The sequence below is a fragment of the Mustela lutreola genome, chromosome 3 (genome assembly GCF_030435805.1).
Source record: "Mustela lutreola isolate mMusLut2 chromosome 3, mMusLut2.pri, whole genome shotgun sequence".
Taxonomy (NCBI): Eukaryota; Metazoa; Chordata; class Mammalia; order Carnivora; family Mustelidae; genus Mustela; species Mustela lutreola.
In genome coordinates, this window is record NC_081292.1 from 57,943,054 (window position 1) to 58,087,232 (window position 144,179).

Consider the following 144,179-nt stretch of genomic DNA (forward strand, 5'->3'; position numbering starts at 1 on the left):
GCCTCTGCCTTTGGCTCAGGTCATGATCCCAGGGTCTTCAGATGGAGCCTGCTCAGTGGAGAGCCTGCTTCCCTTCTGCCACCCCCGACCCCCACCTTTCTGCCTGCTTGTGATCTCTATCTGTCAAGTAAATAAATTAAACAAACAAAAAAAAGATACTTGTATTTGGCCTTCTCTGGTGCTGCTGGCTAAAAAAGTAAAGGCATCCTGACTTTGCTTATTCTTTCCATTTTAATGTAGAATTAATGATCCCTGAGGCATCTTATAGAATATTGTATGGCTGAATCAGAACAGCCTTTAGAAATATTTAGAATTCTCACTCAAAATAGCATGTCTAAAATGATTATTTAATAATGCTATTTCTATTATTTTATAGCTGCTGTATATTTGTGGCTATGTTATGTTCATTTAAAAAATTTTTTTTATTGCAGTATAGTTGATGTACAAGCTTGTCTTCACCTGAGGCTTCATCTGATGTTGGAGGGCATTGAACAACACTGCTGGTGAGTGACCCCAAGCACCAATCAGAATCTCTGGGACAGAGAACTTGCTGCCTCTTGAGGAAATAAACCTATATAGGAAAAAAAGACGTGCTTCATGAATAAGGAGTTCACTGTTTGGTGAGAGAATTAGAAAAGAAAGTAGTTAAAATGCTTGGGGAAAAAAGAAAAAGAAAAGAAAGAATACTAAACAAATCCCTAACAATCACCTGCTTGTCAAAAGATCTAAGTAAAACTAAAATGTAAATACCTGTGCTTTCAAAATTGAAGCAACTCAAACTTGATCAAAGGTATACTTTTTATTTAAAAATAAACCATAGGGCAATTTTATTTATTCATTTATTTTTTTTTAAAGATTTTTTCTTTATTTATCTGACAGAGATCACAAGTAGGCAGAGAGGCAGGCAGAGAGAGAGGAGGAAGCAGGCTCCCTGCAGCGCAGAGAGCCCGATGTGGGGCTCGATCCCAGAACCCTGGGAGCCGAAGGCAGAGGCTTAACCCACTGAGCCACTCAGGTGCCCCTTATTCATTTACTTTTAAAGATTTATTTATTTATTTGAGAGAGAGAGCATACGGGGTAGGGAGAGGCAGAGGGAGAGAAGAGAGAGAATCTGAGGCTGACTCCAGGCAGAGCCTGACTCGGGGCTCGATTCCACAACCCTGAGATCATGACTTGAGCCAAAAGCAAGAATTGGACGCCTCACTGACTAAGCCATCCACGTGTCCTAAGTGTAAGGTAATTTTAAATACACAGGTTCCCCTACTTTATTTTAAAATGACTGGGAGTGGAAATATTCAATAAATTCACAATTTCGAGAGACATATTTCGATTCTGAGAATCAGTAACAAATTAGAGGCTCCAAATGTTACCTTATATACTATGGGCCACCTAATAAATAGTTGTTGACTTAACTCTGATAATGACTGGGTGATTAACAGTAGTGATTTAAAAAGAAATGATGATGTAAAATAATATTAATTGTATTTCATTTCTTTTTTCTTCTACTCAAAAATTCAGTGAATTATTATCATATATAGCATCTGTATTTCAAAATTAGCAAAGTACAATAAAAGAAGTGTTCTTTTACTTACATTTTCCAGTAAGTTTTGATAATGTGCATATATGAGTAAATGTAACACATATGCAAATTGCATAAAATAAACAGGAAAATACCAATGCCCAACTTTTACAAGATGGAAGATAGTAATTAATGATGAATATAGTAGAATAAACAAAATCCATATTGCACAGTATTTACTTCATACATCAGTATCTATGTTAACTCTTAGTGATATATTTATTTTTATATTGAGGACTTAATTTACCTCAAAGAACCTATTGTTCCCCTTAAAGTATCTTGAATTCAATGAATCCCTTCTGATATAAGTACGGACTCCTTCCTGACATAGATAAAGGTAGCTGTTGTACTTATCAGCCTGATAGTTAAAAATAATTCACATAAGCAACTCAAAATATGCAAAGAAAGTCTATTTTTACTGTAATCATTAACAACAAAAGAAATTAGCTGTTCGTTTCAGACCTTTACCCGTATTATGTCCAGCATCTTATGTACTTTTTTTTTTTTTTCATATAATCCCCAAACGGGCTTATAAGAAACACACATTTATGGTCAGTGTTACAAATAATGTAAATGAGTTGTGGGACGATGAAACTTGTCCAAGGTCCCGGGGTCCTTAGGATTCCAACTGAAGTCTACCTAATTCTAAAGCCTGAGCTTCTAGCTTCTGCATATTGGCTCACTCTGTAATCCCACCTTTCTGTCTCAATACTATATCATAAGTCTTGCCTGTGAGATTTCATAAATATCCTGCCATCATTTTATAGACATCAGAACTGAATTAGCATCTACCCTAAATAATTGTGTTACAACATAAAACAAAGTTTCTAAAACAATATGGAGAATACCTTCTTCACATCATTCTTCTGTGCATGCCTCTGTTTTCTCCAACACACAGCATAGCACCCTCCTTTGGATGGAGACATGGTACTCATGCTGTGGGTGAGGAAAACTCTGATTTTCTTCCTCCTAAGGAAGAAATACCACAAAATATATGGTGTTTATAGGTCAGAATAAATAACCTGTTTTATTTGACAGAAAGACAGAGAGAGAGCATGAGAGGGGAGAAGGTCAGAGGGAGAAGCAGACTCCCTGCTGAGCAGGGAGCCCGATGCAGGACTCGATCCCGGGGCTCTGGGATCATGACCTGAGCTGAAGGCAGTTGCTTAACCAACTGAGCCACCCAGGCGCCCCTAAATAACCTATTTTATAACTGAAATACAGCTTGTTTTTATAGGGAAAACTATCTTCACATTTAAGAGAGGTAAAAATACATGATGAGAGTGTGACAATAACAGGAGAAAGAAAAATTGAAAAAGATTTGGTCTAACTTGCTTCCCGCTGTGTGCAACTGCATTTATTATTTTTCAGTAATTACTATTATAACAGCAGTAGTAACTTATCTCATTGAAATGTTCAGGACAGAAAACGTCAATTTATCAAATCCATTCTATTCTGCATTTCTCATCAAGCAGGTTAACTCTCTAATAATGGCATATCATCGGGTCACCTGGGTGGCTCTGTGGGTTAAGCCTCTGCCTTCAGCTCAGGTCATGATCTCAGGGTCCTGGGATTGAGCTCTGCATTGAGTTCTCTGCTCAGTAGGGAGCCTGCCCCCCCCCACCCCGCTCTGCCTGACTCTGCCTGCTTGTGATCTCTCTTTCTCTCTGTCAAATAAATAAATAAAATCCTTAAAAAAAAAAATGGCATATCATCACCACCTATGCTCCTTAAAGACACATATATCAAAGTACCCATTCTACATAGAAAATATCATTAATGCTTGAGACTGATATTTTTTCCTTATTTTTTTGGTTTTGTTTTCAAAAGAAGTTGTATATGTATCTGTTTCCTTATTTTCCCTTTGCATGAATAGCAATTCCTTGTTAAATAAGAATAATATTTCAAAAGTTTCGATGATTCTATATTAATGGAATCCATGTTATGTATATATGTGTACACACACACACACACACACCACATATATGCACTGCTTGGATTCCATTTATATATGTATATTATATATATGTAGATAGATATATAGATATAGTATACTTATATATACTTAGATAGATATATAGATATAGTATACTTAGTATACGTTAGTATATGTTTAGTAAACATATACTAAATATATACATAGTATATATTTTATTTAGTATATAAATATATACGTAGTATATGTATACATATATATACATATACTACATAGTATACATATACTGTGTATATATATACATAGTATAGATATAAATATAGTTTGTATACATATATGTGTATATATAAAAATATATATGGTTACACATTAAGTGAAATGAAATCACCCAGTAATGAGGAATTTCATGTGTAGTATTAGATATTCTGAGACTTAGAACACGGCACCAGCCTCAAGAAGCTTACAGGGCACAGTGAATTGAGGGGAATCAGTGTGATACTTCAAGAAAGTCTTCCAATTCTTTCTTTCGGGAGAGGACGTGACATTTGGGTAAATTAGAAAGTAGAGGGTGCTGGTGCTTTTCAGAAGATGTAAAACGCTTCACTTGGTACTAATGTACATAAAGCAATTAGTTACTTGTCATGATGGGTGTTCCCTAAGGCAGTGCACTTTTTCCATTAGTATTTATATCCACATGCCATTATACACTGGGTAGCACTAAATAGATTAGATAGGTTCAGAGAATTACTCAAGTCATGTGCCTTCAAGAAAAGAGATATTAGTAAACATTATTAGCATACAGGTGGAGTTGGATCACAGTTTCCAGTGACATATTTACTTTTAAATGCTTGCTGAGAATGCAACATTTAGAACTGATTAATTAACCCTTAGAGAAATTATTTCTTTATTGATTGGTAAATATTTTTGGCTTGTGAACGTGATCATGACAGTTTTGTTAGAAGTCATCTCCTCTCTCTACCCTTCCCTGAATACCCTGCCCGCTCAGCTTGAAAATTCAAAGGTTTCTTGTATTTGGAAAATAGTACATTTATGAAGGGAAACTCAATTAAGGGATTTTAAATATAAAGCCAGTCATGTCCTGTCAACATCTTAGGCTTAGGGTGCATAGCCAAAATGAAAGTAGGATTATGTTATTTTATGTTATCTCCCTCTAAATATATTCTCTCTCTCTCTGCCCCCCTCCCTTCCTCTGTCTCTCTCTCTCTCTTTCCCCACCCAAAGATCTTGAATATTCATATGTCTTAAAAGATAATCTATTTTCAATTTGGCTCTTTTCAAATATATGTTCTATTTAAAAAGCTATTAAGTTTTGACTCATCAGCTTTTTCAGTGAAATTATTAAAGCATCATCTGCCTCGTTCACCAGACTCACAGAAAATATTTATGAGTGTCTCATCTATTCAAAGTACTGAACATTATCAGAGAGTCTGTCCTCTGGGCTCACTCCCATAGGGTTCATATTTTGTTTAGAGATTTCCACACCATATGACACCTCTGTATGGGTTTCTTTCTCATAATTGTTCACAATGCATTTTCAGGCCAAATAGAATAAGCCTGATAAATAATACTGAAACACTGAAATGCTGAAGCCTTGAATCAGAGATACTATTGATATTTGTCTCAAGAATTTGGAAACGTTCTTAGTTATTACTCCTTTAAAAAACAGGGCTCTTTTCCAACTAAGTTTCCATGCTTTCTTATGGGGAAGTAATTAAAATAATTTTTTAGTCTTATAAAGATCAGACATGTTTATAAATATATTTTTAATATAAAAATTGAGTATTTTTATATTGAGATTGATTGGTAGTATTACCACATATATGAATTCTTTTTTTTATTACATACTTAGAAATCCAAATATTGTGCATAGAAGTAACATAAATATAAGCCAAATAAAGGTTTTGGATATACAGAAGTTTTGAATTTGAAAGAATCTGTTGTATCACCACTCCATCTACTATAATTTGGGGATCAGTACATATCTATTTGATATTTGGTAATCAAAAATTATTCATGGCTTAAAACATATTTCTTTAAATCATGCATTCTAAACCTTAGAAATTATCTATTACAGGAGCTAAATAAAAGTCACCTTTACCTATTATATTATTATAGTCACTTGGAGATAGTAAGACACAGACTAAAGAAAATTGGATTATAAAATATAAACATATAACTCCTAAAAAAAGAAGACAAAGATGTTGCTGCATGTGCATTTATGTTTAAATTCCTCTTGTGTGCATAGCCCTGTGCAGGATTATTACAGTTGGGGCATTCAGAGAAAACATGCAATGTCTTTGGAGGATCTTTTTTATTGTGAATCTTGGGTAGGGAGAATTTAGCCTTGAGTATGTACTCAAGAAATAATCTATAGAGAATAAAAAAACTGAATAGTCTGGAAATATTTCTAGATCAACATCTTTCAAAATAACTCAGAGAGAAAAATTCTTGCCAGAGAAATTTAAAATACTGCACATTATGAGCCACTCAGGGCAGAATCCAAGGACTGTCAGCCTTCTCTCTAACTATAAAATCCTACACAATCTTGTTTCACCGCTGTTTTCCAAATATTAATTATACAAATGTGCTACCAAACATTCCACCAGCCTCAAGAAAAGTCTTACGAATTAGCTAATGTAACAGAGTTGATTAAATAGTGAATTGCTACTACCTGTTGAATATACTGTTGTTGTTTTTCTAAGAAATTCAGTCACTATAAGCAAAATATTAACTGTATCTATCAATTTCATGGTCAACTTTGAAAATCCCAAACCATTTTTTTCTGTGTTGAGTTATTAAACAAATCATTTTCTAAGCATTAAAAAAAAAAAAAATCTAATCCAACCTTTGTAAAATGCTGCCAACTCTTTTTATCTATAGCAATGCAATGGGATAAGAATAAATATTAAAATTGTTCAAGTATTTCATTTAAGTATTATTTTTAATCTTTCCTTTCAAAAATAAAGGCATCAATTGAGTTAGTTTCAGGTTCTCACCTGCTGTTGTTTCAAGGAAAGAGAGAAGTGAGTTTGGAAATTGGCAAACCTTCTATTTAACAGATGTTTATCGAGCAATTACCTGGTGAATAATACACTGTTAGGACTGGGTACATAATTTGTGAGGTTCAGTGAAAAAGGAAAATTTAGAGACCCTTGTTCAAAATTTAATAATTTCAAGATGGAATAGCAGAGCATTAAACCAAGCATAGGGCCCTGCTAAGTGTGTGGCCCAGTGTACCTGGCCAGGTCACATGCTCATGAAACTGCTCCTGCTGCTGGACAAGACGAGTCTGACATTTCTCCCTTGTGTATACAAGAACTAGGGCACAAGCAGGTTCATTGTGCTCTCCCTCACCTAGAAGCTAACCCAAACCATGGCTTTTTTCTTGGAATCAGAACAGGATCCTGAAAGGTATGTTGGGCTTAGCATGGTAAAAATTGGGAAATGAAATTATTTTAGACAAGGGCATGCAACTGAGCAGAATCTTGGGGAAAGAAAAGAGCAAGTTGTTCTGGATATAGTGTGTAGGTCAAGTTTATGTAGAGTTGACAGGAGTGATAAAGTTAAAATTACAGGTTGGGATCAAAACAAGGAATTACATGAATGCTAGTAGATGAGTTTGAATTTCACCTTGTAAGCAAATGGAAGACTTTGAGTAACATGATCACAAACTGGCTACAGGATGAGATGGGAGTACAAGATGGACAGAGATACCAGGGTCCAACATCTAAATTAGGAAGCCAGTTATACTAGTTATCAGGGCCTGGATTAGGGAGAGAGCACCAGATATGGAAAACAAGGACCAGGTATAAAAAGTATGGCAAATGAAGGACTGCTGTATGGGGGAGGCAGTGGAGGGTTATTTAAATGCTCATGACTTGCAAGCAACTCAGCAAAAAAAAAGAAGAAAAAAAGAAGGTTCTTGAACAATTCAGAAATCGTCTGCTGAAAAACGAGATGAATCTATTGATACATTTAGAAGTAGAAAATGCACAATGCAATAAGAAGAGAGCATTTAGTCATATACTAAAGGATAATAATTGTTAATGAGGATAATTATGCCATCTGAAGCATGATGGTTCTGTCTGTGAGTAGCTTAACAGTAAAGAAAAAATATCTTTCTGTTGTTATCTGTTTCTGTAACAAGACAATCAAGGATCATGTATATGCCTCATATTGTCTGGGTTGAAAATGTTCTCGGAAAATTTAGTAACATCTCTTTCTATGTTATACGCTATATGAAAGCAATAATAATCATCTTTCTTTTTGAATTCCTGAACCCCTCTTATTCTTCAAATGGACAAACTTTGGGGCACCTGGGTGGCCCAGTCTGTTAAGCATCTGCCTTCAGCTCAAGTCATGATCTTGGGGTCCTGGGATTGACCTTCGCATCACACTCCCTGATCAACGGCGAGTCTGCTTTTCCCTCTCCCTCTGCGTGCTACTCCCCCTGCTTGTGCTCTCTTGCTTGCTCTCTCTCTCTCAAATAAATAAATAAAATCTTAAAAAAAAATAGACAAATATGTATAGTTCATTTACCAAGGCACAATGAAAAGCACCGGGGGAAAATGAAAAAGACTCATAATGCTATAGGGAAAACAGATGATAATAACCCTTCTAATAGCAGGTTGGGCCAGAGAAAATAGGTCTTTTTTAAGGGAAAAGAAACCAAAGATTTCTTCACATCATGACTCTTGCACTGAATCGTTAAAGGGACAGTTTTGTTGTTGTTGTTGTTGTTGTTTTTTCCATTCATGAATGCATACTCAATTATCTAAATACATTAAAATGTCATGGATTTTGTAGCAAACTCTTTCTTTTCTTATAGATCTTCCGAAGACAAATATAACAAAATTCAATACTTGAGTAATAACAAAAGTTTCTGTTCAATGTTTGTATACCTCTTTGCCAATAAAAGTGGTTAAAGTGGTATTTCAAACTTAAAAATACAGTAGACTGAAAACATAAACTCACAGTACTCTTAGTTTTTTGCTGATGTGGTTTTTCACATTATAAACTTAAATATCTCTTTTTTAGCTCAAAATCTCTATTGTATACACATTTATAATATGCGTGAACATTGCAAAATTGAGCCATGTACATTTTAGGACAAATATTGGGGGAAGTTATGTTCAATACTAATGTCTATACCATTTAAACAATGGAAGCATCAGGTGAGTAACAACATTTGGACAGCAAGTCAATATGACTATGAAAGGTCTCCAATAATGAGCAAATTCAGACCAATACACAGTTTGAGTATTTGGCCTTCTTATTGACAAAGGTTGCTTTCAATCACACTGTATCTATTACCATATCAATCATCACTCTAAATGAATACAATGTTATCATTGACAAAGACATCACTTAAGCTGAGAAAGTAAAGATTCTAAATAACAAAATAATGAAAGGTAGGTTGTTCACAGCAGGAAAATGAAAAATATACCTTAAGAATCTATTCACAGGGAACTAAAAAAAATATTGAGGACCAATATGAGGGGAAAAGAAAAAAACTTTGAAATACAGTACAATTAATATTTCATTGCTATTTGGACCTTGAAATACAGTACAATTAATATTACATTGCTATTTATCAAAGTTAATGCAGAGGAACATTTTCTGTGGTATACAAATTAAGATATGGGATTGAACTGATAAAAATGATTTACATGCAGGATTAAAATATTGGCAGCTTTATAGAGTGAAATGTCACTATTTTGCTGTACCTTCAAGTTTTACATTTCCTCCTTTGAATCCCTGTCAGCCTTCATGAACAGAAGAGAGTTGAATCAATGTTTGAAGTCGCAATAGCATAACATTGAATATTTCTCTTGCTAATAATCAAAATGATGTTTAGTAAACATCATAAAGTAAAATGACACATATATGCTAATCACAAATTAAATAGGGTTCCATTTTTTAAAAAATGCTTTTATTTAAAATTTTAAAAATGGATTTAAAAGACGGCATTTCTAAATTAACTGTTTTATATTTTCTGGCTTAGCCCAAGGCATTTGGCTTGCTATAAGAAATTCAAAGATCAGGAAATTTAAAAATCTTTAGATCACACTTGTAAAAAAAAATTCTGTGATGCCAAGCTCTTGTAGGATGAGATTCCGCAAGAGTGTGTGTGTGTGTGTGTGTGTGTGTGTGTGCGTGCGTGTGTGTGTGTGTGTGTGTGTTATTCTTCAAAGGCTTGGGATTTTATTTCATTGTAATGAGGCATCCTATTAAGATCCACCCTGATTCAAATACAGAAAGGAAAGGGTGTTATCATGATATAAAAAATGTGAGGTATTTATTTAGGTTAATTTGTTAGATAGCAAAACAATATTTAGGAGACAAAATAGAGAATGATGGCATAAAATGACAAAGGAAATCGAGAGCAAAATTTCCAGCAGATTTGGCTGAAGGAAGGGACCATGTGGAATAGCATGACACATCTGGCTATTAAGGAAAATCATACAAATGAGTGTGAGAAATGGCTGGACAATTTTATGGTGGGGGGAGGGTGAGTGTGCAAAATGTGGAAGCATAAAGGTCACAAAGAAAGGAAATGGGAGGAAAGAGGCTTACAGCAATCCACCTTTATTAGACCAATGATTATTACTCACTTAGAATTGTTTCTCGGCGTATAAAATAGCTGAGCTTTAAGTAAAAAGGAAATACTGTTGCTGCTTATGAATGTTTTAAATGACCAGAATGTATGTCATCTTCAAAGATTTTGAGAAATAGTCTAACTGAAAAATGAAACTTATTTTGTTTTCAAAATAATTCCTGTAGGGTTTTTTTTTTCTATTATAAATGCAACACTTAAAGTCTTAACTTTAAAACTTTTGCATAATAAAGACAACAAAAATTCCTAAGGAAACTGTTTTTCAAATGAAATCTTTATTACCTACTTTTGTATAACACAAAGTGAATAAACATAATTTCAACTGGCAAAAGAAGATAGGACAATTATCCTTGGTGATATGTTAAAACTATTTTTTTTCTTTTCTCTTATAACTTACTATATTAAAAGCATATCTCTCATACTTCCCTCATTTCAGAAATTTCATTCTCCTTCTTATTGGAATATATTCCTCACCATACATCTTAGATCCTCCTTGCATACATAGGTCATTGCTTTCTAAAATTGAATTATGCAAGGTAGACTAGATTTTGACATTAGGCCTTAAGATGACATCGCTATTTACACCCTCACTTTTGGTTCAAATTCTGATGTATTTACCCTTGATTGTAACTGTTTTTGCAAATATATTTTTTCACATATTTCATAGACTGAGTCTTTTACATCGAGAATTGGCACATTATTCTTCTAATGAATGGGATTAACTCTGATCTGAGCCCTTCATTAAATCACAATTTGAGGCTTGATACAATACCTTACAGAACTTAAGGCAAATGAAAACTTTTGTTATTCCATGAGGAATAATGCCACAAACTTGTAAAAACTTAATAAACACCAGAACGCTATATTTAATAGCTCCTTTTAGAAGAAATAATTTATCCTAACCAAGAAGGAGTGGGGAAAAAAGGGGAACATAAAAAACCTGCAGTGAGATACATTTTGTCATCTAACACAAAAGCTTTGGACGATCGGATTACCCTACCAGAGCAAAATGGGCATAACACAGACAGATTCTTATCTGATCAACATCTAGAAATAGAAACCGGAAGACCCCGCCAGGAGTTTCTAATGAGTGGGAAGGAAACTTGTAGAGCTATTTTAATTCCCCCAATATAAAATAAATAATTTACAAATGAAAAATTGGTTTAAAGAAAACATGTTGCTTAAAAGTAGGGGGGAAAGCCTCTTCAGAAAAAGCAAAGAAATAAAAAGAACTAGCAAGCAGAAAAACATTCCCTACTGATGGATTCAGAAAGAAATTCTAACAAGGGCACCTAGTGGCTTTGCCAGTGCAAAGGAAGGAGAGGAACACAACAGAAAGGATTTGAGTGACTCTTCCACTGGGTCTCAGAAATAGGGCACAATCGTTAGCTAAAAGGAAAAAAGTAAACCAATAGTAGAAAGAAAAGAGTTGCAGTCAAGCAGGATCATAGAGATCCAAACATTATTGTTTGCCAATCTATTTACTCATGGATGCTACAGCTGAAATATCTCAGAAGATTACTACTTCTAGCCCAAGGCTTCAAACAAATAGAGAATTTGTGTTTTTATTGTATAGAAATACTTGAGGACCATGGAGTTTTAAAAAAGAATAGTAGCAACAAAAATAGCTACTAAATATAAAACTGCTATTAATAGTATTACCATTAAAACAGTAATAACGAAGGCCTATATCTACATAAATACATATTTTCATTTAATACCATTTGGCATGAGTTTTCGATGAAAAATACATTAGTCAGATTCTGCATCTAATTGTTACTGAGATGCTGTGGATTTCTGCTCTTTAGACATTTTGTTAAGTCAGTTTGTGGGGGGTAATAATGCAGTTGCAGGCAACAAGGACAAGTTGTCACTTGACTAATTTGTCCCGGTCTATTCCAGTTCATATCATTCTAGTTTTGTCACTCACACAAGTCATGACAAACTAGGCACCCTATATGTGGATGCTGGACAAGAACCTATCTTTAGTAAACTGTAAGTGTTCACGGGTGCCTGGGTGGCTCAGTGGGTTAAGCCTCTGCCTTCAGCTCAGGTCATGATCTCAGGGTCCTGGGATTGAGCCCCACATTGGACTCTCTGCTCAGCAGGGAGCCTGCTTCCACTTCTCTCTCTGCCTGCCTCTCTGCCTGCTTGTGATCTCTGTCTGTCAAATAAATAAATAAAATCTTTAAAAACAAAAACAAAAACTGTAAGTGTTCAGAAGATTTATTTGTCTACTCCAAAAGCATTTGCTGAGACACCTTGTAAGGCCATAATCATATGTTATGTAAACTCACAAGAACCTTGCAAATAAATGGTACACCCAATTCACAAATGAGGATGTTTAGGCTTAATGAGAGGCAAAAGACTTACTATTGGTCATAAGCCCAGAGAGTAAGCACTGACTTGAAGGGCTTTAGAGCTCATATTATCTCTACAAGCCTATGTGACCTTCCATCACCACTGCCAATCATCCTCTGGAATTCTTTGGTCTATTAATTATCTGATGATGCAATCTTAGAGTAGTAAAATTTTGAGCCTAATGCCTATGCAAACAGGAATATAAAAAGAAGATATTAGAGGACTGATTAAAAATCTATGGATGTGGGGGAGGTGTGGAATGGGAAGGAAGGGAGTTAAAATATCCATTCACTAAATAAATCCATTATTTTATTAAAAATACTAATAATCTATGGATCACTAGATACCATTATAGATGCTTTAAAAATGAAGAGGAAGAAATTAAAAATGACCGAAATATAATTTTTAGACAAGTAATAGTTACTGAAATCACATACTGTTATCACATTGCAAATGCAATAAATACCAATAAATATACACACACACATATACATATATACAAAACATATACGTGTATATATACATACACACACACACACATGCACACTTTTTTGGGGTTATTCCTTAAAAGTTTTTATATTTTTTCTTCAAGATAAGATTTTTATTGTATACTTTGTATACATACTGTATACATCTAAAGGAGTTTGACATTGTATACATATTTTATACATCTAAAGGAGTCTGACATAGCCTTCCTTTCCATGGCAAAAGCAGCAGTACACAGATCAGTGGTAAATTTTACTAAGGAAGTGGAGATACCTATACAATTTAGTCACAATTTTTGTTTCTTTGACTGTTCTTATGCTTACTTACATGCTTGAATTTTTAGTTCAAGAGGATAGGAAAATGGAAAAACACAATTATTTATATATTAACTAGTTCAAATTACAGTGAGAGTCTGTTCTATACCAAGCATCATGAATGATATTAAAGATGTTAGCACATGCCATCTACTAATTTTCATGGAGAATCTGGAAATAATTAAGAATGAAGAGAACCCCAAACTAAAGAAAACATTTGACTACAGATGAGCTGATTCTTTAATATTAAATATTTTTTTAAGAATTGCATTTAAATGCTACATTCAGAATAAGGTTTACAGTCAATGTATCATTTCCTAAATATTAATTCTTAAATCCCAGTTTATAAATTCTAATCTACATATTTTCAAATCATTTGCTTAGACTGTCAGAAACATGATTTCTATTAAAGTGAATGGAAAAAGTGTGGCTTCAAACTCCAACCAGTGCTTTGAAAAATTACTCCAAAGTACTACAAGTCTTTCCAGCTGTTGATATCAATATTTACCAAAAGCTGAATCAGAAAAATGTTCACAGATGTAAACAATTTTATCAGAATTTCCTTTATCCCTTTTTGTCAATTATTTGAAGAGTGTTTTCAAGTAAATTAAATTTTTTCATAGGTCAAAAATTGTTCTTTTTAACAATTTAGCAATTTTCCTGTCCAAACAGAAAAAATACAAAATACATTAGCAGCAAATGCTAATTTTATATAATCTAAAGACAAAAATTAAAATATATAAGAAACATATTTTCAAAAATGTATTACACTTGAAATACTTTTCCTCAAATTCCATGGAATTTCTACATATAAAAAGAAATATAAATTCAATATTCTTGTGAAGATACTAGAATCTGTTTTTGAAGGAGAATCTGAGCAATTGGTGTATTGTCTCCTTAAGACTGAGGTTCCTTCAAACAGAGAAATCAAGGTGATAAGTTAACAACAAATAATTTCCCATCATGATTGTGATTATGGAGAATGACAAATGTTTATTGTACAATTTTAAAAGTTAATGATACGTTACTAATCCACAGTGTCTGTCTTGGTTATATCCATTCCCTCTTCAGGGCTAACCAAACAGCACCTTTCAAGATGATCATTGATCTGGTTGTATAATTTATTAATAGTAATTTAGTAATAGTAGTAACAATAACAAAATTTTGTATTTGTATAGTGCATTGCCATTGACAAAGCATTTTCTTCTACTTGCAGTTTTTCGTTCAATCCTTTTTTTTTTTTTTTTAAGATTTCATTTATTTATTTGACAGAGAGAGAAAGGTCACAAGTAGGCAGAGAGGCAGGCAGAGAGACAGAGGGAAGCAGGCTCCCTGCTGAACAAAGAGCCCGATGTGGGGCTCGATTCCATGACCCTGAGATCATGACCTAAGCTAAAGGCAGAGGCTTAAGCCACTGAGCCACCCAGGCACCCTCATTCAATCCTTTTAAGAACAACTCAGGTCACTGCATATGGCAGCAGTCATGTGACATTCAAACTAGTGCTACCTAAAATCACACTACCTGAACACTGAACCTCCAGGTCCAGCCTTACCTCCCTGCCTCACCCAACACTTTTACTTGCTTCCATGACCTGCTTCCACTTCTTCTGCTACAGTAACCCTTACTAGTACATGACTATGAATGCCAGCTGAATTTATATCTGTCTTCCCTACCACTTTGTATGATTTTTGAGTTTGGGCTCCACAGTTTTCTCCTAAGTATCCTATATATTTATTTTAAGAGCATCAGAGACTTGAAAGCTTTTAGTAGAAAAAATATAAATCTTTAATTTTCAGGTGAGGAAACAAAGACTAAAGAGGACAAAAGACCCATTTCCCAATTAATTGATAGTCCTTTAGCTCTTTGAGATGGAGCTCACTGCTTTTCAAAAAGGAATTAATTTCATGTGGGAACTAGATTATTAGAAATCCGATGAACTCAACTAATATGACAAAAGAAAATGAATGAATGCATGAATTTTATCAACTATTTATGGCACTTACTGGTATCCAACAATTATGCAAACTTCAACTTTATAGTTACCCTAAGTCACCAAGTTTTTTCATTTATTTGGTGTTGCATATTGTAAGCTCTAAGAGCTAATTCTCTGGGGTCACAACTTGGCTTTGACATTAACTATTGGATCTTGGACAAATTACTAAACATCTATGTGTCCCAATTTTCTCATATATAAAATATGAAACTAATATTATCTTCTTCCTCTGATTGCTGAGAGGATTCCTTGAGTTAATACATGAAAAAAATATACAAAACAGTACTTGGCAAGCAGAAGACTTTCAATAAATCCTAGCTATTATCATTACCATTTTTTAATTTATTTTTCTCAGTTTCTGAATAGGTTAGATAACCCTGGATTTGAACTATACATCTGGCTTTCCCAATTAGCTGTTGCTAAATATTTTCCAAAAGGTAGCTGGCTCTAATGCTGACCCTAGAGAAATTCAGTATAGCTGTGCCTAGTGGCAAGATTTTCTATTCTGAACATTTTTCTTTTTGTAAAATTGTGGTATAGATTCATTTCAACCAAAGATTTAGCAATTTGTGTTTCTATTATTAAGGTAGAGGTGAAGGTGGAGAATTTTTATATCATTAGAGGTGAATTGTTCATTTCCATGTTTCAAACTTACATCGGTAAAATTCCATTTAGTTTCAATTTGAACTATGTCTGTTTGTTTTATTTTTACTGTATTATGTTAGTCACCATACAGTACCTCATTAGTTTTTTTATATGCAAACAATGAAAACTCATATTGATGATTTAAAATTGTACTCAGCTTTCTCTTTGCTTTGAAATTATCATCTTAACTGAAAAGGTAATAAATAAATTCATCCTGAGTCTATATAACATCTGATTTTGAAATGAAAAATAAAAGTCTATATTTCCAAAGTTGTTACTATAACTCACTTGATAGTCATTTTTTTATTTTCTTGTATCTTTTACTTCAATTTAGTCATGACCATCTCATTATGAAAGATATCAATTTATGTAAATCCTTTTTTTGTTGTTTTTATTAGTTTTAAACAATGTGTGACATTATTTAACTCAATATTGTCTTTAAATTGAGGGAGTTGTAAGTATATCAAGGTTACCAAAATGTTCTTGGACTACATATTATATCCTTGTCATATATCTTTGTTGTATTTTGGAAGACATTAAGGGAGCCCTTAATCCATTTAAATAACCTAAATAAAAGTTTAAAATAGAACCATTCATCTAGATACGTGATCTACATTACATAAACTAACTAGACTGCCTAAAATACCTGGTTGACTGTTGGGTTCCCTCCCTTGGTTAGTTATTAGGTTTTACATGAGTCTATTCTTAAATGGTGTTGATCACTTGAAGATATAAAAGAAATTTATTTTAGACAGAGTAAATAAACATAGAAGTTAGACATTCCATCCAATGGAGTTTGTTGTAATCATAAGACAAAGAATTAAGTGTACAGGATCCTTTAATGATGAAGGGAATAGAATGTCATTGTCTTTTTTAGTATGATGAATATTTATTCAGAACTGGCAGGAATGCTTACTACCTACTATGTCATGTTCATTAAACATGTTATACAGCAGTCTGTCAGGGAAAGAATCAAAAGATCTGCTAGAGAAAAATATGCTTCACAAGTAACAGAGATCATCATTAATTCAAAAACAGAATACTCCATTCAAAACAATATTTTTTTTCTGCTTCTCACCCAGCCCCAACCTTCAAAATTCAGTAAGATGATATCAAATATAAAATGAGCGTGGAGACAGTCCAAGACTTTTCCCTTGATACATATTAGAAAATTGGAACAGGATGGTTATATTCCTGATAGTTGAGGCCTTTAGTACACAATATACTCAAAAAGAAAACTACACCTTTATGTAGTACTGAAACCAGTAACAGACAGTACTGCCCCCATCTAGTACTTCAAATTGCATCACCATCATAAAATATTGACAGAAACAGAAGAAGAAAAGGGAGGAGGAAGGGAAGGAAGAAGACAAGGAGAAAAGAAAACATGTACTATTGCGATCGTTACAGCAGAATATAGACAGTTTTCATAGTCTTGCAACTCGATCTGCTAAGGAATAAATAACACGAGGTAGCTTATTTAAAAATTTAAATAAGGGGCGCCTGGGTGGCTCAGTGGGTTAAGCTGCTGCCTTCGGCTCGGGTCATGGTCTCAGGGTCCTGGGATCGAGTCCCGCGTGGGGCTCTCTGCTCAGCAGGGAGTCTGCTTCCTTCTCTCTTTCTGCCTGCCTCTCTGCCTACTTGTGATCTCTCTCTGTCAAATAAATAAGTGGAGTCTTTAAAGGGAAAGAAAAAGAAAAAAAAATTTAAATAAGAAGTAGAAAGTTACAGATTGTTAAATAAATTTACATTTTTAAAACAATTTGGTTAATTTCTAATTATTATATGCTGAGCATGGTATATTTATAATTTTCTACTTTAACTAATTATGTTCTATATATATTAAAAAAGTCATTTCCTTTGCTTTCACATTTATCTCTAACTTCTTTTATTTAAAATATTTTATTTATTTATTTGAGAGAGCAAGACATTGAGAGCATGAGTGAGAGGGAGGGCCAGAGGGAGAACAGACTCTGGCTCAATCCTAGGACCCCAAGATCATGACCAGAGCCAAAGGTAGATACGCTTGACTGACTAAGTCTACCCAGGCACCCCCAAATTTATCCTTAACTTCTGAAAGAAAAATTCAAAATATCTGTGAGAGGTTCAGAAGCAACCTAAGTAAGATGTTCTTAATGTCAGAGTAGGAGTTCTTGGGGAGGAGGAATGAAATAACCCCCAGGGAGCAAAGTAAACCATCCTTGGGGCTTTTGGGAGTCAGAGTGTTACCTTTGTGAAAAGCTATGTAGCAGTGTCAAAAGAGTATTAGTAACACCTCATCTTCTTTCCCTAAGGTTCACTGACATTAGTTGATTTTTTTTTCTGCCAAAAATTACTACATGGTTAGGACATGGATTTGTTTAGGCCACTCATCACTCATGAAGATGTGGACAGTTTTTATGAAAGTTCACTTTTCTTTCTTTTTTTTTTAAAGATTTTATTTATTTATTTAACAGAGAGATCACAAGTAGGCAGAGGGGCAAGCAGAGAGAGAGGGAGAAGCAGGATCTCCACTGAGCAGAGAGCCCGATGTGGGGCTCTATCCCAGAACACTGGGATCACGACCTGAGCCGAAAGCAGATTCTTAACCAACTGAGCTGCCCAGGTGCTCTGAAAGATCACTTTTCTTGACCTGAAAGTGGGGACAATCAGATTTTCCTACTCAAAGAAGTTAACTTCTCAGATGCTACTTTGAGATAATACATGTACACATACAAAAAATAATCTGTAATTTGTATCAAAAACCTGCTAGAAAAATGTACTTCATAAATAAGAAAGGTCTTCATGAATTCAAAACAGAATACTCTATTGCAAACAATAAATTTTTTTTCTGCTCCTCAACCACTCCTCTGATTTTTTTTTCTTAGTTTCCCAGGCATCGCTCTCCCCAACCAAAAAAAGAAAGAAAGAAAAAAAACGAAGAAGAGGAAAAGGAAGGTAGAAAAGAAAAATGCTCTTCTTGTTTGAATAAATTTGTGATGTAACTGTTAAGACAGAAATAAAATTTGGGGGAAAAAATTATTTAGGAAACTGGCCTGAAAAAAAAGGCAAAAGATTTATGCGATCTGAAGAGAAACCAGAGTATGGAAACTGGCCTGAAAATCATGATTAATTACCATATTTGAGCAGGGAGAAATAAAAAATTGAAAATTAAAATTTTTTTAAAGATCAAAAAATTAAAATTAAAAAATAAAATATGTAAATTTTTAATATTAAAAAAGTATAAACCAAAACAATGTAAAAGACCTTAAAGGTAGTATATTCACAAATCTGCTTTTGTATTGTGTTATTTAGCATTTCTATATGGATATAGAATAATTACGATTAATGGATACAATGCTACATCATAAACCCAGGAAGAATCTTACACCAAAAGAATCTTTGAATGTTTTCATGTCTAGTTTTGAGATCATTTCATTATGTTCTAATTCTATAAACATAGGCGATCCATATATGGCATATGGAGATCTACCTAGATTATTTCCTTCATGGGTAACTAATTTTCTAGCCCTGCCAGTTAACAGTCTCCTACACTTGATTATCTGATTTGGAAATAAGAGTGATCCAAATATCAAGTGGCCACATAGCTAACACTGGTGCATTATTGAAAGAAAAAAACCCAAATGCACGTGTAATTCCAGGGAAAGTGTTTTGTTTTATTTTTTTTTTTCCTGCATTGCAGTTTGCCTAAAATTAGTCTTATTTTTTAGTTTTTTTTTTCAATTTACTTATTTCTTTCACTGTGATTACCATTTTTCAGTTGTACGTTTAAGAATTCTTGGCATCACCTTGACTTTACCTCCTGAGTCCCTGCCATGTCTCCTCTCACACATCTCTCAGATTTTCTTCATGTGCCTGTTCTCATGCCACCAGCTAATCTAGGTGCTCAGTGCTTCAAAGCTGGATGACTATGAGAGCCTCATAACTGATATGTCTGATAAGTTTCTTTCTCCTGCAATCCGTCTTGCATACTTTGGACAGACTAATTTTGTAAGGGGCCAATTTCATCATTTTACTTCCTTGGTCAAAAATTGAAAAGGGCTTCCTCCTGTCTACCACACTGAATCCAAATTCTTCTGCCTGCCTTTCAGTGTGTTTTATTATTTGACTCTTTCTTCCCCTTGCAAACTTATTTCATGGCATTATGCGAGAAAACCTGTCAAAAATGTCTCCTCTTTGCCTTTTCCAAATCCAATGATTATTCTGTAAGTTTGCCACGTCCCCCTATTCCCAAACAACATTTAGTAAGGAGGTTTTCTTTGCTTCTTTCATATCCAAATGCCAGTCATTTTTAAAGTCCAGTCATTTCACATACTTCCTGGAAACCATTGGTTTATATTGATCTCTAATGCCTTTATTTGAAGAATTTATTTCCAGTTTCAATACAGTCAGTATTTCATACATGAATAATTAATTTTCATTTCTGAAACTTTTTCCTGGGCCAAACACTATGCTTAATGTTTGACAGACACAAACACATTTAATTTCTCAGGTCTAGGAGATATAGAGACCCATAATTCCTATGGTTTTGTGATTAAAATCTGAAGATTTTAGAAACGAAAAATGAACATGAAGATCCAATATTCTCATTATAAGAAATCTTTTATTGAGCCTAACTTAGGATTGCCAAGCATAGTAAATAAAAACACAGGAATAAAGATATAGATAGGCTTTAATTTTTATTAAAAAATCAAACATGCTTTGTATACTTATACATGGTACATGAAGTCCTTGAGGCTTATTCACACAAAAACACTATTCCTTGTTTATCTGAAATTTAAATTTAACTGGCTTCTTGTATTTAATTTGACAACTCTAGTCTAAATCTGATATGGATTCCAAAGACTTCGTACTAAATAATATCTTTTTCACACAATGTTAAAATATGGACAATATTAAGCTTTTTCCTCTTTCAGGCTTAGCTTAAACTTTTAGTAAAAGTAGAATGAGAAGTTTGTACTCTGAGATTCCTTCTAGATCACTTCAAACACATGAATATTTAACATAAAATATAAAAATTAAAAATATGTAATATTCAAAACGATCAAGATTTCTAAGACCAAAAGTAAATAGAATTAAAATGCAAAGCAGTGAGTGAGGCTTAAACCACATGTTCGCTAGACTGTTGGTCAAGAAGCAAGGTGAGAAACCAGTGACCATCTCTTGAAGGACAATGGAGGATAAAGATTCTAAACATGAGGAAGAATCAGCAATCAGAATCTATTTGAAATTAGGATTTGAAGTAGACTTTTCCACTCATGAGAAAAGCCTGAAAAAGCCATTACCAAGTACATTCTCAGTTTATGGTTTATGTGACATTAATGCGTATCAAGGTGGAGTACATTAATATGCTATTCCACATTTGATTTATTTACATTTCTTTTTATTCTGATTGCAATGACTAGAACTTTCAGTATACTAACAGCAGGCATCCTTAACTAGTCCTGATTTTTAGGGCTGATACCAAATTTCATCTTAACATTTATTGCACTATTGAGTTCAGAGAGATAACCTTTAGGAAACATCTTCCATTCATGGTTTAACAGGTATGTGATTTTCTATTCTTTAATTAGGAATTGGGGTTGTATATTACACTTACTTTATGATTTTTATAAAACAAAATATATGTTATGTTTTATTTTTATATTCTACAAGCCTTATACATAGTGATATAAAGTAATACGTTCAGTAGCACTTTACAGTTATAATTTGTGTTATAGATATTTGGTAGTTCTCATGAAACAGCTATAGTCTGAAGCAGTCTTTCCAGGGAAAATACTTTGAATTCCAAACAACTCATTGATATATTAGTTAAAGAATGCCTCTATCGACTCTTAAAACAGAAATACTTCATAGAATTTATTTTTTAGATTTTATTTGTTTATTTGACATAGAGAGAATGAACACAAGTAGGGGGAACAGTAGGCAGAGGGAGGGGGAGAAGCAGGCTCCCCACTGAGCAGGGAGCCGAGAGCCCGATCCCAGGACCCTGAGATCATGACCTGAGCTAAAGGCTGACACTTAACAACTGGGCCACTCAGGTGCCCCACTTCATAGAATTTTTGACACAGTTTTATTATCTTCTTGTATTTGTATTTGTTATTATCTGTCATATTTCTCGGATGTTCTGATAAACATAATGCTAGAACTAACACTATGTTATGTATGCAGTTCAGCTTATGCAACCACTAGCAGCTCTAAGTTTTTCTTGCATCTTTTCTTTTCTTTTTTAAGAATTTATTTATTTATTTGACACAGAGAAAGAGAGAGAAAGAGAGAGAGAGTGAGAGAGAGAGAGAGAGAACACAGCAGGGGGAGTGGCAGGCAGAGGAAAAGGGAGAAACAGGCTTTCCACTGAGCAGGGAGTTCAGTGTGGGGCTCGATCCCAGGATCCTGGGATTATGACCTGAGCCAAAGGCATAGGCTTAACCTACTGAGCCATCCAGGAGCCCCATCTTGCCTGTTTTCTTTTACTTGCATCCCTTTCCCCAAGGAATCTAATTAATAGACTACCTGGACTCTGTCCTCTTTGGCTAAAATACTGTAAGACCTGAGAACTCTACCTCAGTCACTGAATCAGACGTTGCACCTTCTTATTATTGCTCATTTCTTTCTTCCAGTATCTTCCCTATTATCTCCTAATATTACAACTCTGGTATAATTGTAAACTCTACTGCCTCTCCTTCATCTGGTTCTTTTCTTTTTTTTTCCCTAGCATTTTTCCAAGTATAGTGCACAAGCCTAAAGATCAAAGATCAATACAATATTAACTGAACCTGAAAAGAACTGTCTTAGAAAGCTACTCTCAGTGGGATTTCTACCTATCACACAGCTTGCCAACAGGTGTAAAAACTACCCTGAATTTTAGTGGACATCAAACCTCAATGAAGAAAAGCTTAGAAAAGATTCCCAAAATATACACCCTAAATGTTTCTAAGTGTATTATTGTAGCCAGTTTGGCAAATATTAATAACTAATATTTATTAAAATCTTATATTCTGGGGTCATTCTGGACCTAAATATATGAATTCCTGTCATTTCCACAGCAGGACTTTGAGACAAATATGATTAAAAATCCCTACATTATAGACTGAGTACCTGGGACACTGAGAGCATTAATATTTGCACTAGGTCCCATAGCCGGTACATATCACAGGAAGTTTAGAATGAAAATTATTTCATTCTAGAGGCTATGAATATAACATTAGATTAATGGTCTTCTGGTGACTTTGAAAGATCTTGGGTTTACCCTTGTGAAGCCCAAGTCCTAGCGATGCCTAGAGTTAAACTGTGGAATTGGGAGGGCTGGTAAATTTTGTAGAGTCATATACGGGGCCACTGGAGATTCCTCACCAGTTCTTGCAACTTCCAAGATTACACCCACATTTTAAGATTAGATCTCAGCCTTCACCACTGAGAATGTTTAGGTAGGAATGGTAACATGAATTACCCAGTCCAGCAAGGGAGAGTTTTCCCAAAACAGTATGAAGGAAAATAGCCTTGCGTAATTGAGGATAAAGGTACACTTCCTGAATTACCCAGAGACTTCATATTTGTTCTCAAAGTCAGCCATTCAGAAGGTGATCAGCCATCTAAGAAGTAACATGTTTGATTCTCAACCTGAAAAACAGGGTTTGTAACAGCCAATTTATCCAAATGATATTCAGCGGTCAAAGACACTGTGGTGCCATAGGACACCAAAAGATACAAAATGAGTTTAATGTTAGCTACATTTTCTGAATCTCTACTACATAGCAGGCACTGTCTCAAAGACTTCAATTATTTTTTAAAATGTTATTCTCACAGTATGGTTGGTGAATTTGATTCAGTAAATAGGCTGTGATTGTATCAAAGTATTCTCTTCTCTAAGTTGGGGAACTATTGGATTCTTTCTTCAGGTTCAGAATCAAATCCACATTTTATCCATTAAAATGAAGGTAAGTATCAAAATCTTCATTTTAAACATAAGGAACCCAGGATACCTGGGAGGCTCAGTCAGTTAAGCATCTGCCTTCAGCTCAGGTCATGATCCCAGGGTCGTGGGATCGAGTCCCGCATCGGGCTCCTTGCTCAGTGGGGAGCCTCCTTCTTCCTCTGCCTGTTGCTCTCCCTGCTTGTGTTCTCTCACTCTCTGAGAAATAAGTAAAATCTTAAAAAAATAAATAAATAAAGATAAGGAACCCAAGACCTCTAAGGTTACTAAAGGGCAGATCCAAGTCATAAACCTTGGTTTCCTTTGGTTCAAAACAAAACAAAAATAAATCTGAGGTTCCCTGTTATCCAAAGTAGCATGCTGACTTTTGAACTCAGCTCTCATTACGTCCAGCACAGTCTTTTCTCCAAGCTGGATTTCCTCAATTCTCTCAACCAATGTTCATATGAAATAATTTTAAGACTTCTTCATAAGCCTGGCTATCTCCTTGTGAAGATTTGTCAAGATTCTTTAAAAAAAAATACCAATAACTTACCACTTTTGTCTGACCCATAGTTATCTCTCACATCTTAACCTCCGTGGCCTCCGATTTCCCACATATAGGTGTACAAAATTTGCTTGCCTATTTCACAGAATTGATGTGAATTTCAGTGAAATCACATGTAAAAATATTTTTAAGTATGTGATGTTATATAAATTGCATATTATTAATAGTATAACAATATGTACATTAAAGTTTAATAATATTTCAAAAATTATTTGTAGTCATAAGCCTTTCTCTTAAAAGACATAATATTCTTTCTTTTGATACACATTTTACATTCTTAAAAAGAACTCTGAAGTGTTTTCTAACTATTAGCTTAACATTTTGTATGGTGCACAGACTGAATGTATTTTGTACTAGCTCTAATTTGCAAATAGAAAAAGACATGAAGTAGGAACCATTTGGTAAATTAATGAAACATTTAACAATTATACAGATTTTGTGACTCCAAATCAGTACATTAAGGCTTTTGATTCACTTATCTTTAATTCATGTGTAGTTCATTGATGCAAATGTTTTGGCTATAACATTTCTATTGAATCAAACATATGTTCCATTAAAGACTCCATGTGACCTAAGGGCCTTATCTGACTTTCTAACTTAACTCAAATGATATTAATGATGGAACACATTCTCATTTCCTGTAAAATTTTAGAACCCTTTCATACTACTGCTTACGAAAATGATTGCTGAGTTACCACTGGTGGCAATTTTTAGTACAAAGTGAACTTGTGTGGCATTTGTCTATCTAATTCACCTGATTAGCATAGGGACGATTTCTATGATTAATTTTATTTTTCATTTGAGCTCTAAGATGCATAACAAATATATAGATAAAAATGACATCAGTAAGCAACACTAAAAAATTAAGTCATTATTACTAAAAGTACATATTGGTGTGTATATTTCTAGATATGATTATATGTATATATAATTTTTCAGTGGTGTTTTACATTATGCTTTCTTACCTAATTATAATTTGTAAACATTTCTCAAATCAATGAATACATTTCTTCAAAACCATTTTTATTAATCTCTAGTATTTCAGTATATAAATGAAACAAAATTTTCTCAGTCACTCTCTATTGAACGGCCTTTACATTACTTTTAAGTTTGTTTATGAAGTGATACAACAGCAGTTATATTTGTGGCTAAATCTTTATTCTAATATTTCACTATTTCTTAGGGATAGATTACTAAAAATGGAATCGCAGAATTTTTAAGGTTTTAGATCCATATAGCCGAAGTGATTCATAGACTGGATCTATGTATTCTATGAACTGACATCCCAAAACTACTTGTTCTACGATAACCCTGGCTGTAGTCATATTTAAATTAAATCTTTCCCAATTGGCTAAAAGACAAATTGTGTCTTTTCAAAGATTGCATGTCTGTTTGAGTCCATATATATTTAATACGTGTATGCCTATATTTATACCTTCTCCTGTACAGGTATTACTTATGTTTGTTTTTTATTCTAAATGGAATTTTCATGTTTTGTCATGAATTTTAGTGTTCTTTATAGTTTAAAGATGTCATCTTCTCTGTGTTTGGATTTTTGAGTTTATTTTTCAATTTGTATTTTTCCATAGGGAAATGTGTTTGCAGTGTAGGGGAGGGAAAATTTTATCTCTTCCCTTTTTGGGGTGTTTCAGCTGTGCCTGAGAATTAAACTTACGTATACATAAGAGAAAAGTATACCAATTTATGTAAGTGTCACATGACACAGGAGATTTCTTAAGGAGACAAAACTCAAGATGTGGCAAAACCTAAATGCTTTTATACTAGATTGGACAAAAAGACGCAATTGTGAAGAAATTAAAATATATAGAAAGGTCAAAGGAAGATAAAAATTATTTTAACAGGGTCTGTTTGTGCAGAATTGTTTCAACTTTGATTCCCAATTGAAGAATATTGGTTTTTGTTTTTTGGATTTTTTCCTGGTAAAGGAGGGACATCCTGCACGTTGGAATTTTTATCTCCCATTTTCAAAAGAAAAGGGGAGATTAAATACTTTGCTTACATTTACTATTTACTTCTTTTCTAAGTGCCTTTAGCTCAAAATAATCCTTATGTCATAGTGTACATATTTTGGAGTGACATATTCTATCATTTTAAAGAATATAATCTTCCTTTATCTTTCCTTATGGAAATATATTTAAAATGTATGTAACTGAACTGTTATTTGTTTATGATTTCTGCCTTTGTTATAACTTTTTAACATGTATATGTAATTTAATACTTTTATACTATTTAACAATTTTAATCTATTAGGAATTGATTTTGATTCATGGTTCTCAAAATCATTCTGTAACCATTTGATACAAAATGTTTATGAAATAATCCATCCTTTTCTACTGATTTGATCTGAAACATTTATCATATTTTTGTGTTTACCTAGACCTATATCTGAGGTCTCTTTTACCATTCATTTTGTCTCTATTACATCACTAATACATCATTTTAAGTAAATAACATATTTTAATATCTACTAGGATAAATCTCTTATTACTCTATTCTTCTAAAATAAAACAAAATTATTATGTCAGGTTCTAAAGGAAATCCCCCTGGCATTTTATAGGGATTATATTAAATTTATTCATTAATTCTAAAAGAACTGGCATCATTATAATATTAAGTCTTCCAAACAAGGAAATGGAATTTATCTTCAGTTATTCATGAATCTTTTATGACTCTCAGCAAAGTGTTTAAAGTCCTGAACACAAGTACATTTCTTGGTTTTGATAAACATACCATGGTTGTATAAAATGCTAACATTAAGGAGGCTGGATGGAGGTTATATTGGAACTCTGTGCTACACTTGCAAATTTTCTGTAAATCTAAAATTATTTCAAAATTTAAAACTGTATTAAAATTATTCTTTTTCATTTGTTTCTATCCATTCAATGAGCGTTTGTTTGTTTCTATCCATTTGGTGCTTTACTGGGCTTACAAGTGAATTTCCTGATGGTAAGATCTGGTGAACCACCCACCAGCCACCGAATTACTCAGTGCTTCCAGAAACCTGAATACTAAACAGAAAGCCTCAGTAGAATGCAGATAATCACTTAGCCAGAGAAGTTTCTTGGACTTCTTACTTTCCTTCTTCGTTGTCATCCTCCTTTCTCAGGAACTTTCCAGCTGGATGCATGTTCAGGATGTGAGAAGCATGGAAGAGTCTGATCTCACCTACACAGAAAGGTGCCCTGCAAAAACCATGCCCTGGATGCAGTCAAAAGACATAAAGGCACAGGTCTGGTTCAGGCCTGCTCCATCAATAATAATAATAATCATAATTCTCAGTAGCCATCATGGAGGGCTAACAGGCCCAGGAACACTAATCTGGACAAGTCAGCTTAGTGAAATACTGTACATTAAGCCTGATCATTCCTAGACCATCATAATGCATATATTTGCAAAAGGGGTAAGCTCTAGAAATAGTCCTGGCACTTAGTAGCTACATACTGTGCACAAGTCCCTCAACATCTTTAAACCTCAGTTCCTTGGTCAGTGAAATTCTGTTCCTCTTGCACATTTCTGTGGCTTCCACACCCTCCACCCCCGCACAACCATAGTTGTGTATTCATCTCGTCAAACTGTATAATGATTTCTTGAAAAATATAATGAGAGCTGATAATGAGGTAGCCATTGTTCTAGGTGCTGGAAATACACTAATTTCTCTTGCACTCACTAGACTGAGTTACTTGATGGCAGGAAGAAATTTCATTTTATTTTGTTATTACTGGCTCTCAGCACCAGCCAGCTCTAACAAAAATTCAGTGAATATTTAGCAAAGGCATTTCCTTAACAAGTGTAGCCTGATACATTGTAAAACCATTGAGGTTTCACCACCAAGTGAGAGATACTCTGACCCTTTCCCGCTCCTTCAGAAGTCCTGGGGTCTCCGTGGGGTCTCGGGAAAGTTCCACTTGTCGTTTCAGACAGTATGAAGGACAAAATTTATGACTACACAAGGCATGGAGGGGAGGAAGGAATCTCTCTTCATCAGGTGCTGCTTTGATTACCTTTCTTAGAATTCCTGCCATCATAGAGAGAAATTCTTGCATCCAGTTGAGTGGTCCAAGCAGAAAAGTCTGATATTCTCTAAAGAATATGAATGTACTCATGGGAGTGCCTCTGGGAGATGACAGGATTTGGCTGTTGTGAGCTTCATACAATATTTTCAAGAGGAAGATCATGTTTGCCTGGCTCATCGGGAAATGCAGTGCTACCCCAATGTCTGAATGTAACAGAGGACACCCTCTGGGTTTGTAGACTCAGGATCCCCAGCTTTCAGTATTTATTATCAATGTGACATGTGCTCAATTTATTGAGGCTCCTCTGGGTTGCTTCAGCTCCACTAGCTTCACCCTCTTGGCTGCTCTAGATATATAAATGGCTCAGAGCTGGGAACACAGGCTCTTTGTTAAAAGGGGGGTTAGCAAATTTAAAAAAAGGTGCTAAAGACAAATCAGCTCCTAATACAGACTTCCTCTCTGATGTAATCAGAAAAACTAGAAGATTTAGGAAGAAGCAAAAGGAGACCTGTGGGTGGTCTTGGGTCAAAACCCACAACTTTTATGTGTGCCCAATTCTAAGACTCTTCATAAATTTCATCTTCAAGAGAGATTATGCTCGAGCATCCATTTATGCACTCAGAAAATGAGTTACTATGAGATTTAACATGGAATGATAAGAATATGAAAATGAAAATCTGATTAAGGTTAAGCTTTCAGGATTTTCTTCACATCCATGTTATTACTAAGAGTTAATGTTGGTAACACCACAAACATATGAAAAAAATCTAAAAAGTGTTGACAACTGCCTAAAGAAATCCCTGATCATCAGATTCCCCTATGTCAAAAACCAAATATTGTGTTTAAGGACACGGAATTCATATGCACAAAACATATTGTGGAAACATCGTTGCAGATGTTTAGATGCTATCATGCAAAAGATGTGGTTACCAATTATTCTTAAAATTAAATAGTGTAGGAAATAGCACAAATGAGAAACCAGCAACAATATGGGCATGCATAATTAACCATTAGAAAAGTGTAATGGACGTTATTTTAGGTCTAAGAGCCAGGTTATAGCCAAACATAACTCTTGGTCAGTGATGAAATGCAGGCTGTTGTGATTCTGCCTTTCAGAGGAGGCACTTGGACAAATGGAAAAGGCAATCAAAGATTTGTGAGCCATGCTTAGCCCATTTATTTTTGACAGGGTGTTTTCTGATAGTGTGTGTGCTTGTGCACACATATATATTGTGCATTTGGTTATCAAGGTATTATCCAAACTATACAAACAGGGATTTTTGCTTTGAAAAAAAGATTAAGTAATAGCTACTAAAAAAATTAGTAACTACCAGTCCTTTATATAACCTTCGATTACAGTATGTCTTCTTGTAGTCCTTCCTTAAAAGACTCCTTAAGGAATTATAAGTAAAGTTTTATATTAAAAGAGATTTTAGAAAAGATATAGTAATTCTACTAAGGTAAACTTCTCAGATCCCAGTCATAACCTCGATCTTATTAAATTGCTTAGAAGATTTCATAGAAAATCAACTTTACTTTTAAATAGGTAAAAAAGTTTAAATCGAAGTATATAAATTGCAGTTTGTTATATCAGTTCTTTCAAGACTGTACCTTACTTCAGACACACACTTCTAAAATGCAGAAGTCAAGAAAAGAGTAGAATCAATTTCCAGTTAAAATATTTACTGAGGAAATTTGTGAGTCATCTGTTCTTTTTCTTCTTCCTTTCTCTGCCTTTTGCAATACTTCCCCATTGACCATAAAGTGGATGTTAAGCTGATATGTGCATTTAGTGAGGAGGTGTGTTCTTGTTTTGAAATGTTGATAAGTAGAAGCTCTTTTTCACTTATTGACAAGTTGATTTAGCTTTTCTTAATCTCCTCCCAGCTCATTTTATATTGTGGCTTTGTGGTTTATAAAAGAAAACCTGTTCCTTGTAACTTTAGAAGCAACTGATATCTATAATATGAAGATATGAAAGGTCTCCATAACTTATAGTCTTTTATGTCAGGAAGTATGTTTAGTTTTACCTGAAAAAAGTTTATCTGAAAAAGACTCAAAAGTGTTTTCTCGATGTTGAGTAAAGACAAAGTCCTTCTAGTGTGGAGCTAACAAGATCTTTTGTGCAGAAGCTTTTCCTTACAATCTCGTTTCTTGATATAAATGCTTATTTGGCCTCAGGATGAGCATTCCACAGCATAGTTTCCCAGTAACCCTCCAACCATGCCACATGTGGGGCGTGCTTCAAAAAGTCCTAAAAGCATTTCTTCTGACCTTGGTTCAGTAGATTAACTTCAGTTAATCAGATTAACTCCAAATCTACATTGGAAGATCTTGATATTTTAAGTATGGCTTAAAAGAAATAATGACAAGAACTACAAAGGAGTGATCCAAGAAGCTGAATTTCAGAATTATCAGTGGGCTCAAATTCACCATGCACCTAGAAGAGTAGTGAACACTTGAGAAGCAAAAGAGGAAACCAATTTCGAGGTAAATTGTGGACACTATATTGTTTTAATTGGGTCTTTTCAGATCCCTTGGAAATGTAATTGTAGACAGATTTTATGTACAGGGTATTTTTCCTGTTCTAATTCACACTGGATATTAAACAATGCTTTACACTGTAGGACACTTTCTTTCTTTCTTTCTTTCTTTCTTTCTTTCTTTCCATCCTCTTTCTTTCTTTCTTTCTTTCTTTCTTTCTTTCTTTCTTTCTTTCTTTCTTTTTTATTAACATATAATATATCATTTGCTTCAGGGATACAGGTCTGTGAATCATAAAGCTTACAAAATTCACAGCACTCACCATAGCACATACCTTCCCCAGCGTCCATCACCCAGCCACCCTATCCTTCCCACCCGCTCCCCCAGCAACCCTCAGTTTTTTTCCTTAGATTAAGAGTATCTTATTGGTTTGCATATGACATTTTCAATAACACTCTCAAAACACAGTGTAAGTCTTAATCTATACCAAATTGCCAGTGAATTTGGTTTATTGTACTATGCTGACTAGCTGGACCACAGAGAAGGCTCTTCTCCATTCATTTGGGAACAGTAGTTTCACACACATGCTCAAGACTAAAATCTGCTAGGGTGAGTTTTCTGTGGCCCTGTTCTGTAGCAAGAAGTTCTCTCAGTATTTCCATATACTCCCATCCTTTAATTACACATCCTGCACAATTCATTTTACCTCTATTTTGGGGCAATAGAAAATCTTGTTTGTAATTCTCCTTACCATCAAATGATCATTTTATCAGTAGACTCTAAACTCCCATATTAGAATTTTTGGCTTAATAGTGTGCCTGGGTGTCTCAACTGGTTAAGTATCTGCCTTAGGCTCAGGTCATGACCCCACGGTCCTGGGATCAAGTCCCGTATCAGGCTTCCTGCTCAGAGGGGAATCTCCTTCTCCCTCTACCCCTCCCTCTGCTCATGATCTCTCTCTCTCTCTCACATTCTCTCTCTCTCAAATCTTTAAATAATATTAAAAAAAAAAAGAATTTTTGGCTTAATAGATTCATACAGATATTTGGCCTGTTACAAAATGGAACTACTATTCCTTCTCTTCAAATGTTAACCAATAGTCGTCATTACTGTACTTTTTGATATCAGTTTTTAAATTGATCTTGCCTGTGGAGAGGACAGCTTTTCAGCTTTCAAGATCGAATTTCTCTCCCTTCTGGTCCCCAAACTTGTCTGCCCTCATTGTAACTAATGACTCTTTTCTTTGAACCACATCTTAACCATCTATGGAGCAATAGTGGGAAACTTTTAACACAAATTACAATTATTGGTCTATTTATTTGCCTCTCCTCCTAGATAATGAGCACATTGAATATAGTATGTTCAGTTCCTGGAACACAGTAAACATCAAGTTAATGTCTATAGAATGAATTGATTAATGAACCATGTTTGATTATTAGGCATGATTAATGAGGAGGATCTGAAATATAAAACACACCATTTAAAAAATTTTTCAAAATCTAGATCATTTCAGAATTAGATTTGAAATTGATAATTTATGGGGTGCCTGGGTGGCTCAGTGGGTTAAAGCCCCTGCCTTCGGCTTAGGTCATGATCCCAGAGTCCTGGGATTGAGTCCCGCATCGGGCTCTTTGCTCAGCGGGGAGCCTGCTTCCTCCTCTCTCTCTGCTTGCCTTTCTGCCTACTTGTGATCTCTATTTGTCAAATAAATAAATAAAATCTTTTAAAAAAAGAAATTGATAATTTATACTTCATAAAAATCACAAAATAAAAATATATTTAATGATTATGATAACAGTTAAAGAAACTGAAGTGAAAGTCTCCATTGTTTCCACTTTTATTGTTTCAGTTTGTGAACATATATGTATTTGAATATACTTTGAATTGTGGTTTTTTCTAATTTTCAAACAAATGTATCAGATTTCAGCTAAGCATTGATAGCAATGACAAATAATAAAACTTGAAATTGGGAAGCATTAAATTAAAGATAGCATAATATTTTCTTGCCACTTAAGAAAGGAAGTTTTCATGATGACATTTTTAGTAGATGTGCTGCCGAAGTGAACACCATGACAGCATTTTTAAAAGTCTATAGTGTTAGTTTTCATTGTAATGTAATTTATTTCAGAAAGGTGTACTTTGGTCTGGCACTTGCAAATGTTTGAAAAAGAAAAATAGTGTAATACATGATAAGATTTTGCACTGGGACCTATTTACATGGGAATCAAATAAAAGGCTTCCCAGCACCATTTGGTTCTTTTGTACAAATACCAAGTTACCTAAACACTGGCACAGAGGACAGAAATAACTGTGTATGTACTCTGTAATTATATGATACTCAACCTTATAATTAAAGGCACAACAGTTGCCATGTACACAAAGTAAGTGCACTATAAAATAAAGCAATTACTGAAATAAACTATATAATTAAAAATCTCTTAAGGCAGCAACAAGGCTTGCCCAGCTAATTCTGTAAGCACCAAGATAGTTACTCCATATGCATTATCCTGTAGTTTACAATGAGTAGAAAATATCTTTTTCAAAAGCATGTTCTCTGGGAAAGAACACAAACCAGCTAAAACCTTTTAATTTGTTACTAGAGTTGGTACACCCACCTTTTTTGAGGAAAGGCTGAAGTGAGTAGAACATTCTGAACACTAATGTCCAAATGTATTTTTAATAGTACTTAATGATTCAAAGCAGACCTATCCATTGACATTAAGAGAAACAATATCTCTTTTTTAAAGACTCATCTTAATAAGCTCTGTTACTTTTCCAAAGAAACCCCAAAGATAGTTGGGAAGACATTCTCTTTTAGAGACCCACATATGTTTGACTCTGAGATCCTTTGTTCCAACTAGGTATATAAGAATTGCATAAAGACCAGGGAAGATCTTTATGTAGTTCTCACCAAATTTCACTATTATTTTCCCAGCAACATTTTATCTCTCTACCCTTATTTTTTTTTTAAGATTTTATTTATTTATTTGACAGAGATCACAAGGAGGCAGAGAGAGGCAGAGAGAGGAAAGGAAGCAGGATCCCTGCCGAGCAGAGAACCCAATGCGGGGCTCGATCCCAGGACCCTTGGATCATGACCTGAGCTGAAGGCAGAAGCTTTAACCCACTGAGCCACCCAGGCACCCCATCTACCCTTATTTTTATTTACTTTTTAAAATAAGTACTTTTAATTAACCCTCTTTTGGGGGAGATAAGATTTTATAAGGTCTTCCTGATTCATTTCATATCACAGATAATGCAGAGGGGGTATCAAGAATGACTCCCAGATTTCTGGCCTTTGCAACTGAGCTGATGGAAGGGCCATTCACTATTAAAACTACTGGAAGAAAGAGTAGAATATGGGGAGCTTAATTTTGGACATGTCGGATTTTATTTTGGAATTTACAAATAATACTTCAGTATGCAGGTGAATGTACATGTGTGAACTCTGAGAAGAGCTCAAGGGTACAGAAAACAATTGAAGTCATGGGGATGGGTAAACTTATGCAAAGAAAAAACACATTGTAATAAAAGTTTGAGCAACACTAACAGGGAAAACCATGGTAGAACAGGATGAGATAACAGTGGAAACTCGAGGGGCTGCTGGGTGGCTCAGTTGGCTAAGCAGTCCACTCTTGATTTTGACTAGGTTTGTGATCTCAGGGTTGGGAGGTTGAATTCCACGTCTGGCTTTGTGCTCAATACAAAGTCTCCTTAGGATTCTCCCCCTCCCACGGGCTCTCCCCCCCCCTGCTTATGCATTCACACTCTCTCTCTCTTTCTTTCTCTCTAATATAAATAAATAAAATCTTTTTAAAAATAAACAAAAAAACAATGGGAGCACAAGAGAAATGACAAGTCCAATAGGAAGAAACAGGAGAAAACACCAAGGGATGACCATTTTTTTTTCTAATAGGCAGCAGTGTTAAATGCCACGGAGGCACAGAGAGTTAGGAAATTGCTAATATCTTTTGGATTGAATATTATAGAGGGCATTGATGACTGTATGAGGGTCACCAGTGATAGTGGGGTTCCACAATATTTATGTGAATCTGAGGACTTTTTTTAAATGACTCTACAGAACAAAACTACATTATTGATACCTGTCCATTTAGTAATAGATCACTGATAAAATAGGTAATAAAGATACTATTACTTCTGTAATATTTTCAAAGGACTTATATAGGGATGCCCTGGTGGCTCAGTCGGGTTAAGCATCTGCCTCCGTTCAGCTCAGGTCATGATGCTGGAGTCCTGGGATCAAGTCCATAGTGGGCTCCCTGCTCAATAGCTGCTTTTCCTTCTGCCCTTCACCTGCTTGTGCTCTTTTTATCTCTCTCTCAAATAAGCAAATAAAATCTTTAAGAAAAAAAATTTTTAAAGGACTTATTTATCAGCATATATTTGAAAAGAGAAGTATATATATATTCAAGCAGCATAATTTATTCGGACTTTCTAGTGTCCAGATGAATCTGTGTTCTGTTTGCCATGACTCTGTGGCACATTGTCCTTGAATCACAACTTTTAGGGCTATTTTTAACTCATTTTAATGGACCTTTTTGGTTTCTTTTTGTTTGTTTTGTTTGTTTTTACAAATAAGCAGACATGATAAAATTTTTAAAAATTAATACATTTGCTTCTTTTCCATTCTAATCCAGTGTGGAAAGACAACTGAATCAAAATATAAATGAATACTTCTTCCCTCTGAAGTTTTCAAAACCCCATCATCTTTTGTACCATTTTTGCTATTGTTATTTTCCTGTTATAACTAGTAGGTCCTTGCATCCTTCTTATATCCAAGAGATACGTAATAGCAGATCTTTCTCTTTTTCTAGGATTCTACAGTCCAGTAAGAGTTGCTGGGAATGGGATATGTGTGCTATATTCTACCCATAATAAGAGCTGTTTTTTTTTTTTTTAAATTACTGGTGTCTTGTCCCACCAATTATGACTGCTCCATGCAATTAATGAGCTAAGGAGAAAAAAAAAAAAATGCTCACAGTGTCCTTCCAACAAGTATTCCTCCAGTTTGTCATGGGACCACCAGGAAGCAGAGGTTCTGCTCTACTATTCTGGTAGGTTAATTTTACAGAGGCTCCTGGGCAGGCCTATGTTTGTCTAGCACTGATGGGAATCAGTAGATTTCTCTACTTGCGGAAGTGTTATTAGGAAGTACTACCCATATTAGGCCCATCGTTTTCAACATCACCTTCATCAAGCTGGCCAACTTGAAGTGGAGTCTGTAGTCCTTTCTGAGATGCTCCTCCTTCCAACTTTGCTTGAGCAAGTCATTAAAGAAATACCAAATCTTTATTTAACTTTACAAATTTTAGGTTGTTTCCAAAAAAAAGATCTTAAGGGTGCCTGGGTAGCTCAGAGGGTTAAGCATCTGCCTTCAGCTCAGGTCATGATCCTGGAGTCCTTGGACTGAGCCCTGCATCAGGCTCCCGGCTCAACCAGGAGTTTGCTTCTCCTTCTCCCTCTGCCCCTCCCACTGCTCATGTTCACTCGCTTTCTGTCTCTCTCTTTCTTTCTTTCTCACTCCCTCTCAAATAAATAAATAGAAAAATCTTTAAAAAAAAAAAAGATCTTATACTCAGTATGTATTTTTTTTTCTAAGTTTTAAAGCCAGTGTTTTTTCTTTGACTATAACGTTCCAAATACAATAAAACATACAGGGGGTCGTGGTAATGCTATCACTAATAATATAGACTTTAAATGTTCTTTTAAGTTTTGTGGCTTACTCTTATTTGTAAGCGTGATGACTTAAGCTGTGCCAAGAGTGACTGAGGTCATCATTAATAGAAATGAATGAGAGAGGGAGGGAGAAGGAGATGCCAGTTCCAAGTGTTTGATCTTTATCCATCACACATCACTCCCATGGCCTTAGAGCCCACAAGTCCAGCTCAGCCCAGTAGATAGCACATTAAGAAGGGTTAGTCTACCCAAGGAAAGCATTCTATTCCAGTTCCTGTCCTCTCCCCTCTCCATCCAACCTCAGTGTCATTTTTCAACTCCAGAAAATGCTACCTCTACCTAATGGTATAGCAATGTATTGGTAATTTTACCAGTAAAAGTGGCATTAGCTAGACAAAAAGAAAAAGAACAAAAAGAACAAGTTATTTTATTAAGGAACACAAATGATTTCCACTCACATATAACATATATAATGTGACAGAAAAGAGACATATTATTAAAGAATAATTTAAAAATAAAGAATTATAAAGGATTTAAAATGTAAAATTCAAAAAATATCAGACTCAATTCTGACAAGTTAATTAGGGAGATAGTATTAGGAGGTTCAATTTCTTTGTTTTAAAATGCTGGGGCATCTTTGTGGCTTCATCAACTAAGCATCTGATTCTTGGTTTTAGCTCAGGTCATGATCTCAGGCTTGTGAGACTGGGCCACCCCCTTCTTGTTGGTTTTCCACTGAGTGGGGAGTTTGCTTAAGATTGTCTCTCTCTTGGGGCACCTGGGTGGCTCAGTGGGTTAAGCCGCTGCCTTCAGCTCAGGTCATGATCTCAGGGTCTTGGGATCGAGTCCCGCATCGGGCTCTCTGCTCAGCGGGGAGCCCGCTTCCCTCTCTCTCTCTCTGCCTGCCTCTCCATCTACTTGTGATTTCTCTCTGTCAAATAAATAAATAAAATCTTTAAAAAAAAAAAAAAAAAAAAAGATTGTCTCTCTCTTCCTCTGCCCTTCCTCCTGCATGCTCTCTCTCTAAAATAAGTAAATCTTCAAAAAAAAAAAAAACACAATTGTTTTCAGACTTTATATTTTAGTAATCTAGACCTCATTTCTTACAATTCTTGACTACCTATATTAAAGTAGATCCTCTTATATATAATAGATAATATATAATATGTTACATATATATTATATATAAGTACTTGTTCTTTAGGGAAAAGTTCAGTATGGGATTAAAAAAACAGTTGCATTTATTACAAGGATTTCTTTCCTTTGAATTTGTGTGTAATATATTTCTTAAGTTTCAGTAAATGGATCTATTATGTTTTAGCTTTATAGAAAAAGTAAAATAAAGATCTTATTGAAATAAAATGGTACAAATATGTGTATTAACTATCTGGTTAACACTGGCCCCATTAGGTCCATTTGGTCTAAAATTTATTTCAAGTCCAATGTTTCCATACTGGTTCGTTGGATGATCTTTCCATTGTTGAAAGTGTATTGAAGTCCTTATAATCAAATTTCATTTGTTGGCTGCTGGTATGGAGGAAGTGATTGATTTTGTGTATTGTCCTGTATCTTGCTACTTTGCTATATTCACTTACTCGTTCTAAGTATTACTTGTTGATTCTTTCAGATGTTTGTCATAGACAATAATTTCATATGCAAACGGCTTCATTTCTTTCTTGCCACTCTGTATACATTTTATTTCTTTTTCTTGTCTTAATGCATTAGCTAAAACATTCAGTATGGTATTGAAAAGGAGTCATAAGAGGGGACATCTTCTCCTTCTTCCTGATCTTACTGGGAAAACTAGTTTTCTCACTATTAAATATGACATTCACTGTAGGCTTTTTTATAGGCTTTATCAAGTTGGAGAAGGTCCCCTCTAGTCCTAATTTACTGAGAGTTTCTATTAAAAATGGATATTAGGTTCTGCCAAATAATTTTCTGCATCTAATGATATGATCATGTTACTATTATTATGTTTTAGCTGGTGGATGTGATAAGTTACACTAATTGATTTTCAAATGTTCAAACAGGTTTGCATACCTGAATTAAGTCCTATTTGGTTGTGGTGTATAATTCTTCTGCATTGTAGAACTTGATTTCCTAATATTTTGTTAAAGATTTTTACATCTCTGTTCATGAGAGATACTGGTCTATGGTTTTTTAGTAAAGTTTGGTTTTGGTATTAGGATAATGCTGACAGAATGAGTTAGGGTCTTTCCTCTGCTTTTATCCTTTGAAAGTGATTGTAGAGAATTTTTTTTTTCCTTAAATTTCTATTGGAACTTACTTACCAGTGAATGCATCTGGGCCTGGTGATTTCTGTTTTGGAAATTTATTAATTATTGATTCGATTTCTTTAGTAGATAAAGGTTCATTAAGTTGATACAGGCTTATTTGAATTTTGACAAATTGTGTTTTTCAAGGACTTGTTGCATCTAGCTAATTAAATTTGTGGGCCTAGAGTTTTTGTAATATTCCTTTATTATCCCATTACTGTTTATGTGATCTGTCTGAAGTCTTCCATTTCTGATGTTAGTAGTTTTTTTTCTCTCTTTCTTTTTCTTAGTTGGCCTGGTTAAAGGCTTATTGATTTTATGGATATTCAAACAACGGGCCTTTTATTTCATTAGTTTTCTCTATTGATTTCTCGTTTTCAATTTCATTGATCTCCACTCTATTTTTTTACTGCTTACTTTTTATTTAATTTGCTCTTTTTACCAATTTTCTAAGGTGAAAACTTATTGATTTTGATTTCTTTTTTTGAGATTTTGTTTATTTATTTGGAGGGGGGAAAAGTAGACTTCCCGCTGAGCAGGAAGCCCAAAATGGGACTCAATCTTAGCGCCCTGAGATCATGACCTGAGCTGAAGACAGATGCTTAACCAAGTGAGCCATCCAAGTTCCCCATAGATTTTTTTTTTTTTTTTTTGAGAAAGAGAGTGAATGGGAGAGGATGACAAAGGGAGAGGGAGAGAGAGAATCGTAAGCAGGCTGCATGAACAGCACTGAGCCCAACATGGGGCTCAATCTTGTGACCCTGAGATCATGACCTGAGTCAAATTCATGGGTCAGAAGCTTAACTGACTGAGTTATTCAGGCAACCCTGGATCTTTCTTATTTTCTCATATATGTACTTAACACTATAAACTTCCCTCTAAGCCTTGCTTTCATTGTATCTCACAAATTTTGATAATTTTTTCATATTATTCAAAATATTTTTAATATATCTTGAGGGTTCCTCTTTGGCTTACATGTTCTTTAGAAATGTATTGTTTAATTTCCATACATTTTAAGATTTAAGATTTTTCAATTATCTTTCTGTTATTGATTTTTAGTTTTTGTTTTATTTTGTTTTCATTATGCTCAGAGAGCAGACATTGTATAATTTCTGCTTACTTAAATCTGTTAAGGTGTGTTTTATGGCCCAGTATGTGATCTATTTTGGTAAATGTTTCATGTGAGCTTGAGAAGAATGTGTATTCTGCTATAGTTGGATAGTTTACAGATCTCAATTACATCAGTCTGTTTGAGAGTATTGTTGAGTTGAACTTTCCTGAAATGGGCTGACTACTGGACTTATCCATTTCTGAAAGAAGGGTGTTAAAGTTTCAAGTATGAAAATGGACCTATATATTTTTCTTTGCAGTTCTTTTACACATAATTTGATTCTCTGTTGTTAGGATATTCATTCTTTTAAAATAACTTATCTGTCTTCCATGTAAGACTGCATAGTCCTGAGAGTATTTTCTCATTATTACATGTTCAGAGCCTAGAATTGTAAGTAGTACAAAGTATATACTCAATAAACAGTTTTTAAATGAATTAAAAAAATGTTTTCTATCAAGTGAGTATACTTTCAGAAAAGAGTTTCCATGAAAAACTTAAAAAAAAATTTGCAAACTTCCCACTTACATATTATCTTCGTTGAGTATCAATCACATTTTGAAGTGACTTGTAAATTAGGGTTCCTTTAGGTGAGAAATAGGAACATCCAAATATTAGTACTTAAAATTGAGTGCTTACTGTTTTTCTGGTTAGACTGTTTTATTTCCATTGTCATGTTATTCTTTCATCAGTCATGTAAAATATGGAATAATGTCACCCTTATTTAATAAATGAGTAACAGAGACTTAGAAAGGTTAAAACTTTTTCCAAGATTAGCAACTATTAAGCAATGATCTTGGGTATTAAGCCAGATGTTTGAATCCCAAAGCACTGCTCTAGACAGCTGAAACAAAGGTATCAGAAATTAGAGCTGTTCCAGTAATACTATGTTTACTTTTAGGGGACTGGTCAATATATATGAGTAACTCAGTTAATAAGCCAAAAAAAAAAGAAAAGTCTTCATTCTTGGGGCGCTATGGCCTCTTTAACAATGAAAAAATTGCTAAGATAAATCCTTTTGTGACAGGAGAATAGTTCTCTGATTTAGCCGTTCCATAAGTTTGGATTTCTAGTACATTGGGTAATCTTAAAGTGGGACTCTTGGGCACTTGAGTTGGAATTACCTGGATTATCTAGGCAAAATGTGTTTTGAACTCTTCGGGACTTAATTACTGGAGCAATTGTACAACTCTCCACTTCAGTTTGGCCCGTTAGATACAGCAACCAAGTAATTGAGATGGTTTTGTAAAATTGTGGTTTCCCAGTTTTACTGTTACTTCCTTTAAATTGAAGCCCCACTATCACCATCCTTTATTTTCTAACATGATAATGTTGATAAGGGTTATGGCTAGAAGGTCTAAGTGTGGCTCTAAACACCATTGAACCCCTAATAGCTTTTTCATCTCTATAAACACTGAAGAGAAATAATTTATTAATGAAATCAAAGTTAATTAAAAATACTTTTTTACAATAGAGAAGTCTACTGCAAAAAATATCAAGGAACACTAAGACATATATATGCAGAATGTCTAACCATGAGATAAAATACTTATAATTTTTTAGAAGCACTGAAATGTCCAGTGACATGTATATATATGTATAATTATACATTCGAATATATGTTGTTCTTAAAATTCTCCTACAGAGACTTTATAATGGCCATTAAACAGAGTAGCAGAACAAAATGCATCTGGAAAGATATTTTAAATATACTGGATATGTAAGTAAGCAAGAAAAATTGTTAAAAATGGAAATAACCCAACAACAAGAGTGTGAGAAAATTGTCAATACGTTTGGCCCTTTTTTGCTTTTAATTATGACTTGTGCGGTTCTCCTCAAGCTACTTCTTTGATATTATATAGATTTTCAGATGCCAGTGAAAGCAGTACTTGGTTTGTGTCACATACTGTGACTAAATTTGAAAGAAATTATCCTCAGTCTAAGAAAGAGACCTTAGCTGTAGTGACTGGAGTAATGAAATTGCCCAAATAAATTCTTGGAAGAGAAATTACCTTGACAACTGCCCATAAGCTCTTATTTGAAATCTTAAAACCCTAGATTGGGTAGCATCTGGAGCAGCTGCCAAAGTGCTGCAATGAACTTTAATACTGTCATATATTCAATATAAATATTTTCTGTAATACTCTAATGCAGATGTCTTTCCAAGGCTATCCTGAGAAATTTTATCAGTGAGTCTAATCGAAAACATTTTAGAACCTCTTCTCTTTAAAAATTACAAATAAAAGGATAGAGTATATTACCAAGGAAATAAGATTTAAAAACAATTCTTATAAATGTGATTAGAACTCTATTCTGCTTGTGGTGTGAAAAAGCACTTAATCATTTACAAAATATAACCATGATTATTTATTGATTGTTTTTAAGATTACTAACTACCAACTCTGTACTAGTTGCTGTGTTTAATCCTTCAAGAGATTATAAACTAATCATCTAAAGATGATTCACCATGCATATCTTAAAATCTAATTTCTCTATGCTCTTTATTTTGTGTGATTATGTGTATAAATATGTGTTCTGTCAGAAGTTGTAGATTGAGTTTCTAATGTCATCGTTTGACGTGGACAACTCAGCACCATTCAGAATTTCCTCATTCATAAAGTATAAATAAATGGAAATTATGCTTGATGAATAAATTGAATTAGAAAATATATAAATTATTTTTATTTTTTGTTACATTGAGAACCTATAATTATCTGCAGGTTAATTTTTCTGTCACACTAGGAGCTAGCACAGTATTATAGTAGCCAAAAATGGTAATTTTTAATTTTAATTTGTCTTCATGAATGATAAATCAAAGTCTGAAAAACCTCACCAATATTTTCAGTTGGTGTAAGAATTATTTTTATTTATTTGTCTGAAAAAGAAGAGGTGAAAAAATTCAATTTTATTATGAGTACACAGTAGGATGGTCAAAAGGTCAATGATAGAGGAAAATACTCTGCCATGCTTTCCTAACTTGAAATATATGATGACCAATTCTGATTCTCAGCCTGACTAGTTTGCCAGTCACTTTTTATTTAAAAAATATTCACTGATAGTAAGGTTAAAACTATGACTGTATATTTGACCCCAGAGTAGTTTGGTTTCTGAGTAGGAAATGTAGGGGTTTAAAATCTCAAAGACCTGAAGACAAAGTCAAAGTCAAACTGAAGAGGTTTCAATTTGAGAAAGTTTCATGTTGCTAAAAATACATTTTATGTCTCAGTAAGCAACCACCTCCTCACTATATAAGAAAAGGTTTCTACACCGACTTCTGGTTTGTCTGCAAATACAAGCTGTAATCCTGTTCTTGTTTGTGTATCTCCCAGCTCATCCAGTTCTCTACAGAGTTATGAACTTGACCCATGGTCATTACTTGAAGCAAAATGGTTTGAATGAAAGTGCATGTGTCCACTTCACAACTAAGTACATCTTCTCCCTTCCGTTTATCTTCTTTTAACTCCTCTCCAATATTTCCTCCAGTGGTTGTGGTTCGGAATTCTGATGAGTTAATCTACGGAGTACTTGCTGAAATAAAAATCAGCATACCTCACTAAAAATTCTTTAAATATCAGTACACCAATTTCATGGCCTTTTAAAAGAAAGATAATGTTTAAAATAAATAAGACTTACTGGAAATGGGACCACATGAGTGCTGGAAAAATAAATCTATTGTTTCTCCTCCTGTTTGTTACCCATAAAGATAAGCTAAAAAATGATACAAAATATTAAATTTATAGCTAACTTGTGGTGAAAAATAATCCCTTTATATGGAAAGAATGACAAAATAGACTGTCGTTTCTTTTCTTAGGAAATATCTGCAGGAGTTATTATATCACCATTTTATAGGTTCACATGATTTAACAAAATTAAATAAATACGTTTTCTGTATTTTTAGTTTTCTACATGTGTAATATAAGATATCTAAACATTTTTTGGAAGAAAAATAAATAATCCCTAGTAAAAGGTTTTCTGAAAATGAACTAAACAGATACGTGCCTATTTTAAGTACCCTAAGTATTTGCTCTTATTATAACATTTCTAAACACTATTCTTTCCCAGAGTGTAGCACTCTTAATTTTATAAGTATTTAATAAGTGAATTGTCTAATCAAGTAATCAAGTAATCACTTGCAAATTATATATTAAACAGATAGACTGAATACATAGTTCAACTAAAATATTTTTACTTTGATACATTTGTAAAATCAGTTAAAATTCTTACTATTGCCCCTATAATCACCAGAGAAAACAATACATTTTGTCATGAATGATACTTATAACTACAAAGCATTGATATAGCTATTTACTTTTAAGTCCTTTAATTATAGCTTAACCACATCAGATTTTTAATTGCAGGCAATAATAATTTCAACCATTTGGGTATTATAGGACTCCTAAGTAAACCTTTTCAGTTGGTGATTTCTTTTAAGCTACCAAATATATTTTCAAAATACAATTATTTGGTGATTCAGCAAGAGATTCTGTACATAAATTCAGTCACTTAAATCATCAACCCCTATACATCTTATACGGTCCATTGGAAGATGGTTAAAAAATAAAATGATGTCAAGAAGGGTATGACATAGTGAACTCATGACTTAAATCATCTTGGCTTCCTTGTATCTATGTGACTTGAATTGAACTTGGTGAAGTTGTCTACTAAAGAATGGCTAAGTCTCAACAAATTTAGTTATGATGTAAATGTCATAAATACAATTTCATAAAATAGCAATTCCAGTTCACTTGGTAACAGAAAAGACTACACAGGAAAAAAGTGCCTCAAATGCAAGATATTAATAAAATTAAATGCACAGGGCTATTAAAATATTATTTAAACACATAGAATATTATGAATTATAAATGTATATGTAGTACAAAAATCTTTTTATAGAGAGAGAAATAATATCAAGCAGGGTATCATAATTTGATTTAATTTCCCATTGTCTATTTTGAAGCTCACTTTTAATAATAGCTGCCCAATAATTACTTTTCAATTGCTGGAAACTATAGTTGTTGTTTTTTTTTTTATTTAAATAAGATAAAAAATGTTAAACTATCTGTAGAAAAATGTTTTGTCCTATCTGTCTATAGAAAAGAAACCACAGAGCTCATACATCACACAGCTGTGTTACTTTGATGATGGAGTTGTAGTCAAAACAGCAATTTATAAATCTATGTCCTTACAAAAACCCTTTGTGGTATAATGGTGTTATTCTTGACTTAAACCCTTATTTCAAAGAAGTGTTAAGATTTTAATATATGTCCTTAAAGTACTTATTAATATTTTATGTGTGGAATCTTTAAGGTATTAGAATATTTAACAAGGTAATTAGACATTTGATTAAAATGTTTTGTGTATTTAATGTACAATTAGAGGATTAAGAAATAGTAGGTATCTCAAGCCTGCTTTTTTTCCCTAATCTTTCGTTTTTAATTTCCTAATTTCTCAGTTGATTGTTTTAGGAAGAAACTTCAAAGATTGAGCTGACATCTTTGAAGCATCATCTGGGAAACTGAATCTGAATAGCTTTTTTTTTTTTTTTTTTTTACAAAGCCCTGAATATAGGATCTCACAAGGCTCAAAAAGAAAATGACCTGGCCTCTGCTCCTTGCACAATAAGGGTCAGCCCAGTTTTGCATTTACAATATAGCTACCTTTGTAATTCTTCTGCATGCTAGGGCACATTCAGTTATTAAAATAAGTTCACTGACAGTGAGTTTGCAACTTAAACTCAAAGTGAAAAAAATGAGTATTTGTCAATCTGAAATATGCATCTCATCGAAATCTGAGCTCATTCATAAAAAAGTTGTTTTTTCCTAGTGGCCAACCTATTTTTCTTATTAGGAATAAGCTTTTAAGTAGATAAAGAGAAAACCATTTAAAAAAGACCAGGAAACAGAATTGGCACTTCTGTTGAAGTAAAGGAGTGAGTCCTTGGTCCCATATTCATTTCTTGAATAAATTTCAATGCAGGCTATCTTGACATAAGCATCCACATTCCACTGACCTTTATTTTGTAGTCTAGAGAGACTGGGACCACACAGAATTGGTGCTGTTTATAGCTAACTGTACTTAAACTTTGTGTCTGATCAACTTAAGTGTATTGGATTTGAAAACAGTTAGTCAATTGTTTCTAGTCCCTAGGTGGTGGTTTATGGTAATGTTTGCATCAATACTAACAAAAGCCATACCACAGTACAAAGTACATCAAGGAAATGAAAGACAAGGCTGCCTGTTGTCAGTTCTGTCTACAATAAAGACAGGATTCAGAGCTGGGGCAGAGATCGTTAGAGAAACACAAAAATGAATGAACCACAAAAATCGTAGGACTGATGGTTCACATCAAAGGTTTGGGGACTGGCTAATGGGCAAGGTTGCACACAGGCCACAAGACATATACCCTGGACTCATTTGGCCAAACAGAAAGGTCACCAAAAAGAAGGGAAAAGGTCCTAAGATAGCATGAAGCAGTCTTCTGGAGAAACTATATAAAGAGAAGGAAGAAAAGAAAGCCAGCATTAACAGTGCTATGAAAACTACATCCACTTCAAACGGCATTTTTTGGTGAACAAATCTATGTCTATTTTTATTTCTGACAGCAAAATTCCTAATGTTGAGAATTAGAACATGAAACTTTTATATTTGCTGGAGTTTCTTCTGTCCCCCAAAGATAAATACAATGCATTAAGTACGGATTCAGTGAAGTTTAAATACTTTGAGCCTTACTACATATAAATAAAATGGTCCAGAATGTTTTCTTAATTTTAAAGAATCCTATGTCTGGAGAATAGCTGGTGTATATGTAAGCAGATGTGCATAAATAGGACAATAATGATAACAGAATTGATTTTGATATTTTTCTCGCTTTGTCTGAATCAGCTTATCATGTATAATTTTAAAAGCACAATTAAAGGAACTAAATGCTACAATAATATGACATAGTCATACAATGGCATCTATTAATGTAAGAATGTAGTTATCCTTTATTTGAAGCCTATCCTCCTGATACCTGCTGTGCTGCTAGATGCTAGAATGTCAAAGAAAAATAAGTGAAAGCATATCTCATCATGGGGTAAATTGCCTGTTGAAAAGAAATGTACTTAGTTTTTCATTTGAATGCTGCTTTCAGTTAAAAAAAAAAAAATAGGAAGGATTGTTATCAAGGTAAGGACTAATCTTTCCCAACCCAAAAGAGAAAGAGAGAAAAAGAGGACAGAGAGAGAGAGAGAGAGGAGGAAAGAAAAAAACCAAAACAAAAATCAAAAAACATTCATTTGAACAAAAGCTGCAGCAACCTAGAAAAAAGAAAAAAGGCCAACATTGTTTTTCCATTGTATTTTAGGGCTATTGTTAAGCTTTTAGTATCAATTAATACAATGTAAAATCCATTTCATATTGAAAAGATGTACAAAATCACTGATTTCTATTATAGAAAGAAAAATATCTGTTGAAGAGTTATATGTGAATTTTGTACTACTATTTAATACATGTAGCTGATAGTCATTTATAATCTGTGAGATATATGCCAAACTATACCTTACTATTTAAATGATGCACATTAGTCATACTTCAAATGGATAGGTTTCCCCTCAAGTCCCATAGATAAGGATTTAGTGTATCAAGATGTGTATTTACACAGGTATAGCATTTTTGCAAAGCACATTTGCATTGAAACAATTATCCAGGACTTTGCAAATAATATTGGTTCATTTTATTGAAATGCATTTGCTCCTTCTGTCTTTTTCCTAGTGCATTTTAAAGTAAAGAAATAATAAAGATTGTTTCTATAAATTAAAACTCAAAACCTACCCTTCACATTTAAAGTAAATATTAATTTAGTATGGGTAAATTAGTAACAAATTATCATAGAAGGAAGTCTTTTTAAAGCAATGTCAATGCTTAAATAATTATTACCAAATTTCCTTGACCTCTTTTATAAATTGCAAAGCACTAATTCCCTTGGGAGGTTTGCAACTTAATTTACCCAACACACTTTTCATTGCTTCATAAAAAATTTTTTTGTAATTTCCTAATTTTCAATTAGTCTCTAAATAGTATATTTTTAAAAGCTCACCAAGTTGGCATTGTGAGCCAGAAACATTTACATTCTTTTTAAAAAGAACAAGCCCTTTATTAATAACCTGAGCCCCATGTTGTTTAGAGATGAACATAACAATATTCATTTCTTCAAAGAACAGTTTTTATATGATGTTCATAAGTTCCATGGCATTATATTTTTGTGATTTCCCAGTGCTGTCATTTAAAATAGTTTTACAGAGAGGAAAAGATAACACTTCTCTGAAACACGTTTATTGATGCATGCTTACAAGAATGGGATATAATCTGAAGCTACCCCATAAAATTTTATTAGACAAAAAAATTATTTTTTTGAAAAAATTATTCAGAGAACATATATAACAGATAAGGAAACAAACAAAACCCAATCCGTGTGAAATAACAAAATGAGTTTGGCTAGATATTTTAAAAAATCCAAGGACGTTTGAGCGTTAGCTGTCATTATGGTCCAGTTCACTGTTTATTTCCTCGGTATGCATCTCCTGACCTGTATATAAAATTCATAGTTTCAAAAGTGACATGTGCAAGCCTTGGACAACTGGGGAAAAGGCATATTTCCTGACCTTGTAACCATAGCAACCACTTGCTGATTGGTAGCAGGCAGGCTTTCCATCCTTTACCACTGAAGGCAAGTATGTGAGGTTGTTGGCTTTGTTTGTGACTCTGGCTTTATTTACATGCAAACAGAAATACCAGACCTGAAATCATTGTTTTCCGGCTAAGCATACTATCATAGAATTAGGAGGAGGGGCTTACTTTTATAGCTTTATAGTAATATTACAATGACAATGAAATCAGAACACATTTTCCACCGAAGCTGTGTATAGAAGCTTAACTTAGGATCTTGTTCTATTCAGCTTTGCACCTCACCGTCAATCCTCTGCCCCAAGAACAGAAAAAATATGGATGGATGGCGATACGTACCTTTTAAAAAGATTCCCCAAAATTAGTATCATATTTTATTTGATGATAAGCTTTACATGGAAGGAAGAAAATAAACTCCTTTAAATTATGCTAATGACAGGGTCTATTTCCATAAACTACATTAAATGGTAATTAGGCAAGCATTTATGTATTGTTTGCATCCCTGAGAGGCTAAACTATTTAGAATTCCCTTCTGGAATGACCTAATCCAAACTTCTTCCGATGACTTTGCTTCATATGCAGGATATTTGCCTTGGGAGAGTGGAGACCCACCTTTTCATTTTCTTTGCCCCAACTATTCCACTTTCTTCTCATAACCAGCTTCTCACCCTCCTGTGACATAAATGAAAAATGGAATTTTGTAAAACTCACTTTGGTGAATAATCTGTTCATGGATTCGGGGGGATGAACCAGGCACACACTGAATCCACTCTAACCCTCCAATTGGACCTCCCCTCCCATATCAAAGTTATGTGTGGTGATAGAGAAGCCATATGAAAATTCGTCTTAGCAAATCCTTGCTTGAGTGCAGAATAATGAAAGGATATAAACTGAGACTTCAACATTATATTGAAATATATTTATATGCCATCTTCTAAAAACCAAATGCTCTCTATCATATGGTTTGTATTTATTAATAAATTTTATCAGAAATTATTCAATGAAATAAATCCATTTATAAAACTAACATTTATAAAACTAACATTTCCCTGAAATCTCCTCTTAACTTAGATACACTCACATACTATTTTACTAAGATGTTCTCCTTTTGTTTATGATATGAGTTTAAATCATATTATGCAATAAAATAAATATTCAATAAAATATTTCTGATGAAATCAGATCAAATTTCAGGTAAAATGATTTTCACGTCTACAATTGAAGTATGAAAATTTTATTTTGCCATAATATTAAGATAAACATAAAATGAGCAAAAGTTCAAAATAGAAGTATTTTTTAAAAACCATTATGCTAGTGGCATTATCCTATTAGTAAATAAGCAGTGAATTAGAGTAAAAAAAGTGCTCTGTAACTTAAACAATACATATTAAAAAAAGATTTAAGAATTCACTATACATGTTCACAATCTCTCTGGGACCTACTTAACAATTCTTCTATATAAAGCTGTCACCCTTTCTTGTTTGTTGTTGTTGTTGTTTTCTCCTGGAAAGGTCATTTTCTGATTTATTTGTATTTTTTAGATATTCTTCAAAGTGACAGGATGATTTTTTTGTTTAATAAGAGATAGTTTAATACTAATAATTTTATAACAAACTCCTATAATTTTTTCATAACCTTTAACATTTTTAAAATGTTAATACTTTAGCTTCATATTATCATCTTTCTATATGGTATAAAAAAAAAAAATGGTTGCCTTAATAGAAACATTAAAAACAGAGAGTCTTGTATCAATGCTTAGCTAAGATTGGGAAAGATTTTTTTCATTTTTGAACATAATGGTAGTATTCAGACATAATTTGATTTTAGTGTATTCCTGTAAAATTCTTTTCCTGCCCTGATGTACTATATAAAACATTTCTTAACTCATTAATGTCAAGTATAAATTAGTTTTATATTGGAATTTTAACAGTCTAGCCTCCACGGGCAACATAAAAACTAGACCATTGTCAGAAATGGTGTTAGGCTGCATGCAAATTTAAACCAGGTATCATTTATCATCAAAGAAAATACAAGATATATTAAACTTTCGGGTGTCCATACCACGGTCCCCAGTACCACAAATTATTTTGTTCATCTTTATTCTTAAAATATCAACAGTTTTTACTGAACACATGCAGAGCAATTTCAGCAATCATATTTTAATGTGCTCCCTGGATTTACCAAATCAGAGTATGACTAATAGTCAATGTTCAAATGTCTAAGATACATTTTTTCATATATATGCCCTGAATATCTGAACAGGCACGTTGTATTGTATTAATATCATAATTCAAAGGGAAATTTATTAACCCTCCAGTATTCCCATCATTGCTAAAAGTTGCAAATTCTAGGTGGCAGAACCTAGACAGTAATATCAAATTTTAATAACAATTCCTCTTCTTCAGTCAGGGCTATACTGGAGAAAAGCATAAATTGCTGTGACTGACCATTGGTTGTTAGAGAAGCAATCTGACTTTTCCACACCCTTATTTCAGTGTATCTGCTCTGTCCCTCAGCTGTATTAATGATAGCATGAAAGGTCACATGATAAACGAGTGACAAAAATATCAAAACATATTAGCCTGTAGCTTTGTTATCAGTGTATGACAGAGATGACAGAAAATTGTATTTTTCCCCTGAATAATTTTGCGTTACATTTTGCTGGCTAGGCAGAGTGAATTAGGGAGAAATTCCTGCCTCTGACTGTATGTCTCCTTTCTGACATACTTGAAGTAATAATATACATTAATAATAGGGACTGTTCTCAGAGAAGGGGTAAGAATTCAAGATCCGACAGTCTCCATTCTATCACCTGCTATCCTTGTTTTGATTCTAGGAAAAACAATTTCTTTAAAATATGCATTGAATTGAGCATTATTAATGTTGGTGATAATAGGCTCTAGTAGTATATAGACATGGCAAGTGAATCATAGAACAATTTTTTTAAAAAGGAACCTAAAAAGCAAGTCTTCATGACATTATATATCAAACTGCACTATTTTATATTTAGAGAAAAGCATGTCCACTAATTAAATAAAGGCAATCTCAATAATGTCTGATCTATCTCGTTGGGATGTGGACCCAGTAATTACAAATTACAAGCAGAATTTATAACTGCTGGTTTACAGACTGTCAGGGATTGTAGACCCTGGGGAGATGAGGTTTGCAATCTTTGAGAGGAGATTATAGAAATTGGCCAGGGCTTAATGTCCTGCAGAGCTAGGGTGTAGTCTCCAGGGGTAGGTTAAGTCCTGTCTTGTCTGAGCTACCCTTTCCTGGGTAAATAACAACACTGCCAACTCAGTCTTACGCATGTCTTAAAAGACATCTGTCTGAATTGAATTAATTAATTATTACTGGAATATTAATATAATTACACTTCTTATAGGAGGCTAGTCAATGCAAGTTATGGAATTTTTATTTAGACATATTTCACTTTAAATTAAAAAAAATACTTCAAACTTACAGAGATGAAATATTTTAATATTATAACTTAAGAATAAATTTAAAAGCAAGATATTCTTATGTTAGTAAATCTGAACCAGGCTTTGGGCAAAATATTGGTGTTACAAGAGTAGATAAGAGCAACTGTCTGACCTCAAGGAGCTTAAACTCTAATGAGGTAGACAAACTTAAGTGGTTGTTATAATGTAGTAATAATCACAAGTCTTGTGAGAGAGGAAACATCAGCATTACAGTAGGCAGTTTACCTACCTAGTCCTATCTTGTAGCTTCAGAAGAAGCAGATTTAAGGACACATACCACGGCTGATATTTGTGGTATAATGCCGAAGCTCAGAGATCCCCCACATATTTCAGAGAAAAGGAATTTTCTTTGAAATATGTCCATTTTTAATGTGACAGTTTTGTATTTAATTCCAGTGAAAGTGGATTACCCTAGAAAATGGTCTAGAACATTTCTTAGAAATAATTTTGACCTTCTGAAAACAAAATAACAACAAAAAATGAGTAAAGCTAAACTGCAACCACCAAAATGATTCAAGTTTTTGAATTCATGTATTCCTCCAGCACGTCTAGTGTTCTAAATAGAAACTTGTTAAGGTTGGCGAAATATGACTAAAATCTTCAACCTCAAGGAAGAAGAATCTAAGAGGGATGACAGTTAGTCAAGCAGATATAGTTTTATAAGCACCCCCCCCAAACCGGTTATTCCAATGAACCATACTACCATAAGAAATTTCAATAACACAGAGGACAGATTGGAAGAGGCGAGATTTTACCATCTATCAAAGGAGAAGATAGAAGTTAGTCATTCAGAAAAATAAGTATGGACCTGGGCAGGAAGCTATCCTAAAAAGACTGTGGGTGTGAAAATGCTTATCAGGTTTGGGAAAAGATATTTAATTCTATTCGCAGGTATGGCTCTCTGGCCAGAATTAAAATGGATGAAACCAAAATAGTAGTTTATCATTTGCTACAGTATGTGTTATAAATAACAGGAAAACCACAAACAGTGGCTTAAACTATAAATTTAAAAAGTTTATTATTTGCTCAACTTGTAGTCCAGAGTTAGTTTGGAGGTTTGTTGATGTCATCAAGAATCCAAGTGCTTCCTACCCTTCCCTTCCAATATAAAAGTGTTGATTTTCATCATTGGGCTTGTCACCTTGTGGTCAAATGGTGGCCAATGCAATTTCAGACATTATGTCCCTAACTTAACTAAAACAGAAAGGTCAGCAATGGAACAAAGGTGGATCTCTTCACTTACCTCTGTCTCTTTATCATGGAGAAAATTCCAGTTCAGACGACCCTCAGGGTTTCTTTGTCCAAGACTAAATCCCATGATCCCCTCTATCTGCAGTGGAAGAAGGAAAAGAATGTGTCTGCCTCTTTCACAGGAGGAAGAGGGTGAGAGATAAAAGAGTTAGAGATGGCTGTTAGAACAGCAGAAACCCATGTCTGCCCATGGGTCTGCTTGTGAAGGTTCATATGTACCATGATGGGATTGGAATTTACTGAGACTGTAAGATACAGTAGAAAGACACAAGGAGAGAGATTTGAGTTAAAACCTGTTTTTTAAAATTATTATTATTATTATTATTACACTAGTTATTAGTATAAAAGTAATGTATATAGAGTGTGCGGTGCTGCATCTAGTACTTTAATTAGATTGTTAATGTGTATTTTGTTTCCTTTTTTTCTTCCTTTCCTTCCATTCCTTTCTACCTCCCTTCCTCTCTCTCTCTCTTTCTTTCAAAAACAGGAAGCCACTGAAGCTTCTTAGGCAAGTTAAACTGATCAAATCCAGTAGCTCTGAAGAGAGAGATTACCCTGAGAAAGGACAAGATGCTATTGTAATAATTTAGGACATGCAGAGAACCTGGTCAAGGGCTATAATAATGATGACAGTCAGAAACAAGAGTGATATTTTAGAGAAACAAAAACAACAAAGTATACTGAGTGATTTGTTCTGTATTATGGAGTTAAGAATCAGGACACATCAAGGATGAAGATATTTCTTGATGGATATAGAGCCAACCAAAAGAGAGTACAGAGGGTTTAGTGGTTTAGTGGGGGAATTATGGCATATTCATTTATGGGTTTCTGCTGAGCTTGGTATATCAACCTGATCTCTCAAAGGAACTGCCCAATTGAGAACTGTAACTATTGTTAAAACTGGTGGATTGAGGGGCGCCTGGGTGGCTCAGTGGGTTAAAGCTTCTGCCTTCAGCTCCGGTCATGATCCCAGTGTCCTGGGATGGAGCCCCCTGACGGGCTCTCTGCTCAGCAGGAAGCCTGCTTCCTTTTCTCTCTCTCTGCCTGCCTCTCAGCCTGCTTGTGATATCTATCTGTCAAATAAATAAATAAAATCTTTAAAAACAAACAAACAAACCTGTTGGACTGAAGTAGTTGAGAACCACAGAAGATAGGTGAGAAGAGAGAAGGATGGGAAAAGGAGCTGGACGTATTTAAATAGGTTTTGTTTTGTTTGTTTGTTTGAGAGAGACAGTCATGGTTGGGATGGCGGAGAGGGGCAGAGTGAGAGAGAGAATCTTGAGCAGGTTTCATGCTCCATGGTGAGTGCTGAGCATAGAGCTGACTCAAGGCTAGATCTCACAACCCTGAGATCATAACCTGAATCAAAATCAAGAGTTAGAGGCTTAACCAACTAAGCCACCCAGGTGCCCTTAAATAGGATTTTATGAATAGACATAGGAAGGAGAATGACAGGGAAGAGGGAAATAGATCAAGTGGAATTGCAGAAGCTCAGGAAGACATTCTGAAAACAGGCTACAGTGAAGTAAACTGGAACTAAAAGTTGTTTTATTCAATTTGGCAACTAAGACATCATTTTTTGACCACTGAATAAACAATTTTTCTACAATGATGTGAGCAAAAGTCAAATTTTAGTGGACTGCCATGTGAAAGGGAGAAGCAAGGAAGAGAGGAAACATTGACAAGCAGATGTAATGGGATTTAGACTGAAAATGTAATATCGCCAAAAGCATCTTTTAACATAATTTTTCATTAGTTATTTAATGTCAGCAATATATTATTTATAAAGCCATTTACTCTTATGCAAATAATTATTATATTTAATTATTTTTGAGCTTATTCTTCCTTCATTTAACATTGCTGAAGTTAAGCATTTACTTATTATGTTTCACTAAACATTTGTATACTTTCTCGGCTGTGTAACCTTGTGTTCACTGATAATATAAATTGAGTTTAATAATTCAAATAACTATTTTTATCATTAGAAATTTATATTTTAATACCTGTTTATTTTATAGATAATGTCTAAACTATTTATTAATCTTCCAATGGCTCAACAATAGTCACTGAAGTATAATTATATCTTAATTAACCGTTGAAAGAATATTTATTTCTCTAAAAAATTATGGAACATTTATAGACCTACAGAAAATAGTTTTATCTACAAGTTTTTGTTTTCTTCTTCTTCTTTTTTTTTTAAATCTAATTCATTTAGCAGTGTAGGCAAGGTTGCCTTAAAGGACTTTTTTTTTTTTCTGATTATATCAAATTAGATCTTTTAAGATTACTGGTACAATAATTTTCTCTACCTTTATTCTTCCTATCCATTATTTATGTAGTATAATTGGGGTACATGATATCTTATAATTTACAATCTAAATTATATTAAAGCCATGGCTAAATCATGTATTTAAATTCTTATCCAATAATACTGAATACTAATTCCTTGAGTTTTCCATGGGGATAAGAGGTTAAATTTCAATGCATGGGCAATTCATAATGGCTATGCTTCAGATCTGATCTCTGAGGAATTTCTGAATTCCTGATTGTGGTTCACACATCACTTATGGTAGAAATAAATGTGATTAGAGACAGCTTTCTAAATAATAGGTGGTACTTACTTTTAAGGATACTATTTAATATACAAACATGCAAGTTTTATACACACACACACACATATACATATACATCTATACAATATTTAAATATATTTATTGTACATGTATAAATGTGTTATATGCACACCTGTACAGAGACGACTGTATTTAGAAAAGACTTTCTAGGTTGTTTTATAGAAAACCTTCCATGTTTTTTGACAGACAAGAGTATTTTTAGGGGAGAAACCAGTTAAATGTGGATGTCTTCTGGAGTTCTGCTTTCTATTACATAGTTGTCCATCTCCACTCTCTGCATGACTTCAAAAAGTTATTAAATTTAGTATTTCTGATTGGAAGTAGTGTTAGTCCAATGAGTGATTCTATGCCACTACTAGAAGCAGAAGATACATTTGCTTTTTTTTTTTTTTTAAGATTTTATTTATTTATTTGATAGACAGAGGTTACAAGTAGGCAGAGAGGCAGGCAGAGAGAGAGGAGGAAGCAGGCTCCCTGCTGAGTGGAGAGCCTGATGCGGGACTTGATCCCAGGACCCTGGGATCATGACCTGAGCTGAAGGGAGAGGCTTTAACCCACTGAGCCAGCCAGGCACCCCGATACATTTGCTTTTTCAAATGCTATTCTTCCCAACAAATTTACCAGTAAGATGTTAACAAATATTGTTGCTAGAACTATTTATGCTGAGGTGAAGAATTTAGGAAAAATAAAAACTTTTTTTTAAATTTCCATGGTACATTGGATTAGAATATTAATGGATTTTTCCATTCTACATCTACAAATACCTTTGCTGTATCCAAGATATATGGTAAAAATAATTAAAAATTAGGTTTTTAATTAGGATTTGACTGTGTGTAATAGAGTTATTTACAACTATAGTGACTCATTAGTTATTTTTCTTCAGTATTTAATTTCCAATCAGTTTAGTTAACATTGTATATGCTTATAAATGGAACACTTGATGTAATCAAATGTAGATAATATTTGGAATAGGATTTTCCTAAATTTTAATTCCAAATTTACCCTAAATGACACTAAATATTTTTAACCAAACTAAGCTTCAGTTTCCTTATCTATAAAAGTAGAGATCACAATATCTATTTTATATTAAATAATATTAATCTAAATGAGCCTTGTTAGACTAAGAGGTACACTGAGTTAATCATCATTATCATTTTTGTACTTTGGTAATACATAAATATAGATAGGCATACATAGAATCACAGATATATATTTACTGAAAATACACATTGTACATTTTCACTAAATTTCAATACTAAAATTTCTATGGAAATTTAAGGAACTAGAGTAGTTTAAATCTTTTTTTAAAAGAATAAAATTGAGGACTGATGTCTGATGTTTCAAAATTCAAAATTTACTATAAATCTTCTGTAATTGAGCAGCCTGATACTGACATAAAGGCAGACACATAGATCAACAGAATAGAATTAAGAATCCAAAAATAAATTTTCACACTTATGGTTCACTGATTATGACAAGGATAAGAAGACAATCCATTGGGGAAAGTGACAAATGGCACTGTGATAGCTAGATCCCTACATGTAAAAAGTGAATTTCTATCCTTACCTCATAAAACATACAAAAACTAATTCAAAACAGTTTGTAGATCTTAATGTAAATTCAAGAAAACTACAAAATTCCTAGAAGAAAATATAAGAATAAGTGTTCATGGCCTTGAATGAGGCAATGGCTGATTAGATATGACACCAAAGGTACAAACAACAACAACAATTTAGTTGGGCTTCATTAAAATTAAAACATTTATGTGGCAAATAATACAATCAAGAAACACAATCCACAGAATAAGAGAAAATATTTGGTAATCATTTATATGACAAGGAACTTGTATCCATACATTAAGAAATCTTCCAACTCCATAGTGAAAAGACAAATAATCCAATGAAAAATGGGCAAAAGATTTGAATTCACATTTTTCAAAAGAAGGCATACAAATGACTAATAAGTACATGAAAAGTTGCTTAACATAAGCTATTAGGAAATGCAAATGATATACCATTTCAAACACAGCAGATAAAATAGAGAATAGAGAAAATAAGTGTTCACAAAGATGTAGAGAAATTAGAATCCTCCTACATTGTTGGTAGAAAAATAAAACATTGCTACTACTTTGGAAAACAATTTGGCACCCTTCAAATGTCAAATGTAGAGTTATCATTTGACCAGCAATTGCACTTTTAGGTTTATACCCAAGAGAAATGAGAACATATGTCTATGCAAAACCTTGTACATGAATGTTTTTAGCAGCCTTATTTATAATTGCCAAAAACCAAAAATAACCCACTTTTCCCTCAACTGGTGAATGGATAAACAATATGTAGTGTATTAATTATGAAATATTCAGTAATGAAAAGAATGAAGTACTGATACATACTACAACGTAGATAAACCTTGAAGCCAATGTGCTAAGTAACAGAAAACAGTCAGAAAAACATGTATTGTTGGGACGCCTGGGTGGCTCAGTTGGTTAAGCCTCTGCCTTCAGCTCAGGTCATGATCCCAGCCTCCTGGGATCAAGTCCCTCATTGGGCTCCTTGCTCTGCAGGGAGCCTGCTTCTCTTGCTGCTTCTGCCTGCCACTATGGCTGTCTATGTGTACTCTGTCTCTCTCTGACAAATAAATAAACAAATCTTAAAAAAAAAAAAAAAAACTTGTATTGATGATTCCACTTCTGTGAAATATTCAAAATAAGAAAATCCACAGAAAGAAAGTAGATTAGTGGTTGCCTAGGACTTGGGTGGAGGTAGAACTGGGCTGGGAAGTAGAGAAGAGTGGGAGTGGAGAGCAACTGCTAGTGGATATGGAGTTTCCTTGGAGTAAAGAAAATCCCTTAAACTGAGAATTTGGGGATGGTGGCAGGACTCTGTGAACATGCTAAAAGTCACTGAACCATACAAGCAAAATGGGTAAATTTTATGGTATGTGAAATGAATCTCAATAAAGTTGTAAAGACAAATTTATAAGACATAGCATACATGTTGTTCCTTAGATTTTAATATGTTTGACAGTAATAAAATTCAACCTTTCTGTTTATTTGTTTTAATGTTGGCAAGATGTTTTATTACCAAAAAATCATTCCTAATCCAAATAAAGTACAAACTTTACGAAAGTCCCTACCAAACTTGGATATGCTTTTATGTTTTATATCCTTCCTGTTCCCATCCAGAGACAAAGTTTAATTTAATTGTAATCGTGAATTAGAACATCGCTTGCATTTTGTCTTCATTATTTTTTAAAGGATAATGACATTTGGGCTTTGTGACTAATTCAAAGTATTTTTTCAAGTACAAATCATTAGTACCATTTGTGTATGACTAAATCCAATAATGATTCCTCTCAAATAAAATTTTTGTCAAAAGTAGTCGAACAAAATTATGCACTATAGAATGCTGAAATGATTTAAGAACAAAAACAAGATGTGAAAACTCTATCCGAAGAGATGAGTACGGCAGGAGGGTAAATCATGACCAGAAAGAAAAAAAACCCATTTCTATCTCCTGACTGCCTTTCTGTTGATGGAGATGAGCCAAGAGAAGTTGGGCTCAGATACCCTGTCCATATCATGTTTTTCTTATACCTGAAATCACAAAATTATTCACAGAGGGCAAGACTCTTTTGCTCTTGAAACTTTTCAATGCTAATAAAAATCAAGTATTAAATCATAACCATAAGAGAGTTTTGAATGAAAAATAAGTGTATGGATGCCATTTACATAGTTTCTTCTCTCAAACTGAGTCTCAAAACTTTCTAAAAAACAATAGACTGAACCAGTTTTTAGGGATACCTGGATAGCTCAGTCAGTTAAGTGTCTGCCTTCAGCTCAGATCATGATCCCATAGGGTCCTTGCTCAGTGGGGATCCTGCTTCTCCCTCTTCCTCTGCTGCTCCCCCTGCCTATGCTCTCTCACTCTCCCTGTCAAATAAATAAATAAAATCTTTTAAAAAATAAAATAAATGGGGTGTGTGGATCTGGTGATTCACGGACCTGTACCCCTGGGGATAAAAATATATGTTTATAAAAAATAAAAAATTTAAAAATAAATAAATAAAATAAAGTTTTTTTTTAAAGAATTATGTAAATTTCTAGTTAATGGTATTTTTTCTACGTACCTTTGATAAACCAGCTACTAAGTGACTATTAAATGAATTTATCTAATTTTGAGTATAGAAATCATTTAAAATGGAGAATTAAAAGTCTTCTGGGGATGAAGAATTTAATTGTGAAGATAAAATCTAAAATATGAAATTGTTGGCTATGGATTAAAGTTACATTTAATCCATACAGTATACAAATTAAAAATAAATTTAAAACAATTTTATTTGAAATTAAGATCTGTGTGTATAAATTACTGGATTTAAAGTATTTTTTTTAAAGTAGATATAAACAATGCAACACTGTCTGGAATCACCATACAAGATTCCTTTCTGACATGTAGAATAGTAATACATGTAATACACTCCAGATATTCTTTGAATATCCTTTTGTTTTTGGTATCTCAGGGTAGGTAGGACAGAAATTGATTACTTGTGAGAAGTAAACATTCACTAATGAATGTAAGAATGATCTTCCTAAATTTACGTGTTTGCAAAACAAAGGTTGAAAAAGATAACCTGCTAGGAAAAAAGAAAACATAATTATTTTACATATAAGACCTCAAATTATTAAAATGATACTAAAGCCTCATATTATGCACACTGATTATCTTTCCTCAGATATATAGTTTATATCTCTACATGAACATATTTCTTCATAAACCAGCTTGTTGGTGATTTTCAACTTTGGGGTTAAACACTACATTTTATAATCCACACTTGTATTTTTTTCAACATTGTATATTTTCATTGTCAACATTTTGGCATTTTGATTGCCCATGCATTGTCACAATTATTATCTAACATGAAAACTGTATTAATCTAATTGCTTTAGTCTTCATGTAAAAATCCACATCACTGCAGACAATTTGACAAACCATCAGGGATCTCCTGGGCTTCCTTGATTATTGCAATCGGGGACACTGATGGGGATGAATGGTAGGAGAATTTGAGCCATATTCTTGAAAACCCTGCATTGCTTCCTTGACAGCAACAGTGACATACCATGTGGAATTTCATAAACTTGACGGTCACTTCTACTGCTTCACACTCCCTTTCCCCAGGTATAATAATATGAGGACACAAGTGAACATAGTGAGAGTCAATAAAAGTTCAATGACCTATTCACCTGTTTAGCTAACTTTCCGCTAGGACTCTAGTTCCCAAGAGTCCCTTCTCACCAAATTCTCCTGTTGGTTTACCGTTTGTGCGTTTGAAGCACAGAAGATAAGATACACACCATTTGATATACACACAGATCCATGGGTTAGCCACTTTCTACTACCACACAGAGCATTTTGTCAGTACTCTTCCCATTTCAAAGGGATATCAGAGAAACTGGCCTGCAAGATTAAACTCAAATTTGAAATCCAAATGGATGGGTCCTGGTTTCTTCTGAAACTTATATATTCATCCTCTTTATCACCAGAAAAGATAAGGTAAGAGTTTCCTTTTCTCTCTCTTTTCTCAACTCTCATTGTTTCCTCCAATATAGTTTCTTATCTGACTATTTCACCAAGGCCAAGACACAATGTGAGCTGACTCCTAAAAGCACTTCCTGGAGAGGCCACTCTGCTCACACCATCTACATTTCTGTGCCATGGTAATGAGGGTTCTTGGAAGCCAGCATGCAGGCAGCCAAAATAGGACAAACACACGAATGTGTCATATAATAATTTTGTTTTTCCTCACTGTCTTTTATAGACCAATTCATATTTCTCTAACTAGCTATCTAACTAGTTGTCTTCACCTATCTATATCTTGTCTTGGAATCTGGGGGTTTGTCTGGTTATTTCAGAAAGACATTGTAAAAATATAACAGAAATATCAAAAAAGCACTATAAATACTTCTTAATAATATTTTAAACCTGTCATTTTAATATCTCAAGAATCTTTTAAATCTATAGTTGAAAGTGATTTTTATCAAAGTAAAAATATTTTAAAATAAGGAAAACAACATCACGGACCATCAGGGAAATACCTATCAATAACAACAATGAGCTATTGCCGCACATCTTTCAGAATGGCTAAAATCAACAACAGAAGAAACAACAGGTGTTGGTGAGGATGTGGAGAAAGGAGAACCCTCTTGCACTATTGGTAGGAATGCCAAATGGTGCAGCCACTGAAGAAAACAGTATGGATGATCCTAAAAAGTCAAAAATAGAACTACCCTATGATTCAGCAACTGTGCCACTAGGTATTTACCCAAAGAGTACAAAAACACTAATTCAATGTTTAATAAAAGCATTATCTACAATAACCAAATTATGGAAACAGCCCAAGTGTCCATCAACTGTAAAGAAGATGTGTTGTGTGTGTATATAAAAGAATGAAATACTCCCATTTGCAGTGATGTGGATGGAGCTACAGAGTATTATACCAGGTGAAATAAGTCAGTCAGAGAAAGACAAATCCCATATGATCTCACTAATACATAGAAACTAAGAAACAAAACAACAAGCAAAGGGGAAAAAAACATAGGGAGGCAAACCAAGAATCAGACTCCAAATTATAGAGAACAAACTGAAGGTCACTAGAGGGGAGGTGGGTGGGGGGATGAATAAAGTAGGAGTTGGGAATTAAGGAGGTCACTTGTGATGAGCACTGGATGATGTATGGAAGTGTTGAATCACTATATTGTATACCTAAAACTAATATAACACTGCATGTTAATTAACTGGAATTTAAATAAAACCTTAAAAAATTAATAAAAATGAGGCCTTGTCCCCTTCCACCAAGAGAAGACACAGCAAGAAGGCACCATCCATGAATCAGGAGGTGGGCTCTCACCAGACACTGAATCTACTGGTGCCTTGGTCATGGACTTCCCAACTTCCAGAACTGTGAGAAATAAATTTCTGTTTATTATTGAAAAAGAAGGAAAGAAAGTGTGGTATATATACACGATGGAATCTTATTCAGCCATAAAAAAAGAAGAAATGCTCACAATCTTGTCATTTGTAACAACATGATGGACTGTGAGGTCATTATACTAAGTAAGTCAAAGAAAGACAAATCCCGAATGATGGCACTTATGTGAAATCTGAAAAGACAAAACAAAAACAAACAACAACAACAACAACAATGACAAAAACAAGCTTGTGGATAAGAGAACAGATTGTTGATTGCCAGAGGCGAGGGTGGGAGAAATGGGTGAAGAAATCAAAAGGTACAAACTTCCAGTTATAAAATAAATAAGTCATGGAGGTGTAATGTATAACATGGTGACTATAGTAATTAATACTATTAATTGCATATTTGAAAGTTGCTAAGAGGGTAGCTCTTAAAAATTCTCTTAAGAAGAAAAATTAACTATGTGCAGGTGGTGAATGTTAACTAGACTTATTGAGACCATTGCACATTGCATAAAAATATCAAATCATTATGTTGTGTATCTGAAACAATATGATGGTTAAACGTTAATTATACCTCAATCAATTTTAAACTACAAAGCACAAATCTGGATACAAGTATCACTTCTAAAATTTGGATGACACTTTGCAAAGTCCAGACAACGTGAGAGAGACAACAGCTAGTTACCAATTCCCTCTTAAAATAAAAACTTAGACTATCTTACCTAAGATAATGAGAAACACGAAAAGTCCATTTTTAAATTTCAATCTTACTGTAATTTATAGATTTCCTATGATGTTAGCATTAGTTTTGAATTTACGTCTAATGTGGTGTATAACATGGAGTTGTATCTGCTAAAAGTCCTAATGTAGTTAGTGATGGATGACAGGAAGAAGGGCTGATGGCAAATGAACCTTTTGAAGGTTCTAGTCATAGTCATTTGAACTGCATACCTAGTGAATGCAAGGTCCTAGTGACATAGCGATGAAGAAAAGCAGCTACCTTACATGGGACTCACTGCCTGCAAACACTGGGGAAAAAAAAATAAATAAATTAGAACCAGGAAATGCTGTCATTGTTATTGTCATGTTTCTTACCTGTGTCCAGCTGCAGTGAATCTGAGATTTCCTGAATGCACATGTTGCCACAAGGGAGTTAAGAGTAGATCTCTATGGCCTAGTAAAATTGCAGCAATGCTGTTCATCATTTCTCTGGGCATGCATAACTCAGAATATTCCTGACCAGACTGGTGTTGTAAGTAAGCTATGGACTCAATACTCAACTTCTAACCCTGTAATTTTAATAATCACTGTCTTTCTCCACTCCATGAGATATTTCAGCTGGCTTCTCTATCACCACATGCTCTTGCTTGGATAAGAACATTTTGAAAAGAGGTGCCTGGGTGGCTCAGTCATTAAGCATCTGCCTTCAGCTCAAGTCACAAACTCAGAGTCCTGGTCTCAAGCCTGGCATCTGGCTCTCTGCTCAGCAGGAGGCCTGCTTCTCCCTCTTCCACTCCCCTGTTGTATTCCCTCTCTTGCTACCTCTCTCTGTCAAATAAATAAATGAAATCTAAAAAAAAAAAAAAATTTAAAAAGAAATAACTTTTAAAAATTGTATCCCCCAAATGAATTATTTAGTCTTTAACCACAAATATGACAAATAATCTAAATGGACACTAACTAAAACAATATTAATCATATTGCTTACTTTAAGTACTAGAATGCATGACAGATTTCACCTGAAAAAAATATAATTCAAAAAAATATATTATTCCAGCCAAGGAAATATCATAAAATTTTAATGTTTTCCAGAATACCACAAAAAAATCAGAAGCTATTTAAAGAAATCAATTCTTACAAAGTATTCTTTAGTTACAAACCATACTTAAAAGAAATGACTATCCAGTTTATTCTCTCCTATTCTCCTTTAATTGAACCCAATGAAAGTTATATAAAATCCAGTTATTTCTTTTTATATTAGCACATTTATTCTAAAAGCAGTAAAAGATATATGATCAAAGAATTATTTGATACTGACTGAAGTGATACCAAAAGAAAGATATATATAAATTTGGATCTATTTTTATGAAAAAGAAATACTTTTATATGGAATATTTGTGCTACAATTGAATGTTAAAAATAGCAACTGTGGAAGATGGGGGAAAATGCAATGCAGTTCAACCTGAATATAATAAATCCTCAGCACAGAAAGTTCTAGACACTGTAACAGGTTAAATGGCATGGACTTTTCCTTGATAGTTACAGGATAAATATAATTAGTGTTTATATTAATGAAGCCATGTGACATAATGGTAAAGTTATATAATTACCAGGTGCCAAAACATCACAGAACAAAAAGAGAAACTTAAAAATATAATTTAAAAGCCAAATCAGCTAAATCTTTTTATACCATAAATTCTATATACCCAGAGGGAAAAAAAGGATTAAAAATAAAGGGGCAATAGTGTCGTAAAGTAGAATCCAAGCAATGTACTCTTTTATCTTCAAACAATAACTCATCTGGCACACAGTATGTACACAGTAAGTCCATGTATAAAGATATGATGGAGTAAGTAAAAAATCAAATGAAGCAGATGGGTGCTTCAGTCAGTTAAATGATTTTCAGAAGAAGTGATTTTTACTTATAAGATCCACTTATCTCTGAAAGTATTAATAATTTGGTTAAAAAGAAGTGGAAATGTTTCAGGAAAAAAGCTTGTTCACTTTAAGAGAAACAGATTTTTGGAGTTGGGAGTCTCTAACTTTTATTTCAGGATACACGGCATTCAAGCAACGCTGCCCAACAAACACAAGGGCTTTGCTTACTTACTCTATGATCAGTTTCTAATAAGCATAACAGAAAACAAAAATAGGCATATGAAAACCCACAGGCACACGCAGACACATCAACGCACATAGAGAGTCCATTTACCAAGAGTAAGTTTCACACTTTCAGAGAGAAAAAGTCTTTAGTAAAAACTCACCATCAGAAATTTCATAAACTCTTGTAGCCTTGTGTATGAGCAGATGAGGGCCCAAGATGTTTGAGGGCGTGCTGAAGTTGGTAGCCCCAACCAGATAGTCCATACGGAGGAGGAAGAAGAAGAAAAGAGGAAAAGGACCAGTGAGCAAGAGGCAGCGATGTTTGGGAGGCTATAGGGTGAGAGGCTAAAACAAAAATGAGCTGTGCCTAGAAAAGTGAGACTGGAAGAACTGCAAGGGAAGTGAACAAAACTGGATTGTGCGAGCTAAGAAAAAAGTTTGGCAAAACTCATTTTTATCTCATAAATTCGTGAGACTAAGAGAATAATAATCCTACCGCTAAATAACATTTTAACAACCTGAGCCCTTTAAGCTGGTTTGCAGATCCCAAATTCAGCCAAAATAGTTTCCAACTATTTTGAAATAGTCTGACATTTGAAAAGCTGTAGAATGAGTCAAAAAAAAAAGAAAGAAAGAAAGAAAAAAAGAAAAGAAAAGAAAGAAAGAAAGAAAGAAAGAAGGAAAGAAAGAAAGAAAGAAACTGATTACTGTGTGGCTTCAGCACTTACTGACATCAAAATATTCCTAGTGAAATATCGACTTTTTATTAAGAAAATGCATTGCGAGTTTTCCCAGATCTATTCTAATATTTTATATTAGACCCACCTACATTTTATAAACTTATCCAGAATCATTCTTGCCTTTTTCTCACTATACTTCAAGTCCATTTGGGTATTCTTTCTTCCCCACCTATAACCCAATCTCCTTCTGGTTACAGAGTTTCTGCATTTGTTGGTACCACAGATTTTAAGGCCTTTCTTTGGACTTCTGAAAGAGCCAGCTCCTTCATCCTTCAGGTCTCAATTCAAATATCACTTCCATCAGGGAAGGTTCTGCTGATCACATGCTCCAAGGTGGTGAAACATTTCCCCCTGCCTAGCTGTATAGGCTTTACCATATCTCCTTAATTATTATATTTTAGTTTGTGTACAAGATTTTCAAAACATGTGTTGGAGTATTGGAGAAGTCATCTAGAGTCCATGACCACCAGTTGACCTATGGAGTAGATGGGTGCAGTCAGAGGTTTCTAACCACCCACCTCCCCTCCATCCTTGGAATCTATCTGTGACCTCATCTCACACTAAGAGCCATTTCAAGGACACAGCCTTGATAGAGTAATGTGGTGTTGACACCATCTGGACTGAATAGATGCCTAAACCCAGTTAAGGCCTCGGTATAAACTTGTAAGATTCTGGTAGGCAGGTGCAAAATTCTACTTGCCTTGCAGCTACCCAAGACCAGCCTCCTATGCAAGTTACCTTGCTTTTGAAAACTGCCACTTACCAATCTGTAACAGCCTTCCTCTATTTTGGTCTTTCTTTGCATGGGAGCAATTCCTGATTTCACCTGGGGAACTACCAAAGTTGTGAACCAACAACATTCCCACTACTACAATTTTCAAAGTAGTAAATACACATAAATTTACATTTCAAATAATTTGTGATGAAAAGGAATAGCCTCCTGCCCTACCTGCATCGCCAGCATCAACCCCTCTCAACCTGCTTCTTTTGGTGTTTAGCTACATGTATCCAAATAAGTCTGCTAATTCTATTATTTCTTGATTTTTTTTTCTTCAGAGGGAATTATTTGAATTCTTAAAATTGAAAATTTACACTTACCAAACCCTTCTTACCTTTAATCTCAAAGTTTTGAGTTAAATCAGTCATTATGTTTATAATATTATTACATACATAATATGTTCACTTAAGTCATGTAGTGTACAATGATCATATTTCGTTTTCATATTTTTTCTTTAGCCTAGAGTTGATTGCTTTGTCTTTTCATCTGCTTAGTATTCTAAGAACCTATGACCAATTTTTCCACAGACTTCACCAGAAATATGTATTTCATTTTGATGCATACAAATGGATATATCTGTTTTATTTTAGGTGGAGACATCATTCTGATGTCCTATGTTTTTCCATTTAACCAACATTTTGACTTCATATTATTCCTTGATTCCCCCTTCTGAAAAAAGAGAGATGATTTGCCTTCTTAAGACCGGATCTTCCCACTAGGATGCAAGTCGCAGTGGGGTAAGTGGGGTACTTACTCACTAGTCCTTCTCAAATGAATTGACAGTGCTCAGCACCTAGTAACCAGTCAGTGAATATTTGTCCAATGAACTCAGATTCTCACTACTAGATCTTGCCTTGACACTAGGCAATTCTGCTTATGTTGCAGAGTTATACTCCATTATCTAGGGTTATACTTACGTTCTATAGGGTTATACTTACATTCTATAACCTGGCCTGCAAAGCTGCAACTCACCTACCAATGCATCATCCTCTTCCCATTCACTCTGGGCTCTTTACTTCCATCACACTGCAATTCAGGTCATTCTTTCTGCACATTTATTTACCTTTGGCAATCATTTCCCCTGTTCTGTGGTGACAACCCAGTCTGGTTCGTCAATGTGTAGATCATGTGAAACTATATTCTTTAAGAGTTTTCCAGATCTTTACCTAGAGTCCATCCTTCCTCTTCTATTGGTGCCTTTTAACGTAGCTACTCAAATTGTGGCCAAAAAACATTACCGTGAGCATCAGCTGGAGATTTCTTTTGAATGCAGAATCCAGACCCCAAAACACTTGTTCCCCAATTTGCATTTTAGAAAGATTCTCAAGTGATTTATATGCCCACTGAGAAACGTGCTATAGAGAACCTTCATAGTTCATGTACTCTTTTCTATCCACTCCCCACCTATAAGCTGTGATGTAGTGAAAGGAAAATTCTTATGGATCCAAATATCCCTAAATATTAGGTTAGTTTTGTGGCATAGAGTAGTTTTTCAGTAAATATTTTTCAAAGGAAGGAAAGAAGGAAGGAAGGAAGGAAGGAAGGAAGGAAGGAAGGAAGGAAAGGAGCAAGCAAAGGAGGAAAGAAGAAAGGAAACTTCTCAAACTCAAGCTCAGGAGACTGTTTTAACCCTAAAATTTGCCCATAGGCTGTGGAAAGATTGGAGGAATGCCAAAGATTCTCGGCAACCCAGCAGAAGCTAGAGGAGGCAAGGAAAGATTCCCTTACAACTGAGAGGGAAATAGCTTTGCCAACACCTTGATTTCAGGTATCTAGCCTCCAAAACAGTGAGACAATAAATTTCTACTGTTTCCAGCTATGATTTTGTGGCCCTTTGTTCTAACCGCCCTAGGAAACGAATACAAATTTTAAAGCCCATTTGCCATCTAAATGTAGTAGCTCTGCGAGGTGATAAACAATCTCCTTGTTTTGATTATTTTTCCATGGGACTGTTCCAATTCCAGGACCTTGGCCTAAACTGCTGGAACTATTAAATGATTCATTAAACACTATGCCAAACGAAACTTTTGGTATTTTGGTATATTTTGAGATTTATTGTCGATTAAATAATATCACATATTTATTGTGAGAGATTTATTGTTGATTAAATAATATCACATATCATTTCACATTTTATTTTAAAATAGTCTTCTCCCATGGAGTTGTTTAACTGATAGTATTTTGTTATAACTAAGTTTTGTATGTCCAGACTTTAGCTGCTTGAAAATAAAAATTGAAACAGCCAACCAAAAAATAAATGGAGGCACAAAACCATCTTCTGTGGCCTGCTGTTAAGTCTAGAAATATCTTATTCTGTCAGTGTGATTTCATAGCAGGATGAAAAATGTCAAAAGTGAGGATGACAAATCAGTCTAGTGAGGAAAAATGACTCTTGGACAAGAGATGTCATTTGTCATGATTGCCATTTGACTGCACTTTCCCCCTCTTCTCTTTCATATGAATGCAATTTTGCCATTAGTTTTAAATTATCTTAACTGCACAATGGCTTGATCAAGAGAATTGTGTTCCCTTTCAAAGAGTTTTGTAAAATAATAAAGTTTCAAAATTGAACTTATATTTGTGCATTTCAATGAATTTTTAAAACTCATTAGTACTTAATTTATCAAATATTACTTTTTTTTTTTTTTTTTTTGTCCAAGGGGTCATGTTTTCCAAGAAATAGGTAGCACCATGGCTTTAAAAAAAAATTTTTTTTTTCAAAACTGACACAGCTGAGCACAGCTCTCTGAGCCACTGCATAATACGGATGGTAATTAAGCCACAGCTTCAAGGTTGCATGGGCACAAGACAATTCAGCCTAATGAAGTATCGATCGACTGCAGTCGAGGTAAAACAAGTTGACATTCATTTAGAGGTAGCAATGTGAATATACCACAATGCCACCAAAGAAATAAAGGGAACAAACAATGAGACTGAATTTTAATCTTGCAAACACAATTAAGAATCTTATTTATAGCATGCTGCTATCACTTAAACTAAAGCTAATTGCATACTTACTGCCCTGACATAAGATACTTAAATCAGCAGAAATTATATATCCTTAGCATAATGGCAAAAAGAAAAAGGAAAAGTGCAGGAAGTTTAGTGCTTCGATTAGAGAAAATACTAGCACCTTAGAAAACTATACTGATAAAAGAGTTTGAAATCAAATTTCTCACCAACTTGATTTGCATAATTAAGCTCATCTTAAGGTGCTATGAAGAACTCTGAAGAGTAAAATTCAGCCAGATTAAGCAAATTTTATGGAGAGTAGACTAATTTCTTCTCAATATTTACCATTTCATATGCAAAATAATAGACACTGAGATTCAATTGAATGTAATTTATTAACCATCGTTTTTTTTAATTCACTGAATTCCTTTCTTAAGTGGATAGTTTCCTTAAAAAATTGTATCCAGTTTATTTAAACTAAAAACAAAAACAGTTTACCCATTTTTCCCACTTCCCAGCTCTTTCAACTACTATTATGTTCTCTGTATCTATGAGTTTTTCATTTCCTTAGATTGCATACATAAGAGAGATTATATGGTATTAGTCTTTCTCAGTTTGACTTATTTCACTTAGAATACTGCCCTCCAAGTCCATACATGTTGTCACAAATGCAAGATTTGATTCGTTTTTATGAATGAATAATATCCCACTTGTTCTGTCTTATCTTTTTGATAATAGCCATTCTAACAGGTGTGAGACATTATCTCATTGTGGCTTTGATTTGCATTTCCCTGTTGATGGATGTTGAACACCTTTACATGTACCTATTGGCCATCTGTATGTTTTCTTTGGAAAATGTTGAGCTCTTCTGCCCATTTTTGATTAGATTGTTTTTGTGTTATTGAGTTGTATGAGTTCTTTACATATTTGGGGTATTAGCTCTTTGTTAGACACATAATTTACAAATATTTTCCTCTCATTAGTTAGGTTGTCTTTTCATTTTCTTGATGGTTTCCTTCACTGTACAGAAGCTTGTTAGTCTGTTTATTTTTATCATTTTGTGCTCTTGCTTTTAAGGTCAGATTTAAAAAATCCTCACCAAGACATATGTCAAAAAGCTTACAGCCTATGTTTTCTTGTAGGAGTGTTATAGTTTCAGGTCTTACTTTTTTGTCATAAATTAATTGACAATATATGTGCAGGTTTATTTCTGGATTCTCTGTTCTGTTCCTTTGATTTGTCTGCTTTATGTCAATGCCATACTGTTTTCACCATGATAGTTTTGTAATATAATTTGAAATTGGGAATATGATACATATAGCTTTGTTCTTCTTTCTCAAGATTGCTTTGACTACTCAGGGCATCCTGTGGTTCCATACAAATTTTAGGATTGTTTGTTTTATTTCTGTGAAAGATACCATTGGAATTTTGATAGGGATTTTAATGAATCTGTATATTGATTGCTTTAGGTAGTAGGGACATTTTATGTATTTATTTTCTTTTTTTAATTTTAATTCCATTATTGTTAACATACAGTGCTATATTAGTTTCAGGTGTACAATATAGTAATTCAACAGTTCCATACATCATCAGTAGGACATTTTAACATATTAATTCTTCCAATCCATGAGCATGGACTATCTTTCCATTTATTTGTGTCTTCTTCAATTTCCTTATTACTGTCTTGTTATCAATATACTAGTCTTTTGGGTGCCTGGGAGGCTCAGTTGGTTAAGCGGCTGCCTTCAGCTCAGGTCATGATCCTGGAGTCCTGGGATCGAGTCCCACATTGGGCTCCCTGCTCAGCAGGGAGTCTGCTTCTCTCTTAGACTCTCTCCCTTCTTGTGCTTTCTCTCACTCTCAAATAAAATCTTTTTAAAAAGTATACTAGTCTTTTACCCTTTTCATTAAATTTATTCATAGGTATTTTATTCTTCTGATGCTATTATAACTAAATATTTTAAAAGGGCCTTATTTTCCCAGAAACAAATTTCCAGAGACTGCATTAATAATCTCATAGAGGAAGACCAAGGATTTCTCCTGGTCTCCTGGTATCCTTTTCAAATAAACACTAAAACTAAAGTTAACTAATAAGTAGAGCTATCACATGATACATTTTTAAGCTGACACTAGAGTAAAGAATTGTGAAGATATATTGTATTCATTATTTTGACCAAACATTAGTTTTTATGAAATGATACTAAATGTTATTTTAAGAGAATAATGACATAATACTTAAAAATGAGATATTTGGCCATTTTACAACAATTTCTTAAGACTTATAATTTAATATATACATTTAAAAATATGATTAAGCCTTATATAATTATATTAAGCACTTAACTTCAATGATGAGATATTCTTAAAAATGACATGCTTTCTACCCAACAATCTGTTGGCATATAAGGGGCATTTAAAAGCTCATCATATATCATTAGCTTTAATATTTTCATTATAATTTTATTTATTTTAATTTTAAATAAATTGAAATCTGAAATACATTGTCCAATGCTCTTAATATGTTGTCCAATTAATCACAAAACTATTTATGAATCTAGTATCTGAAAAGTTCATTTTTTGACAATAGATTTGACTTACAACACTGTTGTAGGCCACTTACTTCAGTGAAAGGTCCAGCCTTGCATCTTTCAGAAAGCATACTTACTACAAATTCTATCTGGAGAAGTCACTCAATCAAAGACTTCACGTAGGAATTAGACTTCAAAATGTACTTATGCTAATCAAGTGACTCAAAGTTACTGACATTATGTAGCTTTCACAAGTTGTATTTTCTGATGAAAACTATGCCCAAATTAAAAAGAGAGTTCTAATGTGTCTAATTACATTACTAGACTGCAGGCAGATGGGTATATTAAGATTCACAGAAATTGCCTTACTCATTATGGGAAAAATGGCATTATCTTTACTGATTTTTAAAGTTCAATAATAAATTGTTTAGGATATCAGTTGTGTGATTTACATATTCCAGGTTTAATCACAAGTGATTTGAATTAGTCCTTTTGAGTCATCTCTAAACAAACAAACAAAAAGTATTGTATTTTATCAGATGACCAAAATTAATATTACTTGTGTTAATATTTAAGCATTATATAAAAACAATGCTGTGGTTTCTATCAAGGTATGAATTAATTACTACATACAAAGCGAAACAACCTTAATTTTACAACTAAATTGTTTACTAGCTTCCATCACACTGTCTTGTATTATTGATAAGAGGGTTAAAAAGAAAAAAAATATTGTACTGACTTATCATACATTTCTATAACTATAAAACAACACAAATAATAGATGGTACTGAAGAACCTATTTCTACTTTTTTTTTAATTTTTAAATATTTTCTTTGTTTCTCCCATTTTGTTACATACAGGTTTTTTTTGTTATTTAAGGACTCAATAAATATTTGTTGATTTTAATTTTCTATTTAAAGTATGTAAAAACCAATTATGTCAACTTAATGCCAAACTCAATGTAATAAAGCTTAAAAGTAATTATAAAGTCTTTAAAAATGAACTTTTATTTAGTGTGAGGTGGTAAAATATTGCATGGTAGTAGTCATTTACCTAATGACTATGGTATTTACTTAATCTTATGTCTCCTAGGAAATGGTGGGGATGTTTTATTGTTGTTTTTCTTTGTTTTTGTTTTTTAACAATAAGACCCTTGAACATATTAAATAATATAATACATAACTGGAGTTTGACATTCTTAAATACAGAAGATAAAATATGAATATAACTTTTAAGACTACCTGATTAAGAGCAAGAGACAGATGTTTTTTGTGTGTATGTGTTTGTATATTAACATACATTAATATACGTTGTAGCAAACTGTAGGTGAAAGCACATATAAATGTCTCATTACACAAGCTTGCAGTGGGTAACAAGAAACATCCTTATGTACATTGGTTAATTTCACTTTGTTTCTTAAATTACATTAATAACATGGTATTGATAATACTGAAGTCTAGAAAAAATACTATAAATGGATGTTAAGAAACATATAATACTCATGATGTAATGATGAACTGATGTGGGTCATTGAAGTTTTATAAAATAAATGTTACATTAAAAATGTAGTCCACATTGATACATTAATATATGATAAACTAATATACTTAGTCACATAAAGCTTGTTATTTTTTAAACAATGAAGCTTATTCTTTGCATTTCTTTTTTTAATTAATTTATTATTTTTTATTAACATATAATGTATTATTAGCCTCAGGGATACAAGTCTGTGAATCCCCAGATTTACACACTTCACAGGACTCATCATAGCTCATATCCTCCCCAAGTCCATAACCCAATCACCCTCTCCCCACCCCAACCCTCCAGCAACCTTCAGTTTGTTTTGTGAGATTAAGAGTCTCTTATGGTTTGTCTCCCTCCTGATCCCATCATGTTTCATTTTTTCCTTCCCTATCCCCCAAACCCCCACTTTGCCTCTCAAATTCTTCATATCAGGGAGATCATATGATAATTGTCTTTCTCTGGCTGACTTATTTCACTCAGTGTAATACCCTCAAGTTCTATCCACATCATTGCAAATGGCAAGATTTCATTTCTTTTCATGGCTGCATAGTATTCCATAGTATGTGTGTGTATATATATTATACTATATTATATATATATATATATATATATATATATATATATATATATATCACCTCTTCTTTATCTATTCATCTGTTGAGGGACATTTAGGTCCTTTCCACAGTTTGGCTATTGTGGACACTGCTGCTATAAACATTCAGGTGCACGTGCCTTGTCGGATCACTATATTTGTATCTTTAGGATAAATATGCAGTAGTGCAATTGCCCAGTCGTAGGGTAGCTCTATTTTCAACTTTTTGAGAAACCTTCATGCTGTTCTCCAAAGTGGCTGCACCAGCTTGCATTCCTACCAACAGTGTAGGAGGGTTCTCCTTTCTCCACATCCTCGTCAGCATCCGTTGTTTCCTGACTTGTTAATTTTAGCCATTCTTACTGGTGTGAGGTGGTACCTCATTGTGGTTTTGATTTGTATTTCTCTGATGCTGAGTGATGTGGATCACTTTTTCATGTGTCTGTGTCCATTTGGATGTCTTCTTTGCAGAAATGTCTGTTCATGTCCTTTGCCCATTTCTTGATGGATTCTTTGTTTTTGGGTGTTCAGTTTGATAAGTTCCTTATAGATTTTGGATATTAGTCCTTTATCTGATATGTCATTTGTAAATATCTTCACCCATTCTGTCAGTTGTCCTTTGGTTTTGTTGACTGTTTTCTTTGCTGTGCAAAAGCTTTTGATCTTGATGAAATTCCAAGAGTTCATTTTTGCCCTTGCTTCCTCTGCCTTCGTGATGTTTCTGGGAAGAAGTTGTTGCAGCTGAGGTCCAAGAGGTTGCTGTCTGTGTTCTCCTCAAGGATTTTGATGGATTCCTTCCTCACGCTGAGGTCCTTCATCCATATTGAGTCTACTTTTGTGTGGGGTTTAAGGAAATGCTCCAGTTTAATTTTTTTGCATGGGGCTGTCCAATTTTCCTAACACCATTTGTAGAAGAGACTGTCTTTTTTCCATTGGACATTCTTTCCTGCTTTGTTGAAGATTAGTTGACCATAGAGCTGAGGGTCTATTTCTGGGCTTTCTAGTCTGTTCCATTGATCTATGTGTCTGTTTGTGTCAGTACCATACTGTCTTGATGATGACAGCTTTGTAATGGAGCTTGAAGTCTGGCATTGTGATGCCACCAACTTTGGCTTTCTTTTTCAATATTCCTCTGGCTATTCGAGGTCTTTTCTGGTTCCATATAATTTTAGGATTATTTGTTTCATTTCTTTGAAAAAAAGGATGGGATTGTGATAGGGATTGCATTAAACGTGTAGATTGATTTAGGTAACATAGACATTCTCATAATATTTGTTCTTCCAATCCATGAACATGGAACCTTTTTCCATTTCTTTGTATCTTCCTCCATTTCTTTCATGAGTACTTTATAGTGTTCTGAGTACAGATTCTTTGCCTCTTTGGTTAGGTTTATTCCTAGGTATCTTATGGTTTTGGGTGCAATTGAAGATGGGATTGACTCCTTAATTTCTCTTTCTTCTGTCTTGTTGTTGGTGTAGAGAAATGCAGCTGATTTCTGTGCATTGATTTTATATCCTGACACTTTACTGAATTCCTGTACAAGTTCTAGCAGTTTTGGAGTGGAGTCTTTCGGGTTTTCCACATAAAGTAACATCATCTGCAAAGAGTGAGAGTTTGACTTCTTTGCTGATTTGGATGCCTTTAATTTCCTTTTGTTGTCTGAGTGCTGAGGCTAGGACTTCTAGTACTATGTTGAATAGCAGTGGTGTTAATGGACATCCCTGCCATATTCCTAACCTTAGCAAAAAAGCTCTCAGTTTTTCTCCATCGAGAATGATATTTGCTGTGGGTTTTTCATAGATGGCTTTGATGATATTGAGGGATGTACCCTCTAAACCTACCCTTTGAAGAGTTTTGATCAGGAAAGGATGCTGTACTTTGTCAAATGCTTTTTCAGCATTTATTGATAGTATCATATGGTTCTTGTTCTTTCTTTTATTAATGCATTGTATCACATTGATTGATTTGTGGATGTTGAACCAACCTTGCAGACTTGGAGTAAATCCCACTTGGTCGTGTTTAATGATCCTTTTAGTGTACTGTTGGATCCTATTGGCTAATATTATGGTGAGAATTTTCAGATCTGTATTCATCAAGGATACTGGTCTATAATTCTCTTCTTCGATTCTTTGTCTGGTTTTGGGATCAAGGTCATGTTGGCCTCATAAAAAGAGTTTGGAAGTTTTCCTTCCATTTCTATTTTTTAGAACAGTTTCAAGAGAATAGGAATTAATTCTTTAACTGCTTGGTAGAATTCCCCTGGGAAGCTGTCTGTTCCTGGGCTCTTGTTTGTTGGGAGATTTTGATGACTGCTTCAATCTCCTTACTGGTTATGGGTCTATTCAGGTTTTCTATTTCTTTCTGGTTCAGTTGTGGCAGTTTATATGTCAATAGGAATTCACTCATTTCTTTCAGATTGTCAAATTTGCTAGTGAATAGTTGCTCATAATATGTTCTTATAATTGTATTTCTTTGGTATTGGTTGTGATCTCTCCTCTTTCATTCATGATTTTGTTTATTTGGGTCTTTTCCCTTTTCTTTTTGATAAGTCTGGCCAGGGATTTATCAATCTTATTCTTTCAAAAAACTAGCTCCTAGTTTCATTGATTTTTTCTATTGGTTTTTTGTTTTGTTTTCTTTTTGGTTTCTATTTCACTGATCTCTGCTCTGATCTTTATTATTTCTCTTCTTCTGCTGGGTTTAGGCTTTCTTCGCTGTCCTTTCTCGAGCTCCTTTAAGTGTAAGGTTAGGTTATGTATTTGATACTTTTCTTCTTTCTTGAGAAAAGCTTGTACCACTATATATTTTCCTCTCAGGACTGCCTTTGCTGTGTCCCAAAGATTTTGAACCATTGTGTTTTTATTATCATTTGCTTCCATGAATTTTTTTTTTAATTTTTCTTTAATTTCATGGTTTACCCATTCATTCTTTAGTAGGATGCTCTTTAGCCTCCATGTATTTGGGTTCTTTCCAACTTTCTTCTTGTGATTGAGTTCTAGCTTCAGAGCATTGTGGTCTGAAAATATGCAGGGAATGATCTCAATCTTTTGGTACCAGTTGAGACCTGAGTTTTGACTCAGGATGTGATCTATTCTAGACAAGGTTCCATATGCACTAGAGTAGAATGTGGATTCTGTTGCTTTGGGGCAGAATGTTCTGAATATATCTGTGATGTCCATCTGGTCCAGTGTGTCATTTATGGCTTTTATTTCCTTGCTGATCTTTTGCTTCGATGATCTGTCCATTTCAGTGAGGAGGGGGTGTTTACATCCCCTACTATTATTGCATCATTGTCAATGTGTTTCTTTGATTTTGTTATTAATCGGTTTATGTAGTTGGCTGAATAGATATTTTTAAATGTTAGAGCTTCTTGGTGGACAAACCCTTTTAGTATGATATAATGTCCTTTCTCATCTCTTATTATAGTCTTTGGCTGAAAATCTAATTTATCTGATATAAGGATTGCCACCCCAGCTCTCTTTTGATGTTCATTAGCATGATAAATTGTTTTCCACCCCCTCACTTTAAATCTGGAGACATCTTTGGGTCTAAAATGAGTTTCTTGTAGACAGCATATTGATTTTTTTTTTCTTTTTTTAATCCATTCCGATACCCTGTGTCAATCTAAATTCAGGGTAACTATTGAGACATATGAATTCAGTGCTATTGTATTGCCTGTAAGGTGACTCTTACTGTATATTGTCTCTGTTCCTTTCTGGTCTACTACATTTAGGCTCTCTCTTTGCTTAGAGGACCCCTTTCAATATTTGCCGTAGAGCTGGTTTGGTGTTTACAAATTCGTTTAGCTTTTGTTTGTCCTGGAAGCTTTTTATCTCATCTTCTATTTTCAGTGATAGCCTAGCTGAATATAGTATTCTTTGCTACATGTTTTTCTCATTTAGTGCTGTAAATATATCATGCTAGTTCTTTCTGTCCTGCCAGGTCTCTGTGGATAAGTCTGCTGCCAATCTAACATTTTTACCATTGTATGTTACAGACTTCTTATCCTGGGCTACTTTCAGGATTTTATCTTTGTCAATAAAACTTGTAAGTTTTACTATTAGATGACAGGGTGTGAACCTATTCTTATTAATTTTGAGGGGGAGTTCTCTGCACCTTCTGGATTTTGATGTTTGTTCCCTTTGCCATATTAGGGAAATTCTCTACAATAATTCTCTCCAATATACTTTCTGCTTCCATTTGTCTTTCTTTTCTTCTGGAATCCCAATTATTCTAATGTTGTTTCATCTTATGGTATCACTTGTCTCTCGAATTCTCCCCTTGTGGTACAGTAGTTGTTTTTCTCTCTTTTGCTCTGTCATTTGGTCTTCTATATCACTAATTTTCTCTTCTGCCTCATTTATCCTAGCAGTAAGAGCCTCCATTTTTTATTGCACCTCATTAATAACTTTTTTTTTAAATTTCAACTTGGTAAGATTTTAGTTCTTTTTTTCCCCAGAAAGGGCTTTTATTCCTCCAGACAGTGTTTCTCTAATATCTTCCATGCCTTTTTTGAGCCCAGCTAGCACCATGAGAATCATTATTCTGAACTCTAGATCTGACATATTACCAATGTCCATTATTGGTTAGGTCCCTAGCCTTTGGTACTGCCTCCTTTTCTTTTTCTTTTTCTTGTGAGTGGGTGAGTTTTTATCCAGATAAAAACATATGAATGAGAGAATAAAATACTAAAGGGTGGGGGAAAAGCCAGAAATATGTAATATGTGCATTACCAAATCAGAAAAGACCCCAAGTCATGGGGAGAAGAAAGTGGCAAAAAGAAGTTAAAAAAATTTTTTTAAGTTAAAAAAAAAAAAAATATATATATATATATATATATAAATGCATATATTAGACTGGTGAACAGAACAGAGCCATTCAATTTACTTTGTATGTCTTTTGGTTTCTTAGAAGAAACTACCTCCCAAAATCTTAAAGAAAGAAAAATTTATATATACACACAAAAGAAAATAAGGGTAAACACGATGAAGGGATGGAATATAACTGTAAAGATGAAAATCTTTTAAAAATTCTAAGAAAGGAGTTGTTAAGATAAATTGGTTGGGAAAAGAAAGAAAAAGAAAGTGGAGAGAATTTGCTCAGGCTGGAAACTAGGTCAAAACCCTGTGTTAGATTTAAGGTATATTTTGATCTATTAGTGGAAGTTGTATCCCAAATATTTTAGAAGAAAAACCCCAATTTTATACAAAAAGTAAAGTTTGATACAATGAAGTATAAATTATGTTTATAATAATGAAGTTTCAAAAATATTTTTTTAAGAAAGGTATTGTTAAGATAAACTAGTTAAAGAACATTAAAAGGGGAAGGAGTAAAAGTTAAAAAAAATTAGAATAAAAAAAAACTTTTAAAGTTTAATTAGCTTTTCAAGACTAAAGAATCATGGGGAGAAATCCATGAATTCCATGCTTTGCTTTCCCCTCCTCTGGAATTCCACTGTCCTCCTTGATCAGTGAGCTTGGTCTTGGCTGGATTTCTTGCTGATATTCTTGGGGAGGGGCCTGTTGTAGTGATTCTCAAGTGTCTTTGCCTGAGGTGGAATTGCACCACCTTGCCAGGTGCCGGGCTAAGTAATCTGCCTGGGTTCCCTCTTGGGAGCTTTTGTTCCCTGAATGCTTTCTGTAGAGCTCTGGAGGTTGGAAACAAAAAATGGTGGCCTCCCAGTCTCTGGCCCAGAGGATCCTAGAGCTTGGGGCCCCTGTCCTCAGTTCTCCCTCGGAGAAAAATGCTCAACCACTCCCATCTCCCTGGTCTCCAGCTGTGTTCTGAACTCACCTGGCCTGTGACCGAGCATTTCTGTCTCTGGCACACAGTCCTATTTGGGGTCTCCAAACCCAGCATATCCCTGTCACCCTTCCAAGAGGGTCTCCTCAGATTTGCCACTTGTGGGGTCCCTGCTCAAAGAGCAGTGGTCTGACTGTGCCACGGATCACAGTTCAAGGTAACCCTGAGTTGAGAGCTCACTCCTCTGCTCTGTCTCTGTATCTGGTTTTCCTTTGCTAGTATCTGTGAGCTCTGCTATACTTAGATACCCCGATCCTCTGTGACCCTGCGAGACTTGAGACCATGCTGTCCCCTCCAGGACTCCACCCCGGCTTAGCCTCTGTAGTGAAGAACTGCTCCTTAAGTGGAGCAGACTTCTAAAAGTTCTTTCTCTGTTGCTGAACACTGGCCAGGAGCCAGCTCCTCCCCCTATGGTCTATCTTCCCATCACTTGGATTTACTTCTCCACAAGTCCTACCTTCCAAAGAGTGGTCAATTTTCTGTTTCTAGAATGGCTGCTCTTCTCTTCAATCTCCTGTTGGATTTGTAGGTGTTCAGAATGTTAGCTATATAACTGAACCCCTGAGACCTGATGTCATCTCAGCCTATTATGCCCCCGTCATCTTGACTCCTCCCCCATACAGCTTGTTTAATAGTCAAGGAATAAAACACACTTTTTTGGCATAAGTGATGCTGTTTACAAATATGATCTATCAGAATTATCATTTTTTAATTGTTCACAAGTTAACATCTTCATTTTAATAACTATTTTGCATAATAAATTGTTTTATGCATATTTATGGACTACTATAAATAATGTTTTTTAATAAGACATTCATTATTATGTGTTTGGGCAAAAAGGTGCTGAGAAGCATTTGTCTTTCTTTTTGAACAAGTATTGAGTAAATAGTGAGTCACACCTACCATTCTATTTAACACGCATATGTGAGAAATTGCAACAGTCAAAAGATCATGGGACATCAATGAGGAGGGAAAGCTCTGAGATAAAAAGTATATAGAATTGTGGGGAATATTGTAATTATGCATTTTACACAAGTATTAAAGCCTCACTTTAAAACTTCTCAAAAATACAAGCTGAAGATATGAAGGTGTTGAGACAGTAAGAAATGCTATCGTAAATCTTTGTGATCATAATCTTTTAGGTTATCTTATCAATACTTCCTGTAACATTGGGTTTTACTGAAGAATTTCTGTAGGAATGTGAAGATAATCTGATTTTACTATTATGAAAATTGCATGTCACAAAAAGAGAGTATAAAAGGAAATGGATTAAAAAACTTCTTCCAGGGACGCCTGGGTGGCTCAGTTGGTTGAGCAGCTGCCTTCGGCTCAGGTCACGATCCCAGCATTCTGGGATCGAGTCCCACATCGGGCTCCTTGCTCAGCGGGGAGCCTGCTTCTCCCTCTGCCTGCCATTCTGTCTGCCTGTGCTTGCTCTTTCCCCCCTCTCTCTCTGATAAATAAATAAAACCTTACAAAAAAAAAAAACAAAAAAAAACTTCTTCCAGTTTTTGTCCCAGTCCACATTTTTAACTATATCTTTTCCATTTTTCCAGATACTTTCCATAAAATATACACATAGATCAATTCCCTTTTAATTTTTCCCATAGATATAAAAATATGATTTCCCTGCTCTGTATTATCTTTATTTCATTTAGCAATACCACATTTTATTCCATATAAGTCACCACCTATTGAAAGATGGCACCATTATATTATATTCCAGTGAGAAAAAAAAAGGTACCACTTAAGCTATAACGCAGTATTTGTTATCTTTTAGAATTACTATTTTCAGCACAATATCTGTTTCTTTTCAGTTTTAACTGAACATATATTTGTATAGACTAATCATTTTGTGCAAGGATTAAAAATGGAAAATTCAAGTAAAATAGATTGGGTAAGATAGACTGAAATTTCACGTTCAAAAACCAACCTTTTGAAATCACTATTCAATTTGTAGTCACCAGAGTCTGCATTTTCTCTTGTAATATTAATGTTCTGTCAAGTCCTTGTTACCAATTTTCTTAAAAGAAGCCATTAAAATATAAAAAAACACTGGCCTATGGTATGTTCTGAATGATTGTGTCCCTCCAAAATTTGTATGCAGAAATCCTAAACCTCAAAGTGATGATATCAGGAGATGGGGCTTTGGGGAAATGGTTAGGTCATGAGGGTGGAGATGTCATGGTTGGAATTAGTGCCCTTGTAAAAGAGATCTCAGAGGGACGCCTGGGTGGCTCAGTTGGTTGGACGACTGCCTTTGCTCAGGTCATGGTCCCGGAGTCCCGGGATCGAGTCCCACATCGGGCTCCCAGCTCCATGGGGAGTCTGCTTCGCTCTCTGATTCGCTCATGCTCTCTCTCACTGTCTCTCTCTCAAATAAATAAATAAAATCTTTAAAAAAAAAAAAAAGAGATCTCAGAGAGTTAGATCACCCCTTTTTCCAAGTATGGTTACATGTGGAAGACATCCATTTATGAACCAAGAAGCAGGCTCTAACCAGATACAAAACTTAACCATGTGGGCACTCCCCTCTCAATTTTCTAGCCTGAAAAACTGTAAGAAATAAATTTTTATGTATGTTTTTATAAGCCACTAAGCCTGTGATATTTTGTTATAACAGCCCAAATAGACTAAGACAACCCACTTCCTGAATGTTCCAATACACGTCAAATTCACCAACCAAGCACTGAGAGATGAGGTGAATAGTCTATTAATTTCTAGAAACCAAATACATATCTCCAGGAACTTTCCTTGAGTCATCTTACAATCATTCTACAAATTTGAGTCTGATGTTTCATTGTGCAGGAAATAAAACTTGTCCCCAAAATAGGATTTTGTGATTATCTAGAGTTTAGATTTGTTAATGTGAGCAAAAATGTGCCTTAAAATCAATGAAATATGATACATTTTGGAGACTTGCCCCATTCAACATGGACATTTTGACTTTTTTTTTTTTTGGGTGGTGAAATAATAGTGCATTTATATAAACAGTCCAGTTGGTATATGAAAACACCTACTGTTAGATTTTTAGTTTTCCTCCATTCTTTTGTTTTTTTTATTTTATTTTTTCTTCTTAATTATTCTCATTGATTTGCCTTGACTTGACAGTTTTGTGTATATGTGCATGTATATCTAGTAAATAAAATCCTAGAGGTGAAAATATTTGAAGGACGTGTTTATTTAAATTTTGAAATGGTTTTTTAAACAAATTATCTGCCTCAAGGATTAATGTTCTGCATATTAGAGTGTCTTGTTTCCTAAATTTGCAGTAATATTATACATTTTCAACCTTTTTAAATTTTAAAAATCTGAAAGGTGTTCTGAGTGAATAATGAAGATTGCCCCTTATAGTTGTCCAGTCCTGCAGCTCCAAGTCAAATTTATTGACATTCTCTGCTTTAAACTTTTTTTTAAAAGATCCTATTTATTTATTTGACACAGAGAGAGAGAGAGATCACAAGTAGGCAGAGAGGCAGGCAGAGAGAGAGAGGGGGAAAACAGGCTCCCTATGCTGATGCAGGGCTCGATCCCAGGACCTTGAGATCCTGACCTGAGCTAAAGGCCGAGGCTTCCCAGGCATCCCACTATTCTCTACTTTATATTGCAGGATTTATGTGCTGCTTAGAGAAACTTTCAACTGTATAATATTTTTAATCATATGCAGTTTTGAAACTTTAATGTTTCAGACTTTTTAAGTGGACATATTTATTCTAATGTAAATATATAGATAGCTGCTTTCAAGAGACTCATCATTTTAGACCTAAAAACACCTCCAGATTGAAAGTGAGGGAATGGAGAACAACCTATCATGCTAAAGGATGTCAAAAGAAACTCTTAATCTCACAAAACAAACTGAGGGTTGCCGGGGGGAGGGGGTTGGGGAGAAGGGGGTGGGATTATGGACATTGGGGAGGGTATGTGATTTGGTGAGTGCTGTGAAGTGTGTAAACCTGGTGATTCACAGACCTGGGGATAAAAATATATGTTTATAAAAAATATATGTTTATAAAAAATAAAAAATTAAAAAAAATAAAAATAAAAAAAAAAAAAAAAAAAAGAAACCTGGAGTAGTCATACTTACATCAGACAAACTAGATTTTAAAACAAAGACTGTAATAAAAAATGAAGAAAGGTATTATATCATAATGAAGGATTCTAGCCAACAAGAAGACCTAACAATTATAAGTATTTATGCTCCCAACTTGGAAGCACCAAATATATAAATCAATTAAGAGCAAACATAAAGAAACTCACTGATAATAATTAAATAATAGCAGGGGACTTACAGCAATGGAAAGAACATTTGAGCAGAAAATTTTCAAGAAAACAATAGTTTTGAATTACACACTGGACCAGATGGATTTAATAGATATATTCGGAATAGTTCATCCTAAAGCAGCAGAATATACATTCTTTACAAGTGCACATGGAACATTCTCCAGCATAGCTCAAATACTGGGTAACAACTCAGGCCTCAACAAGTACAAAATGATTGAGATTATACCATGCATATTTCAGACTGCAACACTATGAAATTTAATCACAAGAAAAAATTTGGGAAGACCATCCAAATATAGACGTTAAAGAACATCCTACAGAAAAATGAATTGGTCAATGAAGAAATTAAGGAAGAAACTTAAAAAAATACATGGAAGCAAATGAAAATGAAAACATGACAGTCCAGAACTTTTGGGATGCAGCAAAGGTGGTTATAAGATGAAAGTATATGGCAGTACAAGCCTACTTCAGGAAGTAAGAGAAATTTCAAATATACAACCTAATTTTACAACTAATGGAACTAGAAAAGGAACAATAAATAAAGCCTAGAGCCATCAGAAGAAGGGAAATAATAAAGATTAGAGCAGAAATAAATGATACAGGGGCACCTGGATGGCTCAGTAAGTTAACTGTCTGACTTCAACTCAGATCATTCAGGATCCTGGGATAGAGCCCTGTGTTGGACTCCTTGCTCAAATAGAAGTCAGCTTCTACCTCTCCCATTCCCCTGCTCCTCCTGCCACTTGTGCTTGTTCTCTCTCCCAGATCAATAAGTAAAATATTTTTTAAAAAAGAAATAAATGACACAGAAACAAACAAAAAAAAAGTAGAACATATCAATGAAAGTAGTTCTTTGAAAGAATTAATAAAATTTATAAACTCTCAGGCAGACTTAGCAAAAAGAAAAGAGAAAAGATCCAAAAAAATAAAATCACAAATGAAAGAGGAGAGATCGATCACAACCAACACTATGGAAAAACAATTATAAGAGAATATTATGAAAAATTATATGCTAACAAATTGGGCAATCTGGAAGAAATAAATTCCTAGAAACATACAAACTACCAAAAGTGAACCAGGAAGAAATAGAAAATCTGAATGGACCAATAACCAGCAAGGAAACTGAATCAGTAATCAAAAATCTCCCTACCCCCTGCAAAAAAAAAAAAAAAAAAAAAAAAAAAAAAATTCCAGGACAAGATGGTTTTCCAGGAGAATTCTACCAAACGTTTAAAGAAGAGTTGATCCTTATTCTCAAAATGTTAAAAAAAAAAAAAAAAAAATGAAAGGAAAACTTCCAAACTCATTCTACAAGGCCAGCATTACCTTGATTCCAAAACCAGAAAAAGGCCCCACTAATAAAGAGAATTATAGGCCAATATTGCTGATGAACATGAATACAAAAGTTCTCAAAAAAATACTAGTAAATTGAATCCAAGAGTATATTAAAAGAATTATTCACCAGGGTCAAGTGGGATTTATGTCTGTCCTAATGGGGTGTTCAATATTCTCAAATCAATCAACATGATACAGCATATTGATAAAAGAAAGTATAAGAACCATACGATCCTCTCAATAGATGCAAAAAACAAACAAACAAAAAAGCATTTGACAAGATAACAATATACAGTATCCATTCTTGATAAAAACCCTCAACAAAGTAGGGATAGAGGGAACACACCTCAACATCACAAACCCCAATATGAAAGACCCACTGTAAACATCATCCTCAATAAGGAAAACCTAAGAGCTTTCCCTCTATGGTCAGGAACAAGACAGGGATGTCCATTCTCATCATTTTTTTGTAACATAGTGCTGGAAGTTTTAGCCTCAACAATCAAACAACAAAAAGAAATAAAAGGCCTCCAGATCAGCAGGGAAGAAGCCAAACTTTCATTATTTGCAGATGACATAATATTCTATGTAGAAAACCAAAAAGACTCCATCAAAAATTGCTATAACTGATAAATTCAGTAACGTCACAAGATATAAAATAAATGGACAGAAATCAGTGGTGTTTCTAAATACCAATAATGAAGAAGCAAAAAGAGAAATCAAGGAATTGATCCCATTTACAATTGTACCAAAACCACAATACCTGGATATAAATCTAACCCAAGAGGTAAAATGTTTGTATGCTGAAAACCGTAGAACACTTATGAAAGAAAAGAAGAACATTCCATGCTCATGTATTCAAAGAACAAGTACTATTAAAATGTTTATATTACCCAAAGCAATCCACACATTTAATGCAATCTCTATCAAAAAGCCAACAGCATTTTTCACAGAGCTAGAACAAACAATCCTGAAGCTTGCATGAAACCACAAAAAATCCCAAATAGACAAAGCAAGCTTGAAAAAGAAAAGAAAACCTGGAACCATCACAGTTCTTCACTTCAAGTTATATTACAAAGCTACAGTCATCAAGATAGTATGGTACTGGCACAGAAACAGATACATAGATCAGTGGAACAGAATAGAAAACCCAGAATGGACCCACAACTATATGGTCAACTAACCTAACTCAAATGGAAAAACAAACAAACAAACAAAACAAAACAAACAAACAAAAAAAAAAAAAACAGTCTCTTCAACAAATGGTGCTTGGAAAACTAGACAGCAACAAGCAGAAGGATGAAACTGGACCACTTTCTTACACCACACACAAAAGTAAATTCAAAACTGATGAAAGACCTAAATGTGAAACAGGAAACCATCAAAATCCTAGAGGAGAACACAGGCAGTAAAGTCTTTCACTTTGACCATTGTAATTTCTTACCAGACACATGTCTGGAGGCAGGGAGAATAAAATTAAAAATGAACTATTAGGACTTCACGAAGATAAAAATCTTCACACAGCAAAGGAAACAACTAATAAAACTAAAAGGCACCTATCGAATGGGAAAAGATATTTATCAACTATGTCATTTCATAGCTGATAAAGGGTTTATATCCAAAATCTACAAAGAACTTATCAAACACAACAACCCCCCAAAAAATGCAGTTAAGAAATGGGCAGAAGACGTGAATACACATTTTTCCAAAGACGATATCCAGATGGTTCAACATCACTCATCATCAGGGAAATGCAAATCAAAACCATGATGAGATACCACTCCACACCTGTCAGAATGGCTAAAATTAACAACACAGGAAGCAACAGATGTTGGTGAGGATGTAGAAAAAGGGGAACCCTCTTTCACTGTTGGTGGGAATCTAAAATGGTGCAGACACTGTGGGAAAAAAAAACGCAGTAGAGGTTCCTACCTTATAAACTATATGAAAGAAATTATGTAAATATATATAGAAAGCAAGATTTGTTCTAGGTCTCCTTTAGGCTTTTTATGAAACACAACATTTACATTTAAAACAAATTTGTGAAAGGTTATATTTTTTAAATCAATCAATTAAATTACAGAACTTTAACTTAAGCATGAACCTGAGAAATATTGAATTGATCCCATTTATTTTGTATATGAGGAAATTGGAGCCCAGCAAAGTTAAATGGATTTTTTCTTTTGCATCAACAAATTGGAGATTCAGGACTTGGATCTGGGTTGTCAGTTTATTCTGTCATAGTATTAATGTCTCAAAGTCTGGAAAGAGTAAAGCTATTTGATTGTAAACTATAAGACTATTTGTTTTCAAGTTTTAATTTAAATTCTAGTTAGTTAACATGCAGTGTAATATTAATTTCAGGTGTAGAATTCAGTGATTCATCACTTATATCCAACATCCAGTACTTATCACAAGTACCCATCTTAATATCCATCATCCATTTAACCCATTAGCTCATCCATCTCCCATCCAGTAACCCTCAGAATGAGTCTGTTTTCTGGTTTTCCTTTCTCTCTCTCTTTTTTTTTCCCCTCTATGTTCATCGGATTTGTTTCTTAAATTCTACATATGAGTGAAATCATACAGTATCTGTCTTTCTCTGACTTATTTTGCTTAGCATAAAACTCTCTAACTCCATCCATGTCATTACAAATTACAAAATTTCATTCTTTTTTAATGGCTGAGTAATATTCCATTGTTTCATATGTGTGTGCATGTATACATGTATCTCTATACATATATCGATATATGTACATCTACATCTTCTTAATCCATTCATTAGTTGATGGACATTTGGGCTCTTTCCATAATTTGGTTATTGTTGATAATGTTGCTATAAACATCGGGGTGAATGTGCTCCTTCAAATTAGTATTTTTTTTAATCATTGGGTAAATATCTTAATACTGCAATGGTGGGTTATAAAGTAGTTCTATTTTCAACTTTTTTTTTTTTTAATTTAAGTAGGCTCCATACCCAGTGTGGAACCAAACACAGGGCCTGAACTTGCACGCTGAGATCAAGATCTGAGCTGAGATCAAGAGTCAGACATTTAACTGACTGAGCCACCCCAGTGCCCCTATTCTTAACTTTTGAAGAACCTCTATACCATTTTCCAGAGTGGCTGCACCAGCTTGCATTCCCACCAACAATGTAAGAGGGTTCCCCTTTCTCTGCATTCTTACCAACACCTATTTTTTCCTGTGTTATTAATTTTAGCCCTTCTGACTAGTGTGAGGTGATATTTTATTGTAGTTCTGATTTGTATTTCTCTGATGATGAGTGATTTTGAGCATCTTTTTATGTGTCTGTTAGCTATCTGTATGTTTTCTATGGAAAAATGTCTATTCAGGTCTTCTGTCCATTTTTTAATGGGATATTTGCCTTTTGGGTGTTGAGTCTGATAAGTTCTTCTTTTTTTTTTTTTTTTTTTTTTTTTTTTTTTTTTTTTTTTTTTTTTTTAGATTTATCTATTTATTTTAGAGGGGGAGAGAAAATGTGTAGAGGTGGGAAGGGGTAGAGGAAGAATCTTAACATGGAACCCAATGTGGGCCTCAATCCCACGACCCTCAGATCAGGACCTGAACTGAAACCAAGAGTCAGATGCTTAACCAACTGTACCACCCAGGTGCCCCCATAAGTTCTTTATAGATTTTTAACTCTTACCCTTTAAACTGATATGTCATTTGCAAATATCTTTTCCCATTCCATAAAAAAAAGCCACATTTAAAATGTTCTTTGATGTTGTTGCTGAGAATAATCAAAGAATCTTGTGGTGCAGGAGTGAATATTTTGTCTACATTTCAATTACCGACTGAATATGATGGTTTTGGAGGATGATAGCTCCAAGGAAAAATTGCAGTCTGTAGCACCAGAGCCAGTGATGAATAAATTCATTAAATTTTATTAAAAATAATGTCTTTATTCTAGTATATTTCTTGATTCAGAGTTAAGAAGTATTTCATATCACAAATTCCTAGTTCCCGTGGCATATAAAAATATTTACTTATTCATAAGACCTATCATGCATACCTATATAATTTATGCATGCCAACAATTTGTGCACTGGTATGTGGGTGAGGGCATGGAAGAAGGGGAGTTCTCTGAGGTCTGAGAGGGCCTGGCTGTGCTGGAGTGGACTCTCAGTTGATGGACAGCAAGGATGAGAGTGAGGAAATACAGAAGGTCATGGTACCTGAAATGCTCAGTCTCTCTCCCAGTTTTGTATTTCTTATTCCACTATTTCCCTAATTCCCTACAAAAACAATTAAAGTCTCAAGTAAAAAATAAAATTTTATATGTCTGGTTAATAATAACCTAATATAAACCTTATTATTTATATTGCATATATCTATGGTATTGAAATAAGTGGCTGATAAGGAATATTGTGATGAAATGAATGTTTATTTCAACAGAATATTCCCCATTGGTTTTTATTTTGACATTGTTTATGTTACCAGCATTTTGATTGATACCTTTTCTCAAGACTGTTCCTTATCCAACACACTAATCTAATTTTAGGTAATATCCAACACACTAATCTAATTTTAGGTCAACTATCCATTTTTACTGGTTTGGGGACAGCTTTGAAAAATCTCTCTCTCTCTCTCTCTCTCTCTTTTATTTATTTGGTCCAACTTTGGTGATTGGGTTATCTATTTGAAAGGGATGCATTCTAAAAGTTGGATTCTTAATTCAATTAACTAACCTACCTATTAGAAAACTTGTTAGGCCATGAAAAATAGACAAATGTATTTTCATTAAACCAAATACACTATGTCTCAGAAGCCCAAAAAAAGTGACAAAATACTGCTGTAGTTAGTTAACTTGCATTTAAGATATAATTTTCTGTTACTGTTTTATATCACTTTCCTAAATAATCTCTTCCTTCCTTTGCAGAGTTAACATAGTTGAAAATCAGATATGGGATCTAATCCTGTGAACTAGATTAGAACATAGGTTGAGTTTGGTATTTAGGAGTTAGGACTCTCATTTGTAGAAGCCTGAGAATTAAAATGAGTTAATTTGAAGGAATTTAGATGGTTCCGAGTATTCCAGATACATAAACTCCACCTGCCCATAGAATCAATCTCTCATCTTTTATTTGATGAGATATTTGACAATGCTATATTGAGTTTACCTGCTGTAAAGTAACCCAAACTTTCAACAACCTGGTCTTTTCTATTGACAAAAATCCTAGGAATGTGTATGTATGAATTTTGGAAATGCCAGATTAGGTGTAGAGAAACAATTCTAAATCAAATTGGGTTTCTCAATATGAATGATTTTGAGAGTCTCGATTTATTATTATACTGAATACCTAGAAAGGGCTTTAACTTTGGCTTTGAAAGCTGATTGGCCTAGGTATAATGGTGGCCTCCACAGAATGAAATTGAACAGTTAGAAATCCCTTATTATAATGTAGAGGAAGGAAATAGATGCCATTTGAGATTGGAATGTTGAAATTGATTTATGATGTGCAGTACACTTATATACTCTATAATTATGTCCTTAAGAGCATAAAGGACACTAAAAAATTGGGAAACACTTGGCTAGGAAGACCTACAATTGCCCTCAAAATTGCTGTAGATTTTGTCTTCTGTAGCTAGCTGATACAGGTCAGAGTGACTAATGTTATTACTGAAATGGGATTCTAGACTTCATAGTGATAATGGAAGCTGGGAATGACAGAGGCAAGGTACTGGAAATGCCTCAGGCCATATGGGTACAGTTACCAAAACAGGAGTCAGAACCAGAGTGTTAATCAGAGTGGGGTCATTCAATGTGATCAACTGATCATGTGACCAACTGATCATGTAATCCTTAAAATCCCAAGACAGACAGCACATTGAATCCCATTTTAGTAAAGTTCTGGAAAAAAAAAATAGATCTCTAACTGTTAGATTGAGGCATATCTTGAACACAATAATGAGGAATCACAGCTATTTACTAAAGTCCCAAGCCTAAATCAGTTTGGAAACAAGAGCCTCATAAATTAAGAGAAAGATAGATGCTCCTAAATAAGATCCATCACAGTTACACATTGCAAATATTCCTACTAAGCATGTCCAAAGATACCTGTGACCATTTATAAAGATAACTATAAGTAAATAAAAATAACTTTGGACATCTGGAGAATTATTAGATACCATTTTTTAAAAGTATTTTATTTATTGGGGCACCTGGGTTGCTCAGTGGGTTAAAGCCTCTGCCTTTGGCTCAGGTCATGATCCCACGGTCCTGGGATGGAGCCCTGCATCAGGCTCTCTGCTCAGCAGGGAGCCTGCTTCCCTCTCTGCCTCTGCCCACCTCTTTGCCTACTTGTGAACTCTGTCTGTCAAATAAATAAATAAAATCTTTTTTTTTAAAGATTTTATTTATTTATTTGACAGAGAGAGAGAGAGATCACAAGTAGGCAGAGAGGCAGGCAAAGAAAGAGGGGAAAGCAGGCTCCTCCCTGAGCAGAGAGCCCGATGTGGGCCTCGATCCCAGGACCCTAAGACCATGACCTGAGCTGAAGGCAAAGGCTTAACCCACTGAGCCACCCAGGCGCCCCTTAGATACCATTTTTGAGCTCACATGGACAAGGAAGGCTTGTGGGAATGAGGAGTAGAGGGAAAGTTTTCCAGGTGTCTTCCAAAGCATGTTAAAGGAGTCCCTGAAATAATTCTGGATTAATTTCTCAAATTCCAGAATATATAACTAGAATAAATATATTCAAGACCTAGCACATTACTTCCAGTGGTTCTCTGTATTGTGCAATAAAACTTATCAGGAATAAAATTCCCTCCAAAATAGCAAACTGAATGCAAAATCACATCTCTGGAACAACAGCATAAATTAGCACCATCCCCTCAAACTGGAAAAATATAGAAATGTAGATTCCTGTTACATACCTATTTAATTCATTGATTTAGCCAATATTTAAAAAGTTAGGTCATGAAAAATAATGGTAGATTTTCCTAATTTTTATCAGGTGATTACTACTGTTATGCAAGTGTGTGTTATGAGAGCATGTGTGTGCATGTAAAATATGTTTTTTGATAACCAGAAAAGTCCATCAAATAAATAAGTTCTAAGAATAGCTTCAGATTGAACACCCATATATCCCTAAACCACATCAAGAGAAAATACTGTGTAGTTTGAAACCCCCTCTGAGTCCCTTCCCAATCATTTCCCTTTTCCTCAGTTAAGTGCAACCATCATCTTCAAATTGATGTTTAATATCCCCTTGTTTATCTTTATGCTTTTATCATTCACATATGTGCCTTGAAAAGGGCCCCTGAAGCCATGTATGGCTGCAGATTTGCATTGCACTCAAGCATGTGCAGTAGCTCAGATGCCTAAATGTTATTGTGGTCACTTTGGAAAAATGAAGTTATAAGCTAAAAGGGGGGAAAAATATACACACACACACATATGTGTGTGTGTATATGTGTATATATATATAAATTTGAAAATCTGTAATGAAGGTTGACATTATCATTATAATCTGATGCCTTATAACAGAAAACTAGCTATAGGGGGTACCAGAATCAATGATTTCAACTTTTCTGACTGTTTATAATAGCTGTTTCTTAGGAATTCAGAGGACAAGGTCATATGTGACTCCTCAAAAACATAGAGCTCACCAAAGTTACCATATTTGGCAATCTGGCATCATAGCATAATTCATGTATAAAATGCTGAGTAGAATTACTGGAAGAAGTAGAATATTTTATTGCTTCTCCTTATAACTCATCTTGACCTTTTTCCAATTGCCAGGTGAAGTTAAAAAAGAAGCAGGGTGAGAAAAGTTCCTCCAACTAACCAACTAGGAGCCATAGAGAAGAAGGAAGACCTTCATCTGTATAGAGTCAAGAAAAGGTAGGAATCTGAGCCAGTTTAATCTAGACATTCAGTCCTTGAGTTAAATGAAGTAAGTAAAGGCTAAAATAAAATATCTACTTCTTGCCATGGCTAACTATTGTTAGGCAAGAGATTAAAAAAATAATCAAAACAATCATAATAAAAATTAAATTAAACAAATTGAAAAATCAGAATATTACCAAAAACTCTGAGAATTAGAGTAAGAATTTACAGAACCAGATTCAAAAGTTGAAGGAGGACAAAAGAGATGAGCTTGGCATTTGAAACTGCTTTCTCATTATGGTTAATTGTCATTTCCAGAAGTAATAACAAAAACTGGCTAAAAGGTGAAGAACCCCAGTAAGCCTGAAAATTCACAACACAGTTTAAAATGAGCAAGAGGTTAAAAAAAATCACAATGGGGGGCACCTGGGTGGCTTAGTTAATTAAGTGTCTGCCTTTAGCTCAGGTCCTGATCTTGGAGTCCTGGGATTCAGTGGGCATTGGGCTCCCTGTCAGTGGTGGAGCCTGCTTCTCCCTCTCCCTCTGCCCCTCTCCCCACTCATGCGCCCGCACAGAAGCCCGCGTGCGCGCGCTCTCTCTCTCTCTCTCTCAAATAAATAAATAAAATCTTAAAAAATCACTATAGGATTTAGACAATATTTGAAATTGAATAATAACAATAGCAAAATAACATATTTTGAAACTTGTGGGATACAGTTAAACTATGTTTGGGAAGAGCCATTATAATCTTCCAGGTATATACTGGAGAAGAATAAAGACTAAATATTCATGATCTGAGCAACTACTACAAGAAGTCAGTAAAAGAGTCACATATTAAGCCCCCAAAATATACACAAAAAAGATAATAAATATGGACCAAAATTAATAAAATAGAAAAAGTATATACGAATGTAGAGCAACAACAAAACAAATTCATAAACATCAGGTAAGATTTATTAAACACACACACAAATGATAAGAATATGAATTATCAATGTCAAAAATTATAAAGGAAACATTACTACATACCTTTCACCATTTACAAATAATATTTACAATTAATGCATTTAAATTCATTGGTTTTAAAATGTTGTTTTACAAATTACACAAAGAGAGTGTAGACCTAGATGATATCAAGAAACCAAATCAAATTCCCTAAAGAAAATTATAATACCAGTTTGACATAAACTATTTTAAAGACTAGAAACAAAGAACTTTCTCCAACTTGTTTTATGAGGCCACCATGGACTTGCCAGTGAAACCTGAAAAAGACATTACAAGAAAGAAAATTACAGGACATTATCACTCATAATCATAGGAACACCTTAAAAAAAAAACAATAGAGATTAAGAGTCACTTATGGTTTGTCTCCCTCCCAATCCCATCATAAAAAATAAAAAATTAAAAAAAAAACAATATATAAATAAATTAAAATAAAAGTTGGTTATTTGAGGATGTAAGTTCATTTAATACTTTTAATTAATCTAATGACCATAGTGACAAAAATGAGAAGAATCATCTCAAAATAGTCATCTCAAAGATGCAGACATTATATTTGAAAACATGCAGCATAAATTTATATAGGAATTCATAGATAAATAGAAACATTCTTAGTCTGATAAAAAGAATTTAAAAAAATCTTAATATAAAGTATTAATATTAACAATGAAATATTGAGAATTTTTACCTGGATTTGAGGAAGAAATAAGAAATGCCCTTTCATCATTTCCATACCAAGGTATAGTAGAAGTTTTGGAACAATAAAGTAAAAATTTAAAAAATAAAGGAACTTTGGATTAGAAAAATAAATAAAATTGCCATTTTTTGCAAATATATACCTAAAAAATTCCAAATAGGGGTATCTGGGTTGCTCAGTTGTTAAGCTAATGCCTTCAGCTCAGGTCATAATCCCAAGGTCCTGGGATCCAGCCCCACGTGGGGCTCCCTCTCCCACTCTACCTGCTTGTGATCCCTCTCTCACTGTCTATCAAATAAATAAATAAAATCTTTAAAATAAAAATAAAAAGTCAAAATAAATTAATAAATGAGTTTAATAATAAACTTATTTATATAAATAAGTCAATATAACAAAAATCAACTGAATACATGAACCAGCAACAAAGAATTAGAAAATAAAACTGTGTAAGAAAATATATTGGTTGTCTATTGCTGCCATAATGAAATATCACAATTTTTGCCCCTTAAAACAAAATGAATTTCTTGTTCTGTTGATCAGAAGATAGGACCTGGCTCAGCTGGTCTAGTTTCTGGCTTTCATAAGATGAAAGTTAAGTTGTTGGCAGGTGTACATTCCTCTATGCAGTTTCTGGGGATTAATCTACTTCCAAGCTCATTTGGAGAAATGACCAAATCAAGTTTCTTGAGATTAAAGGACAAAGGTTTCTGTTTTCTTGATGGACATTGGGTTCTAGAGGCCATCCACATTTTTTATCTCATGGCCCTTTTCCTCTGTCTTCAAAGCCAGCAGGAGGTGGTCTAGTTCTTATGCTTCAAATCTCTTGGACCTTCCCTTCTTGCCATGTCTCATCTCTGCTTCCTTCATCCCATCTCTCTGACTTCTGCCAGAGAAATTTCTTTGCCACAAGTGATTATCTATCTATCTATCTATGGATACTCCATGATAATCTCCCTGTTTCAAACTCATAATCTTAATTACATCTTCAAAATCCCTTCACAGCAATGCCTAGAGTAGTGTTTGACTGAATAACCAGGAGGTAGGATTCTGGCAGATGACATCTTTAGAATTCTGTTTACCACAAAAATAATTTACAATAGCACAGAAATTTATCCAATTTTTAGGTGTAAATCTAATGAAATATGTGTATAATTTCTACTTATAAAATAATAAAATATTACTACAAGAAATTAAAGAAAACCTGAATAAAATCAAGTATATATGCCATATTTATTAATTGAAAACCTGAATATTGTAAAGATGTTAATATTCTTCCAGAATCATCTAAAGATTCAACACAATCCCACTTAACAAAAATTAGAAAACCGATTTTAAAATTTAAAAGAATCTGGGAGATCTTGAGGCCCCTTGTTGGCTCAGTCAGCTGGGCATCTAACTCACGATTTTGGCTTAGGTCATGACCTCAAAGTGGGGATATCTGCCCTCCATTGGATTTTGTGCCCAGCATGGAGCTTCCCCTCTATTCCATCACTGCTCACAGTCTCTCTCTCAAAAAAATAAATAAAATAAAATCTTTAAAACATAATAAAAACAATAAAAGGAACTGGAAGGTGTTAGGAATGATCACAACATTCTTTAAGAGAAACAACAATAAAAAATTTAAACTACAAAATTGTATATTTTAATTATAAAACTGCACTAATTAAGATGTTAACAATGTAGTATTGTCACAAATATAGCTAAATAGAGTAATGAAACAGATAATCCAGAAATGGATCCAAACTCATGTGAACATTTGATTCATGATAGAAATGTCATTGCAGAGAAATAACCAAAGGAAGGTATTATTAAGTAATGGTGCTTGGGACAGCTGGTTATCCACAGAGAAAAGAATGAAATTTGACTTTTCACTCTCATCACAGTAAAAAATGAATTCTTATAGAAGTCAGTATCAATGAATCATAAAATTAAAGGTAAATGGATTATAGATTTAAAACCACATAGATTCTAGAAGATTATTGTAGGCACCTTCTAAAATAGCACTGAAAGATCCTTGTCTCCTAATATCCATGCTATGGGTAATCATCTTAACTTGAGTGTAGGTTGGACCTAATAACTTGCTTCTACAGAAAATGGTAAAAGTGATGGAATGATTTTATTTGCCTCAAAAGAGAGATAATATTAGGGGAAAGATTTTTCTAGGTTATATTCCTGGGCATGGAAATGATGGATTCAAGGTTATATGAATGTTTAATTTTGTAAGATAAAACATATTTTCTCATAAGGCTGGTAGCAATTTATATATATATATATATATATATATATATATATATATATATATATTTGCATTCCAACCATTGATGTATAAAAGTTCATACAGTTCTATGCCCTCATAACACATAATGCTATTAAAATTGGGGGGTTATATCAACTGAGTGCTAAAAACTCTTCACTGTGGTCCTCATTTGAATTTTTTTAAATTCCTAAAGCTATTGAATATCTCGCATACTGATTTACTTTGTGTTTATTTTTCTAGGATCTCTACTACTCTTTGCCCATTTTCTCATTGTATTTTACTCCTCATTTTATAACTGCCATGTAATTTTTTTTATATATTCTCAATACTAATTGTTTGGTAATTGTATAAATCTATTCTCAAGACTTTGTAGATGGCATTTTCACATGCCTCATGATTTCTTTTGAATGACAAAAATTGCTTAATTAAATGTCATTTTTATGTTATAGACATTGACTTTTTAAAATTGTGTTTATCTTGAGAATATTATGATATTCTCTATTTTATTCCTAAATGATTAAAGTATCACCTCTTTCATAAACTATTTAATTCCCTTGAGTCACTTTTTATATGATAAGAAGTAAGTATCCAATTTCATCTTCCACATATGGATAACCAGTTGTTTTATATCATTTATTGGAGAGTCTCTCTCTTTCGTTGATCTGCAATACAATTTCCATCAGATGCTGTTTCCATATGCATGAGGTCTGGTTCTGGATTTTCTATTTTATTTCACTGGTTTATTTTCCATTACTGGCCAATACTATATTATTTTAATTATTATGTTGTGAAAATAAAGTTTGATATTTTGGAAACCAAGTCTCTCACACTTGACATGTATTTAAAAAAAAAATTTTTTAAGATTATTTATTTATTTATTTGATAGACAGCACAAGTAGGCAGAGAGTCAGGCAGAGAGTGAGGAGGAAGCAGGCTCCCTGCTGAGCAGAGAGCCTGACATGGGGCTCAATCCAAGGACCCTGGGATCATGTCCTCAGCCGAAAGCAGAGGCTTTAACCCACTGAGCCATTCAAGTGCCCCTGAAGTGTAAGTTTTAGGTAGTTGTTCTTCTTAATAAATTTGAGCATTGGGGCACCTGAGTGGCTCAGTGGGTTAAAGCCTCTGCCTTCGGCTCAGGTTATGATCCCAGGATCCTGGGATCAAGCCCCACGTTGGGCTCTCTGCTCAGCGGGGAACCTGTTTCCCTTCCTCTCTCTCTGCCTGCCTCTCTGCCTACTTGTGATCTCTGTCTGTCAAATAAATAAAATCTTAAAAAAAACTTTTTGAGCATTTTCTCATCAAGTTCATTAGAAAAATACTGATGAAATTTCTGTTAGCATTTTTTACAAAATTGATTCTTCTTCTGAATAAGCATATTTCTTTTTTAAAGTATTGCAGGAATATTTCAGAAATTTTATAATTTAAATATTTAATATACAAAGAAATTTTATTTAGTTTATTAAACTAAATATGAGACTGAAATAAAACTTCTAAAAGAAAACACATGAAACCATTTTTGTGACTTTGAGCTAAGCAAAGATTTCATAGATGTTATAACAAAAGCATAATCCTCAGAGGGAAAATAGTGATATATTGGATTTCATAAAAATTAAGAACATTTATTATCCCAACATCATCCTTGACACCATCTAAAAGGAGAGTGTTACAAACTGAAAGAAGAACATACTTGTAAAATATAGATCTGATAAAAATCCTCTATCCAGGGGATTCTGGGTGGCTCAGTTGGTTAAGCATCTGATGCTTGATTTCAGCTCACGTTATTTTCTCAGGATGGTGAGATCAGGCCCTGAGCTGGTCTCCACACTGGGCATGGAACCTGCTTAGATTTCTCTCGCTTCCTCTTCCTCTGCCCTTCTCTCCAACCTGCTCTCCTGCTCCTTCTCTCTAAACAAAAAAAAAACAAACAAAAAATCTTCTGAAAGTCTTCTATCCAGAAGATACAAAGAAATCTTATAAGAACAACAAAAGAGAGAAAAAGTGGTAAAAGGGAAAATATTTGCATAGATGTTGCCCTAAAGAAGATATATAAACTACTAATAATCATTTGAAAACATGTTCAATATAATTATTCATTGAGTGGATTTATTATTTTTTAGGATCTCATTTATTTCGTTGAGAGAAAGAGTGCCAGCAAGAGTGTGGGAGGGGCACAGTGGACAAGATGCTGGAGAAGCTTGGTTAGCTTAGGAACAAGTATAACTATATCAGAAAGCTCTTCAAAAGCATTATACTTGTTGCATGTGCTCTATCACAGTTAATCCTCAGAAAATCTCCTGAGATACATGTTAATAACTCCATTTTACAAACCAGAAAAGAGCAAAATATGTCAAGCAACTTTTCAAAGGTCATAATGAAAAATTGATAGATCAAGAATTCAAAGCCAAGTTGCTTCATTATAAATAGTGTTCTTTCAGCCATATGGCTAAACAAGACTCAAAATTTCAGAGTGTGACTCAAAGTTGCTCAGTAAATGCATGTTGAATAGAAATTAATGAAATATAGTTATCAGGTTTTGAATCCTAATTCATTTCAATACAAAGATTTGCTGCAAAAATATAATATTTTGTTCTTTGTTGCTAAAGAGAAACTCATATGCTATAATTTTAGTTTTCTTCTTGCATATATATCACTTGCTTTTGAATGAATCATTTATAAAACTTGATGGTAGAAGGAGATTAATCAGTCAGTCAGACATTTATTTACAGAAAATCTTATGTAAAATACTCTGCCAACTGCTGGAGATATAGATATTTATACTGGTTTCTTCTCCTGAACGAAATAGATAAAAGAACCTAAAGACACAAAAAGAAAATTGACAATACGTATGAGCATGTATACGGCAATTGAATGTCACTGAGAGTTATTGCTATGTGGTTTCATAAAAATGGAGAAATCTATCTACGATAGAGTAAAGTATTGTGTCCTGAAAATTAATAAAGAAAATGTTTAAAGTTGGAGAAACTAAACTGCAAAGTGCTACAAGGTAATTAATATTAAGGTACGACTAAATTGATAAACTGAATTTAGTTTGATAATCTTGGTAAGATTTGGTAATCTTGGTAAACTATTTCCAAGTGTTTCCAAAGTAATACCAATTACTTGGTAAAGTAATCTTGGTAAATTTAGTTTTGGTAATCTTGGTAAAACAATTGCCACTATATGCCAGCAAAAAGAAAATGTTTAAAGATATCTGAAGATAAAGTGACCAGGATCACTGATGTTAAGAACCTTGATAAAACTGGGCCCAGAGCACAAGGTAGTCTGGTCTGTCTAGAACTCATTTTTATTTATTTATTTATTTATTTTTTCATGAAGAATTTATTTAAGTCACGCTGTCTCTACCCTTTTGTTTAGAAAGATGGGAAGGAGATTTCAGAGATGAAATCTCAGATTGAATCTGATTAAAGAATGAGAAAATGGGTGCCTGGGTGGCCTAATCATTAAGTCTCTGCCTTTGCCTCAGATTATGATATCAGGGTTCTGGGATCAAGCCCTGCATCGGGCTCCCTGGGAAGCCTGCTTTTCCCTCTACCACTCCCCCTGCTTGTGTTCTCTATCTTGCTGTGTCTTTCTCTGTCAAATAATAAATAAAATCTTTAAAAAAATAATAAAATAAAATACAGAATGAGAAGAAGACACAGCGAAGAAAAAAGACAAGGAGAGAAGGAGAAATAAGAAAATGGAAAATGAAAGGTAAAAAAGTGATGAGAAAAGAGAGGAAAAGAAAAGGGAAATACGGAGTAAGAAATGGAGAGAAATAGAGAATATAAAAAAGTAAAGAGGAAGTAAGGAAAGAAAAGAACCAGGGGGAAAAAAAAAGAAAAGAAAAGAACCAGGAAAAGCAGAAGCTCATAAAGCAGTAAAGCAGTGTTTAACTTTCTCACTTTTTCTCAACCTTATTTGTCTCATAAATAAGTTAATACCCTAAATGCAGTTTTCAATGTTGGTTTCAAAAATTAAGACATCATCTAAACAACGAAGAAGATATAAGCATAGATAAACCTTGTTAAGACACTGGGTTGACTTACTAGGAAAAATATTTTTAAGCACACTGGCAGTTATTAGAACCTCTTAGACTTTTTTTTTTTTTTATTGTTTTCCTCCATCCATTTGTCCTTTTCCAACTAAAAGATGGAATTTTGTTTTAGAATCCACTGCTCCCTGATTCTTTCAGCATGGTATCTAGTGAGGGTTTCAGGCCAAAGAAAACCGGCACATTGAATTCCCTTGACTCCAGACATCGGTTCATAGTGAATCTCATTGAAATTAATCTCAGGGTATATTCTGGAAACCTTCAAATAAAGACTCTTGATCTCTGACACAGTCCTATGAGCTGCTGGCATTCCTCCTGAGACCAGCAGAGAATGAGTCTTTTTGAGAATGGAATTAATATAGAGGAAGCTGACCCAACATATGGAGGGAATCCCAGTCCTGAATTGTTTGACCCATACTTGAGACTAGATCTACATCTCATTCATTCCTTTATGGATCAATTAATTCCTTTATCCAATTTCATCTCCCCAGTCCAGGCTAATTTATATTTGTTTTTCTGTCATAAGAGGGAAAGGAAGGAAGGAAGGAAAGAAGGAAGGAATCTAAAAATGATTTATGATTCAATGAACACAGATTTTTATAAATAGTGTTTCTCTTTGATATCTCATTTGTATATCATTCTGTTTAGCAAATACACCAGAAGAAGATACCTAAAAGTCACCATTTTTGGTACAAAATTTGTATATCATGATTTTATAACAAATGCACTCTAGTGTTAGGTTGAAGAGGAATAAAATTTAGGAAGGGAAATTAGGAAAAAAATCACAATATATTAAAATAAGTAGTGGAAGAAAGAAAGAAAGAAAGAAAGAAAGAAAGAAAGAAAGAAAGAAAGAAAGAAAGAAAAAGGAAGGGAAGGAAAGGGAAGGGAATAAAGATTCTTTTCAACACTAAGAGGGGGAAAAAAAACTATGGACAAACCAGGGATGTGAAAATTACTTTAAAAGTAAAGTCATCATTTGAAATTGTATCTAAAATTCAGGCAGCTGGCATCTCAAAAGGACAGGCAACTAATCATAATTTTAGTTTTTTCTTCTAAGTTTGTGTGTTTATGATTTCAACTATAAACAAAACATGGTTTTTAAAAAACGCAAAAACATAGAGTGGTGACTTCCTAATGATATAATAATATTTTATTCTGACTACAAATATCGTATCAATCAAGTTTTTTCTTATTTTGATTTCCACAAAGATATAAATTATTTGAAAACCACATTTTAAGGGCAGTGAGTTGATTTATTTTCAGTTGAATTCCTCAAAACATTAATCATCCAAAATATTTTGTTATCAAATGAATCGACTCTTGGATATATTCCAAGTGGTTGTCTTAGGCATAGCTTCTTTTTTTTTTTTTTTTTAACAAAGTAACTAGTCTTATAATTTATATTATCTTTGAAGTGTTGCATAAAAACTGAAATCATGAAAACACTAATTGTAAGAAGATCCAGGTTAAGTCAATATGCACTGAAATGAAGATACAAATGTTCTCTTGGGAGAGAAATCGTCATAAATTAAGTGAATAATCTACATTTTAAAGATATGAATGATTATTAAATATGTAATATCTAAAGACTGGAAATAATCCAAAGCTTTATAAATAGAGAGTTCTGTAAATAAACTATGGTATATCTGCAATGGAGAACTGTACTGTACAGACACAGTAAAAGAGGAATGAGGAATACCTTTGATACTATTACACTATGATATTCAGATTATACTGTTATATAAATAGTAGCTACAGTGGGTTGAAATATAACAAAATTTATTCTTTGATCTATGAATTCATAATGATAGTAAAAATATAAGCACATATTTCATCTTTAGAAGGTTCTTAGGGTACTAACTATGCTGAAACTGGTAGGGGACAAGAATCTTGTAAATATCCAGCCTCAACCATATGATTACTACCTTTGAGTAACCAAATAGTTGATGAAAGGAAGTTTCTCTTTATAAAAGTATTTCAGCTAATAAACAGAGAAGAAATGATATAATTAGGATATTATCAATTCGTAATCTCTAATAAGACATTAAATCTGGGTAATAATTGTCAACACCTGCTAAAACCATCAAGTGAAAAGCTGAAGGGTGGGTTTATAGTAATTGGGTTAGGTTGACAACAACTGAATCCACTGATTGTAATATCATTACAATGAAGGCTACTGGACATTTTTGTGCCTCCAGATAAAAGCGTATAACAAAACCTCTGAAGACAGAAGAGAAAGGGAGAGGGAGAGAGGGAAGGAGAAAATAAAAGGGAAAAGAGTGAGTAGATTAAAAGACATTTAGGAATCTCTCTCTATACATAGGTAGATTATATGTATTGTACATATATATAAATATACATACATATATATCTAAAAGAAGGACTATTGACTTGTTATAATGGGTGAATTTTGTTTCTTTTTTTGCAGTTTTTTTTAAAGATTTTATTTATTTATTTGAGAGAAAAAGAGAGAATGAGAGAAATAGAGAACATGAGAAGGGGGAGGGTCAGAGGGTGAAGCAGAAGACTCCCCGCCAAGCAGGGAGCCTGTTGTGGGACTCCATCCTGGACTCCAGTATCATGACCTGAGCAGAAGGCAGTCGCTCAACCAACAGAGCCACCCAGGTACCCCATTTGTTTCTGATTCAGTAAACAAATGGGAAATACTTCAAAGAAAATCAAGGATATTTAAAGATAAACTGAATGTTCAATATTAATGAATTGTTATTAAATTTTAGTGATTAATAGGAGTGATACACTTATGGATAAAATTACATGTACCTGAAATTTACTTCAACTATTCCACTGCTGGCAGTTGTGAAGTGGGTTGAAACAAAACTGACCATGAATTGATTATTGAAGTTTGTCACACATGCAGAAACAGCTCCAAAGAATGCAGCCTTATTTCTCTGGAATTTCACTTGCATCATAGAACCTCACCTCTCTATTGAATCTTGGATTCTTCCTCTCAGCATACAACTGTCCTGTTATTTCTAATATTTGAAAAAAATAAACTTCATTTAATCCCAATTCCTTCTCCAGATCCATTTGATTTTTTTGCTGTCTTACAGCAAAACTAAAGTGTTTTATATACTCCTGTCCTCAACTTCTCTTCTCCCAGTCTCCCTTCAATCCAGCCAATCAGGCTTTGCTTTCAACATACCATTAACTTTTCAGGTTTGCCAATGATGTCCACGATGCTAAACCTAATGATCAGTTCTCAGTTCTCACTTTACTTACCTATCAGCAGCATGTGATACAGTTGATTTCTTCCCTTTTTCCCAAACTTATTCTCTACTCGGCTTTCAGAAATTCACTGCTTCTTGGTTTTCCTTCTATTCTAGTCATCCCTCTTTCTGAGTATGTTTTACTAGTCCTTCCTCATATCCCAAACTTCTTAACCTCAGAATGCCCCAGAAGCTAGCCATTGGACTCTTTTCCTTTCATCTCTACTAATTCCCTTGGTGACTTCTCTAGTTTTATGGCTTTAAAGACCAAACAAAAATGGAAGTCTCCCAACTGTAATTCCATCCCTATCTTTTATCATCTTCTCCAATTTTATGTAAAACACCCTACTATTCATCTGTTCATGGGTTTTGAATAATTATTGTAACTTAACATGTTTGAAACTGAACTCTTAATTCCGAACACTGCTTCTCTTACATGTCTCCCCAACCCAGTTAAGGACATCCATTCTTGAAGTTGTTCAAGCCAAAAACATGGGATCAATCCATCAACATCTACTCTATTACACAATTCTGTTGATAAAATTGGCTCTATTTTAAAAATGTATTTAGAATCACACCACTTCTCATTACCTCCCACCACTACCACACTCATTAAAACCAGTAACTGTCATATACATTATTGTTTTCTAACTTCCCTTTTTTTTTTTTTGCTTCTTTCCTAGGTTTTTTCTTCTTGTTCTTATCAGGAATGCCAAGGGACATGAATTCTTACTTCCCACAAGTTCTTTTCACAAGATTTACATTTAGCAACTATTTTGATCTAGAAGAAAATTCTGACCTACATTTAGCCCATCTTGCTATACTATAATCCCTTCACCAATCACGTTCCTTAATTTTTACTATGTTTTCTTGTACTTTCCAATTGCTTATGCTGGTTAGTACTAGGCTATGAAGTTAAATTAGTTTTCATAGTCTTTCCTTAATTCTTTTATGTCTGTGCTTTTTTAATCCTCATAGGGATATAGATTATTCTCCAGATTTGCATGTATTCTTGTTTTTTAACTTCTGAGTAGAACTTAGAACCATGTTTCTCAACCTGGAGAAATGGGAAGATTAGCAGAGTCCTACTGATCCGGTACATATTTCTAAAAAGTTTATCATTGGTTGCAGTCTGAATAACAAATTTGCAAGAATATGAATTTAGCCATTAAAATTTATTCTTTTGTCCCATGTCTCATATTTGAAGTATACTATTTTTAAAACCTAAACAACAATAACAACAAATGCTTTGTGTGTATTTCAGCATTACACACATCAAATGATGACTTTACAAGAATTATGGAAGTAAATCTCCATCTCCTTTCTCCCAAAATTATGTTTAAAACGTGGGAAGAATTTGGAAATTTAATTTTGGTAAATTTTTATTTCATTGTAAATTTTTGAACACAAAAATCTATCTAAAGAACCCTGGTATGAAGTCAGAAGACTCAAGTGTTCTTGGCCATTAACTTAATCTGCAATCTTAACCATGTCTTACAAATCTTCTGTGCCATGATTTTTTCATATAAAAATTTGCACATTGAATTAGTTGACTACTATTTGCCTTTCCAACTATGAAATAACAATTTTGGCCTTTTAATGTTATAGGAAATACTGGTAGTTACAGAAATAATTTTTAAAAGGAAAATCCATTTTGTAAAGCCAATAATTCTGCTATAATTTTAATATTTCACTTTCATATCTCATGTTCACCATAGCTAAATACATCTACACTGTTTGAGCCTTTGATTGTAATATCCTATTGATGACACTATGCAAAATTTTAATATATTTTTGGAGATTTTTTCTGATTTCTTATATTTGGGTTTAGAAAATATAGACCTTATTAAAAGCAGTATTCACACATTGTTTGCTTAATATAATTTTAAATGCATGATCTGGAGGTTCCCAAGACTACCCTCAGATTCAGTAATTCAATAGGACACACAGAACTCAGCAGAGCAATTATACTCAATGGGACAATTTATTACAATGAACAAATACATATTGAAATTAGCAACAGGAAAAGGCTCATAGGACAGGAACCAGGATAGGGTTTCCAGTTGTCCTCTACCAATGAAGTTGGGGATGGTGGGGGAGGTGTCACCAACAGGAGTTCCACTGAGGTAGAAGAGAGAAAAAACTGAGTTGCCAAGTATCCTACTACCCAATTACAGCAACGAGTCAAAATGAAAATGTTAAGCCATAATTATTGTTATGATGTAATCAACAGTCTGAAGCTTGAGAAAGCATTGACTCATCATGTTCTATTTTCCCACATGGAATAACTACTGGTTGAAGATCAGATAAATCAGCCAAACATGGGGCTCCTCTCACTTTTGAGGGAGCTCTCTACAAAATGTTCCAGTAGTTCTGTGGATTCTGATATTGGAAAAAGAGGAAGAGAAGATGTGGTAAAGTAATAGGTACTGAATGAGAAGGGGAAAAGTATCTTAAAGTTCCCATCTCCTCCCCAGTAAGAGGTCCTCAACAGAAGCACCTGAAAAGGACCTTGGTAGAAGGCCTCAGAAGGAGACCTAGGAATGAAGGTGCCAGGGCTAAGAACATAAATATGCAAAATAGCATGACAGACCAGAGAGGCCTGAACCCTTGACTGCAAATCCCTTCAGAGACTGGCATGCAATGGCTGTGCACCAAATTTGGTGTGGAGAGGGCAACTCTGCTCCATAAGGCCTGCCAAGTAAAGCCTTTGCAATTGCCTATGGTCAGACCTAAAAAAATCATACATTTTTTTTTAAAGATTTTATTTGCTTATTTGACAGACAGAGAGCACAAGTAGGCAGGGAGAGAGTGGGGAAGCAGGCTCCCTGCTGAACAGTGAGCCCAGTGAGGGGCTCGATCCCAGAACCTTGGGATCATGACCTGAGCTGAAGGCAGAGGTTTGAACCCACTGAGCCACCCAGGTATCCCCATACATGGGTTTTTAATCGGTAGCCAGATTCCTTACTTACTTTTCCCAGTAACAGAGGAAGTATTGCCAAACAGGGAATGTCACTGGAGCTTAATAATGCAAGCATTTAATTGGCAGTTGGTCATGTTGGTATAGCTGTTCATTCACACGGATGAAGCTGCTACTGCATGACCCAAGATCTGCAACATAAATAACTGTGTTAGCATAGACTATCAGACATGACCCAAGGTCCCCAGGTATAGAGCCACACTTGCCAAAACTTTCTGTTGTACAAGGTGTTATATGAAAACTTGAGATAGAGATACAATTTTATAATGAGCTACACTCAAAAAGTATGTGATAGAAAATAAGAAATAGAAATAAAGAATAATCGAGAGTGTTTAAGTATGCCTCCTTTCTTGATTTCATTTTTTGCGTGCCTACCATATCGCTTGGCTACCTTGTTCCCTCACAGTGTTTTCAAGTAGTTCTGCTCCATCTAGAATCTATTTATGTTTCTACCTTCATTTTCTATAGTTCTGTTTTAGGTGATACATGACTTTAGATAATATTTGACCTTACAAAAAAATCTAAGAATTCTGACATGGTTGTAGGCCATGATTTTTAAGAAGTTGTGTTTCATAAGTGATAATGGGATATCAAAGCAATTTGTAAGGGAGATCTCATTTGTCCTTTGGATTTGGAGAAAATATTGTCACATCGATACCACAAACCCTGTGATAATTTTTTCTTTGAGTGGAACACAATACAAAGTAGACTCTATTGCCATGAATGCCTAATGGGTCTTCCTAAGAACATTTAGGTGTCCTAAAGTGTCACAAAGTTGAACAGATCTTGTATTCTCCCCTGCAACTCTAAAACCACAGCTTGAGGAAGACAAGCAGTATTCTTGTTCACCCCACCTTTCTTATTTGTCTTCAGTACCTTGGGGGAAAAAAAACAAAAAAACAAAGCCAGATTCCATAAAATAAATGAACTTCACACAGTGGCAGAGCTACTATCCCAGAGAAGTTCTATAGCCTCTGCATTAAGAAAGCTATCTGCATACTACTGTTACTTATTACTATTATCATTCTTCTCTATTATTACATTCCTTCTTCATGTGTAGTTTGAACTGGTTTCAGTTGGACAACTAAGCTGGTCTTGGCATGTTTTGTCCCTGGATCTGCAACCCCTCAAGAATGACTGAAATTAGGTGCTATTTCTTTTCTTTTCTTTTTTTTTTTTTTTTAAAGATTGTATTTATTTAGTTGACAGACATCACAAGTAGGCAAAGAGGCAGGCAGAGAGAGAGGAGGTAGCAGGCTCCTCACTGAGCAGAGAGCCTGATGCAGGGCTCGATCCTATGACCCTGGGATCATGACCTGAGCCAAAGACAGAGGCTTTAACCCAATGAGCCACCCAGGCGCCCTGGGTGCTGTTTCTTGAAGAGAAACCTGTGTTGTCCACCCAGAGGGGGTCTTATACCACATTAACTAATTTGAACAAGAGGTCTCAAGAAACTCTTTCTTGATATCATTTTATCCACTTTCCCTTAAAAAGGAAAGGAAAGCAAAATAAAAGAAAAAGAAGCTAAAGCCTAAGGAATAGAGATTCCTGCACTCACAGACAGATGAATCAATTCAACTTAAATGATGAGCATTTTAAAACAATTGGCAAATCTTGTAAAACAAATCTCTAAAACCGTTTGATTTAATTGACCTTGCATACTATCTGGCACGTAGTATTCAACTAAAATATGTTTGTTGAATGTAAGTGAATCATCCAGTTAATTTAGTCATCATGGTTAAATGAGTTTGCGTACTGAGGCATGGGCTCAATCACTACATAAAATGGTAAATCCACAAACCTGGAAAGGTTTACACTTGGGAAAATAACACAGACACAAACAGTATAGCAAAGGATCATAATCTTTTCTAATTGAGCAAAAGTTTATTTTGAAATAATCAGAATGTTTTTACCACATTACAACATATGGTCTCTTATTTCTATGAGAAGTCAGGTTTACCATTGGAGGGAAGAAAAAATAATTTGAGAAATCATGATAAATGTGTTCTCTTCCATTTGCATTTAACATCCAACTGATTGACATTAGCATTAGGTTAAAATATTTATTGCACTTATTCAAGATAAATTGCATCAACATAATTTATTATTTAAGAACAAATGGAAATAATCTGCATCAGTGAAGATAGCTTGGTGCTTCATACTATTTTTGACAAGGGCAGGTTTAAGGAAGTGTTAAACTACTTGGTTTATAATTTATAAAATACAAAAATGTAACTGTAAATATTTTAACATCTTTAAGAAAGAAGAATTAAAAAGTATGACAACCACCCCAAGGGGAGGGGTGTGCATGCCCCAAAGACATTTCTACAGAAAACTCTGCCAGTGAAGCCTTCCAGAAAGGACTGAATTAATCAGACTGTCTCCCTGTGGGTCCCTTCACAGTCGTATTGTAAATGAAGAAAGTAATTTACATCTAAACAGATTCTTCAATAAATAACTTCTGCCACTGAGTAACATAGCTTAGTTTTCCCACTCTAACTTCCATGACTAAGCACGTAGTTTCTAAGAACATGAAATGAAATGATATTAAGAATCATAATACTGAAATAGATAAGCTTCTCATTTTCCCAGTTTCACTAAATTTACTTTACCACTGGTTAAATCTGCATTAATAACAGTGCTCTATTGTACTGTCATCATGAAGGATGCTGTGAGATTTCCACTGACATCTTTTCTGTTTCTGTGTTGACATCATCCTAGATATTACTTTCCCATCATCTTGACATCATAGCATAGCCTCCCCAGACCTGTGGTGATATTGCTTTGCATTGTTTTAACATCACAATCTGGTCTGTGTAGATTTGTATTGACCTCATTTTGCCATCAATTTGACATTGTAATTTGGTCTCCATGGAAACATTGAAACCATTTTGTCATTATAATTTGTCATTATAATGTGGTGTCCATGCGCTTATCAAAATTGTTTTCATATAGCAATTTGACATCACAACACAATCTCTATAGGCTCTCCCTTGGAACGTTATGACGATGGTAAATTGCATTCAAATGATTGGGAATAGAACTGCGATAAGCATGAGAAAAAATATTCATTGTATGTACTCAGAAGATATTTTCAATCTTAAGTATGTGCATAATTTTTTTTTCTTTTAAAATCATGAAATACCATGATGGTAGGTGGCTTTTGTGGTAAGTATCACATTTTATGCATTTAAATCTCTAAACTTTTGAAAAAAAAAAATTGTTTCATTTCCTCAGAGTAAATTTTTTCTGGTGGCAACAACAAAAAATGTGCAGCTATCTTTGTTATTTAAAATATGTCTTTGCTCTAACATAGTAATATATTGAACCCTGTGTAATCTAATCTCCTAATTATCCTTTCTAATGTTTTAACTACGTATGAGAATTTAAACTACAATTTAGGGACACCTGAGTGACTCAGTCACTTAAGCAACGGACTCTTGATTTCAGCTCAGGTCATGATCTCAGGGTTGTGAGATCAAGCCCCCCTCATCCATCGGGTTCCTGCACTAAATGTGGAGCCTGCTTAAGATTTGCCCCTCTCCTCCCTCTAAATAAATTAACTACAATTTAATTATCCCCTAAAATAGATTTTGGCCTGACATTTTTTTTTAAAGATTTATTTATTTATTTCAGAGAGAGAGAACATAAGCAGGAGGGGCAGAGGGAGAAGGAGAGAGAATCCCAGGCTGACTTGCCACTGAGCCCAGAGCCTGACAGGGGTTCTATTTCACAACCCTGAGATCACAACCTGAGCCAAAACCAAGAGTTAGATGCTTAACAAACTGTGCCACCCGGGTGCCCCTTAGAGTTCCTAATATGACAATGTTTAGTATCCTTTGGTAAAAACTATGCATGCAAGCTACTCACATTATCTTAGAAATGGGGTGTTTATTGGAACAGAGACCCAAAACACAGGAAGAAAGTGGAAATGGCTAGCACAACTAAGGAATTGAATTCTTTCTGAGACTCTCTTTAGTTCACAGTCCATATTATCTTTTTGCAGTCAAAGGAGATGTGCAAGGAGGCAAAGGAATGGCTGCTAGTGGTTTGGACTTGAATCACATAGGTCCTATGAGCAGAAAGGAAGAAAAATTTTTTTAAATTTTTTATTTTTTATAAACATATATTTTTAGTCCCCAGGGGTACAGGTCTGTGAATCACCAGGTTTACACACTTCACAGCACTCACCAAAGCACATACCCTCCCCAATGTCCATAATCCCACCCCCTTCTCTCAAACCCCCTCCCCCCAGCAACCCTCAGTTTGTTTTGTGAGATTAAGAGTCACTTATGGTTTGTCTCCCTCCCATTCCCATCTTGTTTCATTGATTCTTCTCCTACCCACTTAAGCCCCCATGTTGCATCACCACTTCCTCATATCAGGGAGATCATATGATAGTTGTCTTTCTCTGCTTGACTTATTTCGCTAAGTATGATACGCTCTAGTTCCATCTATGTTGTCGCAAATGGCAAGATTTCATTTCTTTTGATGGCTGCATAGTATTCCATTGTGTATATATACCACATCTTCTTGATCCATTCATCTGTTGATGGACATCTAGGTTCTTTCCATAGTTTGGCTATTGTGGACATTGCTGCTATAAACATTTGGGTGCACGTGCCCCTTTGGATCACTATGTTTGTATCTTTAGGGTAAATACCCAATAGTGCAATTGCTGGGTCATAGGGCAGTTCTATTTTCAACATTTTGAGGAACCTCCATGCTGTTTTCCAGAGTGGCTGCACCAGCTTGCATTCCCACCAACAGTGTAGGAGGGTTCCAGAAAGGAAGAAAATTTTTAAAAAGTCTTCCTCAGCAACCTCCATCTGAAAAACCTCACAGAAGGAACATCTCATCCAGTCTTTGTTTACTTGCCATTCTCTAGAATAATCACCATGGTCTGGGAAACAAGATCAGACTGGCCTAATTTGGAAGACCTATCACTCTCATCCATAAGGTTATAGAAGCATTATGCAAAACATCCCTCTGGACTGAACAACATGAAAAAGTGTATTTCAGAAAAAGAAAACAGGTAGAAATAAGGACAAATATTCATGGCAGCATTCTCTTCTCCTGCTTCACATGCTGCTCTGCACTTTCTTCTAGCACTTTCTACTTCCACCGTTAATGCATCAACTGGTCATGTTCTATGATTCTGTTGGCAATACATTTTAATGCATCTCATTCTGATCTGTTATTCCATCATTGATAATGTGGATCTTGTTGTCAGATACATTCTGACCAACTCTTCTGTCTCACATCCCAGACACATCTTTGGCCACTATGTCCCCAAAGATAAAGATTATTTGGGGGAGAATCTGATGCTCTCTAGATCTGAAATTCTGGGGGCTGCTTTATTTTTCATTTCCTTTTGATTTACAAATTTAAAATCTATATATCATCTTCTTCTGTGGAACAGTACAATTAAACCTTACAACTAATATTAAACTGTCCTAAAATAATTTAAAATTGTTTCTCATTTGATTCTACTGCATTCTTCTAGAGAACAATTTACAATATCCATTTCATATATGAGTAGGCTAATATCTCCAGAGACTAAGTAATCTGTTTTAAAGGTTCACAAATTTATTAGTGTCTAAGTCTCATGATTCTTAATACAACATTTTTTTGCATTTTGTGGTACTGCAATTATTGTTGTTATTAAAACTCATCTTTGGGCTTGCAATCATCTGCCTTTACACACATCTTCTAAGGTAATTCATTTCAAGCCAATATTCTGTTCTAAAAAATGATCTTAAGTACAGCTTCCATCATATATTTACACTGTTAACACAATTCAAAATCCATTTTCTTTCCTTAACAAAAACAAATCCTGAATAAGTAGATATTAGCTACATTTCTACTTAGTCAAAGATACCAAATGTAAAAGAGCAATAGAATTTCATGAAGCTGGCAGAGGAAATAGATTCACTACATCTTGACAGTTGAATCTAAGCTCCTAGGTCAACTCTTGAAACTGAAATGACTTCAGAGGTCAGAAGACAATATTAACAAGTGAAGTCTACCGGAGTTGCTCCAAAATAGGATCTTAACATTATTCTCTGGACAGAGACACACCTTGAATATTAGACACATAGGAATATGTTTCATGAGACACGCAGTCACTTTATTTTCCCCTTTAGTAGGAAGAGAATAACAATAAAGCACAGTAACAGATGACAAGTAAAACGGCCTCAGTGTTAGGGAGACAAGAGGGAATAAGCAGGACAAAGGGGAATGGATATAATATATCTTCTCAAAAGGACTGGAAGCTACTCAGTTCCAACTGATTGTTTCCATGTGAGAATGCACAACCACTGTGGCCAGATTCTGATTTTTCAAGGGATGCAATAAATCCATAGATTCCTACAACATCTTCACATGTTTTAATTTCAGCAGCCAATTTAAAATTATCAAAAAATTATTGTTTGGTCCACTGTGAAATCCAGATGCTCTAGAATGAACTAGAAACACATACAGATGAAGCTAAACCCAGGAAGTAATACAAAAATTTAAGAAAGGGCTGTACTTTAAGTACTTCTGTGAGAACTCCTGTCATAATTAGAAGGTTAATGAGTTACAGTTCAGAGGAAGACTTGAACTAACCTTTTATCAATTAAGTAAAAGTGTACTTTTCCTTACTTAGCCTGACAATTCTTTAATCTAAAAACAATGGTCGGGGAACTAATTGAAATACCCACAGCTCAAATGGCTAAGTAAACAAGTAGATTGTTTGCCAGGAGACTTTAGCTTTTCAAGTGGCAGATCCTGAGTAGAAATTTAGAAACTGGGCTCAAATAAGGACAGACTATGGAAGTCCCCCTCCCAATAGCAGCCATTTGCCAGGCATTCTTCAAATTTATTTGATCATCAAAAACCTTTTTCCCAATAAACTTAATTATATTTCTCTCCTGTTTTGCTTCACAATGTGAAATATTCTGGATAACAGTCTTCCTAGGGGAAGGGACTAAGGTCTGTGTAGAATGAATGTGGATTAGAAATAGATGTGTGGTGTAAACCTGGTGATTCACAGACCTGTACCCCTGGGGATAAAAATATATGTTTATAAAAAATAAAAAATTAAATAAAAAAACAAAAGAAATAGATGTGTGTTTTAAAGAGTTTCAGGGATGTGGCCCACCTAAAAGACTATGCTTTAAATATCTGGGTGATTTTTTTAATCCTCCCATTTTCTGGATGGATTATAACAATTCAATTCACAATACATGGTATGTCTAATTCCACAAGTGTTCTGTCTATAAGTTACTGGGTTTTTTAATATACTACATACACATTCAAGTAGTGATTTACCAAGCAAAGGCCCTGTGTCAGGTAGATAGCAAATAGACAGGTAAATCTGTTAAATTTCTTGTCCACAGAGGATTTATTTCCTTCAAAATATTGCAAGACCCTCTTGGGTCTTTTGCCATATTTAGTGAATTCTAAACACTTGGTGATTCATAACTGACTCACTGATTTTTATATTTGAAAGACCTACTTAAGAAGATATAACATAGAGAGGCATAACTGGATTAGAGGATGATATGGCTCACTTGAGGAAAGCAGTCATTTAAATATACATGTATAATTATATATCTAATGATGGTGTCATCACATCATCGTGTTCATCATCATTACTGTCATCACCATCATCTATGTTTCTCTGTAAATGACAACATACAATGATCCATATAAAAATTTTAATAAATGGTCATTTTCTTAGAGAAAAACCACTGGTAAGAAATGGCTCTTCTTCATTTCTATCAGTAGCATCATCCTCTTCATCATAAAGCAGAGGGATAAGTCACTACTCTCTGGTCCTGGCAGTTCCAATTTTTTATAAACATTTCTAGGCAGGAAGGCATAGTTATCAACATTATCTATATCATCAGTGTCTAGCATTTAATGAATAACTATTATGTTCCAAACATTGCGCTAACTTCCCTACATGAATTATATCAGGTAAAGATAGAGAAACCAGAGCAGAATGCTGTTTAATTTCAATATCATGGGTTAGGGCTTGAATTTGATCTCAGGGCTTTTGACCCCAGAGTCAAAGCTTTTAAGTTGAGAAAGAGTCAAGGAAAGAACTAGGATTACTCTGTCTACTTAACTTTCACACATGTACTTATAAAGCTGTGCAGTTACAAAATGAATTTTTTTACTCAGGCTCTTAATTGATTGGTATGAGAAATAATTCTCAAAGCTCAATTACTCAATTTTGTTCTGTAGTTCTTAAGACTCAGTTCCTTAGAGGAAGATATGTCTATACTTGCTTTTACATCAAGATTTTTCCAGTATCTGTAGGATGGTATCTATGTTTAGGCCAATTTTACTTCTTAGCCTGGTTTGTAGACAGAGTTGAAGAAAATAAAACTAAATAATCTGATCTTTTCACATCCCATTCCTATGTCTTTTCTGATCTTACCTTCAAATGGACAAAAACTGATTTGAAATATGACTACTTTCAAACACCAAAATTATACATTAACAAAATAGAATATACATGAAGAAAAAAAGGTATTTAATTGATTATGAATTCAACCTTGGAGGGGAAAATGAACAGAGGGTTTTTTTTTCCTATTATTTTATTTGTGAAAATTAACAAGAGCAACAAAAATGTAAGAGCAGGAGCTTCAAGATCAAACACCTCTGAATAGCTTCCTACCCGGGGATCATTCCCATCAGCTGTCATCACTGTCAAAAGAAGCACCACTACTTCTAAAAGAACAAAGGCAACACAATTTAAAAGATACTGTTTACAAGTAGAAAAACAACTAGTCATTAACCGATCTTTGGATTACTCTATCCATTTTATAATTTTGCTTTTAAGTAAAATTTTAATATCCCAAATGCACCCCCATTTTTCATTTTCACTTTCTTATATGAGTTTTTGCTTTCTTATAGATGAAAATGAGGGCAACAGGAATAAACCCTCAATACCTAAGTGTACTCATGTGTAGTTATTATGAATCCAAGTGTCTATTTTATGTATAGGATATTTGCTTTAACTGTGATCATCTATACGTTTACTTCTGTTTCTTAGAATCCATATGCAAATTGCCAAAGTGTACACAATCATACAACATACAGCATTTTAGGAAATTATTTGGACTAAAGAAAACACCTGTATTCCTGGCTTTAAATTATATGTGCTATTTCTCCCTCCTCCACCACCACATGCTTGCATTTTCCCTTGTGATGTTAAAATGAGACTGTACCACATTAAATTTCATCTGTAACATTCCCAGTCACGGCTATATTCTATTAAGATTTCCCTGTAGCTTTATCTCGACTCTGCTCTGTCTACTGTTTTTAAAGCAAGGTATGGTCAGGTTTACTCCAATTTCAAGGTCATTTATACAGAAGCTAAATAAGATTGGTCCTAGTATAGAACTCAGGGGAACTATACATGTTTCCTTCCTTTCTTTCTTTCTTTTTTTGTTACCTCTCTTTTTTCAGAGCCTTCCATTCACAGTCATGGGGGAAGTGTGTGTGTGTGTGTGTGTGTGTGTGAGAGAGAGAGAGTGTGTGTTTTACTGTCCCTTTTGAACTTCATTCTCAGTTTGTTCAATTTATTGATACAATATTTTATGTACATGAGGAAAAAGCTATTATTTTAAAATATACTATTATTTTAAAAAATAAAAAAATACGGTATTCTTAAATTCATTCTAAAGAAAACAAATTTATAAGTTTAAGTAACATGTTAAAAGTCAAGTATGAAAAGAGCATATCATAAGAATAAAAACACGTAGTAAAACTAGTACTATATGAATGCCATTATAACCTTTTTTTTTTTTTTTTAAGATTTTATTTATTTACTTGAGAGAGAGCGAGAGTCCACAAGCAGGGTTGGGGGTAGAGGGAGAGGGAGAAGCAGGCTTCCCTCTGAGCAGGGATCCTGATGTGTGGGATCAGGACAGGCTGATTCCAGAACCCTGGGATCAAGATGCTTAACTGGCTGAGCCACCCGGGTGCCCTACATCCTGTTTTAAGTTTAAAATAGTTACCCCACAATTTAGCATCCTCTTTTTAATTTATGGATTTTTTTTTTCCCCATAGAAGTCAGTTCTCCATTTTGAAAGTCTTGTGTACATATGATTTATTAAGTTTTGAACTGAACATTTTATTTATCCATCAAGAATATTTTTAATTATATGTATTGTTTTTTTTTAAGACTTTATTTATTTGACAGAGAGAGAGATTCTAAGTAGGCAGAGAGGCAGGCAGAGAGAGAGGGAAGCAGGCTCCTTGCTGAGCAGAGAGCCTGATGCGGGGCTCAATCCCAGGACCCTGGGATCATGACCTGAGCTGAAGGCAGAGACTTAACCCGCTGAGCCAGCCAGGTGCCCCCCTAATTATATGTATTGTTTTTATAAAAGTAATGAGGCTATGATTTGTAGATTTATTTTAAGGATTCTAGAAATTATTAGCACATTTATCCTTAAAAATATTGTTCTGTGAGAGTAATCAATTCAAATTTTTAAATTTTAGTGGCTGGATTATGAATTAGGGATGTCAATTTGTTATGTGCTTTCCTTAATAAGTTAGAATATTTACTAGAAACATTTTTATGTTAGAAAATAATAGGCTTATATGTCAATTATTTTTGACATCTCCACATATTGGCATAAGTGATTCTGAGAATTTAGTTTTTAGAACACTTTTAAAAAATTTCCTGGACATCACTATACACAAAAAAGATTATAGAGATTTCCTTTTCCATCATGTGCTAGTATGGGATCAAATCTGAGTTTCTTGCCTTAGAAATACCTGCTTTGCCTCTTCATGCTCCCATATTTGAGGCACTCACTCATTCCCTCATGCGAAGGACCATGTGGAGAGGCCCTGAGATCATGTTAGGTAGGAAAAGGGTCCAGACAAACTCAGCCTACTAGGTGACTTTTCCAAGGCAGACATGAGGGAAGCCATCTTGGACCCTCACTGAGTTCAGTCACCAACTGAATACAACCAAGTGATCCAAACTGATGCTACATGGAATAGACTATTCTCGAAGTCTAGTTGTATCCCAATCCTTGATGTACAGATTATGCATAGGTTAAAGTGATTGATGTTTAAGCTACTAAATTTTGGATTAGTTTGTTATGCACCAACAGATTCTGAAAAACTACCTTTCAGATTGTATTAATCAGTATTAGAATACTGATTTTATGAAATATAATTACCTTGTATTTATAAGTACTGTTTTCTTTTAAAAGTCTATGACTTATTGAATAAAAAATAAAGAGTACTATAGCTCCTTGTTCTGTCTTCTTATAATATTTTGTACAGTCCTCCATCATAAAGTTTTTTACACTCTATTTCAATGCTGGGCTTATGTTTTTTATGTTTTATGTTTTTTGCTTCTCTTTCAGAGAATGACCCAAAAAGAAACAATATAAAAAGTCATAGATTTCAAGACACTGAATGTCAGATAACGAATATCCTTGAAAGACAAAACAAAAATCACGTCTCTCCAGGAGAGATGGGGTTTGACGGGTCCCATAAGTTGAGATATTTTGACTGAGAGGCAGAGTAAGGCATTCACAGAAGAAAGTACTAGAGAGGAGAGGAATGCACAGATACAGAGAATTATGTGTATCCCCAGAGGGTCCCTTGGAGTACTGATCATGTGAGGGAACTACCTAAGACCTAGAGAAAAAAACGCCTCAAAGGATTAGGAGTACCAGGGTGTGGCACTCACATAAGGACAGGAAGAGTATCTGGTTCATCAACCAGACTGCTTAGGGGTCCTGGGCAGAATCCATAGAAGGGTCTTTCCTAGTAATGAGAAATAATTATCCCTATGCTGAACATTTCCACAGTATTACCTACCACATCTTTAAAACAAGACATGAAATTATCCAATCAATTCTAAGTTACTTAACCACATCCAAGAACAAAGCTCAAGAATCTTTATAGAATCTTGGGGAGCCTGGGTGGCTCAGTTGTTAAGCATCTGCCTTTGGCTCAGGCCGTGATCCCAGGGTCCTGGGATTGAGCCCCACATTGGGCTCCCTGCTCTGCAGGAAGCCTGCTTCTCCCTTTTCCTCTGCCTGTGCTTGTGTTCTCTCTCTCATTGTCTCTCTCTCTCTTTCAAATAAATAAATAAAATCTTAAAAAAAAAAAGAATCTTTATAGAATCTTTTTATAGAAAACAAAATGCCCAGTACCCAAGTAGGTAAAATTCATGATGTTTGACATCTATAAAAAATGTTAAAAGACTCAAATCAAACTTTTTGACAGAAACCTACATAGGAGATAAAAAGCACACTGGGTAGAACTGACAGCTAATTACACTTTTATAACTAACTTGCTTCACATGCTTACTACAAAATGATTGCCAAAATTAACACAAGCTTTAAGTTAAATAGGAAAGAGTAGCAGATAGAAATAGTATTTTCCTGTAGCTGTGCACTGTCCTGGGAAGTTTGCACACATTATCTCATTTTATCATCACAACATAATCATCCTCACAATAATAACAATCCCACTTGAATTTCATAATATTACTCATGGTTTCCAAATGAGAAAAATTAAGCTCAAAGATGTGCAGTAACTTGTTTTATATTTACACTCTATGAGATTATAAGAGCCAACATTTAAGCCCATGTTTACCTTGTTCTTTAAAGCTAGACTTCCTTTGTTTTATTTCTCTCACCTCCTGAATGTCTATTCCCTGGAATGAAAGGACTGTTCCATTTCCTACCATCCTATCTACACTATAGTCAGAGGGAAAGAGGAAAATAGGCAGAGGAGACACATGCCTTTCTGCTTAGGGTAGGACTATGAAATTTTTACACATTAACTATTGCTCATTTTTCATTGTTCAAAACTTAGTCATATGCCCACATTTACATGAAAGGAAGACTAGGAAGTGTAGTCTTTAATTGGGTGTCCAACTAATAACTGACTCTTCTGGGCCCCTCTGTAGCTTGTTCTACAATGTGGCAGTGGATCTATTCTGTTCAAGAACATGTTCATTGACCCCTCTCCCCAGTAAGAAACAAACTAACAAGAAGGAAGGAAAGATGGAAAGAAAGAAAGGAAGGGAGGAAGGAAGGAAGGAAGGAGGGAGAAAAAGAAGAAAAGTTATTTCTTTATCATCAATGATAAAAGTATGGTTTTTAAATTCTGAAGTACTTAACATATGGTTCTACTTAACTGACAGATCTGTGGCATTGTACAGAGGAGATCTAAAGAAAATCATCCCCTTTGGAAAAAGCAGAAACAGTGCCTTAGGGAAGTAAACAACCACTATTGTCATGGCCAGTTATAAATCAGGTAAATTGTTACTTGCACCTTACTTTTTGTTAAAAATATGAGAAAGTCATTGCAGCCTAACTTCATTTTATGACTTTAACTTTTAAAATTTTCATTTCTAGAAGAAAAAATTTTAAACAATGGTATGATAAGAAAGGACTTGACCAATAAGGAAATAAAATCCCTGGTAAAGGGCAGATTCTAAATAAATATTCTATTTTGAAATCATTCTGTTCTTAAAAACCATCACATGGATGATCCTTTTTCTGTTTTAAATTCAATGTATTACATTTCAATAAGGAAAAAAATGGACAAATTTCTGAAATTTCTTTTGGATTTCTCACCATTTAAGTACCACACACACAATGTATAATTTAGCTATACGTCAGGAGATTTCCCCAAGTTATCACAAGTTGTTAAGGTTTCATTTGTACTCTAGCTATCATTTCAGATTATTCTTTTCTTTTGTACATATGGAGCATTCCATTTACCTTAAAGCATATGCCACATAAATAAAATAACTGGAATTTTGTACTTTTGTTTTAAGCTTAAAATGTATAGTGAAATGAACTTTACCATAAATGATAAATAGTTCAGGAAGAGATTTCCTCAGGGCCAGCTAAGACATAATGTGTCTTTCTGGCTTAAAAAAAAAAAAAAATGCTATTATTTCATGTATTTTCCATTTTTCATATATTTTTCCCTAAAGATAAATGGACAATGGTTCAAATCATAAATCAAAAGTAGAAGATTAGACTCATGGGCTTATGATAAATTCCTTAATCTTGCTTCAAAATTCCCATTAAATTATTTACATACTATGAAAACATGGGGGACATATGTCTACACTGGCAAAGATAGCTAAGGAAAAGTATCACCCATATATCAGAAAACCGGTGGAATTTCTGCTAGGTGTAATATCAAAGGAACCATTTTGTACCAAATCAAATACAAAAACTATCACATCAATTGACAATTTTACACAATTTCATTTCTTCACTTTCTTTGGAGTATACAGTATTTTTATTAAGTGTTAAGAGTAAAACATTAATAGAATCCAAATGACCCCTTAAATTAAAGAGTCTTTAACTGCACAATCCTCATTAAACAATATTTGGATCCCCGTTAACTTAAAAAAACAAACAAATTAAGAAAACAGATATTACCAAAATGTATACTTTCTCATAATTTTCTTGCATGAGTAAATCCTCAAATGATGCCCACTAATATTTTTTCCTTTCATCCAAAGTCACCAAAATATGAAGATTTCTTTGTAAAATTTTGAATGGAGATATACATCTATTATCAACCCAAACCAGCTCAATTCTTGTTTTTAATTTCAAGTCATTATTTACAAGTATGTATAATGATTTATTAAACTGTCTGAAGACAATGGTGTACAAATATGAAATTTATTTTTTCCTCCTCACCATACTTGTCACTGTTCAAAAGTCATTTCTAGAGTGAATGAGTTCACATTCAGTTGTTGAGAAAAAGGACAATTTTGTTTTTCTGTTAGGCACCTTTGTTCTCTATGAATTATTCATTTGAAATCCTATTTTGGTTAGCCTGTGATTATAGGAAACCCCCCTCATATATCTCATCCCCTTCTTACCAAGAACATTGCAATTTTAACTTGCTTTCTCCTTTCCCTGGTCTTTATGCAAAGCTTCATAGTGTGCTGTGTAATGGCTGAGGATAGCATAAGCTGTTCAACTAATTCTCAGTGAAGCCTACGAGAAATGTTTGGCTCCAGTAGTTCTTTTGACATTTTATTGTTCATGTGGACTTCTTTCTTGGCTTTGGCCTCTAACTGCCACTTCTGTGCCAGCACGAAAACTCCCATTCAACATCTTTTTTGACATGGACATATTTGCATAATTGAAAGATACCACAATGCCATGAGACGGTTCTGCAGCCAGAAGAGATGGAAGCAACATGCTAAAAAGTCTTAGGGAAGCCATCCTAAAGGAAATAATCCAAGCTAGAAAAAAATTCTTTAAAGATGAAAAATTGTTTTTAAATTATAGACAGTGATGAAGTATCTGAATAACCATTGGACTGATGATAGATTAAAATACTTTGTTATTGGGGCACCTGGGTGGCTCAGTGGGTTAAGCCTCTGCCTTCAGCTCAGGTCATGGTCTCAGGGTCCTGGAATCGAGCCCCACATCGGACTCTCTGCTCATCAGGGAGCCTGCTTCCTCACTCTCTCTCAAATAAATAAATATAATCTTAAAAAAAAATACTTTGTTATTCACTCTATCGACAGATGAGGTTTGCTTTTTGCTTCCTTTGAATCTAGGCAGGCTCTGCACTGCCTGGCCAATTAAGCGTTGTGCCCATTTCTGGGTCCCGGGCTTGAGAAATTGGTGATTCGCATCTCCTGTAACACTTGCCATGTAAGAGATCCTAGTGCACTGAAGCTGTCGTTCTATGGAGACAATGTGAAAAAACCACTTGGAGGATCCCAGAGATTTCATGAAAAGAAGTTGCTGTGTGAGTCCTCCAACTAATCCAGTTCCCAGCTCTTAAAACTATCTTTTAGGAAGCCAGCATGGAGAGGGACAAATTGTTCCACCCAGCCTTGCCCAAATTCCAGATTCATGAGCATACTGATTGTTGATATTTTAAGACATTCCGTTTTTGGATAATTTGAAAGACAGCAATACCTAAGTAGAACAGACAGTATAGAAGATGAAGTAACATGAAAAAGACAACTCAGGGGCACCTGTGTGGCTCAGTGGGTTAAGCCGCTGCCTTCCGCTCAGGTCATGGTCTTGGGGTCCTGGGATCGAGCCCCACATAGGGCTGTCTGCTCAGCAGGGAGCCTGCTTCCCCCTCTCTCTCTGCCTGCTGCTCTGCCTACTTGTAATCTTTCTCTGTGTGTCAAATAAATAAATAAAATCTTAGAAAAAAAAAAAAAAGACAAACTCAATAAATTCCCTTAGAAGAGAGAGTTTAAAAAAATATGAATTTAATCATAAGAGAGAAAATTATAACTTTGATAGAATGATATAGAAAATCTGACTTATGAAAAGTAGGAATTTGGGAAAAGAAACATGACTTAGTCTTGTTTCTACATGAATGTGGCCATGAATTGAATATTTTTCTAGAACTTTCTTCATTTTATAAGTCATATACATTTCAGAAGGCAATACATCTACTATTGTATATATATGAAGAAAAACACAGAAACATGATACAGAAACATTATTATATTTCTATATATCTGTTACATTAAGTTACAAAAGATATGGAAAATCTGAATAAAAAATAAAGTTGAATGAAGTGATATGTATGATGTCTTATTCTTTCCAAAAACTCCTGAATTATTTTATAAAAATTAATATTTACAGGGTTCAAAAATTAAAAATTGCTGAATGTAAGAGAAAAATTATAAACATCATTCTCTAAACATGTTATTAAATATATATATCGAATTTCAATGCTACAGAATACTTCGTGAAAACCCCCTTTATCCAACACTGCCACAACCACACAGCATAAATATCCTCTAAAACATACTTTCACATCTGAATATTTATTTGATCCAAAAAAAAAAAAAATTAGAGGCAACTGGGTGGTTCAGTCATTTAGCGTTTGTCTTCAGTTCAGGGCATGATCCCAGGGTCCTGGAATCAAGCCCCACATCGGGCTCCCTACTTGTTGGGAAGTCTGCTTCTCCCTCTCTCACTCCCCCTGCTTGTGTTCTTTCTCTCACTGTGTCTCTCTCTGGCAAATACATAAATAAAATCTTTAAAAAAATTAAAATAATAGAATTTGGAAGAAAATGTATATCAAAATTTTGAGGAAAAATGCAAGGTTGTACTTACATAGAGATAAATAACTTTAACAGCTTACTTTAAAAATAGAACATTAAAATGTATAATAAAAATTTAAGTACTTTCATTTCTATCTAAAATGTATTCTGGGGGCGCCTGGGTGGCTCAGTGGGTTAAAGCCTCTGCCTTCCGCTCGGGTCCTGATCCCAGATTCCTGGGATCAGGCCCCGCGTCTGGCTTTCTGCTCAGCAGAGGCCTGCTTCCTCCTCTCTCTCTGCCTCCCTCTCTGCCTGCTTGTGATCTCTGTCAAATAAATTAATAAAATCTTTTTAAATAAATAAATAAAATGTATTCTGTGTATTTTAATTTTATTTTGAAATGATTTAAGAATAATGATACATGAAAGTAAATGAATATTCAGTTTATGAGGTTTAAAGCTGAAGAATTGAGTAAATCTGAAAAAATAGTAGAAATGAAAAAATTGAAAAATAAATATATTAACCAAAAAAAGGACTTACAAGTAATTCCCAATCTGATCTTAAAACAATAAACTAACATAATTGATGTCAAAGTATTTTGAAAATGAGAGAAAACATATAGTATAGACTGGAAATATAAACTTTGCATTTCAGAAATATTTTATTTAGTATTATAGGTTCTCTATGCATCAGTCTTCAGAATTCAGGGTATTTCTTAAGAACAGCAGTATGTGTAAGGTTCCTTCTGCTCCTAATTCCCACCACCCCCCTCCAGGCCTATGGAAAACCAAAACCACCTCTGGTTTCTCCTTGATAGCTCCCCTCTATTTAGCCCTAACACAAAATCAAAATAAATGTTTTTCTATCATGTGCCTGTGTTTTTCTTCCTATATATATATACAGTAGTAGATGTATACTGCCTTTTTCTGAAACAGAAGTGACCTATACTCAGAACTACCAAATTTTGCAGAGATAGTTGCAGACTCTTAGTCGGTTGTTGTTTTGTTTTGTTTTGAGAGTTTCTAGCTTCTCTACTCTCTGGAAATGTATTCTTTTGGTCCTTTGTGCTTCCACAGCTCTCTGATAGCCTTTATATAAGCTGGTTATAATATATCATTTTTTTCCTCATTTTTATTAGTGGCAGGAGTGGCTTGCCAGGGTCTACATCATTTTGCTTGAGAGTGAAAGCTCTCTCTTGTTTTAAAATTACCCAATCTTCTGTTTCACATAGCTGCAGTGTTGATCTTAAAGTAACTTGATAATAGTGCAAGAAAAAGAAGAAAGAGCACTCAAATGTTAAAGTGGGTTTTTTTGCTCAATTGTGCTACACACAAAATTTTTTCCTGTCTCAAGTTATAAAGTTCTAATGCCCACTGGTTTTGGCAAAATAATTGGTTTCAAGTGGCACTATTTCTATGCTAGTGTAAGTGCAGCTTAGATGCTAATGCCATTTCTGTTGACAAACTTAAGACTAAGTTGTCTTTTGGAAGAATCCTTATTCCATATAACTAATAGCACTTCCATCTGGTTTGCAGAATATATCCACCATAAAACTGCTGAACTTCTATGAATCAAGATGAAGCGCCTTCAGGAATCAGTCTGGGCAATTTGTTTCCTCTTCTCTCCTCTTTGTACACCTAGAGCTGCCAGTTTCATAATCACATATTGTGACTTACTTATCTTCTCTTTTACCTTTTAGTTATGGCAAAAGAAAAGAAGAAGAACATAAAGCATAAGGCATTTCCATCAAGTGCACATAAAGAAGCTCAAGAACGTCCAGCAGTGTGTGGCATGAGTTTTGAAAAAAATGAATTTTTTTTTCAAAAGTACTGAAAAAGTACTTTGTAGTACAACCTATAAAGCTGGGAGATTCAAGATCAGTGCTAAGCCCAACATAAAGCCAGAGGATAATGAAAATAAACAAAGGATAATAAAGATTTAAAATTTCTTCCCCACACAAGTATGAAACAAAGGTGAATTGTTGCATAGTATAAGGTAGGCAGAAATGAATCATATGTTCAATTTCCCAAGAATAAGATAAAATGACATTTAAAGTATTTTAAAATGGCACATTGTGCATTGACTTTGAAGATATTATTCCAAAGTTCTAATAATAGAGCATAATCCATTTCATTTAGACTTCAGTTAAATGTGTTTTTGATGTAATAATACATTAACATAATATTCTAATATTTTAAATTATGACTTCAGGTCATGACTAATTAATCTATGGGGTTTTATTAGACTCTTTTAAACCCTAGAAATAGTTGGTAAAAAGAAAAATGATGTTTTAATGACTATTTTAAAGCAGTTTAGTCTTTAAAAAGGAAATCTGGCTCTAAAAGTTCAAAATTGAAATTAAAGCATGATTTAATGCTTAACTTCTTCCATTTGTTTGGATTAAGAACTGATAGGGACAGCTAAATAAAGGGGTGCAAAGAGGCTTATTTATATAGTAACACAACTTTTATATTGATAATTTTTTCTGCATTTGGGGAGTCATGAGGGATGAAAGAGTTTTTCGTTTTTCTGGACCATAGAACTTTGCCATTTCTACCTGGAAATACTTTTGTATATCCTGATGCCTAATGAATACTGACAATACTGAATTCTTTCAATTAAGAATCACAAATAAGAGTTATGATTTTCTAGAATCAGTTTACCTGATACAAAACATGACTATATTTGAAACCAAAATTTCCACCTACAAATTTCCCAAATGAATGACTACAATTAGTAGACCTAAATACAGAGTATTCTTCCTTGAGAAGAAAATCCTAGACCACAGACTAATTATACAAAAAGATACCAGACTCCAACATCATTTAGCTAACCCCATAATAGAAATAAGTCAGATAAAATTGCAACCTGTGATTTTCCAGGAAATGTCAAAATCTTGATGGAATTTATTCACTTACTCATTCTTTCATAAATCAAGTGATATTTCATGAAGTTTTCCAGTTTATCTATAGCTTAGATTTTTATACCAACCTAGGTCTTACTGATTAGTATTAAATTAAGTCCAGATAGATTTCAAATGCCATTTTGAATTATGTACCCACTCATGTGCCAGTTCAGAAGTTGGCAAACTAGAACCTGAGAGCAAAACCCAGCCTGCCTTTTGATTTTATATGACTTGTGATCTAAGAGTGGTTTTTATATCTTTAAATGGTTGAATAAAACCAAAAGAATAATTAGATTTTGTGACAAATAAAAATTAGACTAATATCAAATTTCAGAGCCCATTTTAAAGTTTATTTGGAACACAGAATTAAAGCAGACATTGTGAAGAGCTTGAGAATTTACCTTATTTACTGATACATGTTAAGATAATAAAATTTTGGACCTATAGAGTTGAATAAAATATGCCTCTATCTTTTCATAGAACTATCAGAAAACTATAAATTACACACAGATCCAACATTGTATTTCTATTGGACAGAACTGCTTTGATGATTGGTCTTACTAATGATCTACCAGAGAAGTATGAATAAGTGTTTCATGTTTCTTTTAATAGGATTAACTGATCAATACAACAGAATAATTTTCAGATCCTACAAGAGATTGGAGTTACTTGTACCAAAAGTAACATAGAGTATGACAAAATAATAAGTGATGATTTCAGGAATATAAGATCCATCCAACTCAAAGCCCCCACTGGTCTGAATTTTCCATTTTTTTTTTTTTTTAAGAATTGACAATCTTGCAAGATTAAATGGTTTTGCAAAAGATGAGTGTAGAAGCTTTAGACAGTTCACAACTAGCGATCCACCCAAAATATCTATTTATATTATTATTGCTTTGTAAGCTGCAGAACAATTTGTTCACAGAGTCCAAAATTCAATCTTTATAGAAATAGAATTACAGTGATAAAATTTAGGTTGTGCGTCCTGAATTTCTGTTCACTTAGGTTTCCCCCCACATTCTCTCCATCCCAGCCTCATGATAGCATAAGAAAACCATGTAACTTAACTTGAAAATAAGAATGTGAAGACACAGTTAAGCCAGAGTTCACATTCTGAAGTTTTCACCAGTGCTTCGTTGTCATATAATCAATGGCTATTTTTTTTTTCATTTGAAATATAAAATTCAGTACTGAATATTTTTTAGAATAGTTCTCAAATTATATATTAACATGTAAACTTGAAAATAAGCATATGGGAGCACCTGGGTGACTCAGTGTGTTAAGCATCTAACTCTTGGTTTAAGCTCAGATCTAATGTCATGAACTGAGATCAAGCCTGTGCAGAGTCTGCTTGAGTTTCTCTCTCTCTCCCTCTGCCACTCCCCTCCTTCTGTTCTCTCTCTCTCTCTCTCAAACAAATAAAAATATCTTTAAAAAGAAAAGCATATATGATTTATTATTCTCCATAAGTAAATATATATTTCCTAACTTTTAAAACATCCACACATAATTTTGTATTAATTTGAACCATACAAAATTGCCAATTATGAAAATGGTCATTGCACATAGTTCAACATGATAGATTAAGAAAATGTAGATAATGGGTATAATAGTTGTTTCTGTTCAATTTCTACAAACAGTATTATTTCTACTAGTATCATATCCCAGGTTAAAACCAACACCAGACAGAGGTATTTAGAAGAGAAATAGCTATATAGTAGGGAAGTTGGATCTGAATTATCTGAGAAAATCTTTCAGTTATGCAGAAGAGAAGTTCAAAGTGGCTCATTAATGATCTTCTGAGGAGCAGCTGCTAGATTTCGTTTAAGATTTCCTATTGTAGAACAACTTCCAACAGTGAGATTACATAGCCTCAGGAATTAGCTATTGAGCCAAGGGGATGTAAAGTCAACTTCTCCACTCATGCTATGAAATCAAATCTCAGGTTATCAGCTGATTTATTGATAACCATCTTCAATGCTGCAACTTTCTAGATCAATGCCAATATATGACGTTTCAGACTGTGGGAGAGATTTTTGTTTTAAGAGATAGTTATATGCATCTGTCAAACTAGCCTTCCAAAAAACAGGAGGAATTTTCTTTTGGATATTATTTGGAAGCCTGAAAAACAGGTATATGTGATTAAAAACAACTGTAATTCTTACTTTGAACTGTTAATTCATCCAATATCTATTAGCACATCTTAACAATTACACTAGATACTAGGAATAAAGAGATTACTTAAATCCTAGTCTATGTCCTACAGAACTCACAGTTTAATTCTGGAGAAAAGCCTGTAAACGGTATATAGGTGTTAGTTTAAGTCACAGATGTGAATATATTTTCTATTTGCCAACCAAGTTCTTCTATTTTTTAAAAAAATTTATACATATATATGTGTATATATATATAACTTTATATATTTCAGAGAGAGAGCACATGAGCAGGGGAAGGGAAAGGGAGAAGCACACTTCCTTCTGAACAGTAGCCCCATGGCGGGGGTTGATCCCCGGTCCCTGAGATCATGACCTGAGCTGAATGCAGACGCTTAATTGACTGAGAAACCCACTTAATTGACTGTTACCTCTGGCAACAAAGTTCTTAAGAAATTTTTTAAATGCCCCTTTTTTATTCTACAATAGAGGTTGTAAGTGTTGTTTTTTCTGTTTGTCATGTCTAGAAGAAGCTAGAATAAGAACTAAGAATACAAAAATGTGGACCAAATTATTGTGGTAGTAATATAGATAATGCAATATGGGTATATAGTTTAAGAGTTTAAGAGGTACTACACAACAAAGTACACTAATATTTTTGAACTACACATTTTTATTTGAGTGTCTTTTGTTTTCATGATCATATAGCCAAAAGGTAAATCATATCAGTTAAGAATCCAAAAACCTAATACTGGGAAAGAAATTATATAATTTCTAACCAATGTAGAATTTTCTCTTTTTTACCTGTATATGGAGCTATGGTAAGAGTAGTAAAATACAAGCAGCAATATGATTGGGAGAAATGAAAGCGAGTGAGAGCTGTTGTTTTATGGATTTTGGTGGCATTTTTGTTTGCTTGTTCGTTTGGGGGGATTGTTTTGTTCTGAGGTCTGTTTTTTTTTTTTTTAATGAATTTTGTGGGTCGCTGATCAAGTTTATCAATAAAGATTTTGAAAACTACTGATGGCAGACAAATATGCCACTAACACCTTGATCTGAAGATTAGTGAGTTTGTGCTTAGATGATTCCTTTATTCCGTGTATACCAAGATCTCTCTGGAATGTCAGATTCAGAATACTCACAATTTTATGACAAATTTATAGCTGTTTCTTCCCGTTACTTCTTAGCTCCTTCATCATAAACTGCTTGAGTGTCTTTGTTGAAATTGAACAGTTTTATCACCCCATTCCATTTAATAGTTTTGAGCAAAAAATGGACAAAACAATTTGGGGAAAATAACTAATCTTTTGCTATAATCATAAATGGAATAAAGTTAAACCACTTTAAGGCTGATAGTTTTCAAAGTTAAGTGTTGTAAGAAAGATGACAAACTAATTGACTTCTTTTCACTTTTAGAAATCCTCCTGAAGAACTGAAGCTGAGCTACTTCTAATCAGCTTTCTGTTGTGTTTACATTTATAATTGCTAATATCTTCTGTACTTGAGAATTAGTACCAAAAAAAAGTGTGCTATGAGAAGTTCTAAGAATATAAGACATTAAAATTGCTTTAGAGTCTTTGATCTCACAAGCAAAATGGTATATCTCAATGAGCAGGTGTTTCTCAAAGATGTATTCTTTAAAAAGCTTGAAAATAAAAATTTTAAAGTTGTTTCTATTTTGACACGATAATCTAAAAATTAGAAAATACATTTAAAAGTTGCTATGGTAGGGGTGCCTGGGTGGCTCAGTGGGTTAAAGCCTCTGCCTTTGGCTCAGGTCATGATCCCAGGGTCCTGGTATCAAGTCCCACATTGGGCTCTCTCTGCTCAGCAGGGAGCCTGCTTCCTCCTCTCTCTCTCTCTCTCTCTCTCTCTCTCTGCCTGCCTCTCTGCCTACTTGTGATCTCTGTCAAATAAATACTAAAATCTTTAAAAAAAAAAAAAAAAAGTTGCTATGGTCTTTGAATTTAACCAGCAGAACTGGTGTAGTTTAAAAAATACAAAACTTCACAACTGCTGGATAATGGGCTTGAACTTCGTGTTATATGTCAGTCAGCTTTCTAAGGTTTACAGACATTTTCTTTTTGCTTTTAGGTGACAACATCAGTCATGTATTGTTTATTAGATTTTGGACAATTTAGGAACTTGAAACATCTTACTTTGAAAGTTAAAGAAACTGACTACTTCCAACTAGTTGACTTTTATTCTATTAGTTCTAAATATAGATGAGATGATATTTTAATCTTTTGGTTTTTAGATGCCTATTTATATGCCACCTTTTCTCTAAAATCTTCCCTAGGTCCCTTACTCAAGTTACTGTTACTTAATTTTCCATAAATCCTTCTTAAAATATTACCATGTGACACCTTGCTAAGAACCAAGGATGTAAACAGGAGAAACTCAAAGTCCCCACCCTCCCCTAGGAAAGTACTTGTATTTTCTTTTGGCATTCAAATTATTCTGTGTTTCCCATTAGTGTCTAACAAAGAGCTCTTGTTTTATTCATCCCTTTCTACCCAGCACCCAGGTGAATGCCCAACTCATAGATATAGTTGATGAATGGAATTCTTGAAGTATATCCTTTGTCATAAAAATTTAATATCTTTTGCTTATTAAAGAAGATCACCCTATTTTTCATGACTAAAATGGTTTTCTAATATGAGAGATTCAATGTAATCAGTATAAGAAAGAATGATATAGAGGAAAAATAGGAAATCTGGCTGCCAACCTCTAAGTCTTGTAATGTAAACCATGGCTGTCTCTTCACACTATATACCCATACCTCGCTCAGAATCTGGCTCACAGGGGATACTGATGCAATTAGCAGTTCAGTCAGTTAATTGAAAAAGTAGGAGAATTATTAGTGGACATGATGCTCTATTCATTAGTTGATGTGTGGCTTGGCATCTTTTGTTCCAACTCTACATCACTATTTTACTCTCTGGAAAATAGAATTAATCTTTACAACAAGGCTGGGTGTGAATATTACAAGGAAGAAAGGTTTTGTTAAATGATTACATTAATATTACTTATGACTTTTGTTTTGTTTTGCATTGCCTTATACTAAGAGAAAAACCAAACAAAATAAATGCTTCTAACTTCTCTATCACATATATTTTTTAAAGATTTTATTTATTTGAGAGAGCGAGAGCAGGAAAGAGCAGGACAGGAGAGAGTGGCAGAGAGAGAGAAACAGGCTCCCAGCAGAGCAGGAAGTCTGATGCGGATTTTGATCCTGCACAAGACCCTGGGATCATGACCTGAGCCAAAGGCGGATGCTTAGCCACTTAACCCATTGAGCCACCCAGGTGCTCCTCTCCATCACATATTTTATTGATGTCACAAGATATACAGAGTTTCTTCTCTGTCTTTTTTTCTGTTGTATTATTGGTCTTGCTGAACCTCTGCCATTCAAATTATAGTTTTGAATACTGATAGGTTTCCAAAGTAAAAAACATCCAAAAGAATTTTCAACTTTAAGTCAGTGTAGGGCTTGGTAAAAACATTTTTGGTCGATTTTTCTTAACTGGGAATAATGGAATTCTCAATATTTTTAAAAATGCAAAAATTTTAGTTTCATTATCATTTCACAATTTTTATCCATATGTTGAAATATATCACCACAAACTGTCTGTTATATGAGAAAGTAATTATCTATTCACTGATTTGCTCTTCTTTTTAATGCTATATAAAATCTGGTCTTCATTAGTGTAGGCATGATCTGAGATTATCATCATAATTCTTTATTGACCTTGAAAAAAAATCACGTACGTGCTTGTCCCCAGTTTCCCTGTTCCATAAGTTATAAAATATGAGTATTCTAGGCTAAGCCTGAATATCAATCCTAGACATGTTTTATGTCTTTACCTCCCCTCTTTGCCAAATAGATACATGAATGTTCACAGAGATAATTATAAGTTTAACATCACAAGAAGTTTCCAATATTTAGTACTATTTGTTTTTTATTATGAGAAGTCTGAGGAGACCCTCAACATTTACTAAATAAAAATTTAAGATTTATACATATCAAAAATACAATGTATGGAGTGTCTAATAAGTCTTCTTAGTTAAAGTATAGTTAGCAAATATAAATAACAAAAGGCCTTAATTCTATGTGCAATGTCTATTCTTAGTTGAGAGGCTAGTGATAAAGCAGCAGTCTTTCTAATGCCTAAACAATACTTTTCCATATGAAGATAACTTAAAAGTTTCTGATATTGTAAGGAAAAGGCAATCTTTTCTTAATGAGCATGTGTGGATTATTGACAATTTAAAACAAATTTTATCTACTTCATATTCTAGCAAATAAGTCTTACTTTTCTAGTGCCAGATTTTATTAAAGAATATTAGGATAGTATACACAAATTTAAAAATTACATTGAAAATAACAAAAATCTGTCAAGGTTAGTAAAGCAATTAGACTGAACATTCCAAAAGTCCACCAATGATCTTAGCAAACCAAATTTTTTTTTAAAGATTTTATTTATTTATTTGACAGACACAGATCTCAAGTAGGCAGAGAGGCAGGCAGAGAGAGAGAGGAGGAAGCAGACTCCCCACTGAGCAAAGAGCCCAACGTGGGGCTTGAAGCCAGGAACCCAGGACCATGACCTGAGCCGAAGGCAGAGGCTTTAACCTACTGAGCCACCCAGGCGCCCCTGAATCAAATCTTTTTAAGATAAATTTTTATTGGTTGAAAAACTCAAGTAATAAACAACCCTGTGAACTGAAGCCATTTTGAATATGCAGAGAGAGAATATTTGCAGTTAATCTTATGTATGTTTTGAACTTCTTGAATGACATAATAGAAGCTCAGATTTTAACATAACACTTTCAAGGCTCCTTATTTCTGGCTTCATACAACAAATTCAACCAAACCATTCCTTTATTCAGGTATCTTTATTTCTGAGATGATCCTGGCAAAAGCTCTCTGTGGTGCAATTCTAAAGGTTCAAGTTAAATTAACCATCTAATGTAGGTAACTCCCTTTAGAACAGATTAAAGTCCCCCTGAACTAAAAACTTGGATCTAAAAACTTTGCCAAATTTACTCACCTTTTGTTTAACAAATATTTGTTGAGTGCTGGGCACTGTTCTACACACTAGAAAGCTAATAGAGAACAAAATACATAAAAAAAACTCTGCCCTCATGGGGCTTATATTTTAGTGGAGGACATAGAGAGCAAAGAAATAAGTAAGCATTCATAGGTTATGTTAGATAGTGATAAGTGACAGAAAGAAAAATAAAGCAGGGAAGGGGAATAGGTAGTATCAGATATATTTGTGAAACTTCAGTGTTTAGAGGAAGACTCACTGAAATTTTAACATTAAAGTAAAGACTACCATTTGACTTTTTGGAGGAAGAGAAGACCAAGAGAGAGAAGAGAAAGTGCTGAGGTCCAAAGGAGATGTGTGTCCAACAAGTAGGATCAGCAAGATGGTCAGTGTAGCCTACATGGAAAGAAGAGAGGACAGTAGTAGGAGTTAGAAGTTGGGAAAGTAAGATGATAGAAAGGTGTGTGGAAGTTTAAGATCATTGTCAAATTTTTTTTTTTAATTTTACTTAAGATGGGTGGAAATTACTCAAGAGTTTTATGCAAGACTGATGTGATCATAAATTTAAACAAGATTCTTTGTATGACGTGGTGCAACTGGAATGAAGGAAAACAAGAAAGAATACTAGGTAGGTGGTTATGGAAATAATACATAGGGAGAGAACAATGGCTCAGGCTAGGGTGGGACCAAAACCAAAAGGATTTGAGGAATGACTGAATGGAGAATATGAGGGAAAAAGACGTGCTATGGACTTCATATAATAGAATGAGAATACAAGTAAATGGATCAAGCAAATGGAAAATAGAATGCCATCAACTGAGATGGAAAAGAATATGGATCAATCCCTAATTTCTTGACAAACATATTTAAGCTGTAAGTTTCCTTTTATTTTTTAATGTTTTAAAAAGATTTGATTTATTTATTTGACACAGAGAGAGTGAGAGAGTATAAGCAGAGGGAGCAGCAGAGGGAGAGGGAGAAGACTCCCTGCTGAGCAAGGAGTCCCATGCAGGACTCTATCCCAGGACCCTGGGACCATGACCTGAGTCGAAGGCAGACACTGAACCACCCAGGTGCTCCCATAAGTCTCCTTATAAATACTGCTCTAGTCTCACAATATTTGATATGTACTCTTTTAAAGATAATTCTTTTCTAAGTATTTCATATTTTTTCTTACGGCTTCATTTTTAACCAAAATAGTTACTTAATACTGTGTTGTCTAATTTCCAAATGATAGGATTTTTTCAAAATTTCTTTGGTTATTGATTTTCAATTTCACTGAGTTTTGGTGAGAAGAACATAATATGGTGTTGATTTTTCAAAATGCATTAAAGGTTATTTTTGCCTTAGCATATGAAAAGTTTTGTTAATGCTTGAAAGAAGTATGTGTTCTTGGTATTCTGGATATAAAGTTTTAAAATCATGTTACTCAGATGTCTCTTAATTTGTACTTTGCTGGCCTTATCTATCAACTTTGAAAAGGTATATTAAACTCTTTAGCTAGGACTTCTAACTTACCTGTTTATCCCTTTAATTTAGTCAGTACATTCAATATACTCAGAGGTATTAACAGACTATTTCATTTATCTACCTCGTTCACTGTTTTGAGTCCCTTGAAGGCAGAGACTGTGTCAGTCACTGTAACATTTGAAATAAGGAATACAGGGCCCAGATATAGAAAACCCTAAACTCATCTTTGCTGAATCAATGAACAAGTGTCTATTAATTTTAGAATATTTTCCCATGAGAGTTATATACTTTAACTGGTGCAGCTGCATATTTTCCCTAGTGTCATTGTAATTGTGTAAAATATGCCTGTGCAGGCACTGTGCAGACAGGATGGAGCTAACTGGTTTATAGGACGATTTAATCTGTAGGTATATTTTCATGATCTAAAAAACCAAGTTGGATGATTTTAGGTAATCATTTTCTTCTGTTTAGGTTAGACCTGCAGAACAAGAAGATAAATGTTTTCATAAAAATTCTAGAATCTGCACATTAATTTGACTATTTACTATTTGTAACCCTCTTACAAATTAAGATTTTTAAAATTTTTGGTGTCAATTACCTTCCATCCATATAATATTCAAAGATAAATTCAATTACGGCAGTTCACAGATACATTTTCTTTATGATCCTAAACAAAGCATGGACATGATTCCCAATTATTTATTAAATAACTACTACATATTCTTGTGCATCCCACAATCTAAGATGAACAGAAAGAAATTAAGTATGTCAATAACATATACATAAACATCAATAACATATAAATATGTCAACTAAAAAGTCAATAAATATAAATAATATAATGGCAATTGCTAAAAAGAAAATATACTTGGGAATAATAGCATTGGAGAGTTAGAAGGTTGTGGCTACTTTAGAGTGACCTCTGTGAGAGGATATCCGACTTGAGACCACATGATGAGAAATAGGAATTCACAAATAGTTAATGAATAGTATCATAATTTCTCACTGAAAATATTGAAATGTGATCCATTGAATCATTGCTATTTCAAAAAATCAATATTACCAAAAAAGGTTATAGATTTAATACCACTGAATATGTCAAAAAGGGAGGATTTTTTTTTTTTTAACCACAAAGCTACTAAAGATATCCATAACTTGAAAAAAATTCCATTTGGGGGGCACTTGTGTGGCTCAGCCAGTTAAGCATCCGGCTTCAGCTTAGGTCATGACCCCAGGGTCCTGGGATCAAGCCCTGCATCACATCCAGCTCCCTGCTCAGTAGGGAGTCTGCTTCTCCCTCTCCCTCGCTCTCTGTGTGAGAAAGTTCAGTCTCTCTATCTCAAACAAATAATAAATATTAAGAAAAAAAAATTCCAGGGAAAGTCAAGATGGCAGAGGAATAGCAGACTGAAATAACATGTCACAAGAGTTCAGCTACATAGTTATCAAACCATTCCAAACACTTATAAACCCAACAGGAAACCAAGGAAAAGAAGAGCAGCAATTCTAGAAACAGAAAATCAACCACTTTCTGAAGGGTAGGACCTGCAGAGAAGTGAATCTCATGAAGCGATGGGAGGAAGGGGCCAGCTCCTGGCAAGTGGTGGATCAACAGAGCACAAAACCTGAACTTTTAGAAGTCTACTCCACTGAGGGACAGTGCTCTAGACGCTAAGTGGGGGTGGAGCTCTTGAGGAGACAGTGTGGTCTCAGGTCCTATGGGGTCACAGAAGGATCAGGGGTGTCTGAGTGTAGCAGAGCTCCCAGGTATCAGAGCAGGGAAGCTGACTAGAGAGACGGAGTCAATGTGTGAGCTCTCAGCTTAGGGTTACCTTACGATGATCACAGTTGGGCCAATGCTTTTTGAGCAGGGACCCCACAAGTGGCAGATCTGGGGAGACCCACCTTTCTCCACCAGAAGAGCAGCATGGCAGGAATCTGCTGGGTTTGGAGACTGCAAATGGGGCTGTGTGCCAGAGACAGAAACACTCAGTCACTGAGCTCAGATTATGGCCAGAGAACAGGGATATGAAAGTGATTGACCACTTTTCTCTGAGGGAGCGCTGAGGAGTGGGGCCCGAGCTCTCAGCTCCTCCTGGCTGGAGATTGGGAGGCTGCCATTTTCAATTTCTTCTAATAGATCAAAATATACCCTAAATCTAACAGAGAACTTTGTTCTAGTCTCCAGCGTGGGTAAATTCTCTCTGCTTTCTTTTTTGCTTCTTTTTACAACCAACTTATCAATTCCTTTTTTAAAATACTTTTTAAAATTTTTCATCTTTACATCATAGTCTATCCCTTCATCATGTTTACCCTAATTTTTGTATATATATACATTATATATATATACATATGGAGGTAGTTTCTTCTAAGAGACGAAAATACAACCCAAATCAAGAGGGAGTCTCTGTTCTATTCACCAGTCTAATATATATATATATATATATATATATTATATATAAAATATAGATATTTTATATATAAAATATATATATATTTTATATATAAAATATCTATCTATCTATCGATAGATCGATAGATAGATAGATATTTTATCCCCTTTCTTATTCCCCTGATTTGGGGTCTCTTCTGATTTGCTTAGTGTACGTTTTTCTGGAGTCTTTGTCACCTTTTTAGTATTTTATTCTCTCATTCATATATTCTTATCTGGATAAAATGACAAGGCAGAAAAAGTACCAAAAAAAAGACAGTACCAAAGTCTGGGAACCTAATCAATAACGGACATTGGTAACTTGTCAGATCTAGAGTTCTGAATGACGATTCTCAAGGTGCTAGCTGGACTTGAAAAAGGCATGGAAGATATTAGAGAAATGCTTTCTGGAGAAATCAAAGCCCTTTCTGGAGTAATAAAATAACTAAAATCTAATCAAGTTGAAATTAAAAAAAGCTATTAGTGAGGTACAATAAAAAATGGAGGGCTAAATGCCCCTGTCAAAAGACACAGGGTATCAGAATGGATAAAAAAACAAAACCCATCTATATGTTGCCTCCAAGAAACACATTTTAAGCCCGAAGACACCTCCAGATTTAAAGTGAGGGGGTGGAAAAGAATTTACCATGCTAATGGACATCAGAAGAAAGCAGGAGTGGCAATCCTTATATCAGATCAATTAGATTTTAAGCCAAAGATTATAATAAGAGATGAGGAAGGACACTATATCATACTCAAAGGGTCTGTCCAACAAGAAGATTTAACAATTTTAAATATCTATGCCCCCAATGTGGGAGCAGCCAACTATATAAACCAATTAATAACAAAATCAAAGAAACACATCAACAATAATACAATAATAGTAGGGGACTTTAACACTCCCCTCACTGAAATGGACAGGTCATCCAAGCAAAAGATCAGCAAGGAAATAAAGGCCTTAAACGACACACTGGACCAGATGGACATCACAGATATATTCAGAATATTTCATCCCAAAGCAACAGAATACACATTCTTCTCTAGTGCACATGGAACATTCTCCAGAATAGATCACATCCTCGGTCCTAAATCAGGACTCAACCGGTATCAAAAGATTGGGATCATTCCCTGCATATTTTCAGACCACAATGCTCTAAAGCTAGAACTCAACCACAAAAGGAAGTTTGGAAAGAACCCAAATACATGGAGACTAAACAGTATCCTTCTAAAGAATGAATGGGTCAACCGGGAAATTAAAGAAGAATTGAAAAAAATCATGGAAACAAATGATAATGAAAATACAACGGTTCAAAATCTGTGGGACACAACAAAGGCAGTCCTGAGAGGAAAATATATAGCGGTACAAGCCTTTCTCAAGAAACAAGAAAGGTCTCAGGTACACAACCTAACCCTACACCTAAAGGAGCTGGAGAAAGAACAAGAAAGAAACCCTAAGCCCAGCAGGAGAAGAGAAATCATAAAGATCAGAGCAGAAATCAATGAAATAGAAACCAAAAAAACAATAGAACAAATCAACGAAACTAGGAGCTGGTTCTTTGAAAGAATTAATAAAATTGATAAACCCCTGGCCCGACTTATCAAAAAGAAAAGAGAAAGGACCCAAATAAATAAAATCATGAATGAAAGAGGAGAGATCACAACTAACACCAAAGAAATACAAACTATTATAAGAACATACTATGAGCAACTCTACGGCAATAAATTTGACAATCTGGAAGAAATGGATGCATTCCTAGAAACATATAAACTACCACAACTGAACCAGGAAGAAATAGAAAGCCTGAACAGACCCATAACCAGTAAGGAGATTGAAACAGTCATTAAAAATCTCCAAACAAACAAAATCCCAGGGCCAGACGGCTTCCCGGGGGAATTCTACCAAACATTTAAAGAAGAACTAATTCGTATTCTCCTGAAACTGTTCCAAAAAATAGAAATGGAAGGAAAACTTCCAAACTCATTTTATGAGGCCAGCATCACCTTGATCCCAAAACCAGACAAGGATCTCACCAAAAAAGAGAGCTATAGACCGATATCCTTGATGAACACAGATGCGAAAATACTCAACAAAATACTAGCCAATAGGATTCAACAGTACATTAAAAGGATTATTCACCACGACCAAGTGGGATTTATTCCAGGGCTGCAAGGTTGGTTCAACATCCGCAAATCAGTCAATGTGATACAACACATCAATAAAAGAAAGAACAAGAACCATATGATACTCTCAATAGATGCTGAAAAAGCATTTGACAAAGTACAACATCCCTTCCTGATCAAAACTCTTCAAAGTGTAGGGATAGAGGGCACATACCTCAATATCATCAAAGCCATCTATGAAAAACCCACCGCAAATATCATTCTCAATGGAGAAAAACTGAAAGCTTTTCCGCTAAGGTCAGGAACACGGCAGGGATGTCCATTATCACCACTGCTATTCAACATCGTACTAGAGGTCCTAGCCTCAGCAATCAGACAACAAAAGGAAATTAAAGGCATCCAAATTGGCAAAGAAGAAGTCAAATTATCACTCTTCGCAGATGATATGATACTATATGTGGAAAACCCAAAAGACTCCACTCCAAAACTGCTAGAACTTATACAGGAATTCAGTAAAGTGTCAGGATATAAAATCAATGCACAGAAATCAGTTGCATTTCTCTACACCAACAGCAAGACAGAAGAAAGAGATATTAAGGAGTCAATCCCATTTACAATTGCATCCAAAACCATAAGATACCTAGGAATAAACCTAACCAAAGAGACACAGAATCTATACTCAGAAAACTATAAAGTACTCATGAAAGAAATTGAGGAAGACACAAAGAAATGGAAAAATGTTCCATGCTCCTGGATTGGAAGAATAAATATTGTGAAAATGTCTATGCTACCTAAAGCAATCTACACATTTAATGCAATTCCTATCAAAGTACCATCCATCTTTTTCAAAGAAATGGAACAAATAATGCTAAAATTTATATGGAACCAGAAAAGACCTCGAATAGCCAAAGGGATATTGAAAAAGAAAGCCAACGTTGGTGGCATCACAATTCCGGACTTCAAGCTCTATTACAAAGCTGTCATCATCAAGACAGCATGGTACTGGCACAAAAACAGACACATAGATCAATGGAACAGAATAGAGAGCCCAGAAATAGACCCTCAAATCTATGGTCAACTAATCTTCGACAAAGCAGGAAAGAATGTCCAATGGAAAAAAGACAGCCTTTTCAATAAATGGTGCTGGGAAAATTGGACAGCCATATGCAGAAAAATGAAATTGGACCATTTCCTTACACCACACACAAAAATAGACTCAAAATGGATGAAGGACCTCAATGTACGAAAGGAATCCATCAAAATCCTTGAGGAGAACACGGGCAGCAACCTCTTCGACCTCTGCCGCAGCAACATCTTCCTAGGAACAACGCAAAAGGCAAGGGAAGCAAGGGAAAAAATGAACTACTGGGATTTCATCAAGATCAAAAGCTTTTGCACAGCAAAGGAAACAGTTAACAAAATCAAAAGACAACTGACAGAATGGGAGAAGATATTTGCAAACGACATATCAGATAAAGGACTAGTGTCCAGAATCTATAAAGAACTTAGCAAACTCAACACCCAAAGAACAAATAATCCAATCAAGAAATGGGCAGAGGACATGAACAGACATTTCTGCAAAGAAGACATCAAGATGGCGAACAGACACATGAAAAAGTGCTCCATATCACTCGGCATCAGGGAAATACAAATCAAAACCACAATGAGATATCACCTCACACCAGTCAGAATGGCTAAAATCAACAAGTCAGGAAATGACAGATGCTGGCGAGGATGCGGAGAAAGGGGAACCCTCCTACACTGTTGGTGGGAATGCAAGCTGGTGCAGCCACTCTGGAAAACAGCATGGAGGTTCCTCAAAATGTTGAAAATAGAACTGCCCTATGACCCAGCAATTGCACTATTGGGTATTTACCCTAAAGATACAAATGTAGTGATCCAAAGGGGCACATGCACCCGAATGTTTATAGCAGCAATGTCCACAATAGCCAAACTATGGGAAGAACCTAGATGTCCATCAACAGATGAATGGATCAAGAAGATGTGGTATATATACACAATGGAATACTATGCAGCCATCAAAAGAAATGAAATCTTGCCATTTGCAACAACATGGATGGAACTAGAGCGTATCATGCTTAGCGAAATAAGTCAAGCAGAGAAAGACAACTATCATATGATCTCCCTGATATGAGGAAGTGGTGATACAACATGGAGGCTTAAGTGGGTAGAAGAAGAATAAATGAAACAAGATGGGATTGGGAGGGAGACAAACCATAAGTGACTCTTAATCTCACGAAACAAACTGAGGGTTGCCGGGGGGAGGGGGTTTGGGAGAAGGGGGTGGGATTATGGACATTGGGGAGGGTATGTGATTTGGTGAGTGCTGTGAAGTGTGTAAACCTGGTGATTCACAGACCTGTACCCCTGGGGATAAAAATATATGTTTATAAAAAATAAAAAAAAAAAAAAGAAAAAAAAATGGAGGTTCTTACTGCTAGAATAAATGAAACAGAAGAGAGAATTAGTGATATAGAAGACCAAATGATGGAGAATAAAGAAGCTGAGCAAAAGAGAGACAAACAACTACTGG